At 44.7% G+C, this 144,179-nt stretch overlaps 2 protein-coding genes across 8 annotated transcripts; one reads left to right on the top strand and one right to left on the bottom strand.

Moving 5' to 3' along the window:
- Nucleotides 1-56,225: 56,225 nt before the first annotated feature.
- On the top strand, nucleotides 56,226-81,053 carry LOC132828463 (bcl-2-like protein 15). 2 transcript variants are annotated; one of them, XM_060845614.1, is made up of 4 exons: nucleotides 56,226-56,458; nucleotides 63,857-63,978; nucleotides 73,102-73,335; nucleotides 79,768-81,053. In XM_060845614.1, the coding sequence occupies exons 1-4, from the start codon at nucleotides 56,311-56,313 to the stop codon at nucleotides 79,786-79,788; spliced, it is 525 nt and encodes a 174-aa protein (XP_060701597.1). In that variant the 5' UTR covers nucleotides 56,226-56,310; the 3' UTR covers nucleotides 79,789-81,053. The 2 variants fall into 2 exon arrangements, with proteins under 2 accessions (XP_060701597.1, XP_060701598.1); XM_060845615.1 differs by having other exon boundaries at nucleotides 56,231-56,410.
- On the bottom strand, nucleotides 79,722-137,242 carry klhl12 (kelch-like family member 12). 6 transcript variants are annotated; one of them, XM_060845609.1, is made up of 14 exons: nucleotides 137,111-137,242; nucleotides 135,247-135,617; nucleotides 134,435-134,650; nucleotides 133,476-133,710; nucleotides 127,204-127,357; nucleotides 125,972-126,189; nucleotides 124,686-124,835; nucleotides 114,834-114,948; nucleotides 100,389-100,495; nucleotides 93,725-93,920; nucleotides 91,798-91,956; nucleotides 88,831-88,929; nucleotides 84,973-85,159; nucleotides 79,724-82,543 (listed from the first exon to the last, which is right to left on the bottom strand). In XM_060845609.1, the coding sequence occupies exons 4-14, from the start codon at nucleotides 133,656-133,658 to the stop codon at nucleotides 82,417-82,419; spliced, it is 1,695 nt and encodes a 564-aa protein (XP_060701592.1). In that variant the 5' UTR covers nucleotides 133,659-133,710; nucleotides 134,435-134,650; nucleotides 135,247-135,617; nucleotides 137,111-137,242; the 3' UTR covers nucleotides 79,724-82,416. The 6 variants fall into 6 exon arrangements, with proteins under 6 accessions (XP_060701596.1, XP_060701592.1, XP_060701593.1 ...); XM_060845610.1 differs by having other exon boundaries at nucleotides 135,394-135,617; XM_060845611.1 differs by having other exon boundaries at nucleotides 137,147-137,242.
- Nucleotides 137,243-144,179: the final 6,937 nt, after the last annotated feature.

Here is a 144,179-nt window from a genome sequence, read left to right as displayed (position 1 = left end):
GGTATACAAGCCCAGTCGCTCCAGTCTTTCAGCGTAAGGTAGTCCCGCCATTCCAGGAATTGACCTCGTGAACCTACGCTGCACTCCCTCAATAGCCAAAATGTCTTTCCTCAAATGTGGAGACCAGAACTGCACACAGTACTCCAGGTGTGGTCTCACCAGGGCCCTGTACAGCTGCAGAAGAACCTCTTTGCTTCTACACTCAATCCCTCTTGTTATGAAGACCAGCATGCTATGAGCCTTCTTCACTACCTGCTGTACCTGCATGCTTACCTTCATTGACTGGTGTACAAGAACACCCAGATCTCTTTCTACTGCCCCTTTAACGAAATTGATTCCATTTAGGTAGTAATCTGCCTTCCTGTTCTTGCCCCCAAAGTGGATAATCATATATCTATCCACATTAACGTGCATCTGCCATGCATCTGACCACTCATTTAACTTGTCCAGGTCACCCTGTAATCTCCTAACATCTGCCTCACATTTCACCCTGCCACCCAGCTTAGTATCATCAGCAAATTTGCAAATGTTATTACTAATACCATCTTCTATAACGTTAATATATATTGTAAAAAGCTGCGCTCCCAGCACTGATCCCTGTGGTACCCCACTGGTCACCGCCTGCCATTCTGAAATGGAGCCGTTTATCACTACTCTTTGTTTCCTATCAGCCAACCAACTTTCAATCCAAGTCAGTACTTTGCCCCCAATACCATGCGCCCTAATTTTGCTCACTAACCTCCTATGTGGGACTTTATCAAAAGCTTTCTGAAAGTCCAGGTACACTACATCTACTGGATCTCCCTCATCCATCTTCAGAGTTACATCCTCAAAAAATTCAAGAAGATTAGTCAAGCATGATTTCCCCTTCATAAATCCACGCTGACTCTGACCTATCCTGTTACTATTATCCAGATGTGTCGTAATTTCATCTTTTATAATAGACTCCAGCATCTTTCCCACCACTGAGATCAGACTAACTGGTCTATAATTTCCTGCTTTCTCTCTCCCACCTTTCTTAAAAAGTGGTAAAACATTAGCCACCCTCCAATCCGCAGGAACCGATCCCAAATCTATCGAACTCTGGAAAATGATCACCAACACATCCACGATTTCCCGAGCCACCTCCTTCAGTACCCTGCGATGTAGACCATCAGGCCCCGGGGACTTATCAACCTTCAGACCTAACAGTCTCTCCAACACCAATTCCTGGCAAATATAAATTCCCTTCAGTCCAGGCCCTTCAGCCACTGTTACCTCAGGGAGATTGCTTGTGTCTTCCCCAGTGAACACAGATCTGAAGTACCAATTCAATTCTTCTGCCATTTCTTTGTTCCCCGTAATATATTCCCCTGTTTCTGTCTTCAAGGGCCCAATTTTAGTCTTAACCATTTTTTTGCCTTTTGCATACCTCAAAAAGCTTTTACTATTCTCCTTCATATTTTTGGCCAGTTTATCTTCGTACCTCATGTTTTCTCTGCGTATTTCCTTCTTAGTAATCCTCTGTTGTTCTTTGAAAGCTTCCCAGTCCTCCGTTTTCCCGCTTATCTTTGCTATGTTATACTTTTTCTCCTTTAACTTTTTACTTTATATGTTTCTTAACTTCCCTCATCTGCCACGACCACCCATGCCTCCTCCTAGGATCTTTCTTCCCTTTTGGAATGAACTGATCCTGCTTACAACATGGTCAGCTGAAAAATAATCTTTTGGAGGCTATTCTCCTCCCTTCAGCTGTGGCCGTCATCAAATGAACTGCACACCCGTCTGCTGGAGATAATGGTCACCCGTGGCAATGTCTTTGCTGACTGGGTCACTCAGGTGGCTGCTACCAATCTAACTATGCAGGTTTTCCATATTCCTAAAATACGCCAGTTTCTCATTGCTCCTGATCTTTTGGAACCATCCATGACACTCAGCAGGTGGCCCCTCAATCTGAGCGTGCTCAGTGGGCTGGTTTAAGTGCCACTGAATCTGAATCACTTCATCTTCTTACGCTTCCTGACGGCCACATCATCTGGGCCTAAGCCTCATCTACATGTCTGGACCTGAATGCTCGTGGAGTTGGTAAACGGGGCATGTGCCATGCAGTATGCCCCTGGTTTCACTGCTGCTACACTTTGTCGTCACACTGTTTTATTCACCTACAGAACAATAACTCGCAGCCACTGGCCAAGTTTGTCCATCTCCCTGTCCCTGCTGGCTCAGTTGGGAAACTGCAGATCGATTTTACACAACAAAGCTGGGTTTCCACTACCTACTGGTGATTGTTGACATGTTCTCCAAAGGAGTTGACGCATTTGCCACCAAGAAGGATGACGCTAAGACAGTTGTTAAATGTTTACTGAGAGATGTCATCCCCAGATTTGGTGTCCCAGGCTCTATTGACAGTGATATTTCCTGGCGACATCATAGTCCTTATAACTACAGTGCTCGGATATGGTGGAAAGGCTGAATGACACCCTTAAAACAGTCCTTACCAATATATCACAGGACACGGGCTTACGGGGCCTGAAGCTCTGCCCTTTGGTCTATATTCCATTCAGAATCAGGTTAACTGAACAACGGGCCTCACTCCTTTTTGAGATTTTAATGGGCAGTCCCATGCCTACTGCGACTAGGCCTCCTGTGCTCTCCGCTGAAGTGGCTCTCCTCCTGACACAGGAATCTTGGATGAATTATTCTCAGGCCCAGTCTCAGCTTATCATTCAGGATCATGACATTGTCACAGCGGCCCTTCCTGTTCCAGCCACTGATCCCATGCATCTTTTCCAGCCATGTTAAGATTAAATCGTTTGCAAAGACCTCTCTCTCTCCCCCCTGGATGGAAAGGTCCATTCCTTGTCTTTCTGGTGACCCAAACTGCTCTCATGTTGGAAGGGAGAACAGAATGGAGTCACACCAAGCAGGGCAAGAGAGCACCACCCCAAGGAGAAGATCAATTGATTCCTGCTGCGTTACCTGCAAAACCCACGCCTGAGAATGGCTCCAATTGATTGCTTTCACCGATATTACATGGTTTTCGCTTATTTTCCTGATGTTGCTCTTATCTGACTGGGATCCTCAATATAACCTGGTGGCCTCTAATAAGAAAGAATTGCATTTTAATACTTTTCTTTATAGCTCATATCTTTATATGGAGAAGGTCAGCCACTTTGGCTGCTGGGTTTGTGCACATATTCCTTTCCATTCAAAAGGTGGGATTCCCTCGAGGGCCGTACCTTGTAATGAATTGGACACTGCTGATTGGTGGCAGCGTCAGCGTCGTTCTGCTGCCGTCACATCCCTCCGACCTTCCTGAAGCTGATAGACTCCCCCTCCACTTATGGAGACAACACTCACTTCCGGTGGCAATCAGGATGGACACATTTGAAGGCTGGTTCCAGCTTTACTCTAATCTATCTCACACACACACCCTGTCTCTGTTCCTCACCAATATCACAGCCATGACTACACCCCTCGGAAGTATTTGCATTTAAAGCAAATATTCTTTAGGATGGCGAGCTGGGTTCAGGAATTGCATTCACTCCATCTTCCTTTCCGCATCTAATTTCTGATCCACTCTGGATGGCAGCATACTTACTCTCACTGTTCCCAACAGCACTGCCATTAATTCCTCTTTCACCACCTTTTGGATTGGTGTATAGTGCTTTATTAGCTTCCAATAGGGCTTATTTCATTTGTGGCCAGAAGGCCTACTTCCGGCTGCCTGCCTCTTGGCCTGGCAGCTGCTACCTTGGGTATGTTGTCCCTTTCCTTTACCAGTCTCACACTTCACCTTTCAAGGCTTCAATCCCCCGTGGAAGGAGAACTCTTACTACCTTTCAGCGCCTTCTAACTAGCTACTCCCCTTCCTCTGCCACCCTTCAACTTGAGGTTGAGGTTCCGAAGATTGCTGCCATTCTGGAAGAGATTGCCAATGCCACTGCTTCGGCTTTTGACCATTTTATTGTAAATATATTTATTAGCAAATTTTTTTAACTTTGCAAACATATAAAAATATTGAAAAATGCAATCTATAACAAATATCAGTATAATAAAAAAAACACAAATTACAATTCAATTACTGTCTACTAACTGCTAGTCTATCCTAAAATACAAAACAAACCCAACACTGTGCAAAGCAACACCAATAAATAAGTAAATAACGAATACATTAAAAAAAAAGAACAGCAAAAGAAAACAAAAAAAAGATATGCTCAGCGCAAAGCTCCCAAATAAAGGAACGGGAGCATTGTATATATACCTGTGTTAACTCAGGAGACCCCCTCCAGGGCCCAGGGCTTGACAAATCTAACCATCCTGGTTAAACAAACGCCCTAGTTAAGATAACTGACAAATCTGTTTCCAAATAACTCAAGTCGGGCTGCTATATCTTATAAAAATGGTCTGTTGTGTGATGCACCATGTTTGTAAAGAAGTCTAAGGGAATGTGCTCCATAATTAATTTCTGCCATCCCAGCAAGCCCAGTGGGTTCTCAGACACCCAGTTCATCAGAATATTCTTCTGTGCACAGTCTGCAAGAATATTAAGCAGTTTCTTCCCATGCCCGTCTAAAGATGGTAAATTCGGTTGACCTAAGAGGAGAGATATTGGTCTTCTTTGACTTCAGTCCTCAATACCCTCCTGATCTCTCCCACCACAGCACTCCAATAAACACAGAGCCTGTGGCATGTCCAGAAGCAATGGGTAAGAGTACCTACACTTATTTTACATTTGGGGCACACTGAAGATGCCCCTATTTTAAACTTCGCCAGACGGTTTGGTGCCAGATGAGCAGAACTTTTAACTGCGTAGCGCATGTCCTATTACAGATTGAGATCTTTCGAGTATTCTCCCATATATTCTCCCATGTTTCAGAAGAGATCTCCACTCCTAGCTCTTGCTCCCAGACCGCACATAACCGGTTAATATCCTGCCAGGCCCTGCCACCCAGCAGGCGATAGAGGGCACTAACCGAAAGGGTGCTTGTGGAACGTAGCAACAAGCTCTCTGTATCGGGTTTATAGGGCTTAGTGAGAAATGTAGTCTTCTTCTGGATGAAATCCCTATGCATAAAACCTTATATGGAAGACTCTTTCCCCTGTCCATAGGGGGCACTCATCCTACCCATCCCCTCCTTCATAGCTCCTTCAAACCCGCACTGCGCCCCAGCCTTAGGCCAGAAAAAGAAACAAGAAGATGATCCTTAAATCAATGGGAAAAAGACCAAGTCAGGATGAGCACTCCGTCCATCCCTAGCTTCATGTCATCCCTACTTGCGACTAAAAGAGAAACAGAACAAACAAAAAGGGGAGAGACAACAAAGAACATCCACAAAACGTCCGATCAGAAAATCTAATTATTAAAAAAATAACTTATTCCAAGTCCCTTTTCCCTCTTTCCAAAAAAAAATTATTAGGGAGAAAGAAAGGAATAAAAAAAGGAAAGGAAAACATGAGGAAAGATAGAAAAGAGAACAAACATTAACGTATTTTTCAGGCCAATCCGTTGATTTTAAAGTGTCTACATTTTTTTTAGCTTTATCCGCTGAGTCAAATGTTTAAACTGAGTCCTCGTGGCTGAAATGGAGCACTGCGGGTTATCTCATGGAGTACTGGATGCCCAGGTTCCTCAACCTCTTTTTAATTTCATCGAAGGACTTCCTCTTTCGAATTACAGCTGCAGAGAAATCCTGGAAACCATGATTTTTGACCTCTTTTACAGCAGTGCCTTACAGATCATTTCCCAGTAATCTAGAAGCCTCTATGACTTTTTGCTTATCTTTATAAGAGTAGCAGTGCACTAGGACTGAGCGGGGGTGCTGCACCGGCCCTAACCTGTGCACTTTGTCCCGATAAACCCTTTCAATCTGAAGCCTGCTGGACTCCACGTGAAGGCCCCAAAAACTTCGGCAGCCAGTTTTCAAAGAAGGTGACTGGCTGCTCACCTTCCTCATCTTCAGGGAGCCCAACAATTCGGAGATTTATCCTCTGACCTCGATTTTCAAAGTCATCAATATGGTCTCGCAAGATCCACACCTCCCACTCCAGCACCTGGATCCAACCTGGATGAGGACTCCATCACAACTTCCGAGGCCTTAGTTCGACCCTCCACCTCCTCCAGCCCCTCTCCCCGAGGCCCTGGATCTCCTGCTCATGCTTCTGCAGCATGGATGCAATAGGTTGGACCTGGCCACGAATCTCCCTGTGGATCTGCTCAATCGCAGCCCCAACTTTCAAGTAAATCTCTCCAACGCCGCAGCCAATTCCTGTGAGTCGGTCAGATCCCTGGGTGGGTTCAGGAGAGGCTGCTGCTGCTGCTGCTGTGTCTGGTGTGGTAGGTGCTGCAGGGGAGTGTCCTCCACCCTGCTGTTTGCTCGCTCCTTTTCCCTTTGGCATCTTTCCCACTCCCAAATATTAACAAATATGTGTTCTGTAAGGTTTTAAACTAATAATTCCTCCACATAAGTTGGCCGGGGATGGCAAAAAATACACTGGTATGCCTTGGCTGTTAGGCAGAGCTGTCCACAGTAGTTGTACAGAATCGCCGCCATCTTGCCCAGTCCTGTCTTTTGAACTTCTTAATGCAGAGATGGTGGCTGTCCACACTGTGGCCCTCCAAAATCACATGGCCCTCGATTATCTTTTGGCTGAGAAAGGGGCCACATTTGGGCGGCACGGTGGCACAGTGGTTAGCACTGCTGACTCACAGTGCCTGAGACCCGGGTTCAATTCCCGACTCAGGCGACTGACTGTGTGGAGTTTGCACGTTCTCCCCGTGTCTGCGTGGGTTTCCTCTTGGTGCTCCAGTTTCCTCCCACAGTCCAAAGATGTGCGGGTCAGGTGAATTGGCCATGCTAAATTGCCCGTAGTGTTAGGTAAGGGGTAAATGTAGGGGTATGGGTGGGTTGCACTTCGGAGGGTCGGTGTGGACTTGTTGGGCCGAAGGGCCTGTTTCCACACTGTAAGTCTAATCTAATTATGAACATCGCCACTCACATTCACAAGGCAGCTTCCTCTCTCCATGACACGACCCCATGTTGGGATCTCTAGACCTGGATGGGTCGTTTGCTTGGCTCTTGGGCTGCTACACTCCTCAAGGGTATTGTGGTACTCATTGCTGCTTTAATTTGTTCTCCCTTATCATTATTTTCCCAAAATAATGCTGTGCTCATTTTGGGTCCCTACTGATGCTGAATACTTAGATTTCTTCCCAGCTTGTATGATTTCCTGTTTCTCACATTCCCCCACCAGAGTTGTTCCTCTAAATTGGACCATTACAAGCGAGTCACCCATTTCATAATTCATTTCATCCCCAACACCAGGTAAATGTGACTTATGAACAAATGTGTTCAATATTAGGGTTCAAAGTTGAAAAGAGCCCATTGACAATATGTGACCTCATTAACTGTGAATGTGTAAAATTAAAAGGCAATTTTATAAAAGACTGGACTGCATTAGGGATAAGAGATCCCGCAGCGAGAGCACATCTACTAAGAGAGGAGAAATTCACTCTCAGAAAAGCAATTGACATGTGCAGAAATGTGATCAAACAACAGGGGCTTATTCACAGAATCCTGACAGTGCAGAAAGACTCCATTTGACCCAGCCAGTCTGCATCTACCCTCCAAAGAGCATCCCACCCAGTTCCAACCCCTGCCCACTCTATTCTTATAACCCTGCATTTACCATGACTAACCAAACTAGGCCTGTGTATCCCTGGACACTATAGGGCAATTTAGCATGGCCAATCCATCTAACCTTGCACATCCTTGGACTGTGGGATTGGAGCACCCAAAGGAAACCTACACAGACATGGAAAGAGCGTACAAATTCTACACAATCATCCAAGGCTGGAATTGAACCAGTGTCCCTGGTACTGAGAGACAGTAGCGCTAACCATTGAGCCACTGTGCCACCCAATTCATAGCAGAACTGACCAGATTTTGCATTACACTGATAGATACTCCAGGCCTAAATGGCAAAACAATCACGGAGAAAGGATAAGATGCAAATAGTGTGAAGGACATCAGGCAAAGGTAAGTCCAGCACCGGCAAAGCAATGTTTTTTTTTCCCACAAAAATACAGAAGGAAGCTCAACAAGCAGTAAAATAACCTGGAAAGCTGAGTGTACGTCGCAACATAAACAATCGAAATACAGCTCTAAAGAGATCTTATGATCACCAAATGGATTTTGCCAAATCTTTTAAGGGCAAAACTCTTCACTGCACTCAACACAAATGGTGGTTACGGGCAAGTGAAGCTGAATGAAAGTTACAGATTCCTAATTACAATCTGGAACATCTGTTATGGAATACAGATAGGTGCACAAGCTGTTTGACATTCCCACAGCTCCAGGGGTGTATCAATGCAGAGACATGAGACAGCTCGTGATCTTCCTGGAGTGGTCTGTAGTCAGACCGATGATCTGCAATTTATGGATGTGGGGAACACAATGGAAGAAGCCATTGCTGACCATCATCAAATCCTGGTGTGACTGCTCAACGCAGTTCACAAGGGTGAAGCTGAACATGAAAAGATTTGTTAAAGATGCCCAAAGTCAAAACATCTTCACCCAGATCCTGAAAAGGTGAGAGCTGTACCAGCAATGCAGTGAACAACAGCTGTTAAAGCAGGACAACGATTTGATAGACTCATTAACTATTTGGCAAAATATTTGTCCAATTTGTCATCGGAGTGTGAACTATCAACCAACTCATGGCCAAGGATATGCAGTGGGTTTGGGGCACAGAATGATGAGCAAAGTTCACTAAAACCATCCCAGTTAGTGACAGTAACACCATGTTGAAATATTCCATTGCATTTATATCTGGGGACTAATATAAATGGACCAAGGCTGTGCTCAGATCAAGAAAGCTTGCATGACCATTGTCTTTGCTTGTGAACATTTTCATCAATACCTTCTGAAACAAATCAGAAAGGCAGCCCATTTGGATCACAAACCACTTTGTTTTCCTCATGACACCATGATGTGCTCCAAAGCATTTTCAAAGAATGTTACTTTGATTACAGAATTATCCTCCAACCTTCAGGTAAGCAGATGTTTCTTTTTGACACTCCTGTTCAACAATGCTATGACAGAGTGTAAAACTTTCCAGATATAATCTTGAAATTATCAGACAGACATTGAATTTAGCAGATAAATTTGAGCTCTGCTCAAATTAAGCAAACTCTCAACTCCCAAACTCCCAAAATGCAACTTTCCAAATGTTGCAAGAATTAAAGAATGGCTTGAAACCATCAAGCGAATCCATGTCGTGGTCAGAAGAGAGTATTGGGCAAGAGAGAAGAATTGACAAGATCTCATTTTGTATGAAGGAAATCAAACAATATTGGATAATTTGTTAGCTCTAAGCATAGCTTGTTTTGTAGGAGTTGCAGAGTGTTTGGGATAGAAATACAATCTGTATGAATGTGTCTCCTGGTTTGCTGGTCATGTGAATTATACAGTCAGTCATACAGCACAGAAACAAACTCTTCAGTCCAACCAGTCCATGCTGAACAGAATCCCAAACTAAACTAGTACCATCTGCCTGTTCCTGGCTCAGATCCCTCCAAACCTTTCCTATTCGTGTATCGATCCAAAAGTCTTCTAAATGTTGTAATTGTACCTACATCCATCACTTCCTCAGGAAGTTCGTTCCATATGTGAACCACCCTCTATGTAAAAAATTTACCTGTTATGTCTTTTTTAAATCTCTCTCATCTCCCCTTAAATCTCTCTCCTCTGCCCTAGTCTTGAAAATCCCCCATCCAGGGGAAAAGACAACTACCATCAACCCCAACTATATACCTCATTTATTTTATAAACCTCTATTAGGTCGACTCTCAACATATAGGAGAAAGTGAGGACTGCAGATGCTGGAGATCAGAGCTGAAAATGTGTTGCTGGAAAAGCGCAGCAGTTGAGGCAGCATCCAAGGAGCAGGAGAGTCGACGTTTTGGGCATGTTTCCTGAAGAAGGGCTCATGCCCGAAACGTCGACTCCCCTGCTCCTTGGATGCTGCCTGACCTGCTGCGCTTTTCCAGCAACACATTTTCAGCTCGACTCTCAACATGTCCCAGCCTTCCTTTATAACTAACACCTTCCATATCTGGCAACATCCTGGTAAATCTCTTCTGAGTCCTCTCCAGCTTCATAATATTCTTCTCATGACTGGGCGACCAGAACTGGACAAGTATTCCAGAAGACTGTACCCTCTCAACATGACTTCACAACTCCAGTACTCAAAGGACTGATCAATAAAGGCAAGTGTGCTAAATGCCTTTTTAACCACCCTGTCGACATGTGATGCAAACTTCAAAGAATTATGTATCTGATCTCCTAGGTCCCTCTGTTCTACAACATTACCCAAGGTCCATCTTCTACCAAGACATATTAACTCAAGGCTGTCACTTTGCAGCCAGTTTCAATAAGATCACAGTACAGACCTGTCTGCTGTCTTGAGAGCTCAGAGCAGAACTTTATAATGTGGGGTGTGAGGGATATCCACCTTAGAGTGAAAGAAGATAAATCAGATTATATTTGGAGTGGTGAGAAACGAGAACAAGAGATGAAATGCTGTGTGTTCACACCTGCTTCCTTGGTCATGCAAACCAGTACCTAAAAATAAACCCAACTGAACAGGGCAGAGAATGCAACATGTTCTGGGCTTCAATTTATAAACTCAGAATGCCATTAAAATTGTAAAAGTTGTTGGATTGGTTTTGACAGGCCAGTTTCAGATGGAGAGATGTTTTTACCTTCTCATTCAGTGTTTATAGCGTACAGAGTGTTCGTTCTAGATCAAAATCAGTTTGTTTACAGAAAATATGTCTCAAAGGCCTGCTGCCATGGGAGATGATATTTGCAGAGTTAGTTAAATGTTATCCTGAACCAGGCCACCAACTTACATAAGAACTAGGAGCAGGAGTAGGCCATTTGGCCCTGCTCCACCATTCAGTCAGATCATGGCTGATTTTTTTGTGGACTCAGATCCACTTACCTGCACTCTCACTGTATCCCTAATTCCTTTATTATTAAAAAAGATCTGTCTTAGCTTTAAAAACATTTACTGAGGAAACCTCAACTACTTCCCTGGGCAGGGGAATTCCATAGATTCACAACCCTCTGGGTGAAGAAATTCCTTCTCAATAGCCTCTCCCTAATTTGGAGGCTATGCCCTCTTGTCCTAGTTTAACCCCCAGTAGAAACATCCTCCCTAATTTTATCTTATCTGTTTCATTCATTATTTTATATGTTTCTGTAATATCCTCCCTCATTCTTCTAAATTCCAATGAATTTAATCCTAGTCTACTCAGTCTCTCCTCACAAGCCAACCCCCTCAACTCCAGAATCAACCTGGTGAACCCCCTCTGCACCCCCTCCAGTGCCAGTACATCCTGTCTCAAGTAAGGAGACCAAAACTACATGCAATACTCCAGGTGTGGCCTCACTAGCATCTTGTACAGCTGTAACATAACTTCCCTGCTTTTAAATTCACTCCCTTTAGCAATGAAGGACAAAATTCCATTTCCTTTCCTAATTACCTGATGTACTTACAGACCAACCTTCTGTGATTCATGCATAAGGACACCCAGGTCCCTCTGCACAGCAGCGTACTGCAACTTTTTACCATTCAGGTGATAGTCCTTTTTACAGTTATTCCCACCGAAATGGATGACTTCACATTTATTAACATTGTGTTCCATCTGCCAGACCTTTGCCCACTCACTTAAACTATCTATGTCCCTTTGCAAAGTTTCACAGTCCTCTACATACTTTGCTCTACCAGTCATCTTTAGTGTTGTCCGCAAACTTTGACACACCATACGTGATCCCCAACTCCATATCGTCGATAGAAATTGCGAATAATTGTGGTCCTGACACTGATCCCTGAGGCACACCACTAGTCACTGATTGCCACCCAGAATAGCATTCATTTATGTTCCCACTCTTTGTTTCATGTTAGTCAATCAATCCTCCATCCCTGCTAATACATCACCCAAAATGCCATGCATCAGTCTTTTGGAAATCTCGGTACACCATATCCACCGAGTCCCCGTTGTCTACCTTGCTCATAATATCTTCATAGAATTCCAAAAGATTTGTTAAGCATGACCTGCCCTCCATGAACCCATGCTGTGTCTGTCCAATGGGACAATTTCAATCTAGATGCCTGGCTATTATATGTGATTGTTGCTGACAAGGTCATCAAATTTTGTCACAATCTGGTTAAGGATCTTTAGGCAAAGTGGTAGATCCAAGAAGTTACACAGAGAATAAAGCCACAAGAGTCCTCAGTATTGAACAAACAACAGTAAACTTATATTATACAATGTTAGAGCAGTCATAAAATCTACAATACACACACCACTTCTTTCTAACACCCTGAATTAACATCAGGTAATAAATTGTGATTGAATACCTCACACTACTTGAAAAATAGCAAATACAGTCAAGACAGATCTTACAAATGTTTCAGTAACTTCCCCCTATGTATCATCAGATTTTGTTAAATTTCACAAGGATTACAGTTCCTCAATTTTGCCAAGTTTAGGAGACCTGCAATTAATCTCAAATCTATCTCTTGCAGAATCTAATTTAATGGAATTTGAAACAATCAAATGGAGCAAACCATTTTCACCAAATTCAGAACAAATTATATATAACAACCCAGCCAAGAATTCATCGTTTGGACTTGCACCTGGAACTCACTGGGAGAAGAAAGCACCTTTTGCTGGAGGGAAGGCATCTTTTGGGTTTGTATGAAGTAGGCTTTGTTGTTGTATAAGAAGCGCATAAACTACATCACCTTCCAAACCTATGACCGTTTCCATCAAGAGGGACAAGGGCAGTAGATACATGGGAACACCATTCACCAACCTGATTTGGAAATATGTCCCTGTTCCTTCCCTGTCGCTGGAACAAAATCCTGGAATTCCCTCCCTAATGGCATTGCAGGTCAACCCACACCAGGTGAACTGCAGCTGTTCAAGAAGGCAGCTCACCCCCACCCTCTCAAGGGCAACTAGGGGCAGGCAATAAATGCTGGGCCCAGCCAGTGATGCCCACATCCACAAACAAATAAAAATTTTAAAATCATTCATGGGAGGAGGACATTTATTACCTATCCCTAGTTGCTGTGGAGAAGTTGATGGGGTTGCCTTCTTGAACCACTGCTGACCCGAGATGCACCCACAATGCCATTTGCAAGGGATTTCCAGGATTTTGACCCAGCGACAGTGAAGGAACAGCAATGTTTCTCCAAGTCAGTATGGTGTGTGATTGGAAGGAAACTTGGTGGTATTCCCATACTGCCCTTGTCCTTTGAGATGATAGAGGTTGCAGGTTTGGAAGGTGTGGTCACAGAAGCCTTGGTAAGTTTATGCAGCATAATTTTAATAAGTGTCTTATTAGAATGGCATACTGTTACAGAGTTGGAGGCCGATGGGGTAAGCAGTTAAGAGAAAGAGGGGCTTAGAGTTGTGAATAGTTGTTGTTTAATGTTCACTTCTGGAGTTAAAAAATGAATTGACGTTATTTTCTTTTAATAGTGAAATTTGGGAGTTCTCTGTCACCCTTATTTTAACAGATTACAAGGTGTTTGGTTGTTGGGGTTCAAGTGACAGAGGGGTTCACCTTTGTGTCGTAACAGTTTAGGGGCTTAGATCTAAGATTTGGACAGGTTTAGACAGATCCAGTCTGAGAGTTGGATGGATTTGAACAGATTTGGGGTACAAAAGATCCCAGCAGGTTTAAACACTTGCCAATTCGTGTCGTAAATCTTTAAAAGAAACATTGGTGAAAAATTTTGTTTTATTTCAGTTACTTGTGATTGATTAAATTAAAAATGAGGGAAATGGCTCTTAAGATTGCTAAAGAGGTTCTCAGGTTTGAAGATGCTTCCCAAATTTGCCATGAAAGTTCAGAACGACAGAGGAAGGACATACTTTTAGGATTAGTAAATAGGTTAGAATTGAGTTTGTGGCAGAAAACCTACCCCCAGCCCCCCACCCCTCCTTGCCATTTATCTCTCCACCCTCGAGGCTCCCAGCCTCATTCCTACTGAAGGGCGTCTGGCTGAAACGTTGATTCTCCTGCTCCTCGGATGCTGCCTGACCTGCTGTGCTTTTCCAGCACCGCACTCTCGACTCTAATCTCCAGCATCTGCAGTCCTCACTTTCACCTAGAATTGGGTTTGACCAGGGACAAAAGGAAAGCTGAAATTGTAATGGAGTTGGTCAAGCTATGAGGTGTATCAGAGAAACAGACAAATGCAGTAGAGTTAGAAAATTTTAAATTGCAATTGAGGCAAATGGAGTTAGAGGAAAAAGAAAGGGAAGAAGCGCCATGTTAGTGAAAAAGAAAGAGAAAGAGAGAAAAAAGAAAGGGAAAGAAGGTTCTTAGGTAAGCAAAGAGAGAGAAGAAGGAAAAAGGGAGAGAGTTTGAACTTTAAAAGTTGCAAATTATTCAGGAAAGTCAAGTTAACAGGATGGAGATAAACAGAAAACATTGCAATTTATATAAATGTTAAAATGTTGCCACATTTTAATGTGGAAGATGTTGAAGCCAATAGACAATAGGTGCAGGAGTAGGCCATTCTGCCCTTCGAGCCTGCACCACCATTCATTATGATCATGGCTGATCATCCTCAATCAGTATCCTGTTCCTGCCTTATCTCCATAACCCCTGATTCCACTATCCTTGAGAGCTCTATCCAACTCTTTCTAAAACGAACCCAGAGACTGGGCCTCCACTGCCCTCTGGGGCAGAGCATTCCACACAGCCACCACTCTCTGGGTGAAGGGGTTTCTCCTCATCTCTGTCCTAAATGGCCTAGCCCTTATTTTTAAGCTGTGTCCTCTGGTTCGGAACTCACCCATCAGCGGAAACATGTTTCCTGCCTCAAGAGTGTCCAATCCTTTAATAATCTTATACATCTCAATCAGATCCCCTCTCAGTCTTCTAAACTCAAGGGTATACAAGCCCAGTCGCTCCAATTTTTCAACGTAAGATAGTCCCGCCATTCCAGGAATTAACCTCGTGAACCTACGCTGCACTCCCTCAATAGCCAGAATGTCTTTCCTCAAATTTGGAGACCAGAACTGCACACAATATTCCAGGTGTGGTCTCACCAGGGCCCTGCACAGCTGCAGAAGAACCTCTTTGCTTCTATACTGAATCCCTCTTGCTATGGAGACCAGCATGCTATTAGCTGTACCTGCATGCTTACCTTCATTGACTGGTGTACAAGAACACCCAGATCTCTTTCTACTGCCCCTTTACCTAACTTGACTCTATTTAGGTAGTAATCTGCCTTCCTGTTCTTGCCACCAAAGTGGATAATCATACATTTATCCACATTAAACTGCATCTGCAATGCATCTGTCCACTCACCTAACTTGTCCAGGTCACCTTGTAATCTCCTAACATCCTCCTCACATTTCACCCTGCCATACAGCTTTGTATCATCAGCAAATTTGCTAATGTTATTACTAATACCATCTTCTATATCATTAATATATATTGTAAAAAGCTGCTGATCCCGGAAGTACCCCACTGGTCACCGCCTACCATTCCAAAATGGAGCCGTTTATCACTACTCTTTGTTTCCTGTCAGCCAACCAGTTTTCAATCTAAGTTAGTACTTTGCCCCCAATTTTGCTCACTAACCTCCTATGTGGGACTTTATCAAACGCTTTCTGAAAGTCCAGGTACATTACATCTACTGGATCTCCCTCGTCCATCTTCAGAGTTACATCCTCAAAAAATTCCAGAATATTAGTCAAGCATGATTTCCCCTTCATAAATCCATGCTGACTCTGACCTATCCTGTTACTGCTATCCAGATGTGTCGTAATTTCATCTTTTATAATAGACTCCAGCATCTTTCCCACCACTGAGGTCAGAATAACTGGTCTATAATTTCCTGCTTTCTCTCTCGCTCCTGTCTTAAAAAGTGGTACAACATTAACCACCCTCCAATCTGCAGGAACTGATCCTGAATCTATCAAACTCTGGAAAATGATCACCAACGCATCCACGATTTCTAGAGCCGCTCCTTCAGTACCCTTGGATGTAGGCCATCAGGCCACGGGGACTTATCAACCTTCAGACCTAACAGTCTCTCCAACACCAGTTCCTGGAAAATATAAATTCCCTTCAGTTCAGGTCCTTCAGCCACTGTTACCTCAGGGAGATTGCTTGTGGCTTCCCCAGTGAACACAGATCTGAAGTACCAATTCAATTCTTCTGCCATTGCTTTGTTCCCCGTAATATTTTCCCTTGTTTCTGTCTTCAAGGGCCCAATTTTAGTCTTAACCACTTTTTTCCCTTTCACATACCTAAAAAAGCTTTTACTATCCTCCTTTATATTTTTGGCCAGTTTACCCTCGTACCTCATTTTTTCTCTGCGCATTTCCTTCTTAGTTATCCTTTGTTGTTCTTTAAAAGCTCCGCAGTCCTCCGTTTTCCCACTTATGTTTGCTATGTTATACATTTTCTCTTTTGACTTGATATGTTCCTTAACTTCCCTTGTCAGCCACGGCCACCCCTACCTTCTCCTAGGGTCTTTCTTCCTTTTTGGAATGAACTGATCCTGCAACATCTGCATTATACACAGAAATATCCGCCATTGTTTCTCCACTGTCATCCCTGCTAAGGTATTGCACCATTCAACTTTGGACAGCTCCTCCTTCATAGCTCCATAGTTCCCTTTATTTAACTGAAATATTGTCACTTCCGATTGTACCCTCTCCCTCTCAAATTGCAGATTGAAGCCTATTGTATTATGGTCACTACTTCCCAATGGCTCCTTCAATTCGAGATCCCTGACCAATTCTGGTTCATTGCACAATACCAGATCCAGAATTGCCTTCTCCCTGGTCGGCTCCAGCACCAGCTGTTCTAAGAATCCATCTCGGAGGCACTCCACAAAGTCTCTTTCTTGAGGTCCAATACCATCCTGATTCTCCAGTCTACCTGCATGTTGAAATCCCCCATAACAACTGTAGTAACATCTTTGCGATAGGCCAATTCCAGCTCCTGATTCAACTTACACCCTACATCCAGACTACTGTTTGGGGGCCTGTAGATAACTCCCAAGAGGGGTTTCTACCCTTAGAATTTCTCAGCTCTATCCATACTGAGTCTACATCCCCTGATTCTAGGTCCCCCCGTGCAAGGGACTGAATATCATCCCTTACCAACATGGCCACCCCACCCCCTCTGCCCGTCAGTCTGACCTTATGATAGCACGTGTAGCCTTGAATATTCATTTTCCAGGCCCTGTCCACTTGAAGCCACGTCTCAGTTATCCCCACAATATCGTAGCTGCCAATTTCCAAAAGAGCCTCAAGCTCATCCAGCTTATTTCTAATACATCGTGCATTCATGTTTAGTATTTTTAACTTGTTACTGCCCTCACCCTTCCCATCAACTCCTATTTCACTCAACCTTACAGCATTGATCCCTTTTTGAGTTTTTTGCTTCATTGATACCGATGTCTTTCTTGACTTCCCTTGTTCCATCTTTCCCTTCTTTATTTCATGTGAAAAATTGGTTAGGCAGATGGAGTGGCCAGAAAACTTGGTGTTGCATGTCCAATTTCTCAAATTATCATTCTCATAAGGGGGACTGTCAAGTGAGCATTTTGTAAGAGTGCTCCAACTGCTTAAAGAATGGAAAAGTTTACATAAGGGATTAGTTGAAGGAAATTTGATATATTGAGTTTGTAGCTGAAAATGTATTACTGGAAAAGCACAGCAGGTCAGGCAGCATCCAAAGAGCAGGAGAATCGATGTTTCAGGCATGAGCCCTTCTTCAGGAATGAGGAAGGTGTGCCAAGCAGGCTGAGATAAAAGGTAGGGAGGAGGGACTTGGGGGAGGGGCGATGGAGATGTGACAGGTGGAAGGAGGTCAAGGTGAGGGCGATAGGCCGGAGTGGGGGTGGGGACGGAGAGGTCAGGAAGAAGATTGCAGGTTAGGAGGGCGGTGCTGTGTTCAAAGGATTTGACTGAGACAGGTGGGGGGAGGGGAAATGAGGAAACTGGAGAAATCTGAGTTCATCCCTTGTGGTTGGAGGGTTCCTAGGCAGAAGATGAGGCGCTCTTCCTACAGCCGTCGTGTTGCTATGGTCTGGCGATGGAGGAGTCCAAGGACCTGCATATCCTTGGCAGAGTGGGAGGGGAAGTTGTTTGTATGCATTTATGGGAGTATTTTGCTTTCAATAACGGCATCGTCAACAGACAGATAACTTTATTTTCTGTCAGATTGCCTCCTGAGGATACCCACGCTGGATAATGGGTGAGTTGGCAGTGAGAGTGAAGGGTAAAGGCTCAGGGTGAGGAATGTGCATTAGCAAGTGTTTGCACTGAGTTAGCATAGGGGCTGAAAGCATCCGTGAGAATAATTAGGAGCCATGGGAAATGAGGAGGCTTGGGAGATCAGTAGTTAGGCACAGGTTGGGAAAGTGGTATAAATGGATGGGTAGATGGAAATATACTGGCACAGGGTGGGTATGAGAGGATTTTGGTTTATTCATTCATTGGACATGAACATCATTTAGCCCATCCCTAATTGCCCAATGGGCACTTAAAAATGAACCACATTGCTGTGGAGTCACGTGTAGGCCTGACCAAGTAAGGATGGTAGTTTCCTTCCCTAAAGGACATTAGTGAACTAGATGGGTTTTTCTGACAATTGACAATTAATTCATCATTGTATACCTAATTGAATAAAAAATTGAATTCAAATTCCACCATGGCAGGGTTTGAACTCAGATCCCCAGGATATTATCTGGGGCTCTGGATTAACAGTACAGTGATAATACCACTAAACTATCACCTCTCCTTGGTGATTTGCTCCATGGGCATATATTGGCATGGAGGGTGAAGGGACATGTAGCTGGGTATAGCGGCACACAATGGTACTTATGGGACATGGGGAGTGAGAGAGTCAGAGTAGGTATGGTTCATGGTTTAATCTTCATCTTTAAACCTTGAACTCTGTACTGAGGCACCCTCAGGATTCAGACCACCTTGGGAACTGACAGCCTTCTCTGATCTTCCTGAGCTGCCCTGCCTGATGCCCAGTTCAGTCTCACAGAGCTCAGAGTCCCACCAATACCACATGGCCACTTGTGCCAAGCTGCACCATTAGCACACCTGACCTCAGCCAATCGTGAGCCACCCTCCCCAGAACACATGGAGCCCACATTCCTCATTGCCCTCCCACTCTGGACCAGAGTCCTCACATAGACAGGCAAGATGGCTGCTCTGGTGGTGACACATTGTTGTGTTACAAAAAGCTTGGCTTAGCTGTCAGAGAATTACCAGCTGCTTTTCCAGTGAAGTCACAAAGCTGTGTTGTTTAAACCTTCCCTGTGCTTCATTGTCGTCATGGTGATTGTTGCCACTGAGTTATTGTTTGAGACTTCCTGGACTGCCAGGGGGAGGGAGGTTAACACATTCCAATACCTGAGGCCTCACTATGTGTATACGTCCGGATGACAGGACAATGCCCATTTCATTCCTAGTGAAAGGCTTATGCATGAAACGGCGATTCTCTTGCTGTTCGAATGCTGTCCAACTTGCTGTACTTTTCCAGTAGTGCTCATTTCATTCCCCACGAGCTGCTCCTGCCCAACCTCCAGGAGACTGGGGCACTGTAGGCCCAGAGGTGTATTGTCAGGGTTCACTAGTCAACTCACCTGCTGGATGAATGCTCAATAAATTACTATAAATTATGTCATTGTCCCAAATAAGAACACCAATTTATGTTGAATTGAATTGAATTTGCTTTGTTGTCACATGTACTCAAAAGAATGCAGTGAAACATTTACAATAGTATCTTAGGTACAGATTCTTAATACAAATTCATAAGGCAAAAAATATAAAAGAAATAAAGTCCAACATTAAAGTAGAAAAAAATAAAGAAATGGGTTCAGAATAATAGTCCTTCCAACCCAGACCACCCTGGGATTCACCCTGAGTCTGAAATTGCCAAAAGTTCAAGTCCACGCTGAGTTTAGGATCCAACTGGGAACCACTAACCATTATTCTCAAAATAGGACAAAGATAAAATTCAGGGGGCTTACTGAGAGAATAAAGCCAAAATATTCCATGTTTTTGAACAGACAACAAGACTACAAGTCAGAAATGTTATAAAGTCATGTTTACTACTCAGTACATGTACTAGTCATTTCTAGAATGAGCATGTGGTTCATATGAGTGATAGATTGCCATTGAACATCTGACAGCAGACATCAAATAGAAAATTTGACCAACATAAACTCTTTCGATTTCTCAGCAATGCCCCCAGACATTGAGTCTGGGTCATTAAATATCATTAAAACTCACAAGAGGTCACAATTCTTCATTTCTGTCCGTTCAACCTTAAAACTCCCTCTCGTGAGCCTCTCAGTTCTGAACAGCCCCAGCAATTGTTCCTGTCCTATTCGATCACCCTCCTGTTCTGGTGTTCACACTTTCCTTCAGTCGCAAACTGCACCCCAGCACAATTTCAGCTTTTTCTTAATTTAATTTAACTGGGTTACATTAATGTAAATGCTGATCCTTCCTAAGGCCGGGACAACATTGTGCAGTGGTACAAATGTCTTCCCCACTTTATTCAGGTCCACAGCGCACGCTCTTGTCCAGACAGTGAGAATTCAGCCCCTCGATGTTTCAAGTTACGGTGATATTGTCGTGACACAGAATCATAGAATCACAGAATCCTTACAGTGTGGAAGCAGGCCATTCAGCCCACTGAATCCACACTGATCCTCTGAAGAGCATTCCCCTGACACCTTCCCCACTACCACCAATCCCCTCCCACCCGCCCCCACCACCACCCCCCCATACCTAGTCTTTGTAACCTTGCATTTCCCATGCTAACCCGTACAACCCTAGGCAATTTAGCATGGCCAGTCCACCTGACCTGCACATTTTTGGACTACGGGAAGAAACCCGAACAGACAGGATCCACCCTCTCGTTTTCCCACAGCATCCTGAGGACATTCCATGCTGACCACTTCCTGATAGGCTTGTGGCCAAAGATGTGTTCCTTTCAAACTTTTCCACGAGGGATAGATTATACAGAATGGTCCAACTACTTGGAGCGTTCCACAGCACCTAGCCAGATGTATCCGTCATAACACCAGGGACAGATAGAACTACAATACATAATGGCACTTGCTGTTAACATACTAAAGGTTTGTGCACAGCTTGATGCAGCCACTTTGTTAGGTGCATCTGTTATCAACTTGTCATTTGGAAGGTCAAGACTGTGAATCTTGTCAATACCAGAATCAGCTTCCACTTTACTGTCTAACTGACTGCAACTGCCAGTAAATCTGCAAATCCACCAGGTTGACAATTATCTGTAACTGCAATGGAGGGATAATTGACTAAAATGGACAGTTGTTGGTTAGACTTCAAGTTTACAGCAAGAACATTGTGAGCTGTGACCTGTAGCCTGAGACATTGCTGTCTTGCTGTTATGGCTTTGTACTGGCTGGCAGCTGCATGGTTGATAAAGTGGCTTCTCAGCAATTGCCCACACGGTTCCTGAAGCCTCAGCAACTGCTGAGAAGTCCAGAATACAGATGTTTAACCATCTACAGTATAAAGGGAAAAGGTGTACTTCACATTTAGTTTGTGCCTCAGTTCATTGCTGCATTAATACAGGAAGAACAACCTCACACATTGTGACCACAGCCTTTTCAGCGTGTCTTTGGACACTGAGGCCTGAATTTTTGGAATGTGCCCGATTACAGTGGGCAACATGTGATTAAAGGTGCCAATTTCTCCAATGCCAGCCTCACCTTCAAGTGCAACCTGGGAATCAGGCTGACAGTTAGCAGGACGGGCATGATTCAGGGACCTGGCTGACGACTGCGACAAGACATGGGGTCAGGGAAGGTTACCCAATTAACAGCTTATTGACAGCACCTTGGGTGGCAGATGAACCAGCAGCAGCCCTGCTTGGCAATCACAAAGGGGTATCCAGGCAGTAAGATTCAGATGGGTATCTTTTCCACCACTTCAGATTACTCATACACCTGCATCATCCTGACTTTCAGAGGGATGGTACTGAGAAGATTCTGGATATGAGAATTCCTTCCCATTTGTCTTGTACCTCCATCAACTTTGATGGTAATGTGGAGAAAGGGGATATGAGTTTTAGATTAGATTAGATTAGATTACTTACAGTGTGGAAACAGGCCCTTCGGCCCAACAGGTCCACGCCGACCCGCCGAAGCGCAACCCACCCAGACCTATTCCCCTACATTTACCCCTGCCCCTAACACTACGGGCAATTTAGCATGGCCAATTCACCTAACCTGCACATCTTTTGGATTGTGGGAGGAAACCGGAGCACCCGGAGGAAACCCACGCAGACACGGGGAGAATGTGCAAACTCCACACAGTCAGTCGCCTGAGGCGGGAATTGAACCCGGGTCTCTGGCGCTGTGAGGCAGCAGTGCTAACCACTGTGCCACCCTCCAGGGAGTAGTTGACAAAGCAGGGACAAGGTATACCCATTGCAAACATTCTAACAGCCAGTGAATTATAGTAGATGCCTACCGTCCACAACAATGTTTACAGATATAGATCCTCAACTGTAAAAGGAAGTTGTTACATATTTGACCCAGAATCAGTTGCACTACCATTTGGTTGCTCCCTGGCTACGGGAAATATCTGTTTTTTGACAGGTTATGTTTCCCTCTCAAAAAGTAAACATGTAGATGTCATAAATCTGGAACACAAACAGAAAACAGTAGTTATAATGAGGTCAGGCAGCATCAGTGCAAAGAAACAGGGTGAACATTTCAGGTTGGGACAACCTATCACCAAAACTGATGAAAGGTCATTGACCTGACCATGAACTCTTTTTCTCCACACACATGCACTGCCTGATGGGCTGAGCATTTCCAGTGAATTTTATGTTTCCCTCAGTAATCTTTCTCCAAACAGCAGAAACACACTCAGCAAGGTATTCCCTTTCTTTTCAATCTGACAAACAGAAGCCTTTCCCCAATTTTTTTTCCCCTCATGTCATTTCCTGTTTCCTTCTCATTCACCAAATTTTACTCACCTTCTAATAAGGAGGAAGGTTGGATTAAAATATCGCCTGAACCTGGGTGTGTGGATCAGTTGGGTTTTTTCTCTGGGAAGGGCATTTGCACTTTGTCTCCTTTTATCTTTCAGCTCACTGCCAACTGATTCCAGACGTCTCATCTCTGAGTTCAGCAATTTTTGATCCTAAGTTTAATTTATTGCTGCTGGCCTTTTCTTTAAGAATTGCAATGCTACCTCTGAATTTGCATGCATGGAAAAAGCAACCTTGGGAACAAACTGAACAAAAGTCCCTCTCTTACATGTTCATCAATTTATTTCTTTTTTTTTCCTGTTAGATGTCTATCTCAATCTGATTGCATGTTCCTTTCCCAGAATAGGTACCCATTCTTTCCTTCCTTTGCAGGTGCACATTCACTATCACCTACATGACTCACGTCAGAAGTATTTGCACTTGTGTCAATTAAACACAGTTAACTCAATGTACAACGTATAGGAGGATAAAACTGCCATTATCCTCGTGTTGTTGTCTCATTAGTTTTAACCTAAGGATCAGGGGAGGGGAGTGGTTGAGAAGGTGGGTCCTTCATGGCAATCTCAGCCTGTGCAGCAATTGAACCCAATGGTATAGGAAGATAAAGACAATACGGAATGGTTGATACAAACAATGTTAGGTGTGGTACAGCACTGACTGGTTTAACAGTGTAACTTCAAATGGAACTGATTTGTTTTGCTTTTGCAGGTGAATATGTGTCAGCATGAATGTGTGACATGTGTACCTTTGACATAATTTTTGCATTAACATAATCGAAACAATGTTTGGCAATATATTTTATTACGTGGGATGCCTACTTGTCAATGCAGGTTGTATAATAGAGGTAGACATGCAGAGAATAACTCCACTGACTCATCACTGGGTTATATTAACATGAGGTTGTTTTGTTAAGACCTTGTGGTACATTAGTAAGATGAAAGAAAGTCTTTGATTTATACAGTGCTTTTTGTGCTGTCCAAAAAATTCAGAGCACTTTTGGATGTGTGGCCACTAAAACAATGCAGAAAGCGTAGCATCCAATTTGTATCCAGCAAATTTCTCCAAAAAGCAAGATAATCATTATCAGATAGTTTGCAAGTAATGTTGACTGAGTGATTATTTTTTCATTTCAAAAATATACTTTATTCATAAAATATTTTGATGATCCGTACAATTGGTGGTGCCATTCATAGGTGCATCTTGCATTTCTTTACATACAGCAATCGGAATTAATCATTCGTATATACAGTTCTGTGCGTTTACCATCCATATACTTAGCTGAGGCTTCAACGGAGCCCACTTACTGAGTAGGCCTCCTGTTCTTCTTTGGTAGGCAGATGTTACATGGTGGTCTTTCCCACCGCGCCTTGGCGGCAACTGCCCCAAGCTTCAGCACGTCCCTCAACACATAGTCCTGGACTTTGGAATGTGCCAGTCTGCAACATTCAGCCGGGGTCAGCTCCTTCAGCTGGAAGGTCAACAGGTTTCGGACAGACCAAAGAGCATCTTTGACCAAGTTGATGATCCTCCAGGCACAGTTGATGTTCACCTCGGTGTGCGTCCCGGGGAACAGGCTAGAGCATGGAGTCCCACGTCACGGAGCTGCTCAGAACGAACCACGACAGACCCCACTGCATTCCTCTCCAGACTTCCTTTGCGTAGGCACATTCCAGAAGGAGGTGTGTGACAGTCTCGTCCCCCCAGCAGCCACTTCGAGGGCAGCGTGTGGTGCGGCAGAGAGTCCAGGCCTGCATAAAGGATCTCACAGGCGGAGCCCTTCTCATCACCAGCCAAGCCATGTCTTGATGTTTGTTGGAAAGTTCTGGCGATGAGGCATTCTGCCAAATGACTTTGACAGTCTGCTCAGGGAACCGCTTGATAGAATCCGCCCTCTCCTTTTCCCGAAGGCTCTCAAGGACACTACGTGCTGACCACTTCCTGATGGACTTGTGGTCAAAAGTGTTTTACTTTATAAATTTCTCCACGAAGGTCAGGGGATATGGAATGGTCCAACCACTTGGAGCGTTCTGCGGCAGCGAGGCCAGGCCCATCCTTCGCAACACCAGGGTCAGGTAGAACCTCAGTACATAGTGACACTTGGAGTTTGTGCACCAGGGATCCACGGACAGCTTGGTACAGCCACACACAAAGGTGGCCATCAGGGTGAGGGTGGCATTGGGTGTGTTATTTTCCCCCATTGTCCAGATCTTTGGACCCGGTCCATCTTTGATCTCCTATAAAATGGAAGATGGCCTGGGTGACTGTGACGGCACAGTTTCTGGGAATAGGCCAGACCTATGCCACGTATAACAACACTGACAGTGCCTCACACCTGATGACCACGTTTTTTCCAGCGATGGAGAGAGACTGTAGCTTCCATCTGCCAAGTTTCTGCCTCACTTTCCTGATACGCTCCTCCCAAGACTTGGCTGAGTGATAAGCCCTGGCAAGGTCACTGGGGACAACCACCTTGTTCGTTTCAAAGAAGCACCATTTCCTGTTTTTCAGCACATTAACTTTTTGCTATGTAATGTTTAGTTGATGTTGATTGTGGTTTCTTTGTTATATTTAAGACCTTAAAGTGTGAAATCTTGATGTGGGATTCTTTCAGTTGGTCACTGGGAAAGTCATCGCTTTTTTAAAAAGGTTGTTGATAACAGGAAGCCTGATGGGAATCAATGCAGACTTCAGGGAAAACAAAGTTGAAACATGCAAATCTTTATCTGCAGGCTTTCTGCCAACCTGTTCAAATAGCAGAAGTTGCGTAATTGCATATTCACAACGAAAGTGAAAGATGCAGACCCTTATAAGCAAACAGCAGGAACTTAGGGCAACATATGTACAAAGGGCAATGTTTAAGTTATAAAGAGGAAACAACGTTGACAACAACTTCACTCAATAGTTTCTTGGCAGTAATGGCACAATCAGACCAGTTTCAGCAACAGACTGAGTATCTGGTGAATATTCTGCTGGATGAAGAAAGTCCAAATGAAGTGACTACAGGCTTTCGGTGCATGGCAGACAGCCAGGAACCTGTAGAAGGTAAAGTGCAATTTGGAATGTGTTGTAGTCAAGACAACCTTGTACATGAGAATGACAAAATAGAGATGTCAAAGTGACAAAGTGTTGATGGCTGAGACTGAAGAGGTACATGGGATGAACACTACAGCTACATTCCTGACCATTCACTCCGTAACTTCCTGGAAGTTTAGAAATTTCTGGATCACTTTTAAAAGTTGTCCATTTCTACACATGCCCCAGATGACTGGAGAAGTGAGATCAAGGTCAATCTCCCCACATACATACCCCCTTTAGAGCTTGTCTGATTGGGTCATAGATTACATAAAAGCTGAAAGAACTGTGGATGCTGTAAATCAGAAATTTCTCGACCAGCTCAGCAGGTCTGGCGGCCTATGGTGGAGACAATCAGAGTTAATGTTTTGGGTCCAGTGACCCTTCCTTGAATTGTTCTGAGTACTAGGTAGAGTGCTGTTGTTGTGATGCTGAAAGATTGGTGTCTGTGAGGGTTGTGGATTATCTATTTGGTATGTGAAGCGTACGAGATGGTTAGGATGACTTGCTAGACTCCCCTGTCAATGAGGATTGGGATATTTTTGGTGCCTTCTCATCCTTAACCCTAACACCAGTCCTAATCCAAAACCTTCATCCTATTTCATCCAGTCAAAAAGATGCTGCATTCCTCATCTCACTGTTTTCAGCCATTCACAATGGGGTGTGGCAGGAGACCACAGCTTAGATCTCATCCATTGGTTGTGGGGTTACCTAGCTCTATCTATTACCTATTGTTAAGTGTTTATTGATGTGGATCCACTGGGTATACCTGACATGCTCTCTTGTACTTCTCATTGAACTAGGTTGGTCGCCTGACTTGATGTTAATGGCAGTGTAGGAAATATAAGAGGTCATTGTCATTGGAGACCATTCAGCTGTCAGTGATGATCTGAAGTCCCTCATGGATGCCCAGTTTTGCGATGCTACTTTGCTAATTCTATCCCGTTTAGCACAATGGTAGTGCCACCCAATATAGTTTTGGGTACCTTTATTGTTAAGACAAGACTTCAATTCCACCAAGACTGTAATGGGGTTACTCCTATCGATACTGTCATGGACAGATGTATTTGTGACAGGCAGATTTGTAAAGATGAGATCAAGTATTTTTTTTCTCTGCCTTGTTGGTTCCTTTACCAATCTGCTACAGACCCTGTCTAGCAGGACTTAGAATTTGGCATCTAAGTCAACAGTGCTGCTGCTGAGTCATTTTAGTGGTGGACATTGAAGTCCCCCACTCAGAAAATATTCTGCATTCTTGCCACCCTCAGTGCTTCCTCCAAGTGCTGTTGAACATGGAGGAGAGCTGATTCATTAGCTGGCATGGGGAGATTTGTGGTAAGATGGCAAAGTGCAGAAGGTTTCCTTGCCCCACATTTGACCTGATGCTATGAGACTTCATGGGGGCCTGAGTCAATATTGAGGATTCCCAGGGCAGCTCCCTTGCAATTGTATAACGTGGTGCTGCCATTTCGAGTGCATTAGTCTTCCAGTAGGACAGCACATACCCAGGGAATGGAAATGACTACTGTGGGACAAGGATGGCATGGTGGCTCAGTGGTTAGCACTGCTGCCTCACAGTGCTAGGGACCCAGGTTTGATTCCCTCCTAAGGTAACTGTCAGTGTTGAGTTTGCACATTCTCCCTATGTCTGGTTGGGTTTCCTCTGGGTGCTGTGGTTTCCTTCTATAATCCAAAGATGTGCAGGTCAGGTGAATTGGCTATATTGCCCATAGTGTTAGGTGTATTATTCAGTGGTAAATAAAGGGTAGGGGAATGGGTCTGGGTGGGTTACTCTCCGAAGGGTTGGTGTGGAGTTGATGGGTTGAATGGCCTGTTTCCACACTGTAGGTAATCTAATAATGAGGTTGGATTTGGTGAGAATATGTTGAGCTGTCCATTTTCTAATCTATGAGCTAGTGTTTGCAAAGTTGGCCCACAATATCAGATGTTAGTGAAGAGAATTTGCCAGGGTTGGTGGACTTTGTTGTGTTTAGACCGTGGGTCAATGCCAACCATCCCTCTGCTTATGTTTCTTTGGCTTGATGCAGAACAACTAAATGTTTGCTAGGTCTTTACAGAGAACAGTTCATTATTTCTGGAGCAAGACATTGTGTAAAGGCCGTTGGAATGGGACTATTGTGTGACAGGAACACCGAAATAGGAACAAGAGTGGTCTATTTAACTACTTGAGATTGCTCCACCATACAAACCAATCAATTATGCTCTTATATTATCAGTGACATGTTCCTGCAATATTCCCCCTATCCTTTGTTGTTTTTAACATCTAAATTTCTATCAATATCTGTCTTAAATATACTCATTGAAGCGAGGTTAATACGTAGTGTCATAGTAAAACATTACTGGGCAACAGTGATCATAATACAACTAAATTCCACATCAAGTTTGAAAATGAAACTCCAATCACAAGCAAGAAATTTAATCTTATACTTAAACAAAGCAAGGTATGAGGGGAGAGTTGGCTAAGGTTGATTAGCTAAAAGATATGGCCAAAAAGAAACAATTGGCATTTAATGAAACAATTCAAAATGTTCATCAAAAAATGTTATCTTAAACAATTAAACCTCAAAGAAAAAGTTCATCTTTAGCTTGCTCATAAGTATTTAAATAAGAAAAGTGCTTAATAATGGTGCAATGCAGAAAATCTAAGGAATGGGAGTATTTCAGAAACTAACAAAGAGACCCCAAAACATTGATTTAAAAGGAAGGGACAATGAGAATTAATTAGCCAGGAATATTAAAACCATTTGTGAGAGCCCTTACAAACATATACAGATGAAAACGATAGGTGAAGTAAATGAAACAAAAATGGAAATTGCTGAAGAAAGTCAGCCGGTCTGGCAGCATCTGTGGGAAGAAAGCAGAATTCTAACCAGACTCAAAACATTAATCCTGCTTTCTGCTTTTGTTTCAAATCTCTAGCATCCACAGTTGTTTGTTTTATTTTTGCTCAAGTAAATGGTGATCACATAGAAGCACAAATAAGAGCAATTAGTGGAATGAGGAAGTGGAAGAAGCGTTGAACAATTATTTAGCATCTGTTTTCACAGCAGAAGTCATAAGTTACATACCAGAAAATAAGTGTTCCATGGGGTTAATAAGACTGAGAAAATCAAAGTAATTTATATTAGCAGAGACATATCACTGAAGAAATTCAAGAGACTAAAATGCAACAGATTCTCAAGAGGTTAAGGTCTACATCAAGATTTGAAAAGAGACTGATTTTCCAAAATTCCCTAGATTCCAGAAAGGTCTTAGTTTATTATAAATTAGCAAATGTAACATCTCTGTTCAGGAATGAAAGTGCAGAGATAAACAGGAACTGTGAGCAGTGACCTCAGTCACTGGGAAAATATCAATGAGGAAGTAATTTAGAAGAGCTTAGGTTTTGATCAGAAAAGCCACCATAGTTATGTGAAAAATAAATGCAGTTTGACAAATCTATTACCGTTCTTAAAGAATGTAAACAGAAGTGTAGATAAAAGGGAACAAGTAGATGCAGTATAGTTAGATTTTAAAAAGTTAAAATTCATGATAAAGTCCCATAGAGTTGGGGATGATTCCTTAGAATGGACACAGGATTGGTTAATGGGCAGGGGGTAGAGAGATAAATGGAAGTTTCCAAGACTGTGGGTAGTGAGATGCTGTAAGGATCAATGCGAGGGCTGTTTACAGTCTACATTCATGACGGTGAGTAATATATCTAAAATAGGCTAATGATGTAAAGCTAGGTGGAAATGCAGGCTGTGAGAAGGAGAGAAAGAGGCTGCAAAGTGTATAGGCAGGCTAACTGAGAAGGCAACACGGTGGCAGATAGAGGACTGTATAATGCAGGGAGTGGCAATTGTTGCTGTTCAGAGGGAGCTCCAAAGAACCCTATTGTACTTGAAGCATTAACTCTGTTTTTCTCTCTACATACAGATGTTGCTCGGCCTCCAAATTTCTCCGGCACATTCTGTTTTTATATAAAGCTTTCATCCAAGTACTGCATGTGGTTAGGAAATCAAATTACATTTTGACCTTTACTTGAGGAGGATTAAAGTCCATGAACAATAGGGCTTTATGACACCACAATTATGTTAGATTAGATTACCTACAGTGTGGAAACAGGCCCTTCGGCCCAACAGGTCCACACTGACCCTCCGAAGAGTAACCCCCCCAGACCCACTCCCCTTTAACTAATATACCTATCACTATGGGCAACTTAGTATGGCCAATTCATTTAACCTGCACATCTTTGGACTGTGGGAGGAAACCGGAACACCCGGAGGAAACCCAAGCAGACACGGGGAGAACGTGCAAACTCCACACAGACAGTCGCCTGAGGCTGGAATCAAACCTGGGACCCTGGTGCCGTGAGGCAGCAGAGTTAACTACAGCCACTGTGCCGCCCAACATGCTGTCTGTGTTGAAGGAAGAGTTTAAATGTTTTGGAGACATTAGACTGAAATTTAGACATTAGATTAGCCCCTATAATGAGAGGAGGAATAAACTGGGTCTATATTCTCCGACATTTGGAAAAATAAGGGTGATCTCACTGAAATATTTCAGATTCTGAAGGGACTTCATAGGGTAGTAACTGAAATGTTATTTATTCTTCATGGGGAGTGTAGAACATGCACAGTTTCAGTATAAAGGGCCAGTCGTTTAAGATTGAGGTGAGGAGAAATGTCTTCACTCAAATGGTTAGTGAACCTTTTAAATTCTCTACCCCTGAAGGCTCTGGAGGCTCCATTGCTGAATATTTTTATGACTTGGGTAAAAACTTGTTGGTCTCTTAGAGAATCAATAAGTTGTAGGAAGTGGGCAGGAAAGTGGAATAGTTCCCCAAGATCATATTAAATGGTGGAGCAAATCTTCTCCTGTTCTTAGCTCTCTTTATTTTATATAAGCACATTGCTATGGTTAATAATCCTGGGATTATTTTCTGTACAATGAGGAAACTGAACCTGGGAATGTAATGAAATCCCTTATTTGCAAGCTATGAATAATCTATAGTTTTAAAGCCAATGTTTTATGACATGGTTTCTCACTGAAACAGAAACCCAATATCCCCAGGCTTCCGCAGTTAGTTGGATTTATCTGGGCTTCGAAATCTCATTTCTCAGAACGTGGCTTCTGATAGGTCACACAGGAATATATAAACACAGGACCCAGAGCCGGTCACTCAGCCCTGGAAGCCTGCTTCGCCATTCAATAAGACTGCAGCTGAGCTGATTTTAATCTCAATTCTACATTCCTGTATATCCCTGATAATCTTCCAAATCTCTGGCAATCAAAAATCTACCTATCTCTGTCTTAAAAATATGCTTGAAGATTCTTCATCCACTGCCTTTTGTGGAAGGGATTCTAGAATAAGCAAGACTGCAAACCACATTTCTTCCGCCTGTGATCAGGACAGGATAGAGGCTGTCGGGAACTTGGTCCTGCCATAACGTGGAGCTAGGTGGTCTTTAGCAGGGGTGACCACACTATGTATCAGGGTGTCATTAAGTGGGCAGATTATGATGAATCTGGGAAAGATATTTAATCAGGATTTGTCATTAATCATGTGAAAAATGTTTTAAACCAATGCACTCTTTTGATTACATTTGTATCTTTGGTTCTTGGACAATGTAAAGTTGTTGACAGAGGCTCCCTGATGATCAAACCCTGCATGACAAAGGGTGGTTGGTGGCTTAGTGGTAAGCTCCGCTGCCTCACAATGTCAGGGACCTGGGTTTGATTCAACCTTCAGGTGACTGTCTGTGTGGAGTTTACACATTCTCCCCGTGTCTGTGTGTGTCCTCCCACAGTCCAAAGATGTGTGGGCTAGATTAATTAGCCATGGGCAACTCAGGGTGGGATGCTCTTTAGAGAGTTGGTTTGGACTTAATTTTTCGAGTGGCCTGCTTCCACGATGTAGGGATTCTTTGATAATTCAATGAAAATTCTGCACGATAAACTCTGTTGGAGGGAGACAGAACTAGCAGGGTGGGAGCTGGATGTGCTGGAGAAATCTGAGAATCTAATTTTTATACTTACTGCAGAATTAAAGTTTTGTCTACAGTACCCACTGAAGGCAACTTGTTTATCAGTTGATACAGTATTTCATTTTTGCTTGATTTTTAAATAAAACTTTTCATGTAACAACAAAATGTTGCCCATTTGGTGTCTTCCAAAGGTGCCATTTAAGAAGTTTGGTTCTTTTACTTTATTGATTCCAGGGAATTGTTATGGGAAGAGTAGGCTAGCAAATATTGTGCTGAGGAATTCAGCCCTTTGTTATCCATACTGGCTCAAATAGGGACAGTGTGGTTGGGATAGACTGTAGTCAAGCCTGGCCAGGAACAAGGCTGTGAAGGGAATTATAGCGCAGAAAGAACTTTGTATCTTTATTGGTTTAATCTGAGGTAAGTTGAAAAGTGTTGTGCTGGAAAAACACAGCAGGCCAGGCAGCATCCGAGGAGCAGGAGAATCAACGTTTCGGGCATAAGCCCTTCTTCAGGTAAGAATGATATTAAGCATAACCTAGAGATAAGAAAAGGGAATAGAAGCAAACTCCGAATCATCGGTGTTAAAGCTAATTTAAATATTTCAGGGACTGGAAATAACTAACAGATAAAATACTGGATAGAGTTACAGTGTAGACTAACAGGCCCAACCAGGTGGTAAATAAGTTTGGTCATCAAACAGAAAGTTGTTGAAAACCCCTTGAAGTCGCGTTGCTTTTAGCCAAGTTTTCCCAGTTGATATTAAGCTTATTCCTCCAAACTATTGGAAAATTCAGTTTCAAACATGCAGTGACTCTTTCATTTTCCAGATGCTGAAGCAATCAAGTCCTTAGGCCTACGTCTACGTGAACTGGGAGATCTGATCAACAGGGAGCATTTGGATTCCTTCACGACAGAATTCCAGAATCTGGCAGCTCAGCAAGCAACTGACCAGGTAGCAGAATAGTGGAGGAGCAGTTCATCAACCAAGTTCAAAGCTTCTCTGCAAGGAGAGATCTCCCACCATGCTGCATGGGGTGATGAGGGTATAAGCTAGCACTGTTGAGTTAGACCTCAGGTACAGGTTCTCTTGTTAGTAAGTGTCAGTTTAGCATTGCGGTGGTATTCTTATCTCAGAGCTGAGAGTTCAAGTCCAACTCATGGACTTTGGTCATGATTAAGCTAACACTTCAGTGCAGTGCTGCACAGTCAGAGGCACTGCCCCAGAAGTGAACCATTAAAGTAAGAAGGCTGTTTATATTCACAGTGGGCTCATTATGAAGAACAGCAAGCGTTCTTCCTTGTCCATATTGCTCAATAAATATAACTTTTTCAGACTTAATGGCAGGAGAAAGTGGAGGCTATTCAACCCCTCAACCCTGTTCCATCAATCTAGATCATGGCTGATCATCTACCCTCAAAGCCATATCCTCATCCAAGCCCCAAATCTCTTGATGTTAGCAGTAAGTAGAAACGGAAATGTTAGTTTCCATGATCCTTCACTGTGCAAACTGACTGTTGCATTTCCTACATTCCAACAGTAGTCACACCAAGAATATTCAGTGGCTGGAAAGAGTTTTTGAATGTACTGAGGTTGTGAAAACTTTGGTGGTTAACAACATTGCGAAATGGTTCCTGACATAAGTATAAAAATTGCCTTCACACTACCAAACATCTCTAACTTCTGTTTTTCTAAAGCTTACTCTATCATTCTTGGGTCAAGGGTGATGTTGGCATTTAACTGCATCCAAGATGGAGAGGGGGGTGACCTTAGGCAACTAAGGCCAATATGTTACCTTCCACTAAAGTACACTGGTGAATTGGATGATTTCTTTTTAATGCTGTGACAGGATCTGAACTCTGATACTAATTACCAATCCAGCAATCTAACCATCACATTGTCTATCAAACTGATATCCACCTGGAGTCATAAAAGTACAGCATGGAAACAGACCCTACGGTCCAACTCGTCCATGTCGACCAGATATCCTAATTAATCTAGTCCCATTTGCCAACACTTCACCCACATCCCTTGAAATCCTTCTGTGTTCAGGTACCTTTTAAATGTGGTAATTGTATCAACCTCCATTATTTCCTCTGGCAGCCCATTCCATACATGCATGAAAAAGTTGCCTCTTAGATCCCTTTTATAAATTTCCCTCTCACTGTAAACCTATGCTCTCTAGTTCTGGACTCCCTGACCCCAGAGAAAAAGTCTTGTCTGTTTATCCTATCTATGCCCCTCATGATTTATAAACCTGTATAAGGTCACCCCTCAGCCTCCAACGCTCCAGGAAAAACAGCCCCAGCCTGTTCAGCCTCTCCCTATAGCTCAAATCCTCCAACCCTGGCAACATCCTTGTCAACCTTTTCTGAATTCTTTCAAGTTTCACAACATCCTTCCTACAGCTGGGTCACCAGAATTGAACACAGGGTTTCATTTCTAAAACTTAGCACACACAACAGTTTCCATTTTTCCTTTCTAGACCCATTTTCAACGCAGCACTTGTTTTAAATTTCAATTAAACTAAACACCAATTAGTCAATTTATAAGCACTGTCTACCAGGGCTAGAACGAAGACTTTCGTTTTTCAAACCCACCATAATCATCCATTAAAAAATTAAATGATTTTACACACCTCTGAATGCTTTTTTCCACCACTAAACCACCTGCTCTAATTAAACAAAAGATTTATTAGCACTGACCAATGGGGCAGTGCAACAAGAACAAATGTGAGGGAAATGTAGAGAGAGATGGAAGGGGACTACATTCAAATCAAGTTGGAGAGGGAAATAAGGTAGTCCAACCCTCATGGTGCCCACCGCTCAGCATTTCTGACACTCATGACAAACTCCAAAGTTCATAGGGTACTGGGGACAAAGCACGAGACCAGCACCATGTAATGATGATCATGTGAAGAGTCGGTGCAGGTACAATGGGCCAAATGGCCTCCTTCTTCACCATAACAATTCTGCAATTCTGGCATTGTGTTTAAATTACCCTTGGTCATTCTCTTTAACACTTGTGGTTCTTGTTGCAGTTCTACACGCATTTGGAAAGGCAAGGACTGATGAAGGATATTCAGCATGTTTTTTGTTCATGGGAAGTTATGCCTTACAGACTTGATGGGAGTTTTTTGAAAGGGTGACCAAGAAGGTAGATGAAGGCAGAGTGGAAAAAGTTGTCTCTATGGACATTACCAAGGCCTTCCATGATGTTCCCACATGGTAAACTGGTTAGTAAGGTTAGATCACATGGGATCCAGGGAGAACTAGCCAACTGGATACAAAATTGACTTGACGATAAGAGGCAGAGGCTGGTAGTAGAGGGTTGTTGTTCAAACTGGAGGTCAGTGACCACTGGGTCCACTGTTGTTTGTCATTTACAGTATATAAATAATTTGGATGAGAATATATGAGGCATGGTTAGCAAGTTTGCAGATGACACCAAAATTGTAGTGTAAGTGGTCAGTGCAGAAGATTATCTAAAAATACACTGGGATCTTGATCAACTGAGCCAGTGGGCCGAGGAATGGCAGGTGAAGTTTAATTCAGATAAATGTGATGTGTTGTACTTTGGTAAGACAAACCAGGGAAGACTTATAGAGTTAATGGTAGGCCATGGGGTGTCTTGTTGAATAGAGAGATCGAGGGGTGCAGCTACATAGTCCCTTGAAGTGCATCACAGGTAGGCAGAGTGGTGAAAAAGACATTTGGCATGCTTACCTTCATTGGTCAGAGCTTTGAGTAGAGGAGTTGGGACATCATGTTACAACTATACAAGACATTGGTAAAGCCATATTTGGAGTACTGAGTACAGTTCTGGTCACCCTGCTATAGGAACGGTTTTATCAAACTGGAAAGGATGCAAATGAGATTGACAAGGATGTTACCCAGACCGGAGGGCTTGACTTATAGGAGAGGCTGGATAGGCTGAGACTTTTTTGCCTGGAGGGTCGGAGACTGACGGGTGACCTTACAGAAGCTCATAAAATCATGAGAGGCATGGATAGGGTGTATAACCATAGCTTTTTTCCTGGTATGAGGGAGCCCAAAACTAGAGGGCATAGGTTTAAAGTGAGAGGGGAAAGATTTAAAAGAGACCTAAAGGACAACTTTTTCACACAGAGGGTGATGCGTGTATGTAATGAGCTGCTAGAGGAAGTGGTGGAGGCTGATGCAATTGCAACATTTAAAAGGTATCTGGATGGGTATTTAATGGGAAGGGTTTAGAAGGTTGTGGGTTAAATGCAGGGATTGGGACTAGTTCAGTTTAGGAAATCTGGTACTTATGGGTGACTTGGGCCAAAGGGTATGTTGCCAGGTTGTATGACTATTCATGAGTCACTAATGCAAATTGTAGCAAACTTAAACAAATGTTATTTATACTTCATGAAATCAGCACTGAGATAACGATTCAGGAAACTGATTGTTACAAGGAAATGGAAATGTACCCTTACTGTTCAAATATGTTCAGTTTTATACAAAGTTCCTTTCTGGACACAGTTCTCATGACAGTTTAACTGAGAGACACATAGTTTGTATATGAGAGCGTGTCCCAGAAATCCCACTGCTCTCAGTGTCCTGGATTCAGGAGGGATTCTAGAGAAGTCACCATAGAAGAGCAGGAATGTATCTGCCCCGGGGTCCTCCAATTCCAGGGTTTGCAGAGGCAGAACCTCCGTCACTTCAGATAAGAACATAAGAAATAGGAGCAGGCCCAGCAAACCTCCTTCACCACCCAAAAAGATCATACCTGATCTTCGAATGGACTCAGCTCCACTTTCCAGCCACTGTTCAAAAATCTATCTATCTATCTTTGTCTTAAAAACATTCAATAAGGTCACCCCATGGTGGGGAGGAGCGAATTGTGGGATCTCCATAAGCTGCTCATTGAGGCTGTATCACACCCTCAACATCTATAGGGGATGCGTTGCTGGTTAAAGCACAGCAGGTCAGGCAGCATCCAAGGAACAGGAAATTCCTCGTTTCGGGCAAAAGCCGAAGAAGGGCTTTTCAGCTCTGATCTCCAGCATCTGCAGACCTCACTTTTTACTATCTATAGGGGATGAGCTGGGTCAGCCTCCAGTAGGTGATTCAATGGAGGAGGCAGCAGACTCAGGATGGGAAGTGGGCATGTTTTCAGTGGAGTCCTTTTATCTTGAACTCTGGTTAGCTGAGCTGGCGAAGATTGGAGCTGGCAATGCAGGGGGTGAATGGAGCTGGCAAAGGACAATAGGATTACTGGGACTATTGCTAAAATGATTCTCTCCTTCTGTTAAGGTGTGCACGCTATTTTCTAATACAGTGGATCAAATCTGCCAGGAGCGGTTCAATGGGCTGGCTGTGGAGCAAAACCTGCTGAAGGTCGCAGCTTCATTGGGAAAGCAAGTTGTTAAGGCAAAACCGGATCTGTTTGAAGGGATAAAGGCAAGCATGCAAAGCTTCATGGCAACCAGACTGAGAAGCTGGGTGGCTGCAAATAAAGGATGGGTAAGTGATAAGTACAGAAAGAGCTCCGAGATTCTGTTGTTGAGTCTGTTGAGTATTTCCCAACCCCTGGAAAGCCCCAGGATGGTTCTCAACTGCACCAGATCTCGAGATAGTAAATGCTCCCTGTGTACAACCTCCCCATTGAAATTCAGCTGTGATTTTTAAAATACCATAACACCTTCTGCTGTCCTCCCTCCTTCTCCACAGCTCAGTAAACTCCAGCACTATAAGCTTGCGTGATTCAAAAGCTTGCCATGCTCCCATCAATGGGATCTGTGCCAATTTGAAAGATGGTTGTGATGAGCTGACCTATCACACAGCTATTCCCTTCTGTTAATTTAGTAGTAAGAATGGGGTGAATGTACTTTCCCCATTATTCTTCATTTTGCACTAACCTGGACATTGTAACCCTTTCCATGATAAGTCATGTTTGACATTTTGTGACCAACTCTTCCTTGGGCATGAAAATGTGCTGCTGGAAAAGTGCAGCAGGTCAGGCAGCATCCAAGGAACAGGAGATTCGACACTGCGCTTTTCCAGCAACACATTTTCAGCTCTGATCTCCAGCATCTGCAGACCTCACTTTCTCCTCTTCCTTGGGCATCCTTAGTTTCTTGTTCCCTGAATCTGTGAGTGGAGTCTTCCAGTGGACACATCCTCACATCTTCCATGGAAATATTGCCCGAGGAACATGGCTTAAATAAGACAATAGAACAATTTCATATCAACACAGAAAGCCTTCCCTGTCAAGTAGACGGCATAGGTTTCTGCAATACCCTCAAATAAAATCCTATTAATGCTCAGAAAAGCTCTGGAAATCCATTCCCTGACCCATGCAAGCCAGTTACTCAATAACTCGCACGGTGGCACAGTGGTTAGCACTGCTGCTTCACGGCGCCAGAGACCCAGGTTCAATTCCCACCTCAGGCGACTGTGTAGAGTTTGCACGTTCTCCCTGTGTCTGCGTGGGTTTCCTCTGGGTGCTCCGGTTTCCTCCCACAGTCCAAAGACGTGCGGGTCAGGTGAATTGGCCATGCTAAATTGCCCGCAGTGTTAGGTTAGGGGTATGTGTGGGTTGCGCTTCGGCAGGTCGGTGTGGACTTGTTGGGCCGAAGGGCCTGTTTCCACACTGTAAGTAATCTAATCTAATCTAACTCCTAACAGTGATTGGGTGCTCCAGTATCAATCAAACTGTTCCCACTGTGCTCAGTCGTATTGATAATAACCTGGCATGTTGGTGAGGTGATGAAGGGAAATGGCCACAAATGGTGATCTATAAAGAAAATAGCTGTTTGGCTGTACATGGGAAGCAGTGTACATGAAGGTAAAAGCACATCAGCATGTATGTGCCTGAGCAGTGTTGTATGTATATGAGCAGGGAGAACATGAGCAATTGGTGTATACTTGGGCAGGGTGTCTGCATGGGGGAGGTATTTGCTGTCAATATCTCATTAGTTTATTCTTGTTTCCTTTTCTTTAGAAAAACGTTAATATTGAGTGACGGGCATCAGTACTCTCCTGTCCTCGACCCACCCAGCACCTTTGAATTTACACCGAGATCAGCCAGGATCAAAATAAGACTGTTACCTAGAAATGACGGAAAATCACACTGAGTATCTGTCAGTGCCACGGTGATAATCAGCAGTAGGCAACTAGAATATCTCAATTCTTGATCATCCTTGCTTTGTGATTCCTCACGGTCATATCATGCTCCTGTCAATCAGCTGATCCGGAAAGACTTTGAAATTGCTATAACAGTGACAGTAAATATATCACACTGTGAATCCTTACTCTGCTGGGATATCCTTGTATTTATCATTGCTTTTATGTTTTAGAAATTATTTGCTAAATCAACAGAACTCTGCTTAAGTCTATTTCATTGGTGCATGGGTTTTCACAGGATGCTGATCACAATCGCATGCCTTTTCACAATTGAAGTGTGAGAGAGACATTAGCTGCTCCATGTATTACGTTTGGATTATGGACTCGGTATGTGCAGAGGCTGGCCTATCAGTGGGCGGTACTTGCACTCACTGGGTGGATTGGATTTTTCACCTGACTTCCCCTCAAATCATTGCATTTGTACATGGTGGTAAAAAGTCTCATAATGTGGGGAGACAGCTGAAACATATGGAGAGGCTGTCAGTATCGCTGGATTAGTGGTGCTGGAAGAGCACAGCAGTTCAGGCAGCATCCAACAAGCAGCGAAATCGATGTTTCGGGCAAAAGCCCTTCATCAGCCCTTCATCATTCCTGATGCTGCCTGAACTGCTGTGCTCTTCCAGCACCACTGATCCAGAATCTGGTTTCCAGCAGTCATTGTTTTTACCTTGTCCCTATCGCTGGACTAGGTAATATTCTGGGGACTAGGAGAAAGTGAGGACTGCAGATACTGGAGACCAGAGTTGAAAAGTGTGGTGCTGGAAAAACACAGCAGGCCAGGCAGCATCTGAGGAGCAGGAGAATCAACATTTCGAGCCAGCCTCATTCCTGAAGAAGGGCTTATGCCCGAAACGTCGATTCTCCTGCTCCTCGGATGCTGCCTGGCCTGCTGTGCTTTTCCAGCACCACATTTTTCAACAATATTCTGGGGACCCAGATTTGTATCCTGCCAGGACAGATAGTGGAAATTAAATTCAATAAAAACCTGCAATTTAAAGTCTCATGATGATCATTAAAACCATTGCTGGTTGTTATATAGATGCATATGTTTCACCCTAGTCCTTCAGGGAAGGGAATCTGCTGTCTACAATACATGTGACTTCAGATCCAAAACAACTTGTGATTGCAGTATGATTCTTCACTCTGCTCTAAAATGGCTGACCAAGCCACACAATCACTAGAAACTTTCAAAAGAAGGAATGAAGCTTTCAAAAGAAAAATGACATCCACCTAGGCACCAGAAACGACAAGGGCAAAAACAGCCCTATTGACCCAGCAGTGTCCTTCTTATTAACATGTGGGGGGCTAGTCCCAAAATTGGGAGAGTTGTTTCAGATTGGTCAAGGCTTAACTCACAGAATCATACAATCAAGGCAACACCAGCATCATCTCTGCTGGGTCTGTGAGGTGGTGGTACCGTGGTATACAGTTGGGAGAGAGTTGCTCTGGGAGTCCTCAATACCAACTCCAGACCCCATGAAATCCTATAGTTAAACATGGGAAAGGAAACATCCTGGTTTCCATGTACTTTCCTCCCTTGTCTGATAAATAAATACTCCTCCAGGTTGAACAACACTTGGACGAAGCACTGAAGATGATAGGGACACAAAATGTACTCAGGGTAGGGGATTTCAAAGTCCACCACCAAGGGTGGCTCGGCAGCAATACTACTGATCAAGCTGGTCAGGTCCTAAAGGACATAGCTGCTAGGCTGGGACTGGAGCACGTGGTCGGGGGAATCAACAAGGGGAAAACTATACTTGAGCTCATCCTCATCTATCTGCCAGCCACATATGCATCTGTCCATGACAGTGTTGGTAAAAGTGACTATCGCGCAGACCTTGTGGAGATGAAGTCCACCCTTTACATTGAGAATAACTCCATTGTGTTGTGAGCCACTATCACTGTGCTAAATGGGACAGACTTTGAACAGATCTAGCAATTCAAGACTAGGTATCCTTGAGGCACTGTGGGCCATCAACAGCAGCAGAACTGTACTCCAGCACAATCTCCAATCTCATGGCCCAGTGTATGCTCCAATCAACCGTTACCATCAAGCCAGGTGATCAACCCTGGTTCAATGGAGAGTGCAGGAGGGCATGCCAGGAGCAGCACCGGGCATACCTGAAGATGAGGTGTTAACATGTCGAAACTGGATTATTTGCATGCCAAAACAGCATAAGCAGTAACTAATAGATAAAGCTAGGCAATCCAACAACCAATGAATCTGTTCTGCCATCCTGCCACATCCAGTCAAGAATCGTGGTAGATAATTAAACAGTTCGCTGGAGGAAATATCTCCACAAATATCCCCATTCTCAATGATGGAAGAGCCAAACACAACAGTGCAAAAGGTAAGGCTGACGTATTCACAATCTTCAGTCAGAAGTGCCATGTAGATGATCCATCTCAGTCTCCTCCAGTCATCCACAGCATGACAGATATCAGTCTTCAGTCAATATGATTCATTCCATGTGATATCAAATGGCTGAAGGCATTGGATACAGCAAAGGCTATGGGCTCTGACAATATTCCAGTGATAGTACTGAAGAGCTGTGCTCCAGAATTTACCACTCCCGTAGCCAAGCAGTTCCAGCACTGATGTCTACCTGACAATGTGGCAGCTTCACCAGGTTGGCACCTCATCTTCAGGTATGCCTGGTGCTGTCCTGCCGAGAAGGTAAATTTCCCTCTAAAAGGACTTACCTCGAGTGTCAGCAGCCTCCATTTCCTTCAGCAGCTGGAGCAGCGGGAGCCCAGGGGGCTGCTGGGAAGATAAATTAATCCTTTAAAACCTTCCCTTGTATATAGGTGGAGCGCATACTGAGCAGGAGCAGACAGGGAATGCTGGGTAAGTGAAGTAATATATTAGAGCAGTTGTTTAATCCAAAACACTACTTCGGTATTGTCTCCCACCCACCCTCCTCCTCCTCTAAACAAAGATAAGGTTCTTTGTGCTGGATCGATAATGGTACTAGTTATCTTTTCTTTAATAGTCTCTGTGGGAATTCAGAAGAGTGGGAATAGATGTTAGGGCAGTTGGATGCTCCTCCTGTAGAATGTTGGAGGTAAGGGTCACCACTGACTTCATCTGCAGGAAGTGCACCCAACTCCAGCTCCTTGGAAACCGCATTAGGGAAATGGAGCTGGATGAACTTCGGATCACTTGAGAAGTGGAGAGGGTTTTTGAGAGGAGTTACAGGGAGGTAGTCACACCTTAGGTACAGAAAAAAGGTAGATGGGTTACAGTCAGGGGATGGAAAGGGAACAGACTGACAGTGCAGGGATCCCCTGTGGCCATTCCCCTCAATAACAAGTATACCGTTTTGGATACTGTTGGGGAGGACCCGGGATAAGCAATGGGGTACACGTCACTAGCACAGTGTGTCCCTGTTGTACAGAAGGAAAAGGGGAAGAGGAGGAGAGCATTAGTCATTGGGGATGCTATAGTTAGGGGGAATGATAGGAGATTCTGTGGGAACAAGAGAGACTCACGGTTGGTGTGTGCCTCCCAGGTGCCAGGGTCCAAGATGTCTCAGATCATGTTTTCAGGATCCTTAAGGGGGAAGGGGAGCAGCCCCAAGTCATGGTCCGCATAGGTACTAACGACATAGGTAGGAAAAGGGATGGGGTTTTAAGACTGAAATCCAGGGAGCTAGGGTGGAAGCTTACAGCTAGAACAAACAGAATTGTTGTCTCTGGCCTGTTGCCCATGCCACGTGCTAGCGAGGTGAAGAATAGGGAGAGAGAGGAGTTAAACACGTGGCAACAGGAATGGTGCAGGGGGGAGAGGTTTGGATACCTGGATAATTAGGGCTCATTCTGCAGTAGATGGGACCTCTACAAACAGGATGGTCTACACCTGAACCAGAGGGGTACCAATATCCCGGGGTGGGAAATTTGCTAATGCTCTTCGGGAGGGTTAAAACGAATTCAGCTGTGGGATGGGAATCTGAATTGTAGCTCCAGTGTACAGGAGGTTGAGAGCAGTGAGGTCATAAATAAGGTTTCAAGGTAGCAAGAGTGTACCAGCAGGAAGGAAGCTGGTTTGAAGCTACTTCCACACCAGGAGCATCCAGAACAAGGTGGGTGAACTTGCAGCATGTGTTAGTACCTGGGACTTCAATGTTGTGGCCATTTCAGAGACATGGACAGAGCAGGGACAGGAATGGTTGTTGCAGGTTCTGGGATTTATATGTTTCAGTAAGAACAGAAAAGGTGATAAAAGAGGAGGGGGTGGTTTGGCATTGTTAGTCAAGGCAGAGAGGACATTTGAGGACTCATCTACTGAAGTTGTATGGACTGATGTTAGAAACAGGAAAGGAGAGGTCACCCTGTTGGGAGTTTTCAAAGGCCTCCAAATGATTCCAGAGATATTGAGGAAAAGATTGCAAAGATGATTCTGGATAGGAGCGAGAGTAACAGGGAAGTTGTTATGGGGGGACTTTAACTTTCCAGATATTGGCTGGAAATGTTATAGTTCAAGTACTTTAGATTGGTCAGTTTTTATCTAATGTGTGCAGGATGATTTCCTGACACAGTATGGAGACAGGCCAACAAGAGGCGAGGTCACATTAGATTTGGTACTGGGTAATGAACCCAACCAGGTGTTAGATTTGGAGGTAGGTGAGCACTATGAATTCAGATTTCTCCAGTTTCCTCATTTCCCCTCCCCCCACCTTGTCTCAGTCGGTTCCCTCAACTCAGCACCGCCCTCCTAACCTGCAATCCTCTTCCTGACCTCTCCGCCCCCACCCCACTCCGGCCTATCACCCTCACCTTGACCTCCTTCCACCTATCCCACCTCCATCGCCCCTCCCCCTAGTCCCTCCTCCCTACCCTTTATCTTAGCCTGCTTGGCTCTCTCTCTCTCTTATTCCTGATGAAGGGCTTATGCTCGAAACGTCGAATTCTCTATTCCTGAGATGCTGCCTGGCCTGCTGTGCTTTGACCAGCAACACATTTGCAACTTTGCTGATAGTGACCACAATTCAGTTACGTTTACTTTAGCAATGGAAAGGAATAGGTATATACCACAGGGCAAGAGTTACAGATGGGGGAAAGGCAATTGTGATGCAATTAGGCAAAATTTAGGATGCATAGGATGGGGAAGGAAATTACAGGGAGTGGGCACAATTGAAATGTGGAGCTTATTCAAGGAACAGCTAGTGCATGTCCTTGATAAGTATGTACCTGTCAGGCAGGGAGAAAGTGGTCGAGCGAGGGAGCCTTGGTTTACTAAAGTAGTTGATCTCTTGTCAAGAAGAAGAAGAAGGCTTATGCAAAGATGAGACATGAAGGCTCAGTTAGGGTGCTTAAGAGTTTCAAGTTAGCCAGGAATTCACTTTGGAAGGAGTAACAAGAATGCAGAGTACTGGGCTAATGGTAAGGCTCTTGGCAGGGTGGATGAGCAGAGAGATCTCAGCGTCCATGTGCATAGATCCCTGAAAGTTGCCACCGAGGTTGATATGGATGTTAAAAAGGCATACGACCTGTTAGCTTAGAGGGATTGAGTTTTGGAGCCATGAGGTCATGTTGCAGCTGAACAAAACTCTTGTACATCCACACTTGGAGTTGCGTACAATTGAGAACAGTAGCATATAGGTCTGGTCACCTCATTTATAGGAAAGATGGAGAAACATTAGAAAGGGTGCAGAGGAGATTTACCAGGATGTTGCCTGGTATGGAGGGAAGGCCTTATGAGAAAGGCTGAGGGACTTGAGGCTGTTTTCGGTAGAGAAAAAAGGGTTGAGAGGTGACTTAATAGTGACATACAAGATGATCAGAAGATTAGATAGGGTGGACAGTGATAGCCTTTTTCCTTGGATGTTGATGGCTAGCATGAGGGGACATTGCTTTAAATTGAGGGGTGATCGATATACAGCAGATGTCAGAGGTAGTTTCTTTACTCAGAGAGTAGTAGGAGCATGGAAAGCCCTGCCCTCAACGGTATAGACTCGCCAACTTGAAGGGCACTTAAATGGTCATTGGGTAAACATATGGATGAAAATGGAATAGTGTAGGTTAGATGGGCTTCAGCTGGGTTTTACAGGTCGGTACAACATCGAGGGCCGGAGGGCCTGTACTGCACTGTAATGTTCTATGTCCTATGTTCTAAAATTGCCCAGGGATGTCCTGTTCACAAAAAGCAGGACAAATCCAACCCGGCCATTACCACCCCATCAGTCTTGGTCATTGGTAAAGTGATCAACAGTGCTAACAAGCAGTACCTGCTCAGCAATGCCCAGTTTGGGTTCCACCAGGGTCACTCAGCTCCTGACCTCATTACAGCCTTGGTCCAAATATGAACAAAAGAGCTGACCTTCAAAAGTGTGGTCAGAGTGACAGTTCTTGACATCAAGGCTGTAGTTGACCAATTGTGTTCAAGGAGCCCAAGCAAAGACGGAATCAAAAGGAATTATGGGGGCAAACACTTCTTTGATTGGAGTCATACCTGGCATATAAAAGTTGCATGTGGCTAGTGAAGGTCAGTCATCTAATCCATGACCTCCCTGAAGGAGTTCCTCAGGGTCCCAGCTGTCCTCCCACTTCAAGGACCATAATTATTCCTACCCTATGATCAACAGTACCCTCAATCATGACTCCTCCATTTTCAGCACCCCTGCCCTCAAACCCAACCCCCAACTCCAACAAGGATAGAATCCCGATGGTCCTCACATTCCACCGCACTAATCTCCAAATCCAGTGCATCATCTTCGCTATGCTTGTCATTTTCACTACCTACAGTCAGGCCCCATCACCAAAAATATACTTCCCTCCCCACCCCTATCTGCATTCTGTAGGGACCATTCCCTTTGCGACTCCCTCGTTAGGTCCATGCTCCCCAACAACCCTCCCTCTCCACACCTGGCACCTTCCCTTGCTGCTGTAAGAAGTGCAAAATCTGCACCCCCCCCCCCCCCCCCCCGCCCCCCCCCTTATCTCAGTCCAAGGCCCCAAAGGATCTATTCAAATCCAGCAGAGATTTACTTGTACATTCTCCAACCTCAATTACTACAACTGGTGCTCTCAATGTAGTCTCCTTTACATCGGAGAGACCCAGCTCAAACTCATGGAGTGGTTCAGGGAACATCTCTGGTCCATGTGCACCAATCAACTCCACCTTCCGGTAGCCATCCATGTAAACTCCCCCTCCCACTCCCCTGAGAGCACATCCATTCTGGGCCTCCTCCACCACCTACACAAGGCCACCGGCAAAATGGAGGAGGAACACCTCATCTTCCGTCTGGGGAGCCTACAACCACACGGCCTCAACATTGAATTCACCAGTTTCCAAATCTCCCTTCCCCCCACCCCATCCCAGATTCAACTCTCCGACTGGTCACTGCCCTCTTTACCTGACCTACCCGTCCATCTTCCTTCCCACTTACCCACTCCATCCTTCCCACCCACCTATCACCATCCCACCTACCTTTCCCCTAGCCCTATGCCCCCCAATTTATCTCTCAGCTGCCTTCCCCTTCACCAATCCTTATGGAGGGCTTATGCCTGAAATGCCGACTCTCTCACATCTCAGATGCGCCTGACCTGCTGTGCTTTTCCTAGTGCCCTACTTTATCACTAGCATTCTCCAGCATCTGCAGTCCTCACTTTCCCATAGTGACCCAACTATCTTCAGCTGCTTCATCAATGACCTTCCCTCCATCATGAGGTCAGAAGTTAGGATATTCACTGATGACTGCACAATGTTCAGCACCATTTGCACCTCCTCAGTCCATGTTTAAATGCAGCAAGACAAGGACAGTATCCAGGCTTGGGCTGTCAAGTGACAAGTAACATTCACACCACTAAAATATCAGGTAATGATCAACTCCTCCAAAGAATTTAACCACTGCCCCTTGTATTTCAATGGCTTTACCATCACCACTATCAAGACTCTGGGGAACCAGCCAAATAAATACTGGTCAATATCAGCAGGTCAGAGGCTGGGAATACTGTAGTGAGTAACTCACCACCTCACTCACCAAAGGCTGTCCACCAAATCCTGCAACTCCCTCCCTAAGGGCATTGTGCACATGGACTGCAATGGCTCATAAAGGATGCTCACTACCATCTTCTCAAGGGCAACCAGGGATGGGCATTAAGCAGTGCCCACATCCTATGAAGTCTTTTATTTAAAAAGGCCCCACTGGGATCTTCTAAGGTGCCATTGTTGAAAAGGCATTCGGACTGCAGTCACTCTCTGTGACCCCAGGAGCATCACACACTCTCTGGACACCCCTAGAGCTGGCACAAGGCAAATACCACAACCACACTTTAGTGATACCTCCTCAAGGTTTTCCTGAAGAGTGACTATGAGGGGAGAAACCCTTTTCCCTGTGGATGGCATCAAGTGTCCATCCTGACTGAGGAAAGCAGCCTGGGCAGAGGTGGCTGCAGAGGTCAGTGGCCATGGGTGGCTCGCAAGAACCCAGCTCCAGTGCCCCTTGAGGATACGATCAGCTGTGCTCTGCCAGGGTATCTACCACTGTCTCCTCAATGCTGTGAGTGTAAGGTTGGCAGTGCAGAGGACTGTCACACAGGAGGCTGGGACCAGAAATCTTCATCAGACCATCGTGTGTAATCAATGCCAGTCACTGCACTGCAGCTGCCAATATACTGTGTGGCACAGTCTCTCACATCTGCCAGGGATCACCATTAAAACATCTGAGGAGCTCAGTAGCTCATACACATCGGCTCACTGACCCTTCATCATAACTAAAAGAACATGGTGTTATTAATTACTTGGGAATGATGTGCCAGTTGTCAAAGTCCATTGTTCCACAAACCATCGCAAAATGGGTGAGATCCTCATGAGATCACCAAGATTATCTATTTGCCTCAAGCAAACACAGAAAAGTCTGGAGAGAGAAAGCATCATTACTGTTTCATGGTATGACTCTTCTTCAATTCTGAAGAAACTGAAGTTGCCAGCTACCTGCTCTAACTTCCATAATCAGAATCGTCAGCGTCTAGTTTTCTCAGAGACTTTAGTAAGATAGAAAATCTCACCTCAACATCCAGAACGTCGATAAAATCTGCAATGAGTTGTTCCTGACCGTGAGATAATCCTCGCTGGAATTCTCACCTGATTCTACTATATTTCCTTCCATAGCCCATGTTATTCAGACCCCAATAACACTCTGCCCTATGTGGCTGTATTTAACATCACCTCAAAGAATATCATCATTGTTCAAATTACAAGTTCTGCCTTGTCAAAAACCTGGGCTGAGTTTTCCTCTAATGATCTCGCCTGAATTCAACCTGTTCGCTGTTGTTCCCTACTACTGGTCAGGAGCAATTAATATGCTGGTCCATACAGCTGAGTATCTGGAAGTCCTCAAGTGCCCTAATATAAATCAACCAAACATTATACTCGAGTACGTGACAAAAAACACAAAAGGATGCCTGTTAGATTCCTGGCTGCTAATGAAACTAAACTGGTGGAGTTGTAAGGAGGATAAATGGAGATTTCAAGGTGATTTAGACAAGTTGGTGAGTGAGAAAATTCATGGCAGTTGCAGTACAAAGTGGTTAAAAATGAAGTTTTTGATGTGAAAAACAGAAAGCAATACATTATTTAAACTGTGATATATTGGGAAATGCTACTAGGGTACCCTTAAATACCAGTCAATAAAAATAGACAAAGGTTCAGCAAGCAATGATGAGGGTAAATGGTTTTTTGGCCTTTAGAGCAGGGGATTTGAGTTCAGAAGTAATGGTATCTGACTGCAGGGCTTTGGTGAAACCACATCTGGAGTATGTTGGGCTGTTTAATCTCATAATAACTAAGAAAGGATATCCAGTTCCCTTTGAAAGTAATTTACAGATTAGCTTCTGTCACCTTTTGCTGAAGGAGAATTTCAACTCCCATCATCTCCCTAAGTGTGATTTCCTTTCTGAATGTTATGCCCTTAATTTACATTGGTCAATTGGGCGGGATGTTCCTTTGTTGTTTCCAATGATAGCTGGTCAGTCTGCTGTTATGATGCCTGCTAATGCTAATACTGGACAAGTCAAACCTCAGAATCAAACCTAGCTCAATAAAACATATGTTTTATTTATTTCAACTTGGCTGATATAGAGTCAGTCACTGAACATATTCACAAGCAACTGCCACTGTACTTCTAATAAAAGAACACAAGTTTATTACACAAAAATAAAAGTTTAGCTATCTCTAGACAGTCAGTTCCCAAGTTGAGAACGGGTTCCATTCTTGAGTACATTCAAAAATTGATTTGTATGCTAATCGAAACACAATACAATATAAAATAATAGTCACTGTAATCTTACCAGACCATAGCTGTCTCATTAGAGAGAGAGAGAGAGAGAGACAGATGGTGGTGACTAATCAGACGGTCACCATGCCTCAGGCAAAGGGAGAGGTTGAGAAGGAGAATTCTTCATGGCCACTTCGGCTGGTGCAGGACTTCAGCCCATACTCTTGGCATTACTCACGCATTGCAAACTAGCTGTCCACCCAACTGAGCCAAACAACATGGCAGCAACATCCAACATCACTGGTGTCAAGTGGCTTGTCATAATCTGGTGAAGCAAAAACTAGTAAGGTAGTCAGTACAGCTTTCACGTTGTCAAGGGCATTCAAATTTCAAGGCTTTGCTTGATTAATCTGTCAATGGAGCCACTATGATGCTAAAATTCAAAACAGATGGCTGATAAAATGCACACATGCCTGTATATTGTGTAGTCATTTAACTTAAATCACATGATTTCTTGAAAATGCTGCTTTTGGGCTTTGTTTCGTGGAGATTGGAGGCTGTAGGGTGACGTCATAAAGATTTATCAAATCAAGTGAGGTATAGAATGGGCAAATATCCAAGGTCTTTTTTCCACGGTAAGGGAGTCCAAAACTAGAGGGCATAGGTTTAAGGTGAGAGGTGAATGATTTAAAAGGGACCTGAGAGGCAATCATTTCACACAGAGGGTGGGGCATGTACGGAGCTGCCAGAGGAAGTAATGGAGACTGATATGACTACAACATTTAAAAGCCACCTGGATGCCCATATGAATAGGAAGGGTTTAGAGGGATATAGGCCAAATTCTGACAACTGGGATGAGGAGAAATTGGGATATGGGAGACGTGTTGTCGGTGTGAGGGGAGGGCTACATGATGGACACACCAGCAGCTCCTCTGGTGATGATAACTTGCAGAGTGATGGCGACCAAAATGAAAAGAGCACAGCATCATGGGAGAGAAGGAGAGGAGCACCCCTCAAACCTGGAAATGCCAGATGTCACGAGGGCCCAGTAAGAACCAACCTCCAACTATTGGGAATCGGGGGTACAGCCGACCAGGAACAGCAATACGCCGAATCAGGAGCACAGCATGACAATCCCTCTGTCAGACTCTGAACCAGACTTTCCTGACTTTGTTCCTGCCTTGGTGATACTGGATCAGGGCAAGCGCTCCCTCCAGGGACAGACAGGACGGCTACTTCAGTCCAGAGAATGTCCAACAGTTCACCCACACCATGGAGATACAAGGAATCAAGACTGTGGGCAAATGGACAATGGATCTATGGGTCGTTCTGTAACCTCTCAAAATGGATTTTAAAATTAACATGATGTGTATCCATGTTGGCTAACCTGGTCAATGTCAAAGCCAACCTCCTGTTTCTGCAGGAGTGCCATACACTGCGCCTCAGTGGCTATAGGAGATGGTCAAGCTTATGGGTCCATTAGCCTTCGATGTGGTTAGGGAGGGGTGGGGGAGGGAGGGGGGAAGGGGGAGGGTGGTGCGGAGTGGGCAATGATTGCTGTTCCTCTGGCCTGAGTATTCTGCTGTGAGGAGGCAACTTCGCCATCCCTGAGGTTAAGGAGGTGGTGACCAGGCGCTTCCGCGTAGCAGGAACGGAAACGGTCCGTTGAGTCTAATTAACACGTACGCCCCCAGTGGTAAAGAGTGAGCAGCTGGCTGACCTGCAGCAGCGCCCCCTGCTGCTGGCGACATCCACGCCAGTCATTCTGACCAGAGACTTCAACTGCATCATCGGTGCGGATGGACAATCCAGAGGGGCTGACAACAAACAGGACTCCCCGTCAAGATTCCAGATGGAAACGGTTAAAGTTGCCAAGTTGCACGACCTCTTCAGCACCCCTACAGATGGAGTACAGCGTAGATACACCTGGTCGCAGCCTGATGGGTCTCTCCACTCAAGAATAGCTTTCCTGTTTGGGTCCCACACATTCTCGGTTAGATCCACCAATGTCAAGCCCGTGTTCCTCTCTGACCACTGCCTCCTGCTGGTCGACTGTCACCTGCAGGATAACCAGCAAGGGAACATGGAAGCTGAACATGAAACTGTTGACCCCAGAAAACATTGGCACAGTCAAAAGGGAGTACACAGGTTGGAAAACCATGAAGCCCCATTTTGAATCTCCAGCAGATTGGTGGGAAACACTTAAGGGGAACATCAAGAGGTTCTTTACCCTGCAAGGTGTTCAGAAAGTGAGAGAGAGAGATGGGGAAAATTGTCCAAACTCCAGAAAGGCATGTAGAACCTACTCCTGCTGCAGACAATGGGGGTCGATGATATGGAGGATCTCCAGTGGGTGAAGAGCCATGGCATGGTAGCTCAGTGATTAGCACTGCTGCCTCACAGCACCAGGGACCCAGGTTTGATTCCAGCCTTGGGTGACTGACTGTGTGGAGTTTGCACATTTTCCCCGTGTCTGCGTGGGTTTCCTCCGGGTGCTCCGGTTTCTTTCCACAGTCCAAAGATGTGCAGGTCAGGTGAATTGGCCATGCTAAATTGTCCATAGCATTAGGTGCATTAGTCAGAGGGAAATGGGTCTGGGTGGGTTACTCTTCAGAGGGTCGGTGTGGACTTTTTTAGATTAGACTTACAGTGTGGAAACAGGCCCTTCGGCCCAACAAGTCCACACCGACCCGCCGAAGCGCAACCCACCCATACCCCTACATTTACCCCTTACCTAACACTACGGGCAATTTAGCTTGGCCAATTCACCTGACCCGCACATCTTTGTGACTGTGGGAGGAAACCGGAGCACCCGGAGGAAACCCACGCAGACACGGGGAGAACGTGCAAACTCCACACAGTCAGTCGCCTGAGTCGGGAATTGAACCCGGGTCTACAGGCGCTGTGAGGCAGCAGACTTGTTGGGCCGAAGGGCCTGTTTCCACACTGTAAGTAATCTAATCTAATCAAACCTCGCTCTTGGCCTCGGAGGCCTCCAAGATAATGTTCTAGTCCAGGGTCCGCGTCCGGAGCAGGATGAGATGTGCTCGCGTTTCTTCTTCCAAAATGTGCACAGGGAGAGCTCTGTGCTCAGCAGCCTGAAGGAAGGAGATGCCTCAGTATTGTCATCTCAGTCTGAAAATCAGCAAATCCTTTTATACCAAACTGTATAACACAAAGCCCACAGACAGCACAGCCTCTCAATCGTTCCTGTCCTCTATCACAGAGGTCTTAGATGATGGCACACAGGAGAGGCTGGACCAGTCATTATCTCTGGATGAACTGACTAAGTCCTTCGAGTTCTTAGAAAACATAAAACTCCCGGAAGCGACAGCTTATCGGCCGAGTTGCATTCGGCTCTGTGCGATTTGATTAGCCAGGACCTGCTGGAGGTGTACGACAGTCTGTACGAATCGATGAGGATAAGGTATCATTACCCTCATCTACAAGGGGAAGGGGGAGAGGGAGGAAATTAGAAATTTCACTGCTGAATGCAGATTGCAAAATCCTATCTAAGGTCATCACCAACTTGGTCAGGTCCACCTTGACCAAACCTGTGCTGTACAGGGCAGGATGATCTCTGAGATCTTCATGCTCCTCAGGGATACGATCGCCTGTGTGCAGGACAGTGAGGTGGACATTAGCCTGGACCAGGAGAAGGCCTTTGACAGGATATCATACATATACATATCGAACGTGCTCTCCAAAATGGACTCGGGGGAGGGAATCTGTAATTGGATCCGACTGCTCTACACCAACACTCTCAATCAATGAGTGGGAATCAGAAAGCTTCCCGATTTGATCCGGAGTCAGTTAGGGCAACCCACTCTCTCCTGCCTTGTTTGTGTGTTGTACAGAGCGTTTTGCTGAGTCAATCAGGGAGGATATGAGCCTGAGATGGATGACTATTCCAGGCAGCAGACGCCTGAAGGTTAAAGCCTCCCTGTACATGGATGATGTTGCTCTTTTCTGCTTGATCTGCTGTCAGTGCAAAGACTCATGAGCATCTGCGTCCAATTCTAACTGGCCTGGGGACCCAAGGTAAACCAAGGCAAGAGGGAGGTCATGGTCTTTGGGAATGGGGCCGACTGATCCTTTATCCCCTTCATTGTCAGGTCAGATGACCTGAAGGTGCTGGGAATATCGTTCAGAGGGGCTGGGGGTATACAAAAACTTGGGACGAGCGTATCGCCAAGGTGAGGCAGAAACTGGGCTTACGGGAGCACTGCTCCCTCTCCATCGAGGGTAAAAGCCTGGTCATCAGGTATGAGGCACTCTCTCTCTCATTCTACATGGTGAAAGTCTGGCCCATTCCCGACCCTGTGCTGTTGCAGTCACCCAAGCCATCTCCCACTTCATCTGGAGATCCAAGAACATCCATGTCTGCAGAGACACCATGTACAAAGCTCTGGATAAGGGAGGGAGGAATATACCCAATACTGCCCTTATCCTGACGGCCATCTTTGTGTGCAGCTGCATCAAGTTGTGCATAGACCTTTGGTACGCAAACACCAAATGTCACTACGTACTGAGGTTCTACTGATTTTGTTGCTGCAAAACACTCCAAGTAATTGGACCATTCTGCTCTTTGTGGACAAATTTGCAAAGAAAAATACCTTTGCCTACAAGTCCATCTGAAAGTGGTCTGCACAGAGCATTTGTGAGGGGAGAGGGTGGATCCTGTCAGGTTGTTTCTTGAGCAGACTGCCAAAGTCATTTGACAGAATGTTCATCACCAGAACTTTCCAGCAAGCATCAAGACATCGCTTGGCTGGTGGTGAGAAGGGCACTGCTTGTGAGAGCTTTCATGCACACCTGGACTCTCTGCAGCACTGCACACTGTCCTTGAAGTGGTTGCAGCCGGTGGGGATACAGACTATCACACATCTCCTGCTGGAATGTGCCTTTGCAAAGGAATTCTGGAGAGACATACAGTGGCTTTTGTTGAAGCTTGTCCTGATTAGCTTCATGACGCAGGACTCTGTGCTGTATGGGCTGTTTCCCAGAATGCACACTGGGTCAAACATTGACTTGCCTGGAGGACTATCAATTTGGTAAAAGACGATCTTTGGTCTGCCCAAAACATGTTGATTTTCCAGAACAAGGAGCTGACCGTGACTGAGTGTTGCAAACTGGTACATTCCAAGGTTCAGGACTATGTGCTTGAAGGCGCAGTGGGAAAAAAAAACAGTATCAAAGTTACATGGAAGTTCATTCAGTTATTGAACCCTCCTAGTGCCTCAAATGTATGTAAATATAGTCTTGTACAAGAAAGAAATGCTTTTGGTTTGTTTGTTGGATAGAGTCGTAATGTTTGTTTGTTCCTACATATACTATAGTACAGAACTGAACTGCCTTGGTGACTATGTATATAAATAAAGATATTTTTATCAATAAAGTATATTTTTGAAATATGAAAAGGTGTCTCAGGGAACAGCAAACATGTAATTGTTGGGAAGGTGTGGTAAATTGAAAAAAAATCATTTTTACCACTAGGTATCTTTTATTTATCTTGTTTTTCCTGGGTAACAGGAGCAGCAATCTCCAAGTTTAAAGTATTTTTTTCATAAGGTGCCAAATGTGGGCAGTTGCCCACCAGAATCATGACTTTCTCTGGAAATTCCCACAATGTTTGCTGTGTCTGAGATTCTGCAGAGCTCTGATGTGTGATTCCAGTCTGTGCTGCTCCAGCGACTATCAGGTCATGGGGTTGTCCATGTTCAAAAGGCACAAAAACAGAAACAAGAAGCTACCTGACAGCTCCAGGCGAGGCCAGGCCCCAGACAGGCCCGAGACAAACGTCTCAATCATGTAACTACGTCAGAAGTCACATGACACCAGGTTATAGTCCAACAGGTTTAGATTAGATTAGATTCCCTACAGTGTGGAAACAGGCCCTTCAGCCCAACAAGTCCACACCAACCCACCCATACCCCTACATTTACCCCTTACCTAACACTACGGGCAATTTAGCACGGCCAGTTCACCTGACCCGCACAGGGCGGGGCCTCGTGGGAGGCGGGGCCTGAGAGAGGCGGAGTCAGGATAGGGGCGGCCACCGCGTGGGCGTGGTCTCTATAAAAGCGGGACTGTGAGGGGCGGGGTCTGTGAGGGGCAGGATCTGTTTGGTGCACGGCTCGGCATAGGGGCGTGGCCTGTGGGTCTCTGAGTCAGTACAGGGGCGGGGCCTATGTGGGTCCGCTAACCGTGTAGGGGTGGGGCCGATGTGAGGGGAGGGAACGATAGAAGGGCGGAGTCAGTTATCAGAGCGGCGTCAGAGTGCGTGGCGGGGTATGTTCGCGGCAAAGGGGGTATGCTCGGTGCGGAGTGACTGCACGGGGCGGAGAATGTGCTTTGGGGCGGGGCCAGCGCTGTGGGGGCGTGGTCTACTTGCGGCGGATTCGGCGTGGGGCGGGGTCAGCTGTCTTGTGGGCGGGGTCTGCTCGCGGCAATGCCGATGTGGGGCGGGGTCAGCGCTGTGGGGGCGTTGTCTGCTCGCGGCGGGGCCGGGGTCAGGACACGCGCGTGTCCCGGGTGAAGGGGCGGGGTCAGGACACGCGCGCGTCACGGGTGAAGGGGCGGGGTCAGGACACGCGCGTGTCCCGGGTGAAGGGGCGGGGTCAGGACACGCGCGTGTCCCGGGTGAAGGGGCGGGGTCAGGACACGCGCGTGTCCCGGGTGAAGGGGCGGGGCCATGAGTGAGGCCTGTGTGAGGAGGCGGGTACAGGCCTCGGGGTGAGTTCCGGGTGGGAGGAGGAGGTGCAGGGAGCGGGAGACATGGGTGACTTGGCCCTGAAGACGGGGCTTATCGTGGACAGACTTTTCGAAGAGGAGGAGGAAGAAGATTCCTTGGATGTGGACAGTGGCGGTAGCCCAGGTACGGCTCGCAAATCCCTTCTAGGCCTCAGGAGCCATCTCCCTCCAGGTACTAGCCCCAGGGAGCGTTTCCAAATCTCCCCTCTCCCTGTGAGCATTTCTGAAGCTTGACACCACCGCTCCAAATTACCCCTTCCCCTTCCTTACTCTGCATGTACACAGTTAAACATCACACAACACCAGGTTATAGTCCAACAGGTTTAATTGGAAGCACACTAGCTTTCAGAGCGACACTCCTTCATCAGGTGATAGTGGAGGGCTCAATCCTAACACAGAATTTATAGCAAAAATTTACAGTGATGTAACTGAGATGATGCATTGAAAAATTGATTGTCTGTTAAGCCTTTCATCTGTTAGAATACAGTGATAGTTTCACTTCTTTCATGTGAAAATCACAAAACTTTGTTTTAAAGTCGCATTCTTGGGTTAGCTGTTAACAAAGCGAGACAATATGACGAAGGTGTTGGCCCCCTGTGTTCTCTGTCTATGCCATGATGTTTAGATTGATTCTAATCCAAAAAGTGAGATAACAGAGTTTTACATAAATTCATGTAGTTTTTGAGCTCAGCGTTCTACATGCATGCCTGCAGTTTTTGAGCAAAGTACAGTGTAACACTGCAAGTACAAATTCACCACACAAAATATGTGTGCATATGGGTCTTTGCCTGTCTGTGTGTGTATATCTGTCAGGGTTGGGGGTTGAGTGTGAGAAAGTGTGTGTGTGTGTGTGTGTGTAGTGAGTGCAGTGTGTCTTAAGTCTGTGAGAGTGTGTGTGGGTGTCTGTGTGCGCATCTGTGTGTACCCTGTGTCTGTGTGTATAGGAATGTGGATGTGTGTGAGTGTGTGTGTGTAGGAATATCTGTGTGTGTGTATAGTGCAATGGTGATCACCTGTAACGTGACATGAACCCAAGGTCCCGGTTGAGGCCCTCCCTATGGGTACCGAACTTAGCTATCAGCCTCTGCTCAGTCACTTTCCTCTGCTGCCTGTCCCAAAGCATTACTCTGGGTGGGTCTCGAAATCTCCAACCTGACTGAAAGAAAGTTGTGGGTTTGGAGAAACCAAATAGCAAAGTGCACGTTCAGTCACTTTCCTGCCACATCTGTTTTGGCTGCAAATGTGTTGCTGGTCAAAGCACAGCAGGCCAGGCAGCATCTCAGGAATAGAGAATTCGACGTTTCGAGCATAAGCCCTTCATCCGCCACCACCACTACCCCCACAAGGGAGACAGAGTGACGTGCCTTTCCTACCACCCTCTGTGTTTTTAAAAAAAAACTCAGTTGAGTTCTCAGGGAGGGTTACTGGACCTGAAACGTTAACTCTGATTTCTTTCCGCTGATGCTAACCAGATCTGCTGAGCTTTACCAGCAACTTATGTTTTTGTATCAGGGTTGAAACAGAAATTGCTGGAGAAACTGAGCAGATCTCGCTATGGAATCAAGAGTTAATGTTTAGAGACTGGTCACCCTTCAGAACTTTATGCTTCAGTTTTATTCCCAGGTTTGATCTGGTTTGCTTGTCTCTTGCATCTATTATTTATACTTTTATGTGATTTGACGCAGTAAAACACAAAACTGCAATTTTCTCCAAGGCTCAGTCAATGATAGCAGCACTGTTTTATGCTCTTTTTTTGGCAATTGAAACTGTACATGAAGGATATGGAAAACGGTGCCTGGAACTTTAAAGAGTTCCTATTTTGTGTTTTCCAATGACGGATACCCCTGTGGATTCTAGTTCTGGTCTAGGATGCACTTAGTTGAGATTTGTTTAAAAATGTGTTCATATTTGGGATATGGACATCGCTGGCTGGTCAGCATTTATTGCCTATCCCTAGTTGCCCTTGAGAAGGTGGTGGTGAGCTGCCACCTTGAACTGCTGTGGCTTGACCCATAATGCCATTCGGGAGGGAATTTCAGCATTTTGACCAGCAACAGTAAATTTCCAAGTATATTTCCAAGTCAGGGTGGTTGAGTGGCTTGGAGAGGAACTTGAAAGTGGTAGTGTTTGATGCCCTTGGCCTTTTAGACTGAAGAGTTTGTGCATTTGGAAGGTGCGATCTGAGGACCTTTTAATGAATTTCTGCATTGCACCTTGCATTTTGTACACCTCCTACTACTGAATATCGGTGGTGGAAGGAGTGGATGCTTGTGGATGTAGCTGGCTGCCTTGTCCTGAATGATGTCAAGCTTCTTGAGTGTTTTTGGGGATGCACTCACTCAGCAAGTGGTGAGTATTCTATCACACTCCTGACCTGTGCCTTGTAGATGATGACCAAACTTTGGGGAGTCAGGAAGTGTGATACATGCCGCAGTATTCCTAGCCTCTGACCTGCTCTTGTAGCTGCTGTGTTTGTAATGAGTCTGGTTGAGATTGTGGTCAATGATAACCTTCAGAATGTTGATAATGGGAGATTCATTAATGGTAACACCATTGAGTGTCAAGGAGCACTGGTTAGATTGTCTCTTATTGGTGATGGTCTTTGTGCTAATGTTCCTTGCCACTTGTCAGCCCAAGCCTGGATATTGTCCAGGCGTTACTGGATATGGACATGGACTGTTCCGTATCTGAGGAGTTGCGAATGGTGCTGAACATTGTGCAATTATCGGCAAATATCTTCACTTTATGATAGAGCGAAGGTCATTGACTATCCTTAAGGGAAACTTATGACCACATTCGACTAAAGAAAGTTTAAATATATCCATTCTGACTGAAACAATTCATTAATTGGAATCCCATGTCAAGATCCCAACCCATTTGTGGGTTGGCTTTGTTTGGTTGTCTGGTGATTTGGAGATGTCAGACTATGGAAACCCAAACTGACTTACCCCTTTATTGGGAGAGAGTCGCACACACTCCAGAAGTACAAGGGACTGGGAAGGTGAAATGGAAAGCATTAGAGTACAAAAGTTGAGCGGTACCCCAGAGGTGTGACTGAGATGGTCATATATGGTGAGGGAACATTATCTTGACTCACACTACTTAGCAAGAAAGACATCAGCCAGAGATCTTTGCATTCTCTTCAGCCACAGGAGAGGTCCCTGCCAATTCTGTTCCTTTGTTTTAGAAGGGCAACATGAATAATCCAGGAAATTGTTGGCCTGTGTGCCTTACATCACTGGTAGGGAAATTATTGGAGAAGATTCTTTGGGATAGGGTTTGCTTGAATTTGGAGTAAAATTGACTAATTAGGGATAGCCAGCATAGCTTTGTGTGGGCAGGTCTTGTCTGACAAACTCTGATTTTTTTTTTGAACAAGTGATAAAGAAGATTGACGTTGTCGATTTGTACTTTACTAAAGCATTTGACAAGGTCCCTCATTATAGTCTGGTCCAGAACAGTAAGTCAATGCAATCTACTTTGAGTTGGCAAATTGAATGCAATATTAGTTTAGTTATAGAAGACAGTACAGTTGGAGAGGTGTTTTTCTAATTGGAGGTCTATGACTAGTTTTTTTTACAAACAACAGAAGTCCTTGTAATATACATAAATGATTTGGATGAAAATGTAGGTGGCCTGACTATAAGTTTGCAGATGACAAAAATTGGAGTAATTGTGGAAAGTGAGAGACATCATCAAAGGATATAGATCAGTTGGGAAGTGGGCGGAGAAGTGGCAGATGGAGTTTAATCTGGACAAGTGAAGTGGTGCATTTTTTATTTTGGAGGTCAAATGCAAGAGGAAAGGATGCAGTAAATGGCAGGACCATTAGGAGTATTGATGCAGAGGTATCTTGGGGTCCAAGTTCATAGCTCTCTGAAAATGGCAACACAAGTGGATAAGGTGGTAAAGAGACACGTGGCAGGTTTGCCTTCATTAGTTGGGGCATTGAGTATAAAAGTTGGCAAGTCATGTTGCAACTGTATTTGTCTTTACTTAGACCACATCTGGAGTATTGTACACAGTTCTGGTTGCCCCATTATAGGAAAGATGTGGAGACTTTGGAGAGGGTTCACAAGAGGTTTACCAGGGTGTTGCCCGGTTTGGAGTATATTCGCTATAAGAAGAGAATTAGAATTAGAATCTCTACAGTGTGGAAATAGGCCCTTTGGCCCAACAAGGCCACACTGACCATCTGAAGAGCAACCCTCTCAGACCCTTTCTCCTACCCTATATTTACCTCTGACTAATGCACCTAACCTACACATCCCTGAACACTATATTCAATTTAGCATTGCCAATCCAACTAACCTACACATCTTTGGATTGTGGGAGGAAACCGGAGCACCCGGAGGAAACATTCTCCAGACACTGGGAGAATGTGTAAACTCCACACAGTCACCCGAGGCTGAAATCAAACCCAGGTCCCTGACGCTTTGAGGAAGCAGTGCTAACCGCTGAGCCACCATGCCACCCATAAGAGGTTGGACAAACTTGGATTGTTTTGCTAGAGTGTCAGGGACTGAGGGTTGACTTGACAGGAGTGTATAAAATTGAGAGGCATGGATGAGGTAGATAGTTGGTAACTTTTTCCCCAGAATGGAAATGTCAAATACTAGAGGGTGTAGGTTTAAGATGAGAGGGAAACATTTGAGAGATGTGCAAGGCAAGTTTTTTTACATAGGACACCAGCAGGTGCCTGGAATGTAATGCCAGAGGAGGTGGTAATGCACGATGTTAGCAATATTTAAGAGGCACTTAGACAGACATGTGAACAGGCAGATGAGATTAGTTTAGAATGGCATCATGGTCAGCACAGACATGGTGGGCCAAAGGGCTGGTCCCTGTGTTATGCTGTTCTGTGTTCTAACTTGTTCATGGTGGTGTTTAAGCATCTGCTGCCATTATACTTCCCAGTGGTAGGGGTGGGTTTGGCAGGAGCTGTGGAGGGATTTTTAGTGAATGACTACCATGTTTCTTGTAGATGGGTATACACTGCTGCCACAATGCATCAGTGGTGAAATGAGTGATTGTTTTAAGATGGGATGCTTATCAAGAAGGTTGCTTTGCCCTGCATATTCCTGAGCTTTTTGAGTGTTGGAGCTGCACTCCTCCAGATAAGTGAGGTGTACTCCATCATGCTCCTGACAGAAGCATTGTAGATGAGGAGTCAGGAAGTACGATACTTGCAGCAGTGTTCCTAGCCTCTGACCTGCTCTTGTTGCCACAGTACATATGATTAGTTTAGTTTCTGGTCAATGGTATACCCTAGGATTTTGATAGTGAGGGATTCAATGATAGTAACGCCATTGAATGTCAAGTGATGATGGTTGATTTCTTTCTAGTTGGAGGTGGTCATTGCCTGGTGCAAGTGTGGTGTGAATGTTGCTTGCCACTTGTCAACCCAAGCCTGGATATTGTCCAGATCTTGCTACATTTGGACAGGGCAATACCTGAGGAATTGTAAATAGTGCTGAACATTGTGCCTTCAATAAGCATCCCCACTTCTGACCTTATGATGGAGCGGAGGTCATTGAAACAGCTGAAGGTAGAGTCCAGGATTCTCCCTAAGGAACTCCTGCAGAAATGTCCTGGAGATGAGATGACTGATCTCCAACAGCCACAACCATCTTCCTGTGTGTCAGGTATGGCTCCAATCATAGGAGAGTTTTCCCTCTGATTCCAGTTTTGCTAGGGAGCCTTGATGCCATACTCACATCAAATGTGGCCTCAATGTCTTGGGCAGTCATTCTCACCTCTAGGTAAAATGTTTGGACCAAATGATGTTCGGGGCTAAATGGTCCTGGTTGAACTGAAACTGAGCATCAGTGAGCAGATTGTTTCTTTGTAAGTGCACTTGACAGCACTGTTGATCACTTTACTGATGTTAAAGTATCTGGTGGAGAGATAACTAGCTGACTTGGATTTGGCCTGAACAGTTTTTTCACATTGTAAAATTGATGCCAGTTTTGTATCTGTCCTGGACCAGTAGGGTAGGATGCAGCTAGTTCAGGGCTATAGCTTGATGTCAGAGCCTGTGCCTTGGCTGATACTGATCATTTTATAAAGGTTTGTTTTAACGCATTCATGGGATGTGGGTATCACTAACTGGACCAGCATTTATTGCCCATCCTTAATTGCTAGAGGCCGGTTAAGAGTCGACCACATTGATGTGGGTCAGCAGTAGAATAGAGGCCGGATCAGATAAGAAAGGAGGTTCCCTTGGCATTAGTGAACAGATGGGTTATTCTAACAATAGTTTTATTGTCATCAGTGGACGTTCCTTAATTCTAGATTTTTAAGTTCGACCATCTGCAGGCAGGTCTCTGGGTATTAACCTAGCAGCAATATCAGTGGGCCATCACCACATAGAAAGGAATGAGAAGAAATCGCGATGGATCACCCACTTAGTACTTCAGACTGAAAACTGCTGATGATGGGATATTTGTTGAGCCTTCTCCAGTGAGGAGTTAAATTATTCACCACCATTTACTACTGAATGTGACAGGACTGCAGATCCCAGATCTGATCCATTGGTGGTGTGTTCATATGGTTGTATCTGTTCTATGTTGCATCCACTGTTTGACGAGCAAGGAGTCCTGTGGTATAGGTTGCAATCGGATTGGCTCCTCATTTTTAGATATGCATACCTGAATTCTCATTGAACCAGGGTTGAATCTATGGCTTGATGGTAATGGTAGACTGTGGCATATGCTCGGCCATGAGGTTACAGATTGTGGTTCGTTCTTTTGGAAGCTCAGATGTGAGGGGCTGAATTAGTTTAGAGTTTTTTCCAATTATCACAGTGTTATTGTGAAGATGGGTTGGCATCTTCATGAATGCAATGACCGCTTCTATCAATAGCGTCACGATCTGATGTAGTAAATTTTGTTTTAGAATTAGAAACCCTACATTATAGAAAGTGGCCCTTCGGCCCAACAAGCCCACACCAACCCTCCAAAGAGTAAACCCCCCAGACCTATTATCCTACCCTACTACTCTACATTTCCCCTGACTAATGCACCTAACCTACACATCCCTGAACACCATGGGCAATTTAGCATGACCAATTCACCTAATCTAATCTTTGGACTGTGGGAGGAAATTGGAGCATCCGGAGGAAACCCATGTAGACAGGGGGAGGATGTGCAAACTCCAAACCTGGGTCCCTGCCGCTGTGAGGCAGCAGTGCTAATCACTGAGCCACTTGCCACCAGTAATGGCAGGTTGTTGAGAATGTGAGGTTCTGTAGGCTTTATGTTCTTGTAGTTCCCCTTAGCACCTGCCAGAGACCCAGTCCAGCAGCTTTGTCCTTCAGGGCTTGGCCAGCTCAGTCAGTAATACTGCTGCTGAGCTACTCTTGGTGGTGGACTTGGAAGCCAATGCCACCCTTAGTGCTTCCTCCAAGTGGTGCTCAGCATAGAGCAGAACTGAAACATCAGTTAACACAGGCGTGGTGCGCGTGATCCACTGGAGATTTCCTTCAGAATTTCATGCTGCTTTGTTTCTTTTCACTCTGATAAATTACAGAAGTGAGGAGAATAATTTCATATGACATTTTGTATTCCAGAGGATGATGAAATTCTCAACATAGCTAGATGTCTACGGAAGCTTGGGGATGAGTACAATGAGATAATACAGTCACATATCAAGAATCTTAAACCAGAGTTAAATAACTTGGAGAAGGAACAGGTAAGGTCCCTTTAGAAACAGATGTGAAATCTTGGGTGAAGCAATAATTGTTGCTCTGTTTTGCATACTGATACTAACAGCCCTTCTCTCACTCCGATCTCTGCAGCCCTTCTCTCACTCCGATCTCTGCAGCCCTTCTCTCACTCCGATCTGAGCAGCCCTTCTCTCACTCCGATCTGAGCAGCCCTTCTCTCACTCCGATCTGAGCAGCCCTTCTCTCACTCCGATCTGAGCAGCCCTTCTCTCACTCCGATCTGAGCAGCCCTTCTCTCACTCCGATCTGAGCAGCCCTTCTCTCACTCCGATCTGAGCAGCCCTTCTCTCACTCCGATCTGAGCAGCCCTTCTCTCACTCCGATCTGAGCAGCCCTTCTCTCACTCCGATCTGAGCAGCCCTTCTCTCACTCCGATCTGAGCAGCCCTTCTCTCACTCCGATCTGAGCAGCCCTTCTCTCACTCCGATCTGAGCAGCCCTTCTCTCACTCCGATCTGAGCAGCCCTTCTCTCACTCCGATCTGAGCAGCCCTTCTCTCACTCCGATCTGAGCAGCCCTTCTCTCACTCCGATCTGAGCAGCCCTTCTCTCACTCCGATCTGAGCAGCCCTTCTCTCACTCCGATCTGAGCAGCCCTTCTCTCACTCCGATCTGAGCAGCCCTTCTCTCACTCCGATCTGAGCAGCCCTTCTCTCACTCCGATCTGAGCAGCCCTTCTCTCACTCCGATCTGAGCAGCCCTTCTCTCACTCCGATCTGAGCAGCCCTTCTCTCACTCCGATCTGAGCAGCCCTTCTCTCACTCCGATCTGAGCAGCCCTTCTCTCACTCCGATCTGAGCAGCCCTTCTCTCACTCCGATCTGAGCAGCCCTTCTCTCACTCCGATCTGAGCAGCCCTTCTCTCACTCCGATCTGAGCAGCCCTTCTCTCACTCCGATCTGAGCAGCCCTTCTCTCACTCCGATCTGAGCAGCCCTTCTCTCACTCCGATCTGAGCAGCCCTTCTCTCACTCCGATCTGAGCAGCCCTTCTCTCACTCCGATCTGAGCAGCCCTTCTCTCACTCCGATCTGAGCAGCCCTTCTCTCACTCCGATCTGAGCAGCCCTTCTCTCACTCCGATCTGAGCAGCCCTTCTCTCACTCCGATCTGAGCAGCCCTTCTCTCACTCCGATCTGAGCAGCCCTTCTCTCACTCCGATCTGAGCAGCCCTTCTCTCACTCCGATCTGAGCAGCCCTTCTCTCACTCCGATCTGAGCAGCCCTTCTCTCACTCCGATCTGAGCAGCCCTTCTCTCACTCCGATCTGAGCAGCCCTTCTCTCACTCCGATCTGAGCAGCCCTTCTCTCACTCCGATCTGAGCAGCCCTTCTCTCACTCCGATCTGAGCAGCCCTTCTCTCACTCCGATCTGAGCAGCCCTTCTCTCACTCCGATCTGAGCAGCCCTTCTCTCACTCCGATCTGAGCAGCCCTTCTCTCACTCCGATCTGAGCAGCCCTTCTCTCACTCCGATCTGAGCAGCCCTTCTCTCACTCCGATCTGAGCAGCCCTTCTCTCACTCCGATCTGAGCAGCCCTTCTCTCACTCCGATCTGAGCAGCCCTTCTCTCACTCCGATCTGAGCAGCCCTTCTCTCACTCCGATCTGAGCAGCCCTTCTCTCACTCCGATCTGAGCAGCCCTTCTCTCACTCCGATCTGAGCAGCCCTTCTCTCACTCCGATCTGAGCAGCCCTTCTCTCACTCCGATCTGAGCAGCCCTTCTCTCACTCCGATCTGAGCAGCCCTTCTCTCACTCCGATCTGAGCAGCCCTTCTCTCACTCCGATCTGAGCAGCCCTTCTCTCACTCCGATCTGAGCAGCCCTTCTCTCACTCCGATCTGAGCAGCCCTTCTCTCACTCCGATCTGAGCAGCCCTTCTCTCACTCCGATCTGAGCAGCCCTTCTCTCACTCCGATCTGAGCAGCCCTTCTCTCACTCCGATCTGAGCAGCCCTTCTCTCACTCCGATCTGAGCAGCCCTTCTCTCACTCCGATCTGAGCAGCCCTTCTCTCACTCCGATCTGAGCAGCCCTTCTCTCACTCCGATCTGAGCAGCCCTTCTCTCACTCCGATCTGAGCAGCCCTTCTCTCACTCCGATCTGAGCAGCCCTTCTCTCACTCCGATCTGAGCAGCCCTTCTCTCACTCCGATCTGAGCAGCCCTTCTCTCACTCCGATCTGAGCAGCCCTTCTCTCACTCCGATCTGAGCAGCCCTTCTCTCACTCCGATCTGAGCAGCCCTTCTCTCACTCCGATCTGAGCAGCCCTTCTCTCACTCCGATCTGAGCAGCCCTTCTCTCACTCCGATCTGAGCAGCCCTTCTCTCACTCCGATCTGAGCAGCCCTTCTCTCACTCCGATCTGAGCAGCCCTTCTCTCACTCCGATCTGAGCAGCCCTTCTCTCACTCCGATCTGAGCAGCCCTTCTCTCACTCCGATCTGAGCAGCCCTTCTCTCACTCCGATCTGAGCAGCCCTTCTCTCACTCCGATCTGAGCAGCCCTTCTCTCACTCCGATCTGAGCAGCCCTTCTCTCACTCCGATCTGAGCAGCCCTTCTCTCACTCCGATCTGAGCAGCCCTTCTCTCACTCCGATCTGAGCAGCCCTTCTCTCACTCCGATCTGAGCAGCCCTTCTCTCACTCCGATCTGAGCAGCCCTTCTCTCACTCCGATCTGAGCAGCCCTTCTCTCACTCCGATCTGAGCAGCCCTTCTCTCACTCCGATCTGAGCAGCCCTTCTCTCACTCCGATCTGAGCAGCCCTTCTCTCACTCCGATCTGAGCAGCCCTTCTCTCACTCCGATCTGAGCAGCCCTTCTCTCACTCCGATCTGAGCAGCCCTTCTCTCACTCCGATCTGAGCAGCCCTTCTCTCACTCCGATCTGAGCAGCCCTTCTCTCACTCCGATCTGAGCAGCCCTTCTCTCACTCCGATCTGAGCAGCCCTTCTCTCACTCCGATCTGAGCAGCCCTTCTCTCACTCCGATCTGAGCAGCCCTTCTCTCACTCCGATCTGAGCAGCCCTTCTCTCACTCCGATCTCTGCAGCCCTTCTCTCACTCCGATCTCTGCAGCCCTTCTCTCACTCCGATCTCTGCAGCCCTTCTCTCACTCCGATCTCTGCAGCCCTTCTCTCACTCCGATCTCTGCAGCCCTTCTCTCACTCCGATCTCTGCAGCCCTTCTCTCACTCCGATCTCTGCAGCCCTTCTCTCACTCCGATCTCTGCAGCCCTTCTCTCACTCCGATCTCTGCAGCCCTTCTCTCACTCCGATCTCTGCAGCGGTGCTATCTTGGTAGCAGGCAGCTGGCTGGACTGATTACCACCTCCTCAGCAGCAACAAGGTGTTAATTCCACTTCCTATCGCTTTGAATCAGTCACACAGACATTTTTTTAACAGTAATACTGAGAGATCAGGCTGCAACTGATTATAAACTTGTCATTGAGAGTTAGCAAATGATAAAGTTGCGGTAATCACCATAATAGTTAATGCCACTTCACTCAATTGAGGAGAAAAACTCAGTGATTGTGTTCATCTGAAGGGGAGTTAGTGGCAGAGAACTGGAGCTGCAATTCTAGAGGAACTCCAGGGACAAGTCTTCAAAGAACATTTACATTTCGATTAACACACTGCATTATGATTTAAGGTTCTTTAAAATTCCACAGTTCATAGATGTCAATTTAAAAAATTAATACATTTGGGATTTTCTCACCCAATACCCACCATCTCTTTCCCACTCCCCCATAAACACTGTACCCCATCCAACTCCCTATTCCCTCCCCCTCTCTGTATCCAAGGTAAACTTCCTATGCTCGCACTCACTCGCTCTCTCAGTACTCTCTCTCTCACGCGCTCTCTCTCTCTCATGCGCTCATTCTTGTTATTCATCTATATTCTCACCCTTGCACAGACAGCCTCTCATCAGTGTCAGAGTTATTTTGGTGCACAAACAGGTTATTTGACCCATTTGTTCCATATTCAAGTTCAAACTGCTCTCTCCTTGATCTTCTTTCATTTCTTGATTCTCTCCTATCCCTACTCCAGCTGGAGCTGGTGCTCACCATCCTGCTCTGTCCAGTTCAATCAACTTCCGCCATTTCCGAGTCATTATTGCTCCACCTATGCCCGTTCTGCAGCCTGAAACACTGTTCCTAGCCTCTCTAAATACATGTAAAATAACTGAACCTTAAAAATAAATTGTGAAAGATATTTAAGCAGGTAGTAAGTGTAGTGTATTTGACACTTTATAGGAAATTCATGCCCATTGCTCCTTTGCTTTGTCCTCAGAGACTTTAAACTTAAAATTATAGACCTGACTCTGCAACCTGTCTCATCCGGTAAAGTTCCACCATATCCCTCTTATTAGGCTGGGTGGGTGAGAGGATAAAAGAAGGGACCTCTTTTGTTGTATTGTTACCAAGAAGACATGAGGAAGAAGGTGCACAGGTTTGTTTAATGCTGAATAAGGGGTTTTGGAAACATTCGCCTGTTATGGACCAGGCCTGACCCCTCAAAACATTTTTAAGCAGGTAGTCTAGACTGTAATTTTGCTGTTTGTGTCAGGTAAGTGTACAGTCGATATTCCCAGAGTGAATTAGCTGGTTGGACAGCCAAATTCAATAGAAACTGAATCTATTTACAAAATTAAGGAATGAAACACAATGAACCAAAAATAGAATACCCGAATAACTTATCTTATCTGAACCCAACAGGCTGTCATGACTTAATGATGCTGTTCCAGAATACTTGCAACAATCCTCATACACAAACCCCTTAGCACAAAGTGTAAACATCACACAAAAAGCTTACAGGTTATGAAGTCAGAAGGGCAGAAGGAGGGAGAGAGTGTCCCGTTTCAACTGACCAATTCATCTAACCCCTGAACTGAACTGAACTGGACTGACCTGTGCAGCTAGAGAGTTGGCTACGCCCCCTTGATGATATTAGCTTTTAAAAGTATTTGAAAGCTTTCTGCCTGAAGCATGATCTCTTGGTATAAACAAAAGGGCCCCACTGAGCCATTCAAACTTCAGACATGATGGAACCTTGAGTCGTTCAGAACCTCTCTGAAAAAAATCAGGGCAACATAACCTTGTGAAAAGACCAGCTTTGTGACACATCTCCATTGGCAGGAATTTTCATCCACCGTTAAACTCTTCTCCCACATTGGTCACCAGTCAGCTCCGAGGTAGCTAGGCTGGGGCAAAGCCTCCCTGCCTCTTTGACCAAGGGTTTATACTTCATTTTGATATGAAAGTATGGAATAATATGTCAGGAGTGCATGAAATAAATCTAGACTGTGATCAAATTAAACCATGTTTACCTTTCAGAGCTTGAAGAAGTGAAGTAGTGAGACAGTTGGTACCTTGGGTTTCATTTCCCAAAGTGCCTTAGATTTGAGCCAGGTTCCATTAGACTGGAAAATGATGAATGTAGCTCTTTTTTTAAAAGAAGGCAGGGCAATGGCAAGGAGGAAGCTCCAGGTCAGTTTTCGGTAGAATATTAGAAGCTATTAATGATGATTATAGCAGGGCAGTCAGATAATTCAAGATCATGAGGCAAATTAAGCAAGATTAATGTAAAAGGGAAATCACATTTAATCAATTTATTGGAGTCCTTTGAAGATGTAAATAAAGGAACCAGTGGATGTTTTGTACTTGGATTTCCAGACGGCATTTGATCAGGTCACATCCAAGGTTATTGCAGAAAATAAAATTGTTGTAGGAACATATTGACATGAATCGAAGGTCGGCTATCTCACAGGAAACAAAGTAGGCATAAATGGGCCTTTTATTTTTGATTGCGATGGAATGAGTGATGTTCCACAGGAATTGGTGCTGGGGCTTTCACTTTTTGTACAACTCATGTAAATGACCTGGATGAATGGATTAATGGTAGACATTTTTTTAACACCCTGTTCAGATATGTTATGACACACTTCTGGAGTAAGTGGGACTTGAATCCAGACCTCTTGGTCTAGATAGATTCACATGACCCTTGTGTCATGAGAGCCCTCAAAATCCAGGAGCGTGAGCTGCATGGAAACCCCATGAGTCTAACATGATTAGAACATTCTGATCTGAAGTCAGGCCAACAACTGTTGTGCCACAAGCCTACCCCAGGATTGATGGTGTACCTGCTAAATTTGCTGAAGACACAAATAGATAACAAAGTTGTAAAGAGGACATGGGACTACAAAGGGACATAGGTCAAGTGACTGGGCAATGATCTAGCAAATACAGTATAATGTGAAAAGATATCAAATTGTCCGGTTTGGCAGGAAGAGTTTAAAAAGAAGCACATTATCTAAATGTTGAGAAGTTGCAGTGCTCAACATGCAGAGGGATCTGGGTGTCTAGTGCATGAATTATACAAGGTTAGCCTGCAGGTACAGCAAGTAATTGGGAAGCTAGTAGAATGTATTTATTGGAGGGAAATTGAACACAAATGAGGAAGTTTATGCGTTGGTTTCATGGGGCATTGGTGAGACTATATCTGGAGAACTGTCGAGGTAAAGTCACCTTGAGAGAGAGTTGACAGGTGGTGGTTTAACCTGAGGGTTACGATGCTTCAGGCAAAGGGAGAGGTTGAGAAAGAGAATTCTTTATGGTTACCTCAGACAGTGCAGATTTTGAACCTCACTGTTGGCATCACTCTGCATCAGCTAACTGAGCTGTCCTTCCTTAAGGAAGGATGTAATCACTTCAGAGGCAGTTTCCCAGATTAATACCTGGAAATGGTGGGGTGTCTTGTGTCTTCTATAACAGCAAGGATCACTCTTTTTAAGCATACAGGATAATCAGTTCCAGTCAGATGGGAAATCTTTTCTCAGAGTTGAGATTCTTTAGAGTTCATTTGCTCCAAGGTTGGTGCAAAAAAAGTCTTTGAATATTTTTCAGGCAGAGATGGGTTCTTGAAAGGTGAAAGGTCATCAGGGAGATGGCCATATGGACTCATCAAATCAGTCATGATCTTCTGGAATGATGGAACAGGCTGGAGGGCAGAGTGGCCTACTGCTCCTGGTTTGTATATTTGTATGACTAGGGTAACTAGATGAAGATTAACAATACCATGAGTGATTTCTTGATAAAGGGAAGAGGGCGGCCGATGTAAAGATGAGGCGTGAAGGTTCAATTGGGGCGATTGAGAGTTATAAGGTAGCCAGGAAGGATCTAAAGAGAGAGCTAAGAGCAGCAAGGAGGGGACATGAAAAGTCGTTGGTTGGTAGGATTAGGGAAAATGCAAAGGCTTTCTATAGGTATGTCAGGAATAAAAGAATAACTAGGGTAGGAATGGGTCCAGTCAAGGATAGTAGTGGGAAGTTGTGCGTGGAGGCTGAAGAGATTGGGGAGACACTGAATGAATACTTTTCATCAGTATTCACTCAGGAACAGGACATTGTTGCCGATGTGAATACTGAGTCACAATTAATTAGAATGGATGGCTTTGAGGTATGTAGGGAAGAGGTGTTGGAAATTCTGGAAAGGGTGAAAATAGATAAGTCCCCTGGGCCTGATAGCATTTATCCTAGGATTCTCTGGGAAGCAAGGGAGGAGATTGCAGAGCCATTGGCCTTGATTTTTATGTCCTCGTTGTCTACAGGAATAGTGCCAGAAGACTGGAGGATAGCAAATGTGGTTCCCTTGTTCAAGAAGGGGAGTAGGGATAACCCTAGTAACTATAGGCCGGTGAGTCTCACTTCTGGGCAAAGTCTTAGAGAGAATTGTAAGGGATAGGATTTATCAACGTCTGGATAGGAATAATGTGATCAAGGATAGTCAGCATGGTTTTGTGAAGGGCAGGTCGTGCCTCAAACCTTATTGAATTCTTTGAGAAGGTGACTAAGGAGGTGGACGAGGGTAAAGCAGTAGATGTGGTGTATGTGGATTTTAGTAAGGCGTTTGATAAGGTTCTCCATGGTAGGCTACTGCAAAAAATACGGAGGTATGGCATTGAGGGTGCGTTAGAGGTTTGGATTAGGAATTGGCTGGCTGGAAGAAGACAGAGTAGTAGTTGATGGTAAAGGTTCATCTTGGAGTGCAGTTACTGGCGGTGTTCCGCAAGGATCTGTTTTGGGTCCATTGCTGTTTGTCATTTTTATAAATGACCTGGAGGAGAGGCTAGAAAGTTGGGTGAGCAAGTTTGCGGATGATACGAAAGACTGTGGAGTTGTTGACGGTGAGGAAGGATGTGGCAGGTTACAGTGGGATATAGATAAGCTGCAGAGCTGGGCAGAAAGGTGGCAAATGGAGTTCAATGTAGGTAAGTGTGAAGTGATTCACTTTGGTAAGAGTAACAAGAAGATGGGGTACTGGGCTAATGGTCGGATACTTCATAGTGTGGATGAGCAGAGGGATCTTGGTGTCCATGTACACAGATCTCTGAAAGTTGCCACCCAGGTAAATAGTGCTGTGAAGAAGGCATATGGCGTACTGGGCTTTATTGGTAGAGGAATTGAGTTCCGGAGTCCTGAGGTCATGTTGCAGTTGTATAAGACTCTAGTGCGGCCGCATCTGGAGTATTGTGTGTAGTTTTGGTCGCCATACTATAGGAAGGATGTGGAGGCACTGGAACGGGTGCAGAGGAGGTTTACCAGGATGTTGCCTGGCATGGTAGGAAAATCGTATGAGGAAAGGCTGAGGCACTTGGGGCTGTTTTCATTGGAGAAAAGAAGGTTTAAGGGTGACTTGGTAGAGGTATACAAGATGGTTAGGGGTTTAGATAGGGTTGACAATGAGAACCTTTTTCCATGAATGGAGTCAGCTATTACGAAGGGGCATAGCTTTAAATTAAGGGGAAGTAGGTATAGGACAGATGTTAGGGATAGATTCTTTACTCAGCGAGTCATGAGTTCATGGAATGCCCTGCCAGTAGCAGTGGTGGACTCTCCCTCTTTATGGGCATTTAAACGGGCATTGGATAGGCATATGGAGGATAGTGGGCTAGTGTAGGTTAGGTGGGCTTGGATCGGCGCAACATCGAGGGCCAAAGGGCCTGTACTACGCTGTATTTTTCTATGTTCTATGTATCTCTTGGATCCTGGATGAGTTTAACACGCGAAGATCTATTTGCTTTGATAACTTTTTTTTTCAATTGCTAGTGTTCCGTCCAGAGTGTGGAAGTGTTTTCGAACATGGTGAATCAGCTGTATAGCAATCCTGAAATGCAGAGATATCAACAGCTGGGTTTCGAGATGAACCTCCTGAGAATTACTGTCGCCCTGGGACTGGGGATTGCCAAGGAGGCACCTGGCCTGCTTCCTACCATCAAGAATGCCATGGTAAACTACATCAATTCAAAACTGCTGAACTGGGTTCAAGGTAGAGGAGGATGGGTAAGTACAGTGTCCATTTCATGTTGGGGCATCACTTTTTCAAGGCAGTTTTTGTAGGAAAGCAATTTCAACCCCAGTGTACCCTCCTTCTGTATCTTTCCCTTCTATCAGAAAGCAGTTTGAAATGCGCTTTGGCTGAATCGTTCCAGTCCTTCTATAGTAATTTGAGTATACAATCCATCTGTGCTTTACTGAGCTAGCCTGGTATCAACCAAGGAGCAGGCCATTCAGCCTGTCAAACCCCTGTCAGTTAGATTGTGGGTGATCCTCGACCTCAATGCTGCTTTCCCACACTATTTCCACATCCCTTGCTGTCATTGTTTCCAGAAATAGATTGGATTCTGTCTTAAGGATGCTGAAAAACTGAACTTTGATATGTCTCTAGGGAGAGAATTCCACAGAGTCACCAATTCTGAGTGAAAGAATACTTCCTTGTCCCAGTCTGACACGGGCTACCCCTTACCCTGAGATTGTCTCCTTGTTCTAGAGTCACCAACAGCTTCTCTACGTCCACTCTTCTTACACTAAGAATTTTGTTAGCTTTGTTGAGGTCAGTTATCGTTTTTCTAAACTCTAGGGAATATAGACTTAGTTTCCTCAACCTTTCGCCACCAAAGAAATTAATCTGGAGAACCTTCTTGTATTAAATACTCTAGATAAGGTTGAGTAAAGAGAGGCAAAATAACTACAAGGGCAAACTAGCAACAAATATACAAACTGACAAGAAGGGTGGGGGGAGGTTCTTCAGTGACCAGTGGGGTTCCATAAGGATCAGTGCTGGGACAGCAACCATTCACAATATATGTTAATGATTTGGAGAAAGGAAGTGCATGTACTGTAGCCAACCTTTCAGCCAACACCAAAATAGATGGAAAGGCAAATTATGAGAGGGATACAAACACTTTACAGCAGGATACTAATTGGTTAAGTAAGTGGTCAAAAAGCTGGCAAATGGAATATATAATTGGAAGGGGGACCAATAGAGCAATACTATTTAAATGGAGAAAAGCTGCAGAAAGCTGCCACACAAAGGGACTGGGGGGGCTCGTGCACAAAACACAAGTGCAGCAGGTAATCAGGAAGATGAATGGAATGTTGAGAAATGGATTTTCAAGGAGTAGGTAAGTCTTACTGCAACGGTACAAGGTCCTGATGACACCACATCTGAAATACTGACAGCATTTTTGGTCTCCATATTTAAGATGTTTCCTTAAAGGGGCAGTTCAGAGAAAAGTCTGAGGTAGTCCCTGGTATGGAGGGATTGTCTTATGAGCAAAGGCTAAACAGGGATTCTTCTTGAGTTTAGAAGAATGAGAGGTGATCTCTTTGAAACATATCAGGTTCTTAAGGAGCTTGACATGGGTAAGTGCTGAAAGGATGCTTCCCTTCTTGCGAGAGTCTAGGACCAGAGGGCATAGTCTCAGGATCAAGGAGCACCAATTTAAGACTAAGATGTGGAGAAATCTCTTCTGAGGATGGTGTCTGTAGAACTCCTTGCCACAGAAGGCAGTGGAGAGTGGGGCAGAGTCCTTGTGTAAATTTAAGGCTGAGATAGAATCTTGATCAGGAGGTGAATCAAAGATTATGGGGAAAATATAGGAAAGTGGGTGTGAGGAATGTAGTTTGAGATATGGTCCTATTGATTAGCGTAGCAGGCTTATGGGTCTTTATGGTCATTGGTATTTTGTATAATTACAGCAAGGCATCCTTTCTCCTGAACTCAATCCCCTATGGTGAAGGCCATCAAAACCATCAGCCTTTCTAAGTGTTTGCTGCACCTACGCGTAACTTTGTGACTCATTAGCAACTACTTCCAGGTCATTTGGTCTCCTGCACTTCTCAACCTTTCACTGTTAAAATATTTCGCTTGTCTGTTCTTATTTTCAGCCAAAGTGAATAACTTCACACCTATTCACATTATGTCTGTCCCCCATGATCTAGCCCACTCACTTACCCTGTCCAAATCCTCTTGAATTCTCATTGCATCCTCCTCAAAACATGCCTTGCCACCCAGTTTGGTGTCGTCAGCAATTTTGGAAATATTACATTGGGGCCCACATTTTAAATCATTTATATCAATTGTTAATAATAGTGGATGCTGAACTAATGCTTGTGTTATCCCAACAGTAACACCTTCCATTCTGAGTGTTCCTACGCATTGCTGTTAACCAATTCTCAACCCATTTTTATATTTCCCACAACTTTGTTTACTAATCTTCTGCACAGAACCTTCATGATGCTGTCTGAAAATCCAAATATGCACCATCCACTGGTTCCACATTATCTACACTACAAGTAATATCCTCGAAAGAGTCAAAGTTTGTCAAACATCAATTCTCACATTGACTGTAAGGTTTTACCATTCTTTTTTCAAGTGTCCAGTTATGCCCTTCATAATAATATTCTCACATTCTCTCTCTTCCTCATTTTTAAAATAATTGGGTTATAATTATTACTTTTTGGTCCACAGGAATCTTTCCAGAACCAACAGAATTTTTGAAGAATTTTGACCAAAGCATCCACTTTCCTTCTAGCCACCACCTTCAACTTCCTGGGATGAATCTGAGTCATACAGCACAGAAACACATGTTTCAGTCCAAATCATCCCAGCTGACCAGACATTCCAATTTGACCGAGTCCCATTTGTCAATATTTGGCCCATATCCCTCTAAATATAATCTATTTTCTCTCCCTCCAACCCTGGCAGCATCCTCATAAACTTGAGAGAGTGCAGAAAAGATTTAATAACATCTTTCCTATTGAAGAATGACCAGAATTGTACACAATATTCTAAAAGTGGCCTCACCAGTGTCCTGTACAGCCGCAACATGACATCCTAACTCGTATACTCGATGTCTTCACTACCCTGTCTACCTGCAACTCCACTTTCAACAAACTGTGCACCTGTACCCCTAAGTCCCTTTGTTCAGCAGCACTCCCCAGGGTCCTACCATTAACTGTATAAGACTTCCCTGGTTTGCCTTATCAAAATGCAACACCACACATTTATCTAAATTAAACTCCACTTGCCACTAGCTGTCCCATTGACCCATCTGATCAAGGTCCCATTGTATTCTGAGTTGGTATTCACTGCCCATTTTACCACCAATGTTTGAATCATCTGCAAACTTGCTAACTGTACCCCATATAGTCACAACCAAATCATTGATATAACTGACGAAAAGCAGTAAACCCAGCACTGATCCTTGTGGCTGACCACTGATCACAGGCCTTTAATTCAAAAAGCAATCCTCTTATCCAACTGGCTGTCTCCTTGCTGGTCCAGGGGATGTATCAACTTTCTATCTGGCTGACATTTCAAGTTTGCTTTACTAACACTAATTTCTTCCACTTCATAGGTCTTTTGGTTACCCCCCCCCCCCCAGTATTTCTAGATTTTCTTTATCATCATACATGAAGATAAGTGCGAATTAAATGTTGTTTCTCTGCCATTTCCTTGCTCTTCACTATAAATTCACATGACCCCCATCTGGGTGGTGAAGAGCACATACTTTAGAGTGGACTGTAAAAGCTTTTTATGTGTCTTGCTCCTTCATTTTCTCTTTTCCCATATCAGTTGATTGGTCTTCCTTTGGACTCTAAATTGCTTGCAGTCCTCGGGGTTACCACTCTTTCTGGCATCCTTATAATCTGCTTTCTTTGATCAAATACAATCTTTCATTTCTTTCAATAATTTCAGTTGATCTGCCTTTCCTTTTGGGTGTTTGTGTTTTAGAGAAATGTAAATCTATTTTAGACCATGTTGTCTCTCTTTAAATTGCAACCATTGCCTCCTATCAAATAGATGTTATATTTTCCAAGTCCACCCTTTGTCAGCTTGTTTCTCTTACCATCATCATTTTCTTTCTTCAAATCTAGGACTGATATGTTTACCAAGGGCTCTTTTACGACAGTGTTTGTGATTAGCTTCTCATTAGTCAACACTAATTTCAAAACAACCCAGCCACTAATTGGCGTAGCCTTCTGCCCCACAAACCACATTGTGCACATTCCAGGACAGGTGGATAAATTTCTAGTCTCTGATCTAATGTATCCGAGGACATTGTGGGAAGTTAGGGAGGATATTGCAGGGTCCATTGCAGAAATATCTGTATCATCTGTAACTACAGGTGAGGTGCTGGATGACTGGAGAATGGCTAATGTTGTGCCTTTGTTTAATAAGGAATGTAAGGAGAAGCTTGGGAACTATGCACCGGTGAGTCTGACTTCAGTTATGGATAAGTTGTTGGTGATTCTGAAAGATAGGATTTATATGCATTTGGATAGGCAAGGAATGATTGGGGATAACCAGCATGGTTTTGTGGAAGGGAAATTGTCTTACAAACTTGATTGCTTTTTGAGGAAGTAACCAAGAAGATTGATGGCACAGCAGTAGACATTGTTTATTTGGATTTGAGTACAGCTCGTGATCAGGTTTCGCATGGTAGTCTCATTAGTAAAATTACGTCACATAGGATTCAAGTGAGCTTGCCAATTAGATACAAAATTGGCTTAACTGCAGAAGACAGAGTGACAGTGGAAGACTGCTTTTTTGGAATACCTAAAAGACTAGTAGGAGGAGAAAGTAAGGACTGCAGATGCTGGAGATCAGTCGAGTGGGATGCTAGAAAAGCACGTCAGGTCAGGCAGCATCTGAGGAGCAAGAGAATCGACATATTGAGCATAAGCCCTTCGTGAGTGGTCACTAACAGTAGTGTTCCATAGGGATTGCTGGGTCCACTTTTGTCATTTATATAAATGATTTAGGTGCAAATATAGAAGGCATGGTTGGTAAGTTTGTGGAAGATACCAAATTTGTTGGTACAGTAGACAGTGAAGAAGGTTATCTAATATACAGTAGTTCTGATGAAAGGTTGCAGCCTGAAACGTCAACTCCCCTTTTCTGTTCCTTGACTTGCTGTGCTGCTTCCAGTTCCACTCTTTATCCTATCTAATGTTACAAAGAGATCTTAATCAACTGGGTCAATGGACTGAGGAGTGGCAGATTTAAATTTGGATAAACGTGAGGTATTACATTTTGGTAAAATTAGGGCCTTGGGCAGTATTGTAGAACAGAGACCCAGAGGTTCAGGTACATAATGCTTTGAAGTTTCCATCGCATGTCGACAGTGATTACAGTGTTCAGCACACTGCTTCATTGCTCAGATCTTTGAGTATAGGAGTTGGGATGTTGAGGACATTGGTGAGGTCTCTTCTGGAGTACTGTGTGCAGTTCTGGTCACCCTATTATAGGAAGGATATTACTAAGCTGGAAACAGTTAGAAGAAATTTACCAAGATGTTTCTGGGAATGGAAGGTTTGAATTATAAGGAGAGACTGGATAAGCTGGGATGACTTTTCACTTGAACAGAGGTTAAGGGATAACCTTACAGATTTATAAAATCACGAGGGATTATAGATAAGGCAAGCATCTTTTTTTCCTATGGTCAGGGTGTTTAAGATGGGAGGAGAAAGATTTTAAAAAAGACGTGAGGGGCAATTTTTAAAGAATGGTTGGTGTGTGGAATGAACTGCCAGAGGAAATGGTGGATATGGGTACAGTTACATTTTTTTTTAAAAGCTGTTTAGAGGGTGATGGGCCAAGCTCCAGCAGGTGGGACTGATTTAGTTTTGGATTACAGTCTGCATGGAATGGTTGAAGGGTTTGTTTCAGGCTGTATAACTCTAGGGCTTAAGTGAAAAAGTGGGACAATGTCATCAGTTTTTAAAACAGGGCTAGAGGTAACAGTGGATTTGTTTTTGATGCAGAGGTAGAGGGCAACAGTAGGATTAGTTTGTTGATACAATGGATTTTTGATTGTCCCACTCTCACCATTGCCCTGTATCAAACTAAAACTAATCACATTGATGCAGGGCAAAGAAGAGAGAATAAAACATTGGGATTGGTTTTTAGATTAATACAGAGCTATGTTTTGTGGTCCCATATGCTGTAAATTCCTAGTTAAGATTTTATAAATATGACATGATTTGCAAAACAAGCAGTGAACAATAAACTAGAGCTAGGCATTGTAGTTGCTATCTGATTCACACTGGAATATCTCCCTAAGAGCTGAAATGTTCCCAGGGTGTTGGTGAAGAAGTTGGGAGATAAAGGCTTTGGGACACGTGGAATTGTTAAGAGTAACATGTGGAGATGGGGAGGCTGCAGTATTCTGGAATGCCACTTTGTTCTGCTTTCTGCCTTGCCAAAACTGGTCAGCAGTCTGATTAGCAAAAGCATTTCTGATTCTCACAAAGCTAAGTCTCTACTTGCAGCCAAGTAACTGACTGACATGTAGAAATATTTTGTCTAACTTCTGCACTTAGAGAGAAATGGGGCTGAATTGCATGGAAACAGACTGGGGACTATTCAAGCTTAATCTCCTTTGTGTTATATTCATGATTAGTTTATTTTTGATATTTTCTTTTTAGGAAAATGCCTGTGCGCAATGATATAATGGGTGAGCGCAATGGATGATGATGAAAATATACATTAAAATACATTCCAAATACAATTTGACATCAAGCTGAAGAACATTCTACATTCCAACTGCCACTCTCCATTTCCTGTAGTTTCAGTATCCCCCAAGAGTAAGATGGTAACCAAGCAATGTAACCACCTCCTCCAAGACCTTTGCTTGGGTGTGGGGCCAGGTTGACCACAGAGATTGTTGAGATATATTTGAGATGATGCTGTCTTTCCTTGCTGTCGGTACAAGAAAACTATAAAAGGAAATGGAGTTAGCTCAGGAGTGAAAGTCATAGAAAGCCAAAAGCTGCAGCCACTAAAAGTAAGTAATAAGTGGTTTGTGGAATGAGAGCAATAATAAGTGGAATAACTAATTTTTAGCTTTTATTCATATGGAACCACTGAAAGAATGCATCTGTATATTTAGTGTTCAGAAAGTTAACTGGTCAATGATAAAGAATGGGTTTAGTTTGCTCTCAAATTCCCCAAAGTAACTGATGAAATTGTGTTTTTTTTTTGCAAACCAGGTTAGTGGATTGTAAGTATGGCAGATTCTCTTTGTGGTAAGAATTAGTCATCAGACTTCTGGTTCCTCCACTCAGCAGATGTTTGATAAGTTGAAACCAAATCAGTTGTCAGATTTTCCAACAGCAGTGTCAAAATCAGACCTTTTTCTTGTTTTGAATATTGTGGTGAAAAGTTCATGGCTGGCCACCAACTGTGAGCAATGATGGAATTAAAATACCAAGCTTTAGTTTTTATAAAGCTTATTCAAAGAAACCCACCTCGCTTGCCACGTTAGTCAAAACAGTGCCACCATCTTGGAAAGGTGATGGTAGTGACAGTGGTCACCTGTGGAGAATTTAACATTAATATTACAGCTATCAATCCAAGTTCCAGTACACATCAAGAAAGTGCCTTGGACTCACACAGAGGCTGCCTGATTAAGAGATGGTTCAGCGTAGGTGGCCTGGTGCTAGCTCAGCTTTCCAAACACTGAGCTTTGACAATGTTCTTGTCCCACTTCCCAGCCAGTGTTTTTTTTTAATTCAGTATAAAAATGAGGGGTTTTGTCTTGTTCTCAGTTGAAACTATGCAGTATTAATGGACCTCCTGCACATTAAAGACTGTAATCATGCTGGAACTTGATTGGCTGGAATGATAATCAAGAATGTGAAAGATTAAAATGCTATGTTAAAGATTGTGCAGATGGAAACTCTGATGTCAGTAATAAAATATTGGATTGTTACTTGTCATGGTGTCAATTATTTAAATACCAGAAGTTTTTTTTCAAATTCTAATCATTTTCACCATTAATGTATAAAATTCTAGTTTAAAGTTGTGGTTAGAAAGTGAAACTTACTAAACAGCAAAGGGGAAGCTAGATAAGCACACATTAAGAAATGAATAGAAAGCAAGGCTGCTACATTCAGATAAAAGCAGCTTCAGTGTAGCACCAATACCAATCATGGACCACTTGGGCCAGTCAACCTTGTTGTACGTTGTGTTCAATACAGAGTTCTTTCCATTAAATTTGTACCTTGCATTCAGCTGAGTATAGTTGGAAAAATTGTTATTTCCTATCCCCTCATCTACTCCAGATGCTCTCCAGAGGGGACTGAAGCTATTAGAGAGTTGAGAAATGCTGTGTATATTTGAATTGCATCACTCTCTGAGCTGTGTGTAGGATCAAGCTGTTCACAGAGATGAAATGTAGAGGGACAGTAAGTAAGTGGCTTCATAGTTTGAAAGGTGCTGTCACAGTGACACTTGGAGCATGTCAAGGGGAAAAAAATGAAGAAAACAATGTTAGTTTTAATATTCAAGTCTTCCAATATGAACTAGTCCTTCTCTGATTATAAGCTACTGTAAGGGTTTTTATTGAATTAGTGACTCATAGGAGAGTGTCTATTAGTTCACTATGAGTTCATAACAAAGTCACTTACAATGAAACAGTGCTGGAAAGACCCTTTCAGGACAGTTCTCACCATAGTCAGTACCACAGTTAAAAACAATACTTCCAAGTCAGTGCTGATGCTACATTTAAATCTGGCTCTGGCAGTCTTCACTGGCATTTTTGTGTTCAGTTGCATTTTCAGCTGTTATTTTTCCACCACTATTGAAAGTTGAGGTGAATTGACTGCAGTACGTTAAGAGTTCTGGTATTCACTGGTCTGTTACCAAGACATGAGATGTGCTTGTATCAAAATGCTTAATGTTAAAATCCTTCAAAGTTCAGCTTGGCTAATAACAGGGTGAGGTATGGTCATACCTCTATAAACAGCTTATTCCTGTCCACACTGCTCACCACAACTTCTGTGGACATTAACATGAAATACAAACCAAAACAAATTCTTACATCAATCTGTGGTTTTTAAGTTTCTGAAATGTCTACTTCATTTAATCCAGTTTCTTAGCTGCACAGCTTCAACTGTTTTTGTGCAAATTGTTGCTCGTTTCTAAAAGTTTTACAATTAGTTCCATATATTGCACTCTTAAGTAGTAAAAACGAGACACACCACAGCTGAAGGCATAGATGAAGTAATGCTGAAACTCTCCAGTTTCGTTTTAGGCTCTATTCCAGTCTGCACCTCTCGCTATCAGTCTGTTCCTCATTTCTCACGGAGCACACACACTCCAGCATCACAGCGTTGGGTTCCCATAGAAGTTACCACGTCCCAGCTGTCAATGATGGGGTCATAATACTCAATGCTGCTCAGCAATGAATTCCCATCGTATCTGTCAAAAATAAACCAGAGAACCTGAGCAATCCACTTCTAACCAAAAGAACTTCTGTCAAAGGAAAGTAATCTTAATGCTGGAATCCTTGAGGAGGATGAGGTTAGCTGTGACTGATAATCAGGTAGCTATTTGGTGGAGAACCACGATAAGAACCTGTCCTGACAGACTGCAATGCTGATGCCTTGGAATGGCAGCATACATCACCAGCAAATACAGTACCTCATTGAAACAGCAGCAAGTCAAAAGAAATAGTAGAAGGCATAACTAAAAGCTTACTCAAAAAGGAGCAACAGGATTCAGTGCAGGATAGGATATAAACTGAGGTTGTTTGTATGATCTGAAGTTTATGGAGAGTCTAGGACCAGAGGGCATTATCTCAGAATAAGGCATTGTATGTTTAGAATCATTACCTGCCTCACTTTTTTTTAAGGTTCCATTCCCTACAGTACAGAAACAGGCCCTTCGGCCCAACATGTAACCCACCCAGACCCATTCCCCATATTTACCCCTGCCTAATGCATCTAACAATGGGCAATTCAGCATGATCAATTCACCTGAACTGCACACCTTTGGATTGTGGGAGGAAACCCACTCAGATACGGGGAGAATGTGCCTGTGTGGAGTTTGCGGTCACCAGACGCTGGAATTGAACCTGGGTCCTTGGTGCTGTGAGGCAGCAGTGCTAACCACCGTGCCACCTTGTTTTATGGAATTCTTCGCCACAGAGGACTGTTGGGGCTGAGTCCTTCAGTCGATTCAAGATGGAGGCAGTTCGATTTATGACATTTTCATCACATATAGAAAGGGTGGTTAAAAAGGCATCTGGCACGCTAGCCTTCATTGCTCAGTTCTTTGAATACAGGAGTTGGGAACTCATGTTAAGGTTGTGTAGGACAGTGGGCGAGGCCTCCTTTGGAATGCTGCGTCCAGTTCTGGTTATAGAAAGGATACTATCAAGCTGGAGAGAATTCGGAAGAAATTTACCAGATGTTGCTGGGTGTGCAACAGTTGAGTTATAAAGAAAGCCTGGGTAGGCGGAGACATTTTTCACTGGAGCATGGGAGGTTCAGAGGCGATCTAAGACATTTACAAAATAATGAGAGATATAGATGATAGATTTAATAGTAGTTGTCTTTTTCTAGGATGGGGATTTTCAAGACTAGGGGACACATTTTTAAGGTGAGGGGAGAAAGATTTAAAAAAGACATAAGGCAAATTTTTTACATAGAGGGCAGTTCGCATTTGGAATGAACTTCCCAAGAAAGCGGTGGATGTGGGTACAATTACAATGTTTAAAAGATATTTGGATAGATATATAAGTAGGAAGGATTTGGAGGAATATGGGCCAGGAGCAGGCAAATGGGATTAGTTTAGTTTAGGATTATGGTTGGCATAGTCTGATTGGACCAAGGGGTCTGTTTCTGCGCTATATGATTATGACTAAGAGCTGACTTGGTTACAGATTTTATGGAGTGTTTAACTAGTTATTCATAATATAGATTAATATTATGAATTACAGGCCACACAAAACTGGGTGGGAGGGTGAACTGTGAGAAGGATGCAGAGATATTTTTATGTGATTTGAACAAGTTGAGCAAGTATGCAAATGCATGGCAGATGCAGTATATTGTGGATAAATGTGAGGTTATCCCCTTTGGTCGTAAACAGGAAGGCAGATTATTATCTGAATGGCAAGGGACTGGGAAAAGGAGAGGTGCAATGAGACCTTGGTGTCCTTATATACCAGTCACTGAAAGTAAGCTTGCGGGTCCAGCAGACAGTGAAGAAGGTAAATGGCATGTTGGACATCCTAGCCAGAAGATTCAAGTACAGGAACAGGGATGTCTTCCTGCACTTGCACAGCTCTTCAGTGAGGCCACATCCGGCATGTGTGCGCAGATTTGGTCTCCCTATCTGAGGAAAGATGTTCTGGTTATGGAGGGAGTGCATTTATAAAGCATTTGCACATAGCAAAATGCCTCAGAGGGACTTGAGCTAAAGGAGAGAACGTTAGAAGGACAGAAGTGCTTAATGAAGGAATCCCAGAATGAAAGGTTTAGACTGAAGCTAATGATATAACCATTAATGGTGGGAGGAAGTGGCCAAAAGATCAGGATTTGAGGAATGCAGATTCCTAGTGGATTGTGGAGCTGAAATGGTTGCAGAATTAGGGAGAGCCAAGTTCACAGGGAAATTTAAACAGGACAATACAGTTACCAATGGGGGCAAGAGACATGGGCATGGATAAATGGTCAAAAACAAATACCCATTAAGTATATGGACAAAAACTTAGACAGTGTGTCCTGATTCCAAGTTAATCAATGTTATTCAGATATTAATTCAATATATAAAACACTCTGCAGGACAATCTGGCAGACTGATAAACGACACTGGAATTGCAACACCTTGGTTGCAATCTGACATACCCAGCAATGGCATATAACCTCCCACGTAGTACAGCTGCTCCCACATAACATCGAGGTGTTGTCATGTTCGTTATTGTTACCCAAGAGTCTGTGCGGATGTTATAAGCTTCTACCGAGGCAAGGTGGGCGGTTCCATCAAAGCCTCCAACCACATAAATATGGTCGTTCAGCAACACCACCCCAGCTCCTAGGTGTCAGTAAAGAGAAGGTGTAAGATACAAATCAAATTCCTCCAAGTTCACTTCAGTTTTGTTCAACTGAAATAAGATTCGAGCAACTCCACTCCAAAGTGAAAACCTCAGCTCAGATTACTGGAAATCAGATACTGATGAAAAGATCATTGGCTCAAAACATAACTCAGCTCGATTTCACACACTGTCATGCAGAAGACAACACAAGTTTTAAACTGGAGAAAGGACAACCTAACTGATGTGATTTAGGAAAGATGAACTGGAAGCAGCCACTTGAAGGTAAATTGGTGTCGGAATGGTGGGAGGGATTCGAGGAGGAAGCAAAGAAGGTTCTGACAAAGGGAAAGCGACAACATATCCCATCCCCTCCATAAACACACCCTGGCTATCAAAGAACATACACAGTAGGAGAAGGCAGAAAAAAAATCACGAGCTCAAAGCAGCAGAAAGCCTGCAGGGGTTTGTCAGGGCCACAGGGCAAGCAGAGGGATTATTGATTGTTTTTAAAAACTATACTTTTGGGTATAAGTTTTAAACTAACTTTGCTGGTGAAACAAACAGCTGGGGAGGGGAGAGTTGGGAGGGACGGTGTAGAGGAGAGGAAGGGACAGGACGTATGGTGTAGAGGCGGGGAGAGGAGGGATGGGAGGGGAGGAGAAAAAGAAGGAAGCAAGGGGGCAGAGGTAACAGCGGCTACTGCCAAGCTCAGTGTAGGCACCAATAGTCTGTGCGTGTGTATGTGTCTGCGTGTGTGCACACGTGTCTGTGCACATGCCCCTGTTAGCGTGCTTGGTGTTGAGGTTATCGCTGTGCAGGCTCCGTGTCCCCTCTCTGGGCAATGCTGGCAGGCGGGCTTGGGACTGATGCTGGGAGCTCTCTGGCAGCCCTCGGAGGGGTCACATTTCAGAGCACTGGAGCAGTCTCAAGGTTTGGGGGAAATTGCTGCAAAATGGCATTAACCTGGTCAGGGAAGAAGCTGGAGTACTGTAAACTAAAGATTACAAATCTCCCAACACTCAACAAGATTACTGATCCTAATAACGTAGCAAAGCCTTAAACTTTACATATAGCCTCCCTATTTGGAAAGCGTTGATAAGGACATTGACAGGAATGGCACATTTCACCAGTAAAGAAAAACTGGTTAGCCTGGAATTACACTACGGGAATAGGACAGACAGATGGAATTGAGGTGTATAAAATTAGCAGGTACCGTCGCTGAATGGACAAGGAAGAGATGAATAAATGGGAACCACATACTTGAATTCATTGATGGAATGATTAGAAGTGAGGTGAGAAATATTTTCACCAGTGGTGGTGGGGACTGGAACACACTGCTCGACAGACGGTAGAGACAGAAACCTTCAATGTGTTTGAAAACAAAACCTTGGATATGCACACTATCCTACAGGCTATAATCAAAGAGCTGCACTTTATTGTCAGAAAATTACCAAACAGAGAGCAAACATTCCATGTTAAACAGACCACATACAACTCATTCTTCCAACCCATTTTATTTCATGAAAAACTTTGCAAAGTTTCTCCTATTCCTCCCAAAGGTGAATCTACAAAGTCCACAGTGCTGTCCGTCATCAACAGATACATGGACGGATATAACACTTGTATCATCCAACTAGGAACGATCATGTCTCATTTAATCCTCTTCATCTGGACTGATGCTGACTGCACCATCTCTAACCAAGTATTTGTTGACTGTACTGTCCACCACAATGCTGGATGTTTTGGCAGAGGATCTGTATCGCTTGTCGATGAGCGTAGGAAGAAGGGATAGCTTCATCTCAAAGTCCTACACAAAGGCAGCTCAAGCCACGCCTGCTCACGCTGAACGGAGTAATTTATTTTGACACAGCAGATGAGGTGGGCGGATGTACATCTATTGTGTCCACTGCTCTCAGTGTGGTCTCCTCTATATCAGGAAACAGAATGCCAACTTGCGGGGCATTTCAGGGAACATCTCTGGGACACGCTCCCAACAACCCTACCGCCCTGTGACCGACCACTTCAATTCCCCCTCTCACTGCACCAAGGACATGCAGGTCCTGGGCTGCCTCCACTGCCAAATCCAAGGCATCCAACAACTGGAGGAAGAACATCTCATATTCCTCCTTGGGACCCTTCAGCCACACGGCATCAACATAGTCTTTACTAGTTTTTAAAACTCGACTCCTTCCAGATCCTTCCCTCCAACTCGTCACTGCCCCCTTAGATCTGTCCATCTTCCCACCTACCTGCTCCACCCACCTCCCCCCCCCCCCCCGCACCGACCTGTCACAATCACCCCACACCTGCATCCACCCATCAGCTTCCCAGCTACCTCCTCCACATTCCTGATGAAGGGCTTCTGCCCGAAACAGACTCTCCTGCTCTACACTCAGTGGAGTTTAGAAGGATGACTGGGGGGACCTGACTGAATACTGAACTGCCTGGACAGAGTGGACGTTGGGAAGATGTTTCCATTGGCAGAAGAGACAGGGACCAGAGGACACAGCCCAAGAGTAAAGGGAAGATTCTTTAGAACGGACAGGAGGAGAAACTTCTTCAGTCAGAGAGTGGTGAATCTGTGGACTTGATTGCCAAGGGGATCAAAGGTTATGGGGAGAAAGTGGGAAAATGGGGTTGAGAAACCTATCAGAAATTATCAAATGGCAAAGCAGACTTGATGGGCTGAATGGCCTAATTTTTGCTCCTTTGGTCGTATGGTCTTATCATGTTAGTGTAACAACAGAGATTCTGCAGGTGATTAAATTAACCCTAGGGGTCAGCTCAGAGAGTTCAGCACAGAGTAACTAACCCTAGGGGTCAGCTCAGAGAGTTCAGCACAGAGTAACTAACCCTAGAGGTCAGCTCAGAGAGTTCAGCACAGGGTAACTAACCCTAGGGGTCAGCTCAGAGAGTTCAGCACAGAGTAACTAACCCTAGGGTTCAGCTCAGAGAGTTCAGCACAGGGTAACTAACCCTAGGGGTCAGCTCAGAGAGTTCAGCACAGAGTAACTAACCCTAGGGGTCAGCTCAGAGAGTTCAGCACAGAGTAACTAACCCTAGGGGTCAGCACAGAGAGTTCAGCACAGGGTAACTAACCCTAGGGGTCAGCTCAGAGAGTTCAGCACAGGGTAACTAACCCTAGGGGTCAGCTCAGAGAGTTCAGCACAGAGTAACTAACCCTAGGGGTCAGCTCAGAGAGTTCAGCACAGAGTAACTAACCCTAGGGGTCAGCTCAGAGAGTTCAGCACAGAGTAACTAACCCTACGGGTCAGCTCAGAGAGTTCAGCACAGAGTAACTAACCCTAGGGGTCAGCTCAGAGAGTTCAGCACAGAGTAACTAACCCTAGGGGTCAGCTCAGAGAGTTCAGCACAGAGTAACTAACCCTAGGGGTCAGCTCCAAGAGTTTCAACTCAAAAATTAGAGGAAAACTGCAGATTCTCAGCTGGGGATTTTGCTAAAGTGCTGACATTGATGTGCAGTGGGACAAGGTCATCGAGCAAAAGCTTTGAAAAGACGATATCTTTGCAATCGATCACTGAATAAACTCTGAAAGTAAGGACAGAATGGGAGGCAGCAGTGCTGAGGCCTACAACACCAGTTTTTAAAACAGTTGCCCGTTTTTAAACCAGATATTTGAGCACAGTCCACCCACGCATTCTTGCCTACCTGATCGCTTGGTAGCCATCGGTGTGACATGTGTCCAGTGCCCTGTATGTGGGTCGTACCTCTCCACAGAGCTCAAGATATTTATCCCATCGTAGCCACCTGGAACAAGACCAAGAGGATTGCAATATGCCATAGAACACTCAGTATACAGCAGACAGAGCAGAAAGGCTTCGAGAATCATTTTCCCAAACTTACTCAATATAGGCAAGAGGCTCAAAAAAGTTGTTCCATTATTCAAGACAAAATGTGTGTGTGAAATAGGCCCTGTATCTGTCGGCTGATTGGTCTGCCGCGAGTGAAGGGCAAATTGCTAGAATCAATAGCAAGAGATGGGTTGAGGAAGCAAAGAGTAGGCCACATTGTGTACGGAGAATAGGCTCAGTGGTTAGCACTGCTGCACCACAGGAACTCCCCACATACACTCGGGACATCACCCACACCCTCCACCTCCTCCAAGGTTTCAGTTTTCCCTGGTCACCAACACCTGATCTTCACCACAGACATCCAATCCCTATATACCTCCATCCGCCATTTCTTCCTCTCCCAATGTCTCCACCAGTCCCCTTCCACTGATACTCTCATTCATTTGGCTGAACTGGTCCTCATCCTCAGCAAATTCTCCTTCATATTATATTGGTTTCCTCATTTCCCCTCCCCACACCAAACCCCCGTTCCAACCCTCAGCACCGCCCTCATGATCTGTCCTACCTGTCCATTTTCCTTCCCACCTATCTGCTCCACCTTCCCCTCCGACTTAACACTTTTACCCCCACCTCCACCCACCTATCACACTCTCAGCTTACCTTCTGCTCAGCCTCACTCCCTCCCATTTATCTCTCCACCCCCCTCCCCCAAGGCTCCCAGCCTCATTCGTGATGAAGGGCTTTGCCCGAAATGTCGATCTTCTGGCTCCTCGGATGCTGCCTGACTTGCTGTGCTTTTCCAGCACCACACTCTCCACCCAGGTTCGATTCCAGCCTTAAGCAACTGTGCGACGTTTGCACATTCCCCCTACGTCTGCATGGGCTTCCCCCGGGCATTCTGGTTTCCAATCAGTCCAAAATCATGCAGATTAGGTGGATTGGTCATGGGAAATGCAGGATTGCAGGGATAGGCTGGGGTTGGGGGGGTGTGGGGGGGGGGCGGGGGGGGGGGGGGGGGGGGGGGGTTGCTGAGTTTGGGTGGGATGCTTGTCAGAGGGTCAGTGTGGACCTGTTGGGCTCAGTGGCCTGTTTCCTGCATTGTGGGGATTCTATAACAAGAAGTGTTTAGAACTAATAGATGAACATGTCTCTGGATCAGGGGGCTTCCATCATCATCATTGTCAATACACCAGATCGGAGGAGGTGGTACAGGTGTCTTTTAAACAAGATGCATGAACAGTCCCAGCGGAAACCAGAGCTGCCTACTCACTGACCACGAGCCTGTCCCTCAGGAATACTTAAATGAGCTGTGCAAGCTATAATCGTTTGGGCTAACCTTGCCCCCTGCCACCAGCCAGAATCTCTCCTTTTACATCCATCTCTGCCTGTCGTCATGTTAAAACAAGGCGGCAAAAACAAGAGACAAGCTGCTGAAAAATCCAAAAAATTTATGATGGAGCAGAAGTTAAATTATTTTAATAAAGAATTATGTGACCCTAACTATGTGCAGCCAATAGGGAGAAAGGAGCAGGAGACAGTGACACTGAGGGAATTCAGAGGGATGTGGGCATGATCATGTCGGACTAATCGTCATACTTTACGACAACATCTAAGTTGCTTCTGGCAGTCTTTCTTGGGTGCTTTACCTTGACTTTAAAATGACTTTTAATATATTTCCACATTAAATTCTAAGCTCTGGGGCACAAGCTTAACCTTGGAAATGGTTGAGAGACAGGGAATGTGTTATAGTTATTGGAGATGTACTGATGCAGAGATGGGATAAGTGAACAGAGGGCAGCAGGAATGCTAAGTTAGTGCTCTCAGTGCAGCAGAAATAGGAACAGGAACTAGCAGGAGGGCAGATGGGCTGAACAGTGGCAAATGGAATTCAATCCAGCCAAGTCTGAGCTGATGCATTAATGAACTGTAGGACCCTGGGAGCACTCAGGATCAGCAGGACCTTGGTGTACATGTCAACTGATCCCTTAAGGTATCAGAAAAGGTAGATAAAATAGTTAAGAAGGTATAAAAGATACATGTTTTTATTAGTTGAGGCATAGATTTTAATATCAGGGAGGTGATGCTGGAACTGTATAAAATGTTGGTTGTGTGCAGTTCTGGAATCCATATTACAGGTGAGAGGTGACTGCACTGGAGAGGGTGATGAGGAGGTTGCCTGGACTGGAGAGCTTCAACTGTGAAGAGAGATTAGAGACTCTCTTCTCCTCCAAGGAAAACAGCCACAGACTAAGGAGAGACATGATGGAGATGCATGAAATTTACGAGGGGCACAGACAACGTAGACAAGGAGAAACTTTGTCCTTGCTGGAAGGATCAATGACCGGGAGGGGGCTGATTTAATGTAAGGCACAGAAGGTTTCGAGATGTGAGGAAATTTTTTTTCACCCAGATGAGGGTGGGAATCTGGAACACTGTCTAGAAGGGTGGGAGAGGCTAAATGCAAGAAATACTTAGATGTGCACTTGTGATATCAAGGCAGTAAAGGCTATTGGCCAAGCGCTGGAAAATGAGATTAGAATAGTTAGGTGGTTTTGACTTGTGCGCCAAATTGTTTTCTGTACTTTAGACCTCTATGACTGTAGAACAGCTAAAACAAATAAAGAAATAACATAAGTAAGACTCCCAAAGCTCCTCCATGTGACAATCAAATGAAGACATAACTGACTGAAGCTCACTAACATTTCATGTTAACAACCACACTTGGTTGATGGTTTAAAATTAGTGAATTAGTTTAAAAATATAATAAATATCAAGAATAGGCCTGATAAATGTGTAAGCTGCACAGTTAAGCATCTTAACCTACCAAGACAGTAAATGACTCCATTGGCCACAACAAGACCAGCGCCCTCTCGCGCAGTCTGCATGTCACCCAGCATACTCCACTGGTCAATGTTGGGGTCATACCGCTCCATACTTGTGTGACGTCTGCTGCCATCAAATCCACCAGCCACATAGATCATATCTGTGACAGAGAGAAAGGCAGGGTTTGCGACAAAGCAAGGATGCAGTTACAGCCGCTACTGAATGATAAATCGAAAACACCCAGAAGGTTGCAGAAGGGTGTGAAAGAAGGCAGCAACGTGGTGTGTAGCAGAAAGAGATAGCTAGAAGCGGGGTGTGAGGATGCTGCCTGTAAAAGGGGAAGTTTAACAATGAGGAAACATTAGTGGGGTGAAACAGAGTCTGACGGAAGATCAAAGTATACCACATGCAGGTAGGGTTGATAAAAGGACCTAATTCCACAGCAAAGAGGTCAATAATCAGATGCATCAATTTAAAGTAATTTGGAGAACGATGATAGGAAATTCATACTAATGCTTTAACTTAGGGGCGGGGAAGGTCTCTATCTGAAAGGATGCTTCAGGCAGAAATACTCCCCATGTTTACAAAACATTTGGATAGGCCGCCAAGGAGCCAGTGTTACTGTGTCATTGAGGATAGGTCTCAACACTCCATACGAAGAACTGAAATGGTGGATTCGGCTGCAGAATTGCCCTCAGGCAGCTTGGCCACAAGGGCTGAATATATTGCTGCATGAGGCAGTGGGGAAAGAGGAGTGCAAGAGAGAGAGAAAATGGGTGCGAGAAAGAGAGAGTGTGCATAAAACAAAAGAGAAAAATGAGACAGATGAGGGAATGGGAGGGAGCAAGAGCAAGATAGTGAGTGTATGGAAAAGAAAGAGCAAGTGCATGAAACAGTGACAGCGAGAGGGAGCATAACAGAGAAAGTAATAGTGAGTGCACAACAGCGAGACGAAGCACATGAGAGACAGACAAACTCAAGCACACAAAGAAACAGCAAGAGCACCAGAGAGAGGGAGAAAGTGAAAGAAAAAGAATGCACAAGAGCAGGGGAGGGAGAGGGAACATGAGAGAGCATAAATTGGAAAAGATTCGGAAAAGATTTACCAGGATGTTGCTGGGAATGAAGGGTTGAAGTTAAAAGGAGAGGCTGGATAGGCTGTGACATTTTCCCCTGGAGTGTCAGAAGCTCAGGGGTGACCTTAGAGGTTTATTAAGTCGTCAAGGGCATCGATAAGGCGAATCACAGGTGTCTTTTCCCTAGGGTGAGGGATTTCAAGATTAGGGGCATATTTTTAAGGTGAGAGGAGAAGGATTTTAAAAAGATATGAGTGGTTATTTTGTTTTTGTTTACAGAGAGTGTTTCGTGCATGGAATGAACTGCCAGAGGAAGTGATGGATGCGGGTACAGTTACAATGTTTAAACGATATTTGAATAAATACATGAATAAGAAATGTTTGAAGGAACGTGGAGCAAGTGCAGGCAGGTGGGATTAGTTTAGTTTGGGATTATGGGATTGGGATTTGGACCAAAGGGTCTGCTTCCATGCTGTATGACTACGAGAATGCGTGGGACAGAAAGTCGGTGCTAGTGTGCAAAAGAGAACACAAGAGAGCGAGAGAAAGAGTGAGGGTGCAAAGAGGGAGAGTGCGAAACAGCGAGAGGGAGACAGAAAGTGAGAGAGAGAGAATGAGGAAAAAAAAAGCAAGCGTAGCTTTTATCCAGCTCAGTTGAGGAACTGTTCCCATTACAAACCAGTGACCTTTCTGTGAACCCTATCTCCCATCTCTTCCCCACACAGTACACTTAGTTATTGTGGAAATCTTCCAAAGCAGCCATTCTATATGGCGATCTAATCAAGGCTGTAGTTTTCAAGGGATGGTAAATTTGAACACTGTTTCCACCTCAGCAGTGAAGTGATTCCTCACCTCCAAGTGTTGTCGCTCCAGCCAGGCCTCGGCGCACATTCATTGGGGCCACCGAGTACCAGACACCATCTTCATCAGAGGTGTAGTCCAGGCATTCTACCGAGCTAAGTCTTGAACGACCGTCATAGCCTCCAATCACGTAAATACGATCATTCAATGACACTGTGGCCACGTACCTACGTTTCCGAGTGATGCTCTGTGGGGAATGAAGCAAACAGGAGTTTAAAACACCGCCAAGCGCAGACAGGCCGATCTGCATCTCTGGGTGGAAGAATCAGACATTTCCATTGCACTCTCTTCTTCAGAACACAAGGTCAAATGGTTGAACAGCTCTTTGCTCCCCAGACTGACTGACCTTCTTGCCAGTATTTCCAATATTTTATTTCAGATTTGAAATTTGATGCTTTGATTGAAGTGTTAATAGAGTAGAAATCATTAAAAGCAAAACATCATTGGTTTAAGTATTTTGGTACATGTCACAGGCTGAAGAATAAAACATTCCATTTCAGACACTGAAAATCAGCATTCAGGATATCCTAGTCATGTGTGTCACAGCCAGATACAGAGAAAAGTCATCCTCTACCTTTCCCCAACCCCAGAATGCCACAAATGGGACATTACTTTCCAAGAATTTGCATGTTCGCCAAACTAGGCATTGTATTGCATGCTAGTGCACAGCAAATTGAGATTAGATTTAGATTGGAAGTAAGGATATGACACATCAGAGCACCCCAATTATTGCCAATTACAGATGCTCCCCAATTTACAAACACTTGTACGCATGAACGTAATCTATATCAGATTTTTAAAATTTCATTATGAAGATTTCCTGTGCTCAGTGAATGGTTCCTTTACATTTTCCTGCAAAGTATTCGGACTTGCACACAAATTAACATGCCAGCAGACTCCAGAATGAAAAGCATTTCTAAGTGTGGACACTATATCATGTAGGGGAATACAGCAACCAACTTACAGATAGTACAGTCCCAAATTTTGACAATGACAGTTTATTTGTTTTACTGTTGTTGGTCAAAAGGTATGTATTTACCAGAACAGTGGGCAGAACTTTCCTCTATGCATCGTCAAAATAACCATTATGGCAGAGAGGGGCCATTCAGTCCATCAAATCCATGCTGGGAAATTCTGCCATTTCTGGGATTCAAACTACATTTAGAGCCTTACTATTATAGAACACAGAACGCTACAGCGCAGTACAGGCCCTTCGGCCCTCGATGTTGCACCAACCTGTGAAATTATTCTCATGCCCATCTAACCTTCACCATTCCATATGTATGTCCAACGCCCATTTAAATGCCCTTAATGTCAGAGAGTCTACTACTGTTGCAGGCAGGCCGTTCCACATCCCTACTAGTCTCTGAGTAAAGAAACTACCCCGATATCTGCCCTAAATCTATCACCCCTCAATTTAAAGCTATGCCCCTTGTATTAGCCTTCATCACCCGAGGAAAAAGGCTCTCACTGTCCAACCTATCTAATCCTCTGATTATCATATACATCTCAATTAAGTCACCTCTCAACCTTCTTCTCTCCAACAAAAAGAGCCTCACTTCCCTCAGTCTTTCCTTGTAAGACCTTCCCTCCATACCAGGCAACATCCTAGTAAATCTCCTCTGAACCTTTTCCAAAGCTTCCACATCCTTCCTATAATGCGGTGACCAGAACTGTATGCCATACTCCAGGTGCAGCCTGACCAGTGCCCTGTACAGCTGCAGCATGACCTCGTGGCTCCAAATCACAATCCCCCTACAATAAACGCCAACACACCATATGCCCTCTGAACAACTCTGGTAAAAATAATGACTGCAGATGCTGGAAACCAGATTCTAGATTCATGGTGCTGGAAGACCACAGCAGTTCAGGCAGCATCCAAAGTACATCCTCAGGAGAATTCATACTCTCAACAAACAGTATTTCAATTCCATCTCAACCATTAAAAACTAAGTACAACAAACTTTTATCTACACACCCCCATAACCAGCGCTCCTCAAACATTCCAGAAGATTCCCCTGGCCTCAGAAATGCCATTAGCCATGCGGCTGATGCAGCTACCACCCCCATGCTGATTGATGATGTCACTTCCGCCCCCATCATGGCCACTCCCACAGCTACTTCCGCCCCCTCACAATTCCTCATGCATCACATCCGCCCCTCTCATCATCGCTGATGCCACATGCTCAATGACTTCTGCCACCCCTACTGCCGTGGACACCACCACTTCCGCCCCCACCAGCGCCACTCATGTGCATTCTACTGACACCCCCCCCCAGAGACCCCACTGTCACTATCCCCACCCCCAGAACCCCAAGGGGAACTCAACCCCTGCTCATGACTCCACCCCCATTCCCACCCACTCTAGTTACTGGCTCCACTCCCAGCTCCACACCCACACCAGATCCCAGCTCCCAGCCCTGCCGAGTTTTCACCATCCCTCCAGACCTCCCCCTCACTGAGGATGAACAATCAGTCCTCAGCAAAGGACTCACCTTTATCCCCCTCCATCCACGCATCAATGAATTTAGTACACACCATGACGTCGAACAATTCTTCCGTCGCCTCCGCCTCTGAGCTTACTTTCACAATCAGGATTCCCGCCCACCTTCCGAGGACCCCTTCACCCACCTCCAACACACTGCATCCACCTGGATACCCCGCGCTGGCCTATTACCTGCCCTCGACCTCTTCATTTCCAACTGCCGCCGGGACATTAACCACCTCAACCTGTCTACCCCCCTCCCCCACTCCAACCTCTCACCCTCACAACGCGCAGCCCTCCAATCCCAACCTCACCATTAAGCCAGCAGATAAAGAGGGCGCAGTGGTAGTCTGGCGCACTGACCTCTACACCACTGAAGCCAAATGCCAACTCGAGGACACCTCTTCCTACTGCCCCCTCAACCATGACCCCACCCCTCATCACCAAACCATCATCTCCCAGACCATACAGAACCTCATCACCTCAGGAGATCTCCCACCCACAGCTTCCAACCTCATAGTCCGTGAGCCCCGCACTGCCCGGTTCTATCTCCTTCCCAAGATCCACAAGCCTGTCCACCCCGGCTGACCCATTGTCTCAGCATGCTCCTGCCCCACTGAACTCATCTCTACCTACCTCGACACCGTCCTATCCCCCCTCTCCAGGAACTCCCCACATACGTTCGAGACACCACCCACGCCCTCCACCTCCTCCAAGACTTCCGTTTCCCCAGCACCAATGCCTTATCTTCACCATGGATATCCAATCCCTCCACACCTCCATCCGCCATGACCAGGGCCTCCAAGCCCTCCGTTTTTTCCTCTCCAGACGTTCCCAACAGTACCCTTCCACCGACACACTCGTTCGTTTGGCCGAACTGGTCTTCACCCTTAACAATTTCTCCTCTGAATCCTCCCACTTCCTCCAGACCAAAGGGGTAGCCATGGGCACACGTATGGGCCCCAGCTATGCCTGTCTCTTTGTTGGCTACGTAGAACAGTTGATCTTCTGTAATTACACCGGCACCACTCCCCACCTCTTCCTCCGCTACATTGATGACTGCATTGGCGCCACCTCGTGCTCCCGCGAGGAGGTTGAGCAATTCATCAACTTCACCAACACATTCCACCCTGACCTTAAATTTACCTGGACCATCTCTGACACCTCTCTCCCCTTCCTGGACCCCTCCATCTCCATTAATGACGACTGACTTGACACTGACATTTTTTAGAAACCCACCAACTCCCACAGCTACCTGGATTACACCTCTTCCCACCCTACCTCTTGCAAAAATGCCATCCCGTATTCCCAATTCCTCCGCCTCCGCTGTATCTGCTCCCAGGAGGATCAGTTCCACCACAGAACACACCAGATGGCCTCATTCTTTAGAGACCGCAATTTCCCTTCCCACATGATTAAAGATGCCCTCCAACGCATCTCGTTCACATCCCGCACCTCCGCCCTCAGACCCCACCCCTCCAACCGTAACAAGGACAGAACGCCCCTGGTGCTCACCTTCCCACCCTACAAACCTTCGCATAAACCAGATCATCCGCCGACATTTCCGCCACCTCCAAAAAGACCCCCACCACCAGGGATATATTTCCCTCCGCACCCCTTTCCGCCTTCCGCAAAGACCCTGTTCCCTCCATGACTACCTGGTCAGGTCCACGCTCCCCAACAACCCACCCTCCCATCCGGGCACTTTCCCCTGCCACCGCAGGAACTGTAAAACATGTGCCCATACCTCCTCCCTCACCTCTATCCAAGGCCCTAAAGGAGCCTTCCACATCCATCAAAGTTTTACCTGCACATCCACTAATATCATTTATTGTATCTGTTGCTCCCGATGTGGTCTCCTCTACATTGGGGAGACTGGACGCCTCCTAGCAGAGTGCTTTAGGGAACATCTCTGGGGCACCCGCACCAATCAACCACACCGCCCCGTGGCCCAACATTTCAACTCCCCCTCACTCTGCCGAGGACATGGAAGTCCTGGGCCTCCTTCACCGCCGCTCCCTCACCACCAGACACCTGGAGGAAGAACGCCTCATCTTCCGCCTCGGAACACTTCAACCCCAGGGCATCAATGTGGACTTCAACAGTTTCCTCATTTCCCCTTCCCCCACCTCACCAGAGTTCCAAACTTCCAGCTCAGCACTGTCCCCATGACTTGTCCGGACTTGTCCTACCTGCCTATCTCCTTTTCCATCTATCCACTCCACCCTCTCCTCCCTGACCTATCACTTCATCCCCTCCCCCACTCACTCATTGTACTCCATGCTACTTTCTCCTCACCCCCACCCTCCTCTTGCTTATCTCTCCACGCTTCAGGCTCACTGCCTTTATTCCTGATGAAGGCTTTTGCCCAAAACGTCAATTTCGCTGCACTTTGGATGCTGCCTGAACTGCTGTGCTCTTCCAGCACCACTAATCCAGATTCTTAACAATTCTACTAACCTGGGTGTCAACTTTCAGGGATTAATGCACCTGGACACACAGATCTCTCTGTTCATCTACACTGCCAAGAAGTTTACCATTAGCCCAATACTCTGCATTCCTGTTGCTTCTTCCTAATTAACTACCTCACACTTTCCCACATTAAACTCCGTTTGCCACTTCTCAGCACAGCTCTGTATTTTATCTATGTCTCTCTGTAACCCACAATTATCCTTCTCCACAATCCACAACTCTGCCTACCTTAGTGTCATCTGCAAATTTATTAACCCATCCTTCTACGCCCACATCCAGGTCATTTATAAAAATGACAAACAGCAATTGCCCCAAAACAGATCCTTGCGGTACACTACTGGTAACTGAGCTCCAGGATGAACATTTCCCATCAACCACCACCCTCTGTCTTCTTTCAGCTAGCCAATTTCTGATCCAAACTGCTAAATCCCCTTCAATCCCGACACTCCATGGTTTGTCCAACAGCTTACCGTGTGGAACCTTATCAATATTTTATATTTTAAACCAGTCAGTCACATAACCACGTAAGAATCATGAGATCTTTTAGCTGCATCCTCAGGTTAATGTCACACTGGAAGGACAATTCCTCCTCCTGTACAGCACTTTGTGACAACCGAGATTTGCTGTTCAAGATTTGTGAGCAGTATTTGTACTACAGCGTTCTGATTCAGAGGCAGATGTGTTACCCACTGAGTCACAGCTGGTACCGAAGGAAGAAAACACCTTGTGTTGATATTAGTTCAAGGATTTCCATTCTCATAATGAGGCCATTATTGGTATGATCATTTATGATCCTTGTTTATCCCAGAAGATGGTGGTCACAGAGTCATACAGCACGGAAACAGACCCTTCGGTCCAACCAAACCATGCCAACCATCCTCCCAAAATAAATTATCCCATCTGTCTGTGCTTGGCCCATTTCCCTCCAAACATTTCTTATTCATGTACATATCCAAATCTCTTAAAATACTGTAAATGTACCCACATCCACCACTTCCTCGGAAAGTTCATTCTAAGTACCAACCATTCTCTGTGTAATAAAAGTGCCACTCGTCTCTTTTAGATCTTTCTACTCTCACCTTAAAAATATGCCCCTTATTCTTTAAATCTGCCTTTCACCTTATCTATACTACTCACGATTTTGCAAACCTCTATAACATTACTCATCAGCCTCTAGTACTCCAGTGAAAAAAGCCCCAGTCTATCCAGTCTCCTCTTATAACTCAACTATCCATTCCTGACAACATGCTGGTAATTCTCTTCTGAACCCTCTCCAACTCAGTAACATTCTTTCTATAACAGGGAGACCAGAACTGGGCACAATAGAGGCCTCACCAATGTCCTGTACAGCTTCAACATGACGTCCCAACTCCTACATTCAAAGGTCCGGGCAATAAAGGCAACTGTGCCAAAGCTGATAGTTTCATACTGAGTTACATAACTTGGCCATTCAGAAAAGAGTTGAGAGTCAGCCACAGTGATGCAGGTTAGGCTTTTTAGGAAGTATTATATAAAGAATGCTTGGAAAGTTTCTAGTGAGCTTAACATCAGAAATGGGAGATCAGGCAGATTTCTTCTTTCTGCAGTCTGTCCTACAAACCTTACTTTTGGGATAAATCAAATCCTCATCATACAAGGGAAAAGTAGCTCACAGCTGGTATGGGATGGACCAGGTCACAGGTAAAAACAACTACTCACAGGCAGGAAGCTCCACTCCTGAGACTTGGGATTATACTTCTCCACAATGTCAATTGGAGACTGTTGACTTCCAAACCCTCCAATCACTAACAAGACCTCATTGGCTCCTAAAAGAAAAAAAAAATACACAGCCAAACTCTGCATGTTCAGTACATTATTCACGTGAAATACAACACAAACTTCTATAGCACCTTTCACAACATCAGCATGTTCCAAATGAGTTATGACCGATGAGTAACTTTTGAAGTGTAGTCGCTTGTAGGAAATCAATTCAAAATGATCAGACTTTGTACTTCTTGGTGAAGAGAGGGATGAAGAGATTCCAGATAGAAGGACAAAGTTAGTAAGATAGCTGAGACAGAACTCAAAACTTCCTAAAGAACAAGAGTCCTCTCAACAATATTATACTGTGATTGTAGACTTCATTGTTTAATAGATTAGATTAGATTACTTACAGTGTGGAAACAGGCCCTTCGGCCCAACAAGTTCACACCGACCCGCCGAAGTGCAACCCACCCATACCCCTACATTTACCCCTTACCTAACACTACTGGCAATTTAGCATGGCCAATTCACCTGACCCGCACATCTTTGGGTTGTGGGAGGAAACCGGAGCACCCGGAGGAAACCCACGCAGACACAGGGAGAATGTGCAAACTCCACACAGACAGTCGCCTGAGGCGGGAATTGAACCCAGGTCTCTGGTGCTGTGAAGCAGCAGTGCTAACCACTGTGCCACCCCTAGCAAAACTAAATCAATATTCTCATGTTAAAATTATCTATACTTGTTTGACTGGGCTAAGGAATGTGGTATCCTGTAGTTGTACTAGGCTGTGTAGCTGTTTTCCACCCACTTGTTTCTTCATGGCTCATGTACTCTCAGTGGACAAATACTTTGATTACAAATGCTGGAGATCAATTAAATTAACATGCCAGCAGACTCCAGAATGAAACACATTTCTAAGTGTGGACACTATATCATGTAGGGAATACAGCAACCGACTTACAGATAGTACGGTCCCAAATTTTACAGTGACAGTTTATTTGTTTTACTGCTCTTGGTCAAAAGGTATGTATTTATCAGAACAGTGGTAAATTACTGTGGGTCATAGCTGTAGATAGGCAGTTGCAGTAAAACCCCAATATTTGCATTTTACAAGGAAATCAGGTTACTAAAGTAAAAAAACAACAGGAAATAACTACTTCTTTCTTTTTATACTTTTTGCATTTGGAGCATGACAGAAGTGAACCATTTGCAGAGTTTGAGTTTCAACTTGCAACAAAGAGGTGCTCTGAGCAGTGTGATGTTGAAAACATGACTCTTATAGGAAGAGTTGAAGAATCTTGTGGTGCAGTGGTAATGTCCTTAAGTCTGAGCCAGGATACCCACATTCAACTCCCACCTGCCCCAAAGGTGTGTAACAGTGTCTCCAAATAAAGGTTGTTTAAGATAACTGTAATGGACTCTTGTAGTGCAATGACAGTATTGTCACCTCCAGGCCAGGAGACCCAGGGTCAAGTTCCACCCTGTTCAAGAGTGTGTAATAACACCTCTCAATAGGTTAATTAAAATGACTACACAAAGTGTTGATCAATTAAGGTACGTATATGGTGGAGGGAAGAAGTGATGTTTGCCAGAAAGCAAGTCCAATTTGGCTGAGATAAAAACTGATTTAACAGTTCCTGTACAGTTACAGAATAGAGTTGAATCCCTAGTGTGGAAACAGGCCTTTCGGCCCAACAAGTCCACACCGACCCTCTAAAGAGTAACCCACTCAAACCCATTCCTCTGCCCTATTACTCTATGTTTACCCCTGACTAATGCACCTAACCTACACATCGCTGAACACAGTGGGGCAATTTAGCATGGCCAAATCACCTAACCTACACATCGCTGAACACAGTGGGGCAATTTAGCATGGCCAAATCACCTAACCTACACATCGCTGAACACAGTGGGGCAATTTAGCATGGCCAAATCACCTAACCTACACATCTTTTGGAATGTAAAAAGAAACCGGAGCACCCGGCAGAAACCCACACAGACACGGAGAATGTGCAAACTCTGCACAGACAGTCACCTAAGGCTGGAATCAAACCCGGGTCCCTGGCGTTGTGAGGCAGCAGTGCGAATCAACTGAGCCACTGTGCCACCCCTAAAGGACTTTTTATTTCAAACATACTCCAAGCAGTCAAGGTCAGCCGAAATAGCTCACTGGGAGAATGTCAGACTGAAATTGTAAAATGTTCAGACAGCTACCTATTTATAATGAAAGCAGTAAAGAAAAAACTCCCAGGTATATTTATGACAAAATATAGAACAACCTTGGTTATCCGAACAACAATTATCCGAATTTCGGATTATCTGAGCAAGATCTCAAGGTCGCATAAAAACGTTACATCAAAGAGGTGTTACTGACACTGGTTCAATGATTAAAAGTGAATTTGGATTACGTGTACTGAAGAACATGTGAAAACACTGGCAAGAACAAGGAAACAAGCATCTCAAGCAACAACAACTGGATTTTTAGAAAAATGTGTTAGTTACACCGACCTTTGGAAAAGTACGTGCTTTATTCCCATCACTTTGCCGGGTTGTTCATGAAAGTAATGGTAGAGAAAGTAAATGTATGTGCGAGGTGGTGGTTTGGTCTTTCTATTGGACACGGAGTTCAGTGAAAACTGACAAATGCCCTTGTGATTTTAGAAGCTGTTCGGGACCTTGTTTCATGCGGGCATTTCCATACTGATCTGATGGGGAGGGTTTAGTCTTTTGTCGTTTTTCTTTAATAGATATTTTTATTGGAAATTTAACATTTTTACAAGTTTACAAAATCAAAAAATCTCAAGTACAAACATTAATATACAATTAAATAGAACATAGAAAAATACAGCGCAGTACAGGCCCTTCGGCCCTCGATGTTGTGCCGATCCAAGCCTACCTAACCTACACTAGTCCACTATCCTCCATATGTCTATCCAATGCCCGTTTAAAGGCCCAATAAAGAGGGAGAGTCCACCACTGCTACAGGCAGGGCATTCCATGAACTCACGACTCACTGAGTAAAGAATCTACCCCTAACATCTGTCCTATACCTACCTCCCCTTAAGTTAAAGCTATGCCCCCTTGTAATAGCTGACTCCATACGTGGAAAAAGGTTCTCATTGTCAACCCTATCTAAACCCCTAATCATCTTGTACACCTCTATCAAGTCACCCCTAAACCTTCTTTTCTCCAATGAAAACATCCCCAAGTGCCTCAGCCTTTCCTCATACGATCTTCCTACCATACCAGGTAACATCCTGGTAAACCTCCTTTGCACCCGTTCCAGTGCCTCCACATCCTTCCTATAGTATGGCGACCAAAACTACACACAATACTCCAGATCCGGCCGCACTAGAGTCTTATACAACTGCAACATGACCTCAGGACTCCGGAACTCAAGTCCTCTACCAATAAAAGCCAGTACGCCATAAGCCTTCTTCACAGCACTATTTACCTGGGTGGCAACTTTCAGAGATCTGTGTACATGGACACCAAGATCTCTCTGCTCATCCACACTACCAATTATCCGACCATTAGCCCAGTACCCCATCTTCTTGTTACTCTTCCTAAAGTGAATCACTTCACACTTACCTACATTGAACTCCATTTGCCATCTTTCTGCCCAGCTCTGCAGCTTACCTATATCCCGCTGTAACTCGCCACATCCTTCCTCACCGTCAACAACTCCACTGACTTTCGTATCATCCGCAAACTTGCTCACCCAACCTTCTAGCCTCTCCTCCAGGTCATTTATAAAAATGACAAACAGCAATGGTCCCAAAACAGATCCTTGCGGAACACCGCTAGTAACTGCACTCCAAGATGAACCTTTAGCATCAACTACTACCCTCTGTCTTCTTCCAGCCAGCCAATTCCTAATTCAAACCTCCAACTCACCCTCAATGCCATACCTCCATATTTTTTGCAGTAGCCTACCATGGGGAACCTTATCAAACGCCTTACTAAAATGCATATACACCACATCTACTGCTTTACCCTCATCCACCTCCTTAGTCACCTTCTCAAATAATTCAATAAGGTTTGTGAGGCACGACCTGCCCTTCACAAAACCATGCTGACTATCCTTGATCACATTATTCCTATCCAGATGTTTATAAATCCTATCCCTTACAATTCTCTCTAAGACTTTGCCCACAACAGAAGTGAGACTCATCGGCCTATAGTTACTAGGGTTATCCCTACTCCCCTTCTTGAACAAGGGAACCACATTTGCTATCCTCCAGTCTTCTGGCACTATTCCTGTAGACAACGAGGACATAAAAATCAAGGCCAATGGCTCTGCAATCTCTTCCCTTGCTTCCCAGAGAATCCTAGGATAAATGCCATCAGGCCCAGGGGACTTATCTATTTTCACCCTTTCCAGAATTTCCAACACCTCTTCCCTACATACCTCAAAGCCATTCTAATTAATTGTGACTCAATATTTACATCGGCAACAATGTCCTGTTCCTGAGTGAATACTGATGAAAAGTATTCATTCAGTGTCTCCCCAATCTCTTCAGCCTCCACACACAACTTCCCACTACTATCCTTGACTGGACCCATTCCTACCCTAGTCATTCTTTTATTCCTGACATATCTATATAGAAAGCCTTTGGGTTTTCCCTAATCCTACCAATCAAGGACTTTTCATGTCCCCTCCTTGCTTAAATAAGTAATAACCAAAATTTAACAAAAGAAAAATATTGAGAAAAAAAAACTCAACCAACTACTAATCTAACCTACAACTAACCAAAGTGTATAATTAAGTCTCTTACATTATTCAAATAAGAGAAAAAAAACCCAACAGATAACACAGAAATTGGGTAGTGAGATACATGCTCGGAATGTGTTAACATCAAATGTAACAAAACCTGTATTCGTGCGGGATTCCTCTCCCAAGGGGCCTCGGACCAGCCAGGTTCGCCATCTCAATTAAATAAAAGCCCTTGTTAGGATAGCCAAAATATCTGTATTTATACAATTCAAGAAGGGCTGCCATATTTTATGAAATAATTCGGTCTTTCGTGCACCATATTTGTAAGGAAGTCAAGGGGAATACATTCCATCATTAATCTGTGCCAATTTGAACGTCCGGGGGGGCCCTCAGCCACCCAGTTTACCAAAATATTTTTCCTTGCACAGAAAGAGAATAGAAAATCATCTCTTCCTGTGCATATCCAGGGAGGGTAAGTCCGAAAAGCCCAAAAGGAGAGACATAGGTTCCACTTTAATTTCCGTTCCTAAAATTTCTGTCAGGGTACTTGCTACTTTAGTCCAGTATCTACAGATCTTATGATAAGTCCATAGGCAATGTACAAGAGTGCCCACCTCTATTTTACACTTGAGACACATTGGAGATGCTCCGGCCTTAAATTTTGCCAATCGATCCGGTGCTATATGGGACTTACCGAGTATCTTCAGCTGGATAGCCTGAGTTCTGTTACAGATGGTGATTCTTCTGGCGTTTTCCCAAATGTCATTCCACGTTTCTATAGAGATTTCTAGTCCCAAATCCTGATCCCATGTTTTAAGCAGATTGCCCATATCTCCTGATACTTCATCATGTAGTAAATGATAAATAGTACTGACGGAAGATACCCCTATTGGCCGTAGCAGTCTACGTTCTCTATCTGATTTATAAAGACTATCTAATGACATAGTCTTCTTCTGTATGTAATCTCGAATTTGGAAGTATCGAAAGAGGTCTCCATGAGGTAATCCGAATTTCTGACGCAGCTGTTCAAAAAACATCAGGACCCCTTCTTTAAATAGGTCCCCTAAACATGAGATACCCCTGAATCTCCAGAGTTTGAAAGTGACATCTGTAAACCCCGGTTGAAATCTCCATGCTCCCACTATCAGAGCATAGGGGGATGTTTTATGTGAGTCGCCCTCATTTTGCCGCATTATATTCCAAGCTTTAATTGTGTTTACTATTATAGGGCTTTTACAGTGATCTGTAATGATTTTCCTCTTGTCTGAAAATAAAAGGTTAATAAGTGGGCATTTTACTTGAGAAACCTCGATGTCCAGCCAGATTGATTGCGGGTCAGATAAGACCCAATCAGTTATGTAACATAATAGGGAACTTAACTGATATTTCCTAAAATCTGGAAAGTCCAATTCTCCCCTTGCCTGTGGAAGCTGTAGCTTCTTCAGCTTAATGAGGGGCTGTCTATGATTCCAGATAAAGGAACCCAACCAGCCATATAATTTACGTAATGCCAGCCTCACCAGGAGCATTCCCATAGGGTATAGGAGACGGGGCAGGACATTCATTTTAATTACTGCTATCCTACCCAGCCAGGAAATTGGAAGGTCTCCCCATCGCTGGAGGTCCTGCCTTATCCTTTCCTGTAAATGCACAAAGTTAGCCTTGTATAACTGACCAAATACTGGGGTAATAAAAATGCCTAAATATAAAAAACCCTCCAGGGACCACCGAGAGGGAAAATGGGATCCGTCCACTAAGTGGGGTATAGCAAGGCCACCCATTGGCATAGCCTCCGATTTTGAGAAATTAATTTTATAGCCTGAGAATGCACTAAATCTATTAATAACTTGGATTAAGCGAGGTACGGATATCAGAGGATTACTACGGAATAGAAGATCATCTGCATAAAGGGTAATTTTGTGTTTACCTGTACCAATCCTCGGGGCCGTTATATTAGGATCAGCCCGTATAGCTTCTGCTAGTGGTTCAATTATTAGCGTAAATAACAATGGTGAGAGAGGACATCTCTGATGGCAGCCCCTATCCACACTGAAGCTATCCAAGCCTAGTCCATTGGTAACTACAACTGCTTTGGGATCACGATACAATGTTGAGACCCATTTGGTAAACACCTTTCCAACGCCAAACCTTTCCAATGTGCAAAACAAACATGACCATTCAACTCTGTCGAATGCCTTTTCCGCGTCTAATGAGACTACTACTCCTGGTATCCTTCCCTGATGGCAGGCTTGAAGCATATTCAAAACCATTTTAATATTATTGGATGATCTACAGCCCTTAATAAAACCCGTCTGATCCTCCTTTATGATATGTGGCAATACCCTTTCTAGCGTCAATGCTAGCGTTTTAGAAAGGATTTTAGAATCTACATTTAGCAAGGATATTGGTTTATATGATGTACAGTCTTCTGGATCCTTTCATTTTTTTTTAAGGATAAGAGAGATATTTGCCTCTTTCAGCGAAGGCGGGAGACAGCCCTGACTGTATGCGTAGTTATACATGTCCATAAGTGGACCAGCCAATATTCCTGTAAATTCTTTATAGAATTCAGCTTGAAAACCATCTGGGCCCGGTGCCTTACCGCTCTGAAGTTGCCTGATTGCGTCAAGTATTTCTTGGACTGTTAAGGGAGCATTCAAGACCGATACCTGTTCTGGAGTTAGGTCCGGAAAGGTCAAATTTTTAAAAAATGATTGCATCCTCCTAATCCTGTCTTCACAATCCTGCGATTTATATAAATCAGAATAAAATTTTCTAAAGATTGCATTAATCCTTTTATGATCATGAGTCAAAATACCCATACTTCCCTTGACAGACGTGATAGTTTGAGGGGCCTTCTTTTTCCTTTGCAAGAAATGCTAAGTATCTACCAGGTTTATCGCCAAACTCATATAACCTTTGTTTTGCAAAAAATATTTCCCTCTTAGCCGTTTGGGTAAGCGTGGTGTTTAGAGCTGTCCTAAGGGCTGTAATCCTTTGCAATTTGATAATAGAAGGTCAGTCAGCGTATGCTGTTTCAGCCACTTTTCAACAAGCTTCGAGCAGGCGCTGTTGCTCTCCCTTCAGTTTTTTCTGGGTTGCTGAGCAGGAGATGATCAAACCTCATGCGTAAGCTTTGATGGTCTCCCACACCATTGATGGGTTGCTAGCCGTACCTAAATTAATTTCTAAAAAAGTTTTAAATTCTTGAGAGAAGTACTTTACAAATTTACTATCTTTCATCAGGAAGGGGTCCATACGCCAATGCCGGGGGGATGTCTCATTGTTCCTCACCTTGGTTTCCATATATACAGCAACGTGATTGGAAATTGCTATACTACCTATTTTACAGGATGATATGGAAATTTTTTTAAAAATCGAGGGGGCAAAAAACACATCAATTCTGGTATGACATTTATGTGGATTGGAATAAAAAGAAAAATCTCTGCCCTGTGGATGAAGACATCTCCATACATCTACTAATCCTAATTCTTTGTTCAAATCCACCAATTGTCTAGATCTGGGAGATACTCCTGCAGTACTCTTGGAAATCCTATCTATTTCCAGATCCATAATACAATTATAGGGGGAGACTTTAATTGTATGACAAGCACCAAGAGCCATCAATTTTGAGATAGCTTCCGTTATAAATTTAAAAGGATGTGCCGGGGGGCAATACAAATTTAAAATCCCATATTCCTCTCCATTTATAAGGGCTTTAATCAGAATATATCGTCCAAATTCGTCTTTTATCTGATTTAGAATTTTGAAAGGGAAATTCTTCCGAATAAGAGTAACAACTCCCCCACATTTTGAGCTAAAAGAAGAAAAAAAGGCCTGATCAAATCCACCCTGTCATAATTTCAAGCGTTCTTTATCCAACAGGTGTGTCTCTTGTAGGAAAGCTATATCAACCCTTCCTTTCTTGAGATTTGATAATATTTTCTTCCTTTTGACTGGCAAATTACTCTCCTTGACATTCCAGGTGCACCACTTAACCGACTGATCAACCATAATCGTCCGGGCAAATCCGAGCCCCCTCGGGAGGGGAAACCCTATCGAGAACATCTCGAGCAGAGAACATATAAAATTCACAAAAATAAAGGCTCTCTAATACACTCACAACAGTATAATAAAAAACTATTTCTAAATAAAAAATATAAAAAAATTTAAATGGAGATTTTCCCCCTTGTTCCCAGGGGTATCACTTCCTTTCCAAAGGTCCATCATATCCTCTCCCAACCAGTGCCCCACCCTTGACCCAGGCACCCCTCAATAGGATGAGGAGAATTCAAATATACTACAGAGCTAGAGTTAACAGTGAGCACCCTACCCACACCCCCCCCTACCCACACCAACACCTGGATATATTTGGCAATGTTAATACCATGTATAAACATATATAACTATAAAATTACAACCTCTAAAGTAATAATTAAATATAATAATATAAAATAACAAGGGAAAACAACCCCGCTTCTAGAGACAGAGATAAAATAGAATAAGGTAACCACCTCCCCTCACCAACATTAACTAGACCCCCCGGCCTATATATAAAAAAAAATATATATATATATATATAGGGAGAAAATCATTAAGTAGAGAACAAATAAATAAATCCCTCTCCCCACCCCCAAGATAATATTAAACAGTAAGGTTGAAAAAAAAAAGGGGGAGGTGATATAAACCAGAGTGGTGAGAGGGGAGTGGGGAAGGCAAATCAACATCAATCATCTTTAAGAGAGTCCAAAAATTCCTTAGCCTTTTCCAGCGATCCAAAGTTATACATGGATCCTTAATGGTTACAGCGCAGCGTCGCTGGGTAGCGTAAGGGGTACTGAATATTTAAGACCCTTAAACACTTCTTCACCTCATCGAATGCCTTCCTCTTTCGGACCAGAGCTGGGGAAAAGTCCTGGAATAACATGATCTTGGATTCTTTATAGATCATGGCTTGGGGATCTTTTCCAAGATTTCTAGAGGCTTCTAGGAGTATCTGCCTCTCCTTATACTCTGCAGCCAGAACAGGACCGGGTGGGGGCGCTGGTTTGAGCTGGGCCCGCAGATTGCAACCCGGTAGGCCCATTCCACCCTTACCTGGCCTGATCCAGCCTCCAGATTTAACAGCTGTGGAAGCCACTGTTCAAGGAACGCTGTAAGCTGGCCTTCCTCTTTCCATTTGGGAAGGCCCAGCAAATGAATATTTTTTCGAATGTGGTTCTCTAAGGTCTGGACTCTGATCCATGGCCGATTGCGCTGTAATTTCGGAGGTCGCGGCCTTTGGCTCCGCCCCTCCAACTCGGCGCTCGATTTCCTTAATGTCTCGGTCGTGCTTTTGCAGCACGGCCGAGAGCGAGTCCCATTGACTTCGGGATTCTTCAATAAAAACATCAATCTTCGCATCCAGTTTGGAGATGATTTCCATAAGGCTTGCCACTGTAGGTAAGGCTGCAGACACCTCTGCTGCAGCTAGGGAGGTTGGGGGAGGGGGTTCCTGCCTGCTGAGAGCTGCGGGCTCCCTTCCATGTAGTCATTTTTACTGAAGATTAAATTGTTTAAATTCAATACTAAACAACTAATTACAATAAGTAAAAACTATTTTAAATGATTTGGTGAGTGTGGTGGGGGTGGGTGACCCACTTTGCCCAAGTTTTGTGAGGAGCACTGTAGACTCAGCCTTGCTGGGTCGCCGCCATCTTGGATCCCCCCCCAGTCCTTTGCCGTTTAAGCAGATTTGTGCAATTTGCTCCTGACAGCCTGGAATGTTGCTGTAGTATTATTTCCTGCTGCTAAAATACCAAGATACTTCTGAACAAAACACTTAAAAATCTGCAATTTGCAGAATTAGATCTGCAAATCTCCTCCAGAAATACGAAGAATGCTTAAGGAATATTTGAAGATTTGGCCTCTATCTCAATGAATTTAATTTACACAAAAAGTGAGTTCATTTGTAAAAGTCATGAATTTTTAAGCAATATCCAGTGATCGATTGAATTAAATAAAAACTCTGTAAACATGCTTTTTTTTACGTTTTATGTTCAGTGTGGCTTCCTTTATTTACGATCAGATGAGTTTTCCAAACAATCAGTTAACCGAACAAAATACTCCCCATCTATCTTGTTCGGACAATTGAGGTTGTTCTGTACTTTCAAATATGAAACTATTTGCATGCAACCTTTTTTTTTAAATGTGCCTTCAAATTTGCTGCAGAACAAGATTAGGGCAGCAAAATGACATGAAGTTTTATAAACTTCAGACCTATCAAACCGTTTATTTTCAAGCAAAAAGAAGTATGTTAAACTCTGCTCCAATTAGAAAACTGAACAGCAGCATCCAGAAAGAAAGATAACACCACCTGGTGCAAGAGGGCTGAAAGACAAGGTTATAGGAAAGAAGGCATATTGGTACAGTCCATACGACGTAAATTCTCGTTACTTTTGAACTATTACAATGTACAACATAAATCATGACAGAACGCTGAAGCTCAACACAGGGTGCACTCAAAGTTATAAGACCTCTAATGCAGAGAATGCCTATAATTTTGGCTGTTGATTAATTTTCATGGAATAAACACTGATGGCGGATTTACAGGTCAATCTGCAACTCACTCAATACAGCAACCCAGCGACCAAGACCTGCCTACACATTCTGACACAGAACAGCAAAATTCAAACGGAAATGCTGATAAGGGCAGGGAAGTGGTTAAAAAGGCGAGGATTTTTTCAATCAGAAATACTGGGACACAGAAAGCCTACACTGTTTTTGGCGATCCCTTGACTCAACAATGGCCAGTTCTCAGGGTCACTAGTTTCTAGTGTGGATATTCATGTGACCAAGTAGGCCGATTCCTGATCAGCTGATCTTTGGGCACATGGGGCTGGATCCCACAACCTCAAGGGATGATCTGAGCACAGCAATTTCTCTGGCACACTTCAACTGTTGCTGATGTATTGTTCAGGTCACACTGCAGTACAAGAATGTGGTGACAACTGTTCAGTACAACAGAACTTATACTGATTTGACAGTTTGTTGTGAAACATTCGCTGTCATAAATGTAGAAGGCTGAGCTGATCCTCTGACGAATCCAATCAATGCTGTCGGAAGAAAGAGGAGGAGTAGGCCACCTCGTCCATCACGTCTGCTCCACCATTCAATAAGATATATCATTTTGAGAGAGGCAGTTGCCAAGTTCTGGGAAGCAGTCAATATCTTTCACAGTCTCTCCTTCAACATGTATATGGGGTATGGGGCATTTGACTGGCCAAATATGGTTCGAAAGGTGGAGTATTGTTTTGGCAACATTCAAGGACAAGGCATAATTGAAGTACAGTTTGTTAATCTGGTGTAGAATGGACAATAATACTGCAGGCATCGTCATACTTTTGATCACATCCGTCTATGGTGCTCAGTTTTTGCAAACGACTGCGGTTAAAGAGGTTTTCATCTGGACAGTATTTAATAGTGACACTAGAAGGATGCTGATCTTTGAAGAGCTTAATAGTCACTAACAAATAAAACTAATACTATTTGCAATCTATCACGTGTGCGTTCTTGACCCCCAATCCAGATCAGATCCAGTCAGTTTTGGATCTCCTAGACAGCCACAGTCATATCATCATAAAGTAACTACAGAATTGTGAATAAGTTTCTTTGGAGCACAATCCACAGTGCCTTGCAAATAACGGAGTCAAATGCTTCAGTTGGGTTGGTTAATGGTGATCCATTAATGAGGAGTTGATGGCAGTGTTCTTAACATTTTTCACAGATTTCCCTGGCAACTAAGATCACATCAGAAGTTTATTTGAAATATCTAAAGTGACACTGTTGATCTGGGAGGATTTTCTTAGCCGTACGAAGCAGGCAATTTAGGAAAATGCAATTTTCACGCTATAGGACAAGAGGGAAATAACTCAATAAAGGTTTCACATCAGGATTTGTCTGTTTTCTTGAAGGTAGTTCCAAGTTTTGCACTCTTGAAATCAGATGGGAGTTCATTTTCTTTCCAAATCTATAGTCTGGGTTGATGGATTCTCAGTGCGATAAAACTCTGCCACCTTGGAGGACCCTCAGAGCTTTGGAACACAATCAGGGCTGTAAGGCTTGGGATTTTTCATCTGTTTGATTGCTTGTTGCAGCTCCCCCACTGACAGTGGTTCACCCATGGACTGCAGGATACTAGGATATAGCAGGATACTAGGAGATAGCATGGACAGTACCAGCTACCGCTGAGGACACACAATTGACATATTGTTCAAAGTGTTCTTCCCAATGGATGGCAATGTCATCCTTTAGAAGACAGACACTACCCTGTCAGCAAAGAGGATTTTATCCATTTGATCTTGGTAACGTTAAAATCATTTTCCACATCATGATGGTCAACATACTGTAGGACCTCTTGGGCTCTCTCTTTCACCACGTCTTTCATTTTCTGGATTGATTTTCTGGCATCAGCCCCAAGAAGGTTGCTGTCCTTTGCACATTTGTGTTCTATGTGGTCATGTATTTCAAAGTCATCTTCACTAAATCAGTCCTGATGGTGACGATACTCAAACTATGAGAATTGGACTCGAGTCAGCTGATTCGATTTGATCCATTTGATCCTGGTTAGGGTGGGAAGATTTTCCACAGTGATCGTGGGCTTCACTTGAATTCTTCTCTCCATATGGGCTGAGACATCAATCCTTTTCCTCTTGAGGCATCTCTTGTTTTTTTACACCTGCTGTACCATCATTCCACTTTGGCTCCGCACCACCAATTATTTTGTCATTTTCTCTCAGCTGTATTCATCCTAGCACTGACCTTCCCTTTCTTTCTTTGTCTGGCCTCCTCCTTTCACTTACTTTTCTCAATTCTGGTGATGGACCATCAAACTAAAATGGTAATCGTTTCTCTCTCCTGCTGCGTATTTCCAGCATTGTATGTATTTCAGCATCTGCTGTATCTTGCTTTTCTGTGACTAAGATGCCCAGGGGACTGGTCTCATCCACAGTAGTTGGGTGCTGTTTTTAGACTGGTCTTAGAAATCCAGGTCAGGCCTGAGCGAAGAGTCATTGTAGGTAGTTCTACCATTAAATAAATGATTTAAGAATTCTATTGCACTATCTTTAAGCTACAGAATGAAAAGTGGAAGGAGTTTATTTTTTAGCCTACAAAACAGTGATTTGCCTTCTCTGTTTTTTGAAGCATACTTTGTTGTTGGTAGATTTTTTTGATGTGAAATATTTTTTAATTGTTGCAAACATTCCATTATTTATCTGAACCAACCTGCACTGTAAATACATAAAGATTTTGTGCTGCCGGCCTGGCAGCTCAAGGTATCGTGGAATGCAACCACCAATATTCTGTTCTTCTAACTCCAGCTCTCGAGCACCCCCCAGATTTAAATTGTTGCACCATAGGCAGCTCTGGGCTTCAATCCTAAAGCTCTCCTCCTCTCTGACACTCATTAAAAGTTGCCTCTTTGACCAAGTTTTTAGTGATTTTCCTCATTCACCTTAGATGGGACAGCATCACATTTTGTTTTATAATGCTTCTGAGAATTGCACAGACATTTGGTTCCATTAATGGCACTATAAAATACTGTTGGAAAACGTTTATTTCCATAGATTACTTAATAGACCTTGAATAAAGAATTGACTCCAAAACGAACGCAAGAATTACCTAACTGTTCAGTGACACTTACCCAACCTTGGTCTAGTCCTGGGACTCTGCATCTGTGTACGGATTTCAGGTCTCAGGTGAAATTTCTTGGCTTCATCCACCAGATCTCGGCACTGAAGGCTATACCGAATCAGGGGCTGGATAAAGACATAAAAATCTCAACTAACACTGTTCATTTCCACTTTCACTCCATCACTCTGCAGAACAAACTAGAATCAGCATAAACCAAATTAATGTGGAAAATTGAAACCTTGGATCGACTGATACCACCTGCTGGTAAAAGGGCAAATTAATAATTTCAAAGCACAACACTGATTTGTCAATTGAAATGCCCCGGGAAGCAAGTCATTAAACAGATTCCTTCATCTCATTTATTACAGGAATCAGACTTGACTAGATAATTACAGGAAACTACCCCACCCACATTTCAAGAGAAACACCTCATTATATCATTTAAAACAAAACCCAGGAACTAACAAAAACTCCTAAAAACTTCTTTGAAAATAAGACAGCCACAGAAAAAAGCCTTTTCTTAAGACTGAATATACTGGTCATCAATACTTTACTCCTGATCTGAAGCCCCTGAACGGTCTGTCTTTCCCACAGTGTAACGTGGTTTCGCCTCTCTGCTTTTGTCAACCTATAGGCATTCAGTGGCTCATCACGGACTCCTCCTACTCACACACACAGTTCCATCCCGAATCATTCTTTTTCAACTTTGAGGAACACAATTTTAAAAGGAACACATTGGCTAAGATAGCGGCAAAGTAGCAGTGCTGCGTGTAAGACTGGAACAAGGATAGCTTCACATATCCTATAAAGAGCATTTGCAGTAATTTGCTCCTCTTTTCATTATTGCTAATTCTTAAACTATCAAAATGGCATTGAGTTATTGCAACAAATGGAAGCTTTTCACTATTTTATTGTATTTCACAGTAAAATCTATAATAATACACCATTAATTCAAATATTTTTACCTCTGTTTCATTAATGCCATTCTGGGTCAGTCTAAATGAAGGAAAAACACAAATGCTGCGCAGTTAGGGAAGATTTTCACTGCTCTATACAAGGCTTTGAATGTTAGATTTAGTCCTATGCTGTTACCCAGTATCTATTCTCCTGGTTTTCCATCTTGTTATTATATCCCTACTCTCCCTCTTTCCGCCCCCACCCAAAAGAAAAAGAGGAATTTTCTAGGTTTGGAGACACAGAAATACATGTGGATTTCCGCAAGTCAAGTACCTGACTGACCCAAAATAGGCTTCCAGTTGGCATGAGATGCATTTTCAATGTTTGCCAGCTACACAATCACAGTCCACAATCATACCCCTGTTAACTTGCTGTTACAGTCCTATGTACTTAGACAGTATAGAACTTGCTAGCACCAAGGATGACCTTGGCCTGATTCTTCTCCAAAGTTAGATTACTTCACTGGTCAACCAAACATTTTTATAGATCCTGACGGGCAGAAAACTCACACCTTGGTTTTTACTCTCAAAACTTGCTTTGAACTGCTCAGAGCCTGATTGATTTTAAGCTAACATGTTCAGAAGGTCACCCTGGAGAATTTCTATTTGATGAATATGTAAAATCAGACTCCTTGTCCAGTCACATAGATTAGACTATAAGAGTGGATTATGTTTACAGAATGTGATTAGCCTGGACTTTGTACATTGTGTGCTTGTTTTCATTCAAAGAACATTCTAGGAATCAAAGATCTCATCAGAACGAAGAAGTTGAAAGTAAATCCTGGTGAAGAAAAAGTACTGGAAAAATCCCCCAAAACGGATACATTTTGGTTTCAGAAGATGTGTTTACAGAGATCGTGAATTCAACAGCTTTGATTTCAAGTATTCTCGATTCCAGAATGCTCTTCTTGAAATCAAACGATTTTGCGATTCAAGAATGTGGGACAGAGAAAACAAACTACACTTAGCCTGACAATAGTGGAAGGAACAATGTTGGAATTTGTCATTGGGGAGTAGTATTGAGGCACTTAATCATGCTTGACAAACATATTAAAGAGTATATGTGGGTGTTCGATAAGGTGTCACATAGAAAATTACACAAGATTAGGGATCATGGGATTCAGAGTGATATTAGTATTTATTCTGGACCAGTTAATGGACGAAAACAGCAGTGCAGACAAAACAAGGCATAGCTAGTGGAGTTCCACAAGAATCATCTATATACAATGCCTATTAATGAATCAGGGAAGGAATAATAGAGTTATAATGGCTCAAAAGGAGGCCATTCAGCCCACGGAGTCCATGCTGAGGTACATCTAAATTTACTGATAGTACAAGGAGAGGTGGGAAAGTAAGTTGTGAAAAAAGAGACACTTTGGGCAGTAAGATGACAGAGATACTGTAGTTTGAGGAAATTATTTAAATCTATTAATAAAAGTATCATAAGAGGGATCAAATTATCCATTTTGGTAGGAAGAATAGAAAAGCAAAATGCTTATTAAAAAGCAAGAGATCAATAAATGTTGTATGTGAATCACATAAACTTTATATTAATGTACAGCAAGCAATAGGAAGACAGGTGTTTTTTATATATCCACTCTGACACAGGCATGGAGTGACAGACTGAGCCCTGGGTCCGGCCTGTGTCCCCGAGCTGCTTACAGGGCCCCTCGCCCCGGCCTTTCCCCATGGTGCTGCCAGAGCCTGAACGCCAGGTCCTCTCCATCCACAGTTACGTCATCCACCACTTTGTGTCGGGGGATGGAGCCTTAGTTAGGGAGGGATATGTTTTACAATGGAGGTGGTGAGGGAGGGGGATGTTTTTACTGGAAGTGTGGGGAGGGAGGGCTTTAGAGTCATAGAGATGTACAGCACGGAAACAGACCCTTCGGTCCAACCTGTCCATGCCGACCGGATATCTCAACCCAATCTAGTCCCACCTGCCAGCACCCGGCCCATATCCCTCCAAACCCTTCCTATTCATATACCCATCCAAATGCCTCTTAAATGTTGCAATTGTACCAGCCTCCACCACATCTTCTGGCAGCTCATTCCATACACTTACCAGCCTCTGTGTGAAACAGTTGCCCCTTAGGTCTCTTTTATATCTTTCCCTTCTCACCCTAAACCTATGCTCTCTAGTTCTGGACTCCCCCACCCCAGGGAAAATACTTTGCCTATTTTCTCTATCCATGCCCCTCATAATTTTGTAAACCTCTAAGGTCACCTTTCAGCCTCCGACGCTCCAGGGAAAACAGCCCCAGCCTGTTCAGCCTCTCCCTGTAGCTCAAATCCTCCAACACTGGCAACATCCTTGTAAATCTTTTCTGAATCCTTTCAGGTTTCACAACATCTTTCCGATAGGAAGACCAGAATTGCACGCAGTATTCCAACAGTGGCCTAACCAATGTCCTGTACAGCCACAACATGACCTTCCAACTTCTGCACTCAATACTCTGACCAATAAAAGAAAGCATACCAAACACCTTCTTCATTATCCTATCTATCAGCGACTCCACTTTCAAAGAGCTATGAACTTGCACTCCAAGGTCTCTTTGTTCAGCAACACTCCCTAGGACCTTACCATTAAAGTGTATAAGTCCTGCTAAGATTTGCTTTCCCAAACTGCAGCACCTTGCCCTTATCTGAATTAATCTCCATCTGCCACTTCTCAGCCCATCGGCCCAACTGATCAAGATCCTGTTGTAATCTGAGGTAATCCTTTTCACTGTCCACTACTCCTCCAATTTTGTCATCATCTGCAAACTTACTATCTCTTATGCTCGCATCCAAATCATTTATGTAAATGATAAAAAGTAGGGGACCCAGCACCAATCCTTGTGGCACTCCACTGGTCACAGGTCTCCAGTCTGAAAAACAACCCTCCACCCACCACCCTCTGTCTTCTACCTTTGAGCCAGTTCTGTATCCAAATGGCTAGTTCTCCTTGTATTCCATGAGATCTCACTTTGCTAACCAGTCTCCCATGTGGAACCTTGTCGAACGCCTTACTGAAGTCCATACAGGTCACATCTACCGCTCTGCCCTCATCAATCTTTTTCATTACTTCTTCCAAAACCTCAATCAAGTTTTTGTGACATGATTTCCCACGCACAAAGCCATGATGACTATCCATAATCAGTCCTCGTCTTTCCAAATACATGTACGTCCTGTCCCTCATGATTCCTCCAACAACTTGCCCACCACCGAGGTCAGGCTCACTGGTCTATAGTTCCCTGGCTTGTCCTTACCGCCCTTCTTAAACAGTGGCACCGCATTAGCCAACCTCCAGTCTTTCAGCACCTCACCTGTGACTATCGATAATACAAATATCTCAGCAAGAGACCCAGCAACCACTTCTCTAGCTTCCCACAGAATTCTTGGGTACACCTGATCAGGTCCTGGGGACTTATCCACCTTTAACTGTTTCAAACATCCAGCACTTCCTCCTCTGTAATCAGGACATTTTGCAAGATGTCACCATCTATTTCCCTACAGTCTATATCTTCCATATCCTTTTCCACAGTAAATCCTGATGCAAAATATTCATTTAGTATCTCCCCCATTTCCTGCGGCTCCACACAAAGGCCACCTTGCTGATCTTCGAGGGGCCCTATTCTCTATCACCCTCACCTTAACCTCCTTCCACCTATCGCATTCCCAACACCCCTCCCCCAAGTCCCTCCTCCCTACCTTTTATTTTAGCCTGCTTGGCACACCTTCCTCATTCCTGAAGAAGGGCTCATGCCCAAAACGTCGATTCTCCTGCTCCTTGGATGCTACCTGACCTGCTGCATTTTTCCAGCAACACATTTTCAGCCCTATTCTCTTCCTAGTTACCCTTTATCCTTAAACGTATTTGAAAAAACCCTTTGGATTCTCCTTAACTCTATTTGCCAAAGCTATCTCATGTCTCCTTTTTGCCCTCCTGATTTCCCTCTTAAGTATACTCCTACTGCCTTTATACTCCAAGGATTCACTTGATCTATCTATCTACCTTACATATACTTGGGGGGTGGGGGGGGAGAGAGAATAGGTGATGAGGGAGGGAAAGGATTTTATGGGGGGGTGGGAGAAGAGGCACATTTTTATTGGGGGGTGGGTGGTGAGGGAGGGATACGTTTTTACTGCGGAGAGGGTGAGGGAGTGCGATATTTTTACTGGGGGGGGGGGGGAGGGATGGTGAGAGAGGGAAATGTTTTTTTTACTGGAGGGGTGGTGAGGGAAAAAGATGTTTTTACTGGTGGGGGAGGGAGAGATATGTTTTTACTGGGGGGAGGTTAAGGAACTCTGATTTCAAATCTCCGCTGCCTTATGGCCATACCCACTCGTGGGAAAGGCTTTGGGAGGAAACAGAATAAATCCGGAGCTGGAATCCCTCAGGCAGTCAGACGTTTTCTTCAACCTCGATCTGCTAACTCCTGCAACGACACTGGTGCCAAGCCGTATCGGCCCTTGCCTTTCCCTTGGACAACATTGGTGGCTTAGAGGGGGGAGACCTGCTGCATGGGCAACTGATGGTCTTTCATATAACCTTGCCCAGGCCTGTGCCCTGGAGAGGACACTCCAGCATCGCTTAACCGCAATGGCACAACAGGGAAAGCATCACACTACTGGTTATAAGCCTGCACTCGATTTGAGTAGAGCAAGGTTGCTTTCGACAGAGGGACAGGCCATCGTTCCTCATTGGACAACTACTACCTGCCTCAATCTGGGCAGCTTCCAGCCCACTAGGTGTTGACTTGCCAAAATCACTGGGTACGTGGGGCTTAGGATACAAATAGCCTGAACTGCAGCCTGTAAACACTGCACCGAACATGACAGGAACACAAAGAAAGAAGCCAGCACTCAGACTGGGATGCTGGAATATACCAACCATGACCACTGGTATATCAGATGACCTTGGAGAGATCAGCAACATACACAAGACAGCAGTGATTAACAATGAACTGCTGAGACTCCAAGTGGACATCGCAATGCTCCAAGGGGGCCATGCCTCGCAGAATTAGGAAGCCTATGTGAGAGAGACTATACCTTCTTCTGGCAGGGGAAGGGCTCCGAAGAGCCGAGAAAGCATGGTGTCAGCTGTGCCGAGACTAACTCGCAGCTGAAGATAGTAGAGCCTAGCAAGAACTGGAGGGAGCAGATTTTCTCACTCCGATTCCACACAACCGATAGGCCTGTCAACCTTGTCAGCATCTGTGCCTCAACCCTCTACACAAGACGCAAAGGACAAGTTCTATGACCAGCTCTCAATGATTATACAGAGAATCCCAAGTCAGGAACAGTTGTTGCTACTTGTTGTCAGCACCCACTCTGGCGTTGAGGTCACCAAGTCCTGGCCATGCTGCCTGGGGCAGTATGGGATTGACAGTATGAATGACAATGGCTAACGACTGCTCGAGCTTTGCACGTTGCATGAACTGTGTGTCACCATCACCTACTCCCAGACCAAAGCTCAGTGCAAAGTGTCCTGGCAACAGCCCTGCATCAAACACTAATACCAGACACCGCCACCTGAGAAACGAGGTCATGACTCACTCGTTTCAGAGTGCCGACTGCGACACAAATCACTCTCGGTTTGCTGCAAGATCAGACTTTAGCCAAAGTAGATGCTCAATGCCCAGTCTCGAGCAGTGCGTCGATGCCAGTAAGACCCAACACCCAGACAAACCGGGAGAATTCATCAAGTCACTGGAAGAGGTGCTCCTTGCAGACCGTCCAGAAGGAGATGCTCAGCAGAGATGGGACTCTCTCAGGGACACGATCCACAGCACTGCATTCAAGGCCTTTGGAAAGAAACAGTGAAAGACACAGGACTGATTTGAAATGAGCTCAAGTAAGGTCACTATAGCCATCAAGGCAAAGCGTGTTGCACTACTAGAGCACAATCACAGCCCCACCCAGAAAACACTATAAGCGTGAAGAACAGCAAGAGGCAAGGCCCAGAAAAACAGCCTTGTGCAAATGATGACTGGCTACAACTATGCGAAAGCATTCAGTCATCATTTAACATAGGCACCATCTGTGGAGTGTACAAGGGGATCAAGACGACCATCGGTCCCACTGAAAACTATAACAGGCGAGATCATCAAAGTCAAAGGCAAGCAAGCAGATGGAGAGATGGGCGGGACATTACTCCTAAATCTACTCCAGAGAAAACAGCATCTCGGATAGCGTGGTCGACACAGTGGAATGCCTGCCTGTCATGGAGGAACTGGATGCATTGCCAACTGCGGAAGAGCTGAGTAAAGCAATTGACAGCCTGCCCACTGGGAAGGCACCAGGATTGGACGGCATCAAGCGTACAAAGGATGCCCTTCTAACTACCTGCACAAACTACTGCGCCGGTGCTGGAGAGAGGGAGCAAGACATGAGAGACTGCAACATTGTCACCCTATATAAGAACAAAGGAGACAGAAGCGACTGTAACAATTATAGGGGAATCTCTGTGCTGAGCATTGGTGGGAAGGTCTTCACCTACGTGGTCCTGAACAGACTGCAGAAAATCGCTGAAAGGATATATCTCGAGTCTCAGTGCGATTTCAGGTCAGGATGCTCCACAATGGACACGATCGCCCTTCGACAGCTACAAGAAAAACGCAGAGAGCAAAGACAACTTACTCTACGTCGTCTTTGTTGACTTCACGAAGGCTTTCAACCTTGTGAGTAGAGACAGCATGGTAAAATTCCTCACTGGGATTGGCTGTCCCCCAGGGCTGCTCAGGATAATTCAGTCATTCCACACAGACATGAAAGGTGTCGTTCAGTTTCTCATTCTTCTTCATCATTCGCAGTGGTGTGAAAGAGGGCTGTGCGCTTGCCTCCACCTTGTTCAGTATCTTCTGTGCAGTCATGCTGAAGCACGCCTTTGGAACATCAACTGATGGTGTCTACCTTCACCAGATCAGACATGAAGCTGTTCAGTCTGTCCCAGCTGAGGCTGGAAGCCTCATTTCGGCGGACTCATCAGGGACACGTTTGCAGACAACGCTGCATGGGCAACACACTCAGAAAAGCAACTGCAATGCCTCATGGACAGCTTCTTAAGAGCCTGCCAGGACTTCAACTTGACCATCAGCCTGAACACGACTAACATGTTGGGACAAGGCGATAAGCAACCCCCTGCCATTACCAACAACAATTACTAGCTGGAGGTAGTCCATGAGTTTACATACCTTGGTTCCACCATTACGGACAGTCTCTCCCTAAACTCTAAGATCAACAGATGGATCGGACGAGGAGCCTCAATATTCATTAGGCTGACAAAGTGTATCTAGGAGAATAGAAAGCTGACTACACAGACCCATGTTGCAGTCTATAGGGACTGTGTCCTCAGCACACTGTGTTACAGCAGCGAGACCTGGAGCCTCTATTCCAGATAAGAGCGGCGTCTCCATACCTTCCACTTTCGCAGCCCGAGACACATCTTGGACATCAAGTAGACTGACCGAGTCACCAACAATAAGGTCCTGGCCTGTGCCAGACACCCAGCCTCTTCACCCTGCTCCAACAATGTCATCGTCGCTGGCTGGGCCCTGTACACCCCATGTCAGAATGGGGACTGGCCTCCGGCAAGAGAGCACAAGGGCGGCCCCACCTTCACTTCAAAAGCTGTCTGCATAGAGAGAAATGAAGTCACTGAACATGAATGTCGAGATGTGGGAGGACACTGCAAGTGATCGCTCTCGCTGGAGGCTGGAATTACACAGAGGTCTAAAAGAAGGAGAGGAAAAGCTGAGGATTGCTGCTGAAGAAAAGCACACCCGCCAATAAGACAGCACCAAGACAACACCGGAGGACAGCACCTTCCAGTGCAGTCACTGCAGTGGAGACTGCCACTCCTGTGTGAGCCTCTACAGCCACAACTTTACTAACAAAGGTTTAAGCAAGACTTCCCCGGAGCAGAGACTAATCCATGCTCTCGCGAGACTAATGGATGCCAATTGCTCTTAAGATGTGAGCATTGCCGACAAAGTCAGCTTTATTGCCCGTCTGTGATTACCTTAGAGGTGATAGATTTCTGACAAGGATTTGAACCACTTGAGTAAGATGGTCATGCTGCTGTTATATGGCTAAAGGCACCTAGATATTTTGCCGCTCCATCTGTTCCACCATTCTGCGATCTGACTCCATAAACCCGACCTCGCCCATATCCCATATCAACCTGAATACAATTACACAAATCACCCTTGAAGCTTTCTTCGTCCTGATTTGATACAAAGCTAAATAAAAAACAATCTGCTCTGAAAGTTATGCTCACATTAGCAGCTGTGACAATTCCACCGCAGTAACATTCTAAATTAAACAACCTAGAAAATTCTAAAAATAAAGTCAATTTACCCTACCTCTTGAGATTAACAAATTTTAAACAATTGCAGAATCCAAATGTACATCTTCACCAAATACTAACCAGTTCTCTCTTGGGCCATATGCTACCTGCACACAGCTGAAATCCAACCATTTGTTTTTGACATATATTGTTGTTAAACAGACTAAAAAAGGGGCAAGAGCATTACTTCCCCCCACATTCAGTGGCAACAGCAATAAACTGAAGTTAGCTTAGAACAAAATATTAGTGCCTTCTAACGACAAGAGGAAAAACAAAGCAGATCCATCAGAGCACAGACAATACACAGATATCAACGGGCACTGCCTCATTGCAAAGTAGGCAGCAATAAACAAATACATTTGCAGAGCACAGAGAAATAAATTGAGAAATGGGCACCAGTGAACACGGAATTCATGAGAAGCAGGCACACTCAAATTAATAGAGGGGACAAATGGGAATAAATATGGGGGAAGGATAGGTTTTAATTGGTGGAATTATATTTTTAACCCAAATAAAGCACACAGTTGCCTCACAAACATCAGAGTAACAAGCGGCAGCAGTACAGGGCTCATACCTCAGCATCGATCACATCTGTAATGTATCTCGGAGTAAGCAATGGCATTCGTACATATTGCAGCAGATCTGGTAGGAATTCCTCTCGTTCTTTCTTGGAATGTTTTACCCAGTTTAATACTGCTTCAAACACTGGTTCCTCTGAATCCACCTGGAACAGCAGCAGCAGCACATCAGAACCCAGACAGCAACTCATTGTACAACAGGGTGCTAGTGCTGAAGCCCCACACATATCAACATTCAACTCCGGGAACAGTCATGAGCCCCACACCAAGCAGATGATAACTGCAGGTCTTACAGGTACTGGGGGGGGGGGGGGGGGGGGGCGGCGGTGGTATGTGAGGCAGTGTGGATGGTTGGGTATGGTATGGGTAGCATGGTAGGTTGTCCGGTGTGTGGGGGGGGGGGGAAGGTATGTGGGGTCAGGGTGAGAGCTATCTGGAGAGTCTGGTGGGTGTGTGGAGTGAGAGTGTGTGTGTGGAGGGGGGGGGCATGGGTGGGATGGGAAGCATGCGGAGTAGGTGGGAGAGTGTTTGGCTTGTAGTGTGTAGGTGTATGCAGACGTGTGGAGGTGGAGTGTGCGTTGTGCGTGTGTTTGAGTATGTATCTGTCTGTATGTGGAGTTAGGTGGATGATCAAGCCACATTTCTCCAAGTGACAAAGAACTCAATACAAATTTACTGACCCGTCTCATTGGCTACATTATCACATTCCATACTGTATGAAGGATTTACTTTTTACCCATATTGTAGCCAACAGCAGTTTTGAGTATTCATCAAATTCATTGGATTACTTTTTCCCACAGAACATTTAACCTTAATCAATGTCTTTCTAAGTGCATTAGCAATACTGAATGTAGGTACTGTCAGGAATTAGCAGCACTTAAAGTGGCATTAAGTGTTAAAGGTCAGCAGTTGCAAGTGTGGTCCAAGGTGATCGGGAGAATCGACGTTTCGGGCATGGGCGCTTCTTCAGGAAACATGCCCGAAACATCGATTTTCCTGCTCCTTGGATGCTGCTTGACCTGCTGCGCTTTTCCAGCAACACATTTTCAGCTCTGATCTCCAGCATCTGCAGTCCTCACTTTCTCCTGGTATAAGGTGATGCCTAACCACAATGCATATTTAATAAGTTGTAGGCTCGTATTTAGCATCTTGAATCAACACTCCAAGCAACATAAGACACAAAATCTCCTGAAAACATATTGGGTCTTCAATCGCAAACCTTATCTCTCCTTTGTTACCACACACTGTCTGACATAAACAGTATTTGTAGTTGAGGCCTTACCTGAATCTCATCACACCGAATGAGTTTTTCCACTTCCCCCTTGTTCAGCAGCATGAATTCCTCATGTTGGACAACTTCTGGAAAGTTCTTCTGGCTGAAAACCTCTGCAGCTTGCATCAGATCCACACAGCTGTGAGTCTCTGCAAATTCCTGGATTCCCAGACAGTTGGATGGGTCTAACTGGCTCTCCAAAAATTCACAGCAAGCCTGCTTCACACCTAGTGAAAGATATGCATACAGTGTGTACACAAAAACGGTCAATTGTGTAGTCTGTGATTTTATTTCAGTAGCAGTACCCACAGCAAGGAAGTGATACCATCTGGAGCAAATCAGAGACCAAAGTTGGTTCACTGCCAGCATTCTTAGGTCAAAGGCAGAACGTTATGGATATAAGCCCCATTTCTAAATACTTGAGCCAATAACCCAATAACCCACTGAGGGAGTGTTGCACAGTTGGAGGTACATTCTCTCAGAAGAGAAATGAAACTGAGGTTCTATACATCTTCTCAGGTGGATGTATAGGAATCCAAACAATTTGAAATTCTCCTGAGGTCTTGGCCAAAATTTGTCCCCCAGAGGGAATAAACCAGGAACGGTAACAGTAGTCCTCAGGGGGAAATGAAGTATTGACGTGCTGGAGCTCCAATTCGATAGTTTTTGAGTTGGACCAGTGTACGTCATAAGTTTTAGTTTTTTTTCACCCCCACTGGCCCATTCTCACTAAAACTGCTTACCACTACGTAAAAAATCCTTGCTGCATGCAAATTGGCTGTGTTTCCTAACTTTGTGAAAGTAACTATTTTTAAAAAGTATTTCATCAGGTATAAACGTCTTTGGCACATCCTGCAGTCAGCAAAGGTACAGTGTAAATACAAGTTATGGTTCTCTTTTCACTCTCCACAGTAGAACTGATAAAGCAGCAATATACAGAGACACCTTGATTACCCCTCACGGGCGGGGAGTATTTTGCTCGGATAATCGAATGCTGAATAACACAGTTTAGCCAAGCCCCGGGACCTTGCCAAATTGTTGGATAATCCAAAATTCAGATAATTGAATGCCGGATCACTGAGATTCCTCGGTACCAGGTTGCTGTTTGCAGAGTGTAACAGGCCTGAGATGAGCTGGTAATTGATGTCACACAGCATTGCAATACAGTTTTACAGGATGAGCTGTTGGTTACACTCAGCCCTGGACTGCCCAACAATAGAGAAACTGAGAAGAGAACTAACCTTTCAGTTGGAGGAGACAGGCTGCGGGAAGCAATTCCTGAACATTTTCCACTGTGACATGGACCGTTTCAGTATATACAAAATCCAACAGGATCTCCATAGTGGAAGCCGTCAGACCCTGGATATCTACGTCAGGTTTACCTTTCTCTGAAAGCTGCAAGGGAAGAAGAAAAAGTAGCCCAATCACATCACAGGAATAAATTCAAGTGTCTTCTAATTTTATTAGAGGTTCAGATCTCAATCAGGCATCAGAACAGATTCAAAGCCCACCTCATACTTTCCTCCCCACACTGTGAAAATATATTCCTGCCACCACACATGTAGTAAGGCTTACCTTACACTGACCCCAACCTTCATGGATGATCTGACGCAGCTATGTTGAAACAGTCATGAGCTTCAATGCAGTAAAGCCGAGTGCCATGTAACCCATACTAGTATAGCTATATTTCATATTTATTTCTGGTCACTTACTGGAGTCATCCTCACAAGAGGGAACCCAGTCCCTTCCAGGCAAACAGTAAACCAAGTGCCAATCTGAGTGATTTTCCTGCAGATACCTGGAAATGTACCAGTTTGAGCAGCACTCTCTGCAGGTGGAGATGGGAACTACAATCCACAGAGATGGATTCAGCAAATCATCAGGAGAAAAGATTAAATTCACAGCACTACTAGCAGCTGGTATTTAAAACAAAATGACAGGGCTGTAATTAGACACTAAATTTAAACTAACTATTAATCAAGTCATTGGGGCACATCCTCATTTTAGAATTTCTTTTAAAAGGAATCAAGTTTTCTTTCTCAACCAGGAGTTTGCTCGCTATAAGAGTTCATTGTGAGAGAGTCATCTCTGATTCTTCATTACTTGGGAAACTGGTTCAGATCTACAGAGTTTAATTTAGATAAATGTGAGGTGCTGCATTTTGGGAAAGCGAATCAGAGCAGGACTTATACACTTAGTGGTAAGGTCCTAGGGAGTGTTGCTGAACAAAGAGACCTTGGAGTGCAGGTTCATAGCTCCTTGAAAGTGGAGTCGCAGGTAGATAGGATAGTGAAGAAGTGTTTGGTTTGCTTTCCTTTATTAGTCAGAGTATTGAGAACAGGGGTTTGGGAGGTCATGTTGCGGCTGTGCAGGACATTGGTTAGGCCACTTTTGGAATATTGCAAGAAATTCTGGTCTCCTTCCTATAGTAGGATGGATGTTATGAAACTTGAAAGAGTTCAGAAAAGATTTACAAGGATGTTGCCAGGGTTGGAGGATTTGAGCTATAGGGAGAGGCTGAACAGGCTGGGGCTGTTTTCCCTGGAGTATCAAAGCCTGAGTGGTGACCTCATAAAGGTTTATAAAATTATGAGAGGCATGGATAGGATAAATAACAAGGTCTTTTCCCTGGGGTGGTGGAGTCCAGAACTAAAGGGCATAGGTTTAGGTGAGAGGGAAAGATATAGAAGGGACCTAAGGGGCAACTTTTTTATACAGAGGGTGGTACGTGTATGGAATGAGCTGCTAGAGGAAGGGATGGAGGCTGGTATAATTGCAACATTTAAAAGACATCTGGATGGGTATATGAATAGGAAGGGTTTAGAGGGATATGGCCCAAGTGCTGGCAAATGGAACTTGATTAGGTTGGGATATCTGGTTGGCATGGACTAGTTGGATTGAAGGGTCTGTATTTGTGCTGTACATCTCTATGACTCTAATATTCCATTCGAATCTCCACTCCTCAGCTAATGAAGCAGTATGCCTCAGTGTTGAACATTACTTGGAAGAAATACGGAGAATACCAATTGAAAGAAGTGCCTCTCCATGTCACAGGTCATCCTGATTCACTATGCCTTCAGGGTCACTGTATCAAAATCCTAGAATGCCCTCTCTAACAGCACTGTGGGTGTATCTACACCACAAGGACAGCAACAATCCAAGCCAACTGCTCACCCAGTGTATCTCTCAGGCTGCCATTATCATCAAGCCAAATGACCAACTTTGGTTGAATGACCATAGGTCTGCACAAGCTACACAGTATCACAGGAATTCTAAATGGCAGATGCATCGTGCAACAGACAGAATGCTTCAGTCTTGCTGCATCCAGTTGTGAACGCTGGTGGACCATCTAACAACTGCCCAAAAGAGGAGGGCTCTGTAAACGTCTGGCCAATTCAAATGAATAGGCAGCAGCTAATAATGACAACTTTACAGGGCTGAAAGGGCTCTTGTAGTGTACGGATAGTGTCTCCAATTCTGAACCAGGAGGTCTAGGTTCAAGTCCCCCTTGTTCCAGAGGTACGTCAGATTGATTAGAAAATACTTAAAAGTTGCAGGGCAACATGATGGTATGTTAAGCCTTACTACAATAAATCCTCTGTATCTGTGAGTTCATAACTTACAAATTTGTTTAAGCCAAAAAGTAATTAGTAACAAAATTGAACATCTGCAAGCAAACTCGTATATGCACAATTTTTAACCTGTATTTTTAATGGCTTCATACAGATGAATTTCAGCCTTCGAAGGGGTTCACAGAAATGGAACCCTCACACATTCATTTCTCTTATTTAAGGTAACCGATTAAACTTAGAACTACAGACTATAAGTAGCGATAGGTTTACAGTTGGTGACTTTTAAATGTTAAGTTTTATTTCTGGTGGATTTAGTTAGCAACCCAAGGCAACTCAATCTTGTAGAATCTTTATCCTTTACATGTAAGATCTTAGGACACTTCTGCCTGGACAGCCACAGGAAGTTGCATCAGCTGCAGGAATTCGCCTCTAGCTTTCAGAGCTCAAGGAGCAGCTGAAGTCACTGTGTGCCTCCAACAGAGCTTTGTAAACAACAATTTAGATGATTATCCTATAGCATAAGAGAGTTTAATAGAGAGGATAGGCAGTCAAGGAGAACAAAGCAAATAATACAGCAGCCTCCTCTGAGGAATTCACTTTCTGACAGGAACTCAACTTGTGAATAAGGAGGAGGGCGATGGTTTCCCTGGGGAGTGCAGATGAAGGCCCAGCTGTACAGGGTGGGAAGGAAGAGGGTCAGAAAAATAATTGTGATAGGGAACTAACTAACCAGGAGGGCAGCCAAGTATCTCTGCAACTGCTGAGCACTTTGAGGCAGAGGGAAAAGTGAACAGCCAAAGCTCCATGTACTAATGACATTGGCAGAGGCTTTGCAGGTTGATTTCAGGAAAAAGAAATTTTAAAAATAGCACTTCAAAAGCTGCAATCTTCCAAACTATTACAAGAACACAACAGAGGTTAGCGCAGCTCAACAAATGGCAGGAATGACAGTACAGAACGGTGGACTTCAGATACCTGGAATACTGAGACCAATTCTGTGCAACCGGTCCATCAGATTGGCAGCTCCTCAGCATGAGCGATTCCAGGATGTTGGCAAAGAACAGCTGGTACTGTTGATATCATTTAAACTAGCTCAGCAAGGGGATGGAATCTGGGTATGGATTCAGAAGGGAGGAAAGCAAAATTGCAAATCTAGACAAGGTTAGTGAGCATGAGTGGGAGGTGAAATGATTAGGAAAATAGATAAAGGAGTTGTTTAGTGATTAGTGGTATATATTTCACCACAAGCAGTCTGCTGAAAAGGCAGATGAGACCAGGGCACATATACACTTTAAAGTATGGCTGCCATTAGCAAAATCTGGCATGCAAACAGACAGGAATGACAGCTCTTCATTCCTGGTTACAGGGTTTTCAGGCAGGAGGAGGAGAAAAATAAACAAGGAGGTGGTGGGGAAGAATGACAGAATTGGTTAAGGAAATATTTATTGGTATGCTATGTAGAAGGAACATCTATGAGTTGAACTGAGGCACATAAAAGTGCAATCACACTGGTAGAGTGTGCTACAGATCAGTCCTCATTTGCCAGAAAGGTCATGTGCAGATTATATTTTATAATAATTAACATGCATATAGGGCCATGGAAAAAACAATTATAGGAACCACATAATATAGGGCATGTAATTAAATTTTAAAACAAACATTGCTTTAGATTCCACATCAGAGAGAAAAGGAGGAACAAATATGTAGGTAATAGGTTGAGAAGTGCTGAAACAACAGGGCAGTAATATTGAAGAATTCCAACTACTCAAATATTAACTGGGATAAAAGGTAAAGTGTAAAAATCCAAATTAAATTCTTGCAATAGCCCGAACTGTATAAATAGCCAGCCCAACAAAAGAAGGGCGAGTTCTGGACTTGCTTTCAGAGAATGATCTGGGTATGAGGAAGGGATACCAGTGGGACAGCAGCATGTGGTAATAATCATTAGGATATGGTTAGATTTAGCGTACTTATGGAAAAGAATGGAGTTACATCAAGCGCAAAAACTTTAAATTGGGGAAAGGCTAATTTTGGTAAACTGAGATGTGGTTTGGCAAAAGTGGACAGAAAATGGGTACATCGCTGTCACAGCAGTATGGGATACTCGAGAAGGAAATGATGTGGGTGAAGAAATAAAACTACCAAATGAAAAAGGCTGGGACGACCAAAGCTAGACGCTAACACTCCTCCCCAATGCATGTCAAAGAACGTACGGAGTAAGGTAAATGGGAGTTAATAAAGTAGCGTCGACGTCACTGGACTTGTAATCCAGAACCCCAGGTTAATGTTTTGGTGAAAGTCAGAAGTCACATGACACCTGGTTATTCTCCGACAGATTTATTTAAAATCACAAGCTTTTGGAGCACTGCTCCTTTGTCAAGTGAAGTGGAAGGGGGTGCATGAACACAGAATATATATCGGCAGCCTATATATTCTATATATTCCTCTCTTTCAAAATCAAGTAAAGAAAATGGAGGATCAATATTGCAGTTTAAACAGGTGTTGGAGAACAGAGACATTTCCAAATGGAAATGGGTGGATACCAGCAGTCAGCTCTCTGATATAACCAGGACATGCTGAGAAGACGACACTCGGACTTCAATGTGCAAAAGAAAATGTTGTCATTTTACATGCTTTGCTTGTTTTTCTTAATTATTATTCTATTGTGATTTATTTCAAAAGTAACAAGGGAAGCCATTATCAATTAATGCTTGTTATTATAGAATTTAAACATTGCTCAAAACAGACTAGAAGTTGAACCTTTATATATTGTCAGGATACAAGAAACTAACTTGAAAGAAAAACAGACACCATTTTGTACAAAATAAGAACTGGGTGCTGATTGGCTGGGCCATAACTCCATACCAGTTAACTGTCAATCTTAATTCTCAGACCAGGCAGCTAGGTTCTGAGTATTCAGGGCACAGCCAAACTCTGCTACATCCCCGTGACAATCTCCAAGACCTCTTTACCCCTCCTCCTCCAACCATGACCTTGAACAACATTTGGAAGAATCGCTAAGGATGGCAAAAACATCAGATGTACTGTCAGTGGGGGCCTTCAATGTTCATTACCAAGAGTAGCACATTACCAGCAACACCGACAGTTGATAAAGGACATAGCTGCTAAACTAGGTCTGCAGCAGGCAATGAGGAAATGACTGTGTTGGTTAGAGTAACAACTGCACAGTCATTGTGGAAATGAAGTCTGGTCTTCAAAACAATTATATCTTCCATCATGTTATATGGCATTGACCACCGTGTTAAAACGGAACAGACTTTGAATAAATATAGCAACTCAAGATTCGGCATCTGTAAGGTACCATTCCCCAATCAGCAACACAACTGTTCTCAAAAAACAATCTCCAACCTCCTGACCTGGCATATCCTCTAAGCTACCATTACCATCAAGCCAGGGGATTGACTCTAGTTTAAAGAAGAGTGCAGGAAGGCATATCAGAAGCAGCACTAGGTACACCCACAAATGAGATGTCAACCTAGTGAAGTGACAAACACAACTACTTACATACCAAACTGCACAAGAAATAAGTGATTGACAGTGCTAAGCAATCTCACGACCGACAGATCTAAGCTCCACAGCCCTGTCACATCCACGAATGAGGGTGGACAATTATAAATAATTCATTGGAAAAGGAGATACTCCAAACATTCCTTTATCCTCAATGATGGGGGAGCCCGACAGATCAATGCAAATGGCTGAAGCTTTTGCGACAATCTTCAATTAATAGTGCTAAATGCATGATCCATCTCAGTCTTCTCCAGAGGTCCTCAACATAGTTCCTTAATACCTCTCCTTAGTAAAAAATCTGTCACTATCTTGGATCTTCTCAGTTGATTTAAAGATTGGTAAACTGACGAATGTTAGTGCTGCTGTGAGAAAGGAGTTACCAACCTTTATGGCCAAATTCAGAGCCAGCTTACCTCACTGGTGAACATGGCACAAAAGTAGTCACTGCAAGCAGCCAACACAATACGATGAGCAGGAAAGTCCTTGCTATCAACTCGCAATGTGACATCGCACAGGGTGTTACTCTTCCTCAGAGAGTTCATAGTGTTCAGAATGGACTTGGCGTGTGAGTTGGTCATTATATCCCGAGGAGCCATGTTGAGCCTTTCCACTTTTATAGTCAGAGAAGAGAGGGATAGATACCTATAGCTGGATTAAAATCAGACCAATAACACATTATTAAAAGGCTAGGAAAATGAATGCCCTCAGGTTTAGTATATTATTCACAAAATTTAAGGCTATATGTTTAACATAGATTTTAAGGCTATAAGTTTAATATAGATTTTTGTTTAAAGAAAATATTTGACAAGCAATCGTACTATCTGAGAAATCATGAACATTGTTCACCATACCCATCTTTCTCCTCAGCTCTCTGCTGAGATTTTGCCTGTTGCCTAACCTAAACAGGCAATTCGTTTCTTTATGTTTTGATCTCAAGGCCTTTCTATTTCCTATCTGGTGCATCACACTGACTGATCGTAAACGTTCTCACTGATTATCCTAACCAAATCCCCATTCCTACACTCAATTCCACTGGCCACCCACAGTGCTGCTAATCCACGCACAGCAACCAGCCTCCTTAAAAGCTGGCGCATTGCAAATCAGATTTCTCATTTCTCAAGATATCTTGGGCTATTTCAACCTTAGGATTAGTGCATTTTCATTCTAAGACTTACATTATTTTGTTGTCGCTGACATAAACACAATTGTGTGTTTGTCTGTGAGCCACAACACAACAGAACCTTCTCCTTAACTCAGTCCATTGTCACCATAACTCTAAACCAATCACAAGGCAATGATCTCCCAGTCACTCACAACCACACTATCTAAGGTTCTTAAGGTACTAATCTTGGCTCAGTGGTAGAATACTCACATTCCACTCGGTGTGATTTCAAACCCGAATAATTTAAGCTGGTGTTCAAGGAATTCAGTCTAACTTGAGATGGTATCTTTCAGATTAAATATTAAACCAAGGCCTCTCTCAAACAGATGTAAAGGATCTCATGCTCTACATGAAAAGAAGCCTGATCCAAGTGTTAACTAACGAAAACATTCAGGCCTTGTCTGGAGAACGTGGCTTCAACTTGCTCTGAAAAACATTTCAGAAATAAACACAGGGCATCAATTCCACATAAATGATTCCAAAATGCACATTCCACATCAGAACCTTTAGTTACCGCAGTGTATACTAATCCTTCTGGTTATAACAGAACGCCTTGGTGGGTTGTTACAACCACTTTCCTGTCATAAACACAATTTAGTTGCCAATTCTTGACTCTATTCTGCTTCAGATTTGTACCAGGACAACAGATTAAATACATTGCTCCAATTCTGAGCACAGACTACAGCTTTGTTGCCCCAATTGTCTTATGATATTTGTACTCTTATCAAGTCCAAGAAATAACAGATCTAGGTCTCTTCTTGTGTCTGAATACTTGACGCTAGATCAGTATTGATGGATTAAATTGAATAACATGAATTTAAAAATCTGCTGACAGTAGTGTTGCAACAGAAAACAATGCAGTGGGAATCTGTAGTTCCTTGTGATCCTGAATAGCAATAATTAACCATGTAGTGTAAGCAGAGAAAAATGAAAACAACGTAAATTGCAAAAGCAGCCTGACAATGTGATTTGTGAACGTTTTAGAAACATTCAAAGGAATTAGACACGTTATTTGTCCTTACATCACAGAAAAGGCTTATTCTTACAACATCCGCAGTTCTTTCTGTTTTTATTTAGGCTTATTTTTATATTTATTTGCCAAACCAAAGTTACTAGCACATTTGATAAGCCACGGGAGAGCTCAAGTCCACCACCTGCCAGCAGCATACAATTACTCCTAAGCTTTTCCGTTCCTCCAGAACTGGGCAAAGGTAATTTTATAGAATTTTTTTCAATAGACAATAGATTCAATAGACAATAGGTGCAGGAGTAGGCCATTCAGCCCTTCGAGCCTGCACCGCCATTCAATATAATCATGGCTGATCATTCCTAATCAGTATCCGCTCCCTGTTCTCTCAGTTCAGTTGCCTTCGGCCATACCCAGCCATACCACCTGGAATAAAAAAAGGATCAATATGATAAAATCAATTCACTTTTCAAAGAGTGCACTTCCACTATGTGAACACAACCCGAGTCTGTCATACAAATTAAAAATATTACAGCATTATAGACCCTAGTAAACGAAGTTGATCTGACAAGCCTTCAAATGGCTTTCTCTCTAGGCATGAGACTTCTTTCTATCAGTAGCAAATTGCAAACCCTAGGAGCCTGTTCCAGTAATTCAGCCATGCTCTGTGGAAATACTCACTATAAAAAGGTCGCAGGAAAACAGTTCCACATTATTCTTATATGGACTTGGCAACAGAGTAGCTTCAATAGCTTCTGTAAACCTGATTGGTGGAGCTGGGATTTTCTTTATGTTAACTGTTTCCTCCTCACTCAAGTACTTTCACATTGAAAGATGCATTTGGACCTTCTAAGCTGGCTTGTTCATGATTTTTCGGTATGTTAACACACCCTGGGCTACCCTAGCACCAATACTACCCATGTAACAAAGCCAGCATTTAATCATTTAGCATGGGTCTGTAACCATAGGCTGAATTCAATCATTACTGATAAGATTTAAAGATACCATCTTAGTACGGGTCTTAAACTTCACAGCAATTTTCTTGAATCGTTTCCCCTAACTATATCACTAAACACCCCCACCCCAAATGTCAGCAGTGTCAAAGCCTCCAGCAAGATGAGGTCCACACTCTGGAAGTTACCTTCTAAGTTTTGTTTTTGCCATTTAGACATTCAAAGCCCCTTGGGTGTTTTTCCGATGAATGCGAGCAAGAGTTTTTTGGGCTTAGCCAAGTTAATTATAACCAAGAATTAAAAGCAAAGTACTGCTGGAGTTCTGAAGAGTAGTCAGATTGGACTCTCATTATCACCGAGCACTAATGTAGAGCACACACCTTCTAGAACCCACTCTCAGGAAAAGTCTAAGGCAATTTTTCCACAACAAAACGGTTAAATCTAGAGTTAAATTTCCCAATCTAATTCTATCAAAAAGCACTTGCTCCATTTATCTGGTATTCCCTTAGACATTGCTGTGTATTTATTGACCCTTGCTGTTGTTCTCCTACACCCTCACCCCCCAATAATCTTCCTTTTTGGTGATGTTAGCCCGCTCCCAGTTTATTTCCAATTTTCTGGATTCCTCATCCTTTCCTCCTTATTCTATTTTTTTTCTGCTGCATCCTGGATCTGTACAACTCCCAGCAACAACTGCAGTGATATCACCTGGATCCCTGGAGGTCTCTCTACCACCCTCCTCCAGATCCTGGTGACCTAGACCCTCCTCAGTGATCCCTCTCTTAGTGGTCTCCCTATCCCTATCCCTACCCCTGCCCCTGCCCCTGCCCCTACCCACACCCACACCCACACCCCCTGCTCCTATCCTTACCCCTGCCCCTGTCCCTGCCCCCGGTGATGTCCCCCATTCCCGGTTATTCACCCCCCCCCCAGTCTCGGCGCCCATTTGGCGGGTTTCATGTTTACCAGGATCCTTGTTTTCTCCGTTGGCCCCTTCCTTACCCTGAGGGGATGTGGGGGACTGTGGGGAGGAGGCTGAGCTCAGGCCGCAGCGACAGGCCCCGGGGCCGAGCTCTCACCGTCCGCCGGCCGCGGCTCCTCCTGGACTACAACCCCCACAATGCACCGCCTGACGCATGCGCACGTAGCAAGCGTTCACATCACATCTTTCACCCACCCCTCTCCCCCTCCAACCCCTTAACCCCTTCCCCTCCCCCTTCCCTCACCCTCACCTCACCCTCCCCTTCCCCTCACCTTCCCGTCACCCGCCCCTTCCCCTCCCCTCCTCTCACCCTCCCCTTCCCCTTCCCATCACCCTCCCCCTCCCCTCACCCTCCCCTTCCCATCACCCTCCCCCTCCCCTCACCCTCCCCTTCCCCTCCCCTCCCCTCACCCTCCCCTCACCTTCCCCTCCCCTCACCCTCCCCTTCCCCTCCCCTCACCCTCCCCTTCCCCTCACCCTCACCTTCCCGTCACCCGCCCCTTCCCCTCCCCTCACCCTCACCTTCCTCTCACCCTCCCCTTCCCGTCACCCTCCCCTTCCCGTCACCCGCCCCTTCCCCTCCCCTCACCCTCACCTTCCCCTCACCTCACCCTCCCCTTCCCCTTCCCGTCACCCGCCCCTTCCCCTCCTCTCACCCTCCCCTCCTCTCACCCTCCCCTCCTCTCACCCTCCCCTCCTCTCACCCTCCCCTCCTCTCACCCTCCCCTCCCCCTCACCCTCCCCTCCCCCTCCCCTCACCCTCCCCTCCCCCGCCCCTCCCCTCCCCCTCCCCCTCCCCTCCCCCTCCCCCTCCCCTCCCCCTCCCCCTCCCCTCCCCCTCCCCCTCCCCTCCCCCTCCCCTCCCCTCCCCCTCCCCTCCCCTCCCCCTCCCCTCCCCTCCCCCTCCCCTCCCCTCCCCTCCCCCTCCCCTCCCCTCCCCTCCCCCTCCCCTCCCCTCCCCTCACCCTCCCCTTCCCCTCCCCTCCCCTTACCCTCCCCTTCCCGTCACCCTCCCCTTCCCCTCACCCGCCCCTTCCCCTCCCCTCACCCGCCCCTTCCCCTCCCCCGACCCGCCCCTTCCCCTCCCCCGCCCCTTCCCCTCCCCTCACCCTCCCCTCCCCTCACCCTCCCCTCACCCTCCCCTCCCCTCACCCTCCCCTCCCCTCACCCTCCCCTCCCCTCACCCTCCCCTCACCCTCCCCTCACCCTCCCCTCCCCTCACCCTCCCCTCCCCTCACCCTCCCCTCCCCTCACCCTCCCCTCACCCTCCCCTCCCCTCACCCTCCCCTCCCCTCACCCTCCCCTCACCCTCCCCTCCCCTCACCCTCCCCTCCCCTCACCTCCCCTCACCCTCCCCTTCCCCTCCCCTCCCCTCACCCTCCCCTTCCCCTCCCCTCCCCTCCCCTTCCTTCCCTCACCCTCCCCTCCCCTCCCCTTCCCCTCCCCTTCCCCTCCCCTCCCCTTCCCCTCCCCTTCCCCTCCCCTCACCCTCCCTTTCCCCTCCCCCTCCCCTTCCCCTCCCCTCCCCCTCCCCTCCCCCTCCCCTCCCCTCCCCCTCCCCTCCCCTCCCCTCCCCCTCCCCTCCCCCTCCCCCTCCCCCCTCCCCTCCCCCTCCCCTCCCCTCCCCCTCCCCTCCCCCTCCCCTCCCCTCACCCTCCCCTCACCCTCACCCCACCCTCACCCCACCCTCACCCTCCCCTCACCCTCCCCCTCCCCTCACCCTCCCCCTCCCCTCACCCTCCCCTCACCCTCCCCTCACCCTCCCCTCACCCTCCCCTCACCCTCACCCTCCTCACCCCCTCACCCTCCCCTCACCCTCCTCACCCTCCCCTCACCCTCACCCTCCCCTCACCCTCCCCTCACCTTCCCCTCACCTTCCCCTCACTCTCCCCTTCCCCTCACTCTCCCCTTCCCCTCACCCTCCCCTTCCCCTCACCCTCCCCTTCCCCTCACCCTCCCCTTCCCCTTCCCCTCACCCTCCCCTTCCCCTTCCCCTCACCCTCCCCTTCCCCTTCCCCTTCCCCTTCCCCTCACCCTCACCCTCCCCTCACCCTCACCCTCCCCTTCCCCTTCCCCTCACCCTCCCCTTCCCCTTCCCCTCACCCTCCCCTTCCCCTCCCCCTCACCCTCCCCCTCACCCTCCCCCTCCCCCTCCCCCTCACCCTCCCCCTCACCCTCCCCCTCCCCCTCACCCTCCCCCTCACCCTCCCCCTCCCCCTCACCCTCCCCTTCCCCTCACCCTCACCTTCTCCACCTCCCCTTCCCCCCATCCTAACCAATGTCCTGTACAGCTGCAACATGACCTCCCAACTCCTGTACTCAATACTCTGACCAATAAAGGAATGCATACCAAATGTCTTCTTCACTATCCTATCTACCTGCGACTCCAAGGTCTCTTTGTTCAGCCACACTCTCTAGGACCTTACCATTAAGTGTATAAGTCCTGCTAAGATTTGCTTTTCCAAAATGCAGCACCTTGCATTTATCTAAATTAAACTCCATCTGCCACTTCTCAGCCCATTGGCCCATCTGGTCCAGATCCTGTTTAATCCGAGGTATAATTCGCTGACCACTACACCTCCAATTTTGGTGTCATCTACAAACTTGCTAACTATACTCACATCCAAATCATTTATATAAATGACAAAAAGTAATGGACCCAGCACCGATCCTTGTGGCACTCCACTGGTTACGGGCATCCAGTTTGAAAAGCAACCCTTCGCCACCACTCTCTGTCTTCTACCTTTGAGCCAGTTCTGTATCCAAATGGTTAGTTCTCCCTGTATTCCATGAGATCTAACCTTGCTAATCAGTCTCCCATGGGGAACCTTGTCGAACGCCTTACTGAAGTCCATATAGATCATGTCTACTGCTCTGCCCTCATCAATCCTCTTTGTTACTTCTTCAAAAAACTCAATCAAGTTTGTGAGACATGATTTCCCATGCACAAAGCCCACTGACGATCCCTAATCAGTCCTTGCTTTGCCTTTCCAAATACATGTACATCCTCTCCCTCAGGGTTCCCTCTAACAACTTGCCCACCACCAAAGTCAAGCTCACCGGTCTATAGTTTCCTGGCTAGTCAGCAGGGACATTATTGGTGGCCCTTACCTCCCACATTCTGCAGGAGGAACATTCAACTGCCCTAACTGCCATTCCCACTATTCTAAATTCCCAAAGAGTATAGAGTACAGGAATTGGGAGGTCATGTTGCAGCTGTACAGGATGTTGGTTAGGCCACTTTTGGAATATTGCATTTAATTCTGGTCTCTTTCTATCGGAAGGATGTTGTGAAACTAAAAATGGTTCAGAAAAGATTTACAAGGATGTTGCCAGGGTTGGAGGATTTGAGCTATAGGGAGAGGCTGAATCGGCTAGGGCTATGTTCCCTGGAGCATCGGAGGCTGAGGGGTGACCTCAGAGAAGTTTATAAAATCATGAGGGGCATGGATAGGGTAAACAGACAAGGTTTTTTCCCCTAGGGTGGGGGAGTCAAGAACGAGAGGGCATAGGTTTAGGGTGAGAGGGAAAAGATGTAAAAGAGACCTAAGGGTCAACGTTTTCACATAGAGAATGGTGTGTGTGGAATGGGCTGCCAGAGGAAGTGGTGGAGGTTGGTACAATTGCAACATTTCCATGCAATACATCTCTATGACTCTTAAGTGCACCCAAGTCCAGCTCCTTGAAAACCGCGTTAGGGAACTGGAGCTGGATGAACTTTGGATCATTTGCGAGGCAGAGGGGGTTATTGAGAGGAGTTGCAGGGAGGTAGTTACACCTCAGGTAAAAGAAAAAGGTAGATGGATTACAGTCAGGGGATGGAAAGGGAACTGGCAGACACTGCAGGGATCCTATGTGGTCGTTCCCCTCAATAACAAGTATACCGTTTTGTATACTGTTGTGGGGGACGACTTACCAGGGTAAGCAATTGATCACAGTCTGTCCCTGTTGTTCAGAAGGGAAAGGGGGAGAGGAGGAGAGCATTAGTCATTGGGTTTGCCATAGTTAGAGGGACAGATAGGAGATTCTGTGGGAACGGGAGAGACTCACAGTTGGTGTGTGCCTCACAGGTTCCAGGGTTCATGATGTCTCGGATCATGTTTTCGGGATCCTTGAGGCAGAGGGGGAGCAGCCCCAAGTCATGGTCCACATAGGCACTAATGATATAGGTAAGAAAAGGGATGGGGATTTAAGGCAGAAATCCAGGGAGCTAGGGTGGAAGCTTAGAGCTAGAACAAACAGAGTTGTTATCTCTGGTTTGTTCCCCCTGCCACATGCTAGCGAGGGGAAGAATAGGGAGAGAGGGGAGTTGAACATATGGCTACAGTGATTGTGCAGGAGGGAGGGATTTGGACACCTGGATAATTGGGGGTCATTCTGGGGTAGGTGGGACCTCTACAAACAGGATGGTCTACACCTGAACCAGAGGGGTACCAATATCCTGGGGTAGGTTTAATAATGCTTGTCGGGAGGGTTGAAACTAATTCAGCAGGAGGATGGGAACCTGAACTGTAGTTCCAGTGTACAGGAGGTTGAGAGCAGTGAGGTTTCAAGGTCGTAAGAGTGTACCGACAAGCAGGAAGCTGGTTTGAAGTGTGTCCACTTCAATGCCAGGAGCATCTGGAATAAGGTGGGTGAACTTGCAGCATGGGTGGTACCTGGGACTTTGATGTTGTGGCCATTTCGGAGACATGGATAGAGCAGGGACAGGAATGGTTGTTGCAGGTTCTGGGATTTAGATGTTTCAATAAGAACAGGGAAGATGTTAAAAGAGGGGAAGGTGTGGCATTGTTTGTCAAGAACAGTACTACGGTGGCAGAAAGGACGTTTGAGGACTCATCTACTCAGGTACTATGGACTGAGGTTAGAAACAGGAAAGGAGAGGTCACTCTGTTGGAAGTCTCCGAATAGTTCCAGAGATGTAGAGGAAAGGATAGCAAAGAGAATTCTGGATAGGAGCGAGAGAGAATCAGGATAATTGTTAAAGGGGTCTTTAATTTTCCAAATATTGACTGGAAATACTATAGTTCAAATACTTTAGAGAGTCTGTTTTTGTCCAATGTGTGCAGAATGGTTTCCTGACACAGTATGTAAATAAGCCAATAAGGGGTAAGGCCACATTGGATTTGGTACTGGGTAATGAACCTGGCCAGGTGTTAGATTTGGAGGTTTGAGCACTTTGGTGATAGTGATCACAATTCAGTTATGTTTACTTTAGCAATGGAAAGAGATAGGTATATACCGTAGGGCAAGAGTTATAGCTGGGAGAAAGGCAATTATGACCTGATTAGGCAAGATTTAGGCTGCACTGAATGGGGAAGGGAATTACAGGGGATGGGCACAATTGAAATGTAGAGGTTATTCAAGGAACAGCTACTGTGTGCCCTTGATAAGTATGTACCTGTCAGGCAGGGAGGAAGTGGTTGAGTGAGGGAGTCGTAGTTTACTAAAGAAATTGAATCTCTTGTCAAGAGGAAGAAGAAGGCTTATGTTAAGATGTACCAACTTAAAAGTCACACGACACCAGGTTATAGTCCAACAGATTTATTTGGAAGCATATAGTCAGGGTAAACATCATTCTGAAGATCAAATATTTAGTCAACACGGTGAAAAGTGAATTTCTCTCGTGTTTTGATGTTTGTAATGAGGACATCTGTTGCCTGAATAGTTACAATTGTTTTTAAATTTGACGGTTAATATGGGGAACTTAGATATTTTCTTGAATTAATTTTTTCGAGCTCTCCATCTTTTTGCCCACAGGGAATGAGAGAGGAGAGATAGATACTTTCCATGTACAGGATCTGACTATTTCTTATCCTTTTCTGTTATTGGCACTTACTACTTTTTAACACTCTTCAGTTCAACCAGACTGCTGCGTTTTGACAGAATTTCCTTAACTTGAAAGATTCTTGGCACAAGTCTCGAGTTCTCCCTCTTACTGCCTCCAAAGCACAGCTCAAAAATACATGCAGCATTTAATTTTGACATTGCAAAATTCTCATTTCATTTATAGCAGTCGAACCTTCATTTCGATTTATAGTCTCAAAATGAAAAAGACGTGGCCTCTTACAGACTGGATTTTGTCTCAAGCGTTCAGGCTTCTTGGAACATCACAAATTACCTCGCAGAGATCCCCTTTACAATGCTGGAGGCAGATGTTTATCAGATAGGTTAGCTGCCACATCTCACATTTGGGATTGCACACTATCTCTGTTAGTTGCAGAGGCTGGGAGTGAAACATGTACTTGTATATCGAGAGGGCTCCTGATGAAGGGCTCCGGCCCGAAACGTCGAATTTCCTGTTCCTTGGATGCTGCCTGACCTGCTGTGCTTTGACCAGCAACACATTTTCAGCTTGTATATCGAGAACCTAACTGAGTTTTCAGGTTGCTGCACTTGCAGCATGTTCAGTTGGTAGTTCCACCTAATAGAGGTGAGGCTTGGTGTGTGTCCACACTTGCGGTCAGCCAGACACTGGTAATACAATTTCCACATTCCCGTTGTGTAGTTGCCCTGCAAGTGACTCCAAACTCATAAGCTGGTAGTTAAGACATACCAGTTACATTTTTCTACTTCCAGATGGTTGACCTGCTGACAACAAATTACAAACATGTTGGTCATTTGTGACAAACTCTCGGATTAGAGCAGGAGGAGACAATGCTGACGAACTAGCCAGCTGAGTTCAGGAAATGGATCTGGATGAGTGAAACTGTCACTTTGAGCCAAGAATCATAAAGCTCTACTCCAGTTAACTTTACTTGTCGGATGTAAAATAGGAAGTTGATTAATGAGGTCTCCGAAAAAGCTGAGTTTTTGAGCTGATTGAATTTCAGTTCTAAACTTGTGCATATTTATGGTCTGGGATTTGAGTTCCAGGATTTTGACCCAGACCAGTGATATCTTTTCAAGTCAGGATTGTGTGCCACTTGAAGAGACATTTGTTCCCAAGCACCTGGTTGCCTTTGTCCTTCGAGATGGTAGAAGCCACAGGTTTGGAAGGTGCTGTTGAAGGAGCCTTGGGGAGCTGCTGTAAGTGCATCTTGTGGATGGAAC

The sequence above is a fragment of the Hemiscyllium ocellatum genome, chromosome 26 (genome assembly GCF_020745735.1).
Source record: "Hemiscyllium ocellatum isolate sHemOce1 chromosome 26, sHemOce1.pat.X.cur, whole genome shotgun sequence".
NCBI lineage: Eukaryota > Metazoa > Chordata > Chondrichthyes > Orectolobiformes > Hemiscylliidae > Hemiscyllium > Hemiscyllium ocellatum.
The sequence above is the reverse complement of the archived record's forward strand: the minus strand, read 5'-3'. Positions and strand labels throughout refer to the sequence as shown.

Coding starts and splice junctions, on each gene's coding strand:
- LOC132828463 (XM_060845614.1), top strand. CDS start 56,311: ATGGGTGACTTGGCCCTGAAGACGGGGCTTATCGTGGACAGACTTTTC. Junction 56,459..63,856: donor CAGGAGCCATCTCCCTCCAG/GTACTAGCCCCA, acceptor TTTGTATTCCAG/AGGATGATGAAATTCTCAAC. Junction 73,336..79,767: donor TTCAAGGTAGAGGAGGATGG/GTAAGTACAGTG, acceptor TTTTCTTTTTAG/GAAAATGCCTGTGCGCAATG.
- klhl12 (XM_060845609.1), bottom strand. CDS start 133,658: ATGGCTCCTCGGGATATAATGACCAACTCACACGCCAAGTCCATTCTG. Junction 85,160..88,830: donor GATGGCTACCAAGCGATCAG/GTAGGCAAGAAT, acceptor ACTGACACCTAG/GAGCTGGGGTGGTGTTGCTG. Junction 82,544..84,972: donor AGGTTATATGCCATTGCTGG/GTATGTCAGATT, acceptor TATTTTTGACAG/ATACGATGGGAATTCATTGC.